The sequence below is a fragment of the Saccostrea cucullata genome, unplaced genomic scaffold, assembly GCF_032062105.1.
Source record: "Saccostrea cucullata isolate Sc308-1 unplaced genomic scaffold, CSIRO_AGI_Scuc_v1 ctg984, whole genome shotgun sequence".
Classification (NCBI taxonomy): Eukaryota; Metazoa; Mollusca; class Bivalvia; order Ostreida; family Ostreidae; genus Saccostrea; species Saccostrea cuccullata.
The window spans coordinates 1-130,590 of NW_026941313.1; the positions used below are offsets into that span (position 1 = coordinate 1).

At 32.4% G+C, this 130,590-nt stretch overlaps 6 protein-coding genes and 1 long non-coding RNA gene across 9 annotated transcripts; 1 reads left to right on the forward strand and 6 right to left on the reverse strand.

Moving 5' to 3' along the window:
- Nucleotides 1-4,568: 4,568 nt before the first annotated feature.
- Nucleotides 4,569-34,512, reverse strand: LOC134257603 (uncharacterized). The gene is made up of 5 exons (XM_062740190.1): nt 34,334-34,512; nt 18,652-18,888; nt 17,907-18,125; nt 16,924-17,049; nt 4,569-5,002 (listed from the first exon to the last, which is right to left on the reverse strand). Exons 1-5 carry the CDS (start codon nt 34,404-34,406, stop codon nt 4,977-4,979), a joined length of 681 nt encoding a protein of 226 aa, XP_062596174.1. The 5' UTR covers nt 34,407-34,512; the 3' UTR covers nt 4,569-4,976.
- An 8,004-nt stretch (nt 34,513-42,516) lies between these two features.
- On the forward strand, nt 42,517-43,649 carry LOC134257607 (putative nuclease HARBI1). The gene is made up of 3 exons (XM_062740195.1): nt 42,517-43,090; nt 43,195-43,371; nt 43,455-43,649. Exons 1-3 carry the CDS (start codon nt 42,647-42,649, stop codon nt 43,524-43,526), a joined length of 693 nt encoding a protein of 230 aa, XP_062596179.1. The 5' UTR covers nt 42,517-42,646; the 3' UTR covers nt 43,527-43,649.
- A 1,356-nt stretch (nt 43,650-45,005) lies between these two features.
- LOC134257608 (synaptogenesis protein syg-2-like) lies at nt 45,006-56,603 on the reverse strand. The gene is made up of 8 exons (XM_062740196.1): nt 56,267-56,603; nt 55,769-56,116; nt 54,731-55,045; nt 54,260-54,601; nt 51,508-51,619; nt 51,221-51,397; nt 45,622-45,734; nt 45,006-45,244 (listed from the first exon to the last, which is right to left on the reverse strand). The coding sequence occupies exons 1-8, from the start codon at nt 56,601-56,603 to the stop codon at nt 45,006-45,008; spliced, it is 1,983 nt and encodes a 660-aa protein (XP_062596180.1).
- A 34,450-nt stretch (nt 56,604-91,053) lies between these two features.
- Nucleotides 91,054-93,576, reverse strand: LOC134257609 (perlucin-like protein). Its single transcript, XM_062740197.1, has 3 exons — nt 93,544-93,576; nt 92,248-92,344; nt 91,054-91,657 (listed from the first exon to the last, which is right to left on the reverse strand). The coding sequence occupies exons 1-3, from the start codon at nt 93,574-93,576 to the stop codon at nt 91,380-91,382; spliced, it is 408 nt and encodes a 135-aa protein (XP_062596181.1). The 3' UTR covers nt 91,054-91,379.
- A 4,963-nt stretch (nt 93,577-98,539) lies between these two features.
- On the reverse strand, nt 98,540-107,756 carry LOC134257606 (scavenger receptor class F member 1-like). 3 transcript variants are annotated; one of them, XM_062740194.1, is made up of 9 exons: nt 107,630-107,756; nt 105,767-105,982; nt 104,255-104,476; nt 101,994-102,122; nt 101,692-101,841; nt 101,051-101,188; nt 99,637-99,771; nt 99,210-99,227; nt 99,027-99,148 (listed from the first exon to the last, which is right to left on the reverse strand). In XM_062740194.1, coding segments are annotated over exons 1-9 (1,071 nt in total). In that variant the 5' UTR covers nt 107,691-107,756; the 3' UTR covers nt 99,027-99,146. The 3 variants fall into 3 exon arrangements, with proteins under 3 accessions (XP_062596176.1, XP_062596177.1, XP_062596178.1); XM_062740192.1 differs by having other exon boundaries at nt 98,540-99,227; XM_062740193.1 differs by lacking the exon at nt 101,051-101,188 and having other exon boundaries at nt 98,540-99,227.
- Nucleotides 107,757-119,584: 11,828 nt separating this feature from the next.
- On the reverse strand, nt 119,585-122,084 carry LOC134257605 (uncharacterized). Its single transcript, XR_009989959.1, has 3 exons — nt 121,840-122,084; nt 120,193-120,393; nt 119,585-119,768 (listed from the first exon to the last, which is right to left on the reverse strand). It is a non-coding gene; the product is annotated as an uncharacterized LOC134257605 (long non-coding RNA).
- Nucleotides 122,085-123,299: 1,215 nt separating this feature from the next.
- Nucleotides 123,300-125,254, reverse strand: LOC134257604 (uncharacterized). The gene is made up of 3 exons (XM_062740191.1): nt 124,006-125,254; nt 123,810-123,905; nt 123,300-123,725 (listed from the first exon to the last, which is right to left on the reverse strand). The coding sequence occupies exons 1-3, from the start codon at nt 125,063-125,065 to the stop codon at nt 123,484-123,486; spliced, it is 1,398 nt and encodes a 465-aa protein (XP_062596175.1). The 5' UTR covers nt 125,066-125,254; the 3' UTR covers nt 123,300-123,483.
- Between the last annotated feature and the right edge of the window lie 5,336 nt (nt 125,255-130,590).

Here is a 130,590-nt window from a genome sequence, read left to right on the forward strand (position 1 = left end):
TTATGTGACATGTTGTGATGAACATTGAGTATTAAGTGTATATTTGTACGTTATGTAGTTATGTGTTTTGGTAAAGCTTGTAATGGTAATTTATCTAATGATGTACATCATAAAAAACTGATAATATTTTGTGATTTCATATATGATTTCATTATCTTATTATTATTAAACTGAATGTTTTCTTGACTTTAGCTCATTAGTTATTCTTTAACTTCTTTAGTTCATTTTTTGGATTTGTTGTCTTTATGGCTTTAAACCAGAGTAAGCCTGGCGGCTCAATTAAGGAAAATGGAACCCTTATCCAAGCATCCTTTGGGGTGTGATGGATGAGGGTCATTTTCCGAATTAGCCGTAAGGCTACGAGGGTTTAAATAACCTCTCATTTTTTTACTTTCGCAAAATTTTTTCTATTATCCCACCGCTGGGACAACAAATCTAAAATATGTAACTTATTATGGAATATGCTTTAAATTGACTCGAAATATGGCCAGGTATTGCCTTATATACCTGTTTGAGAATTGTACTTAGTGTGCTGTTAATAGTTTTATTTTGATTTCTTGAAAACAAGGTACACGGGGACTAGTATCACACGATATTCCCTTTAAACCTTCGTAGCCTTACGACTAATTCGGAAAATGACCCTCATCCATCACATCCCAAAGGATGCTTGGATAAGGGTTCCATTCTCAGCTGAGGTTATCCTACAACAAACTATCTTTCCCTCAAAAACAAGTTTTACACGCTTGTCTTTAATAACCATACAAGAGTTTGTCAAATCAATCAAGCAATCATTGTTCGTCATAAAATCAAGCCCAAGTATACCATCAACACCAGTGTCGGCTACAGCAAATGTTTGGCTAAACGTTGAGTCCGCTATTGTAAAGGAAATTGAAAGAGACCCTTCCACTTTCATGGCAGTACAATCAGCCATTAGGATGGGCTTGCTCTCCTCATTAAGTCTTGGGTACGGTTCCTTAAGAACGGAATGTAGTATGTCTGGTGAAATAACGCTGAGGGTTGCACCAGTATCTACAAGTAGTTTAACTCTATAGCCATCAATAACTGCTTCCATAAAAATATCAGCTTCCCCAGCTTTTCGACTAATGCCTGTCTTGTTGGCTGTGCTATCCTTTTGCTAAGCATTCTGATGTTCACTTATTATAGGCGCTGGCCTTTGGCCTGTGTTGGCATTTGTCATGCCTTGTATCGCATTTTTATACTTGAAACAGTTCTTCTTCACATGGCCTATCTTTTTTGCAGTAATGACAGGTCACACCAGCAGAGGATGAGTTTTTTTCTCCATTCTCATCTTCATAGATTGCATTTTTGTTTGGATATCCTGGGCTGCTTTCAGTAGGGAGGCAATAGTATCTCCCTAGTCTGCCTTTTTCTCTGGCTTTACTTCTCTTAAATACCCTTTGCTCTCCGTTTAACGTCGTTCAGCGGAGTTGAATGCATCAAATTCAACGACATGCCTGATTGCATCATTTAAGTCCACTGACCTGGCTTGTTTAATGCGCAGTCGCATGTCACTTTCCCTCAGGGCATCAATGAACTGTTTTTTCGCCAGAGTTTCTTTCACTTCCACAGGGGAAGTTGGGTAGGCCAGGTTTGTCAGAGGACGCATATCCTGTCCAAGCTTTGGTAATGACTGTAGCCTTTTGCCTTCTTTTCCTCAACTGAGCCCTATATAATTCAGTCTGACTGGACGGCATAAATCTCCCTTAAAGTGCCTTACTTAAAAGTCTGTAGTTACATCTGTCTACAGCCGGCAGATTTTCAAGGACACTCAGGGCTTTACCTCTTAAAGCAACGGCTAAATACATCCCCCTCTCAGCCAAAGTCCATCCGTTTAGTTCTGCACAGACATCAAAGAGAGACTAAAATCAGCCCCTGACGAACTTCCATCAAATTAAACTGGTTTTACCATGGCGTTTTTCAGTTTTTCAGCCGGTGTAATATTCTCAGAACGGCGGGTTGTAAGGTTTGTATCATTCAACAATAAGAAAACATACCTGGATGAATAAGCATGGTATGGTGTGCTCCTAGCTGAAAACATATCTAGCTCGCCATCATCAGCTCTTCTCACTTCGCTAAGGTTGTCAGGTCAAGTATATATACTTGATAGGGTTATCGACCTATCTGTTTTACGTCTAACGCCCTCGCCTAAATTTATGATAGTCCGCCTACTTTCAGGTAATCTTGAATCTCTGGCGGCCGTCTTTGCTCGTTCTTTATTGATACTGACCTGAAGCTGACTTAGCTTCTGCTATAAGGCAGTAATCTATGCATTCACAATATCACTCTCAGACATATTAATTATTAATTATAAAAACTCAATAAATATCAACCAACACAAAAATTAAAATATGCATATAATTATAAACTTATATGATTGAATGCAGCCCAAAATCCCACCGCTGCCACCAAATTTTATAACGTATTTACAATAAATCACTGAGATCGTACATGGTCATTTTCAGGGTTTGGGTTGTTCAACATAAACTGATTTAAAATTCATTTGTATGATTTAAATGGACTGCCGAAACATACAAATACGTCCTAACCTTATCTACGTAAACAATAATCAAAAGGTAAAATCAATTCAACAATCGGAGGCAAGCAACAATAAATTATCTTTTAGACCTAACCTACCACTTGTCTAAAACGAATGCCCAGTCGCCCTCGGACTACCGCATATACTGTAGGATGCCTTATTCAAGACGGACAGTATATGTGATAACCCTTCAACCACTACACTCACTGTAGGATACCTTATTCAGGACGGACAATGAGTATTGCGGCCTTGACGGACTGCAGCTGGTCAGCCAATGCAGACGAACATTATGGCTAGCCTCTTTATCTGATGTTAACCTCTTTGTGACAGGCTTTAACACTGATTGGCAAACCTCAAATGGCCTTCCAAATTTCCCTCAAACGGTAAACCCAGGCGAGGAATTAATGACTGCAAACTTTATTTATTATAATTATACAATCTTAGAACACTGTTTATCGTCTTCTCTCCTTGGTTTCATCCGATGAACAACAACAGATGACTGCAGAGTCTCAGTATATATACCCTTTCAAAGTCACGTGATGTTAACAATGACTAATTGAGGACTCTGCATGGTCGTACCTTAAAATTCTGGAATTGTAACACTATCCTCTTGATTCCGCCAATCTACATGCTCTAAGCTCCGCTTCTGTCTATATTTTTCCAGACCTGCTCGTAATTTGCTTTTAAACTGCGCCTATCGATGTGCCAGTACATATATGTAGAAATGTAGAAACTCGGTAAAAAACATTGTAAATGTAAGTATTAATATTTAACGACCAAATGTCCATCTATTCTGGGTAAATGTATTTTGTATAATCGTTGGCTGTATAATTTATTAACGGTTTTTTTTCCTGAAATTGTCACAGGATTATGTTCTATAATTTAATTTGTAAGTTAGATTCAAAGTACCGTTGTGGTAAAGTAGATATGTAATAAGAAAAATTATCAGTATATTTTCGTCAATAAGCAATTTAGCAAGTGAAACATTAATCTATACGTAAAATTTCTCACGCGTGTTTATAAATTTGTGTATTAAAACCATAATGTATTCGGTTAATCTAGATTTTTCAGATAATAATATAGAACTTAATGGCGAAAGACAGTTGAAGACAAGATAAAGGCAATGCATCGGATCTAGACCTTGGGATCATTGACAAGGCTGGTTCAGGACAGACAAGGATAGAAGTTTGTTACTGCCCTAAACACCAAAGGGTGTAAAGGAAGATGATGACGATGATGATAAAATAATGAAAAATTCAGCTCATTTCAAAAAAAAATTCAACATACGACTTATAATACAACTTATAATGTGTTAAATTTTATAACATTCTTCTTTTCAATTAATGATTGTTATTAAGCCAGCTCAACTCTTTCAATGCATAAAGAATAATATATGTACAAGAATATGTATTATTATATAGCTGATAAATAGTCTTTAATAAAATACAACCAAGAATCTAAAGAATTTATGCGTTCAATATCTTGACATTTTATTGAACGCTGAGTATTTTATTACGTATACGAGTATGCCCAAAACATTCAGAATATATGCATTCAAGATAAGACGCCCCGTTGTTAACAAAAAAGTCGTCTGGTCAGATTCCCAGAGCTTAAAAAAGAAAGAAAGTGGCATCTGCGTAAGATGTGTTTATTTTTACACAAAAATGAGATTATTTATTAAACATTTGGTACGTAGTAGACGCATTTTAATTTAAAATAAGCAAATCGTAACACCCGACAGGGTCATAAGGTCATCTGAATGATTCGATATTGAATACGTACAGGACAGACGTTAATTTGAATACGGACACTAAAAAGTCACTAATTTGTGTTTCTTTTAGTTGGAATAATTCAATATAAATTATGAGGAAACTTTTAAGCTATATAAAAAAGAAGTAATTGAACTTATATTGGTGAAAATTGGCACTTGTTGACTGTACAAATGCACTCGCAAGCTCGAAGTTCAATAATCCTACTATATTCTGTTTTCACAAATATCGGTACCTAACATACACGCATAACGAAAGGCATAACGATTTGTACAAATTTATTTTACACTAAAACAAAATAAGAAATGTGAATAAATATGATGGAACAAAAACTCTTCTTCTAAATTAAGAAAAATGTATATTAAGCACTTCAAAAATACTTAATGAAGGTAGCGTTTTCGTTATTTTAGAATATTTATCTAATTTCAATTCAGTTGGAGATGAGTTCTTTTCTTTAAGTTTCACTTTTTTCTTTTATAGGTAAATAATCCTCTCAGCAATTCAATCATTTCCCTCTGATTCGCACGTTGTTCAATTAAAAAGGTATCTTTAATTTATCTCTCAAATATCCAGGTTCGCAAAGTCCAACACAAGATCCGGTCACGTGATGGCACGGTCTGTTGGCTCAACAGTAAAAGTTCTTTACATTCTCAACCATACCAGCAATCATTGCAGGCTGAAAATAAAAGAAGAAATATTCCTTAAAGCAAATAAAGCAGCTGCAATAGCCCTTATAACACTGATCCATTTCTTATATGGGTGTGTAAATTTCAATCAATCAAATCGATGCATTATTGCGTCATTAGCATTTGCGCCGATTCAGCATTTCAGTGTGACAAAATGTCAATGTTTACAATAAAGGACTGTTTTTAACTTTTGTGTCAGATATTGGTGTGTACAGTACCCGCATCGTTATTCTTTACAATTCTATCGTGTTCTATCGTGCGTTTATCCTATCGTATCGTGCGTGTATCCTATCGTATCCTATCGTATCGTGTTTTCCGTTTATCAGGTTTTGCGTTTTCTATCGTGTTTTCCGTTTATCGTGTTTTGCGTTTATCGTGTAGATCGTTTATCATGTTCTATCGTGTATTGTGTTTTGCGTTTATCGTGAATATTCGGAAACCCTCGCTTTTTATCTTTACTAAACACAGAAACTACTGAGCTATTCCGAGTTTCTTCTTCGTTTTGTTAATAAAAATAAGATTAATTCAACCAAAAAAGAGAAAATAAAGTTTTATCCCTTTCTTTTTCATCAATATAAGAAATATTAAAGCGTAGGAGAAAAATTGATAGCGTATTTCATGAATGAATAAATTGATTTATTAATAAATAAATAAATAAATAAGATAATTATAACATGGTAAATCAGAGAGTGATTGTCAACATTTAAACAGTAACTCTATTTTGCGGAAATGAAATTATAAGTAGATCGATCACCAGGTCTATTTTTTTTTAATTATCGAATTGTATTAATTATTTTGTCAAAATTAAATACTATTTATATGATTTTCTTAAATGAAGCAGAGTTACCGGAGAATGATTTGTGGTAAGCTACGATGTTCGCGTACACAAAAAGCAAATAGATAAAAAATAAGCAGGATATTGATATGTATATTTTTTCATGCAATCTGTTTTTCCTTGTTTATCGTCTGATAACGTTAGGAATATGTTTACGCCTCTGATCTGCATGTATGCACAATTATTAAAAGTTTTGATGTTAGAGATACAGTGGCTGGAACGTTATTGTTGACAAACCAATCGTGTAGAATCGTTCGTGTATCGTGAGTGATCGTTCGTTTAACGTGCAAGATCGTTCGTGTATCAGACTCAATCGTGTGCGTTTTTAATCGTGCGAGATCGTGCGTTTAGTATCGTGTAAGTTTCGCTTTGTAAGTTTTTATCGGAATGTTATTTGTAAAATAAGCATTTCCCTTGCTTGTTTTTCTTAATTTATTAATTAAAATCCAAATAAAATGAAAAAGCGCAATTTACATAATAATACGCAGAACGAACTAATTATCGCCCGTAAACAAGCAATATAGTAAGTCGTACAATATTCAGTTCTTGTCAAATAGCGCGATCAATATTGTGATAAACCGTACTTAGATCTTTAACGCCTTTTTGAAAAATCTGATTTTAATTATTATTTACTTCTTATTGTGGTCAAGATAATCTTGAAATCAGTTCATTGAAAATAAATATATTTTTTTTTTACAAAGAAATAAACATTTCTCAATGCTTACATAACTAGTTAGTCGACAAATATACATGGACACGGCATGATTCTCGGGAGTTTTGATTATCTGTGTTTATCTCTTGAGCTTATTTGTAATTAATTAATTTAAAATTTCTGCAAATAAAAAAGTTGAATAATTGGCAAGTTTATCAGACATTGAATCATTGGAAACATAAGGATAACATTTGTAATTATAATTGAAGTCATTCCATGCTGCCATTTTTGTTCAATCGTATCCCCCTTTCTGCATATCATGATATCCAATTCAATCAAATTATACGACACACATACATGTACATCGTCCAACAGAACGAACAAAATCCGTTATTTTTTATCGGAGAATTACCTTAGAAATAATTATTTTTTATCTAAAATATTAAGTCTTGCATATATTTAGTTACAGAAATATCATTTTCCGTTTCTTTCTTCAAAGTCTATGAAATAATATTGATAATTCTTTGAAATCTTAAATAAGTATTAAGTCGTATTTCGTTTTGAAAATATTGATTCCTAAATATTTTGAACTATTTTGAGTGAAGAATCGTGCGTTTGCGTTAACAATCGTGTAAGATCGTGTAACGTGTAGAATCGTGAACGTGAAAGATCGTTCGTGTAACAGGTTAAATCGTGCGTTAATCGTGCGGAATCGTTCGTGTAACGTGATCGTGCGTGTAAGTTGTCAACAATAACGTTCCAGCCACTGTATAATAAAACATAAGACATTGATCCAGATGATTTTAGATGAAGAGGTCATGGTCTGGAACACGACATCTGGATCCAAGACAATTTTGTAATTTTTCTGATTCAATCAGATCACCACAAGTTTTTATTCTAAAGTTGTGACAGTTTGCCAGCTGATCATAAGGAACACATATGTAGTCTATGAAAATTAGCTCGCATTTTTTTTTACGGTATCTTTGATAAAAATAAAACAAAAGAAGTCGTCTGATTCCGCCGTGACCATGCAAGACTAGTAAATACACACAATCATTTTATATAGTATTAATCGATTTCATTCCATACGTATATAACTTTATTTTAGAATTCAATATTATATTTGGCTATTTGGTTAGATCTTGTTTATCGAATTTTAACATCCCGGCCTTCAAATATGCCTCATATGAGATTACCGGGTCAGTCTAAAATAATTTTAAGGTTTAATAATTCATTTGCCGAATTAAACCTATTTTTTGTTATTAATAGAAACAGTACACACAGAGTTTAATAGCAATGATTTATAATTATTTAGTCGGAAAAGTCGCATTTCACTCTTTTAATATTTGCTAATTAATTTTTCTGTTTTGTATTGTAAAGAAAAAAGTATTTAACCATTCAATGTTCGTTAATAAGTAGGAGGTTTTAAGTATCTGATATATAAATGTTTACATGTACATAAGTCAGAGATTAGCGTAATAAACGTACATGTGCAGTTGTAGCAGATTCATATTCTTATGACACTGTTTACATGTATTAATGCAGAGCGCAATTATTTTAACAATTCTTTAGATTTCTATTCAGGAAATTAATTTTCTTGAACTGTTTAGTTCTTGATAGATTTATCATGTTAAATTTATTAATTTTGTTAAAGCCGTTTTCTTCGAACCTTCTTTCGGCCGGTCTTCTACTTGTATTTTTTTTCTAAGATATTAATATTTAATTGCGATTTTTGGATACATTGCAGATTGTAAGCTTTTAAATTAGACATTAAATACAAATATTTAATTTATTGCGTAAACTTCTTCCGTGAAATAACTTGGTACTTGTAGATAAATTTATTAGATATAAAATTCAAATGTATATTTTTTCATAAATAATAAATCTGTTGATAGAGTTTCAAAATTTACACCCTTGAGAAGAAATAAAAAAAATACAGTCTCCATTTCATAATTATAATAATCCATTTAGTCACTGTCATTTTTTATATAAATAAACAACTTTTGTAAAATTACCACATAGATCTCAAGTTCTTCTTATAATAATTTAATGTACTTTATAGTTTAGATTTGAAGCTTTGCAAGTATTTAAATTAAAAAAATAATTTAATTTAAATAATCTTTTATCTTTGAATTTAATTTAAAATAATCTTTTCGTCTTGTCAGAAAACGTTCCGCATTTTGAAACAATCCTATCGGGTTTTGCGTTCATCCTATCGTGAAGATCGTTTATCAGGTCTATCGTGTTTTGCGTTTATCGTGTTTTGCGTGTATCGTGTTTTGCGTTTATTGTGTTTTGCGTTTATCCTATCGTGCGTGTATCCTGTCCTATCGTGCGTGTATCCTATCGTATCGTGCGTGTATCCTATCGTATCGTGCGTGTATCCTATCGTATCGTGTATCCTGTAAAGAATAACGATGCGGGTACTGTATATATCACACAGACTTTTCACGTAGGCATAAAGCGCGGTTCATGAAAAAATATTCCTACGTGCAAGTCTGTGTAATTTACATTTTACATGTTTAAACGCATCAAAAATATACACGAAATTTAAATTTTTGTCTGTCCTATTATATCGTAACATTTTTTATTAATGTCTTTGAATTTTTATTGTAACGTCACGTTGGTGCACGTTTCCCTGTGTATATTTCCACGCCTGAGTATACGAGAAAATGTTTGTGAAATCAATTTCACAAATGGCATATACATTGTTTGTAGAAAATTACATCAAATGTAAATTCTTGGGTTGTTAGAAAACGTTTGCAGACACATTGGTTCACGGAAAATCCATTGTGTGCTGTGAAGTATGACCTATGTCTAATTAAATCCTATCTTTTGTTTAAATGTATGTAAAAAGAAAAATCAGGTCCATTTACGATTTATTAAAATTTTGGAAATTTACAAAAATTATTACTATGCCGTCATAGGATTCACGGAGCAACCACTTGGCGTTAAGTGACTTGTCTTACAGATATCAAACGCATTAAAGTTTTTCATGCTTCTAAATATCTTTCAATCTTTATACTTTTCTTTTTCTCTACTTAAAATCAAAATAGCTATGTCAAGACAATTAACTTTTCTACTATAATGTCTTTTATGTGGTTTAGGATATTAGTGAGAACTTATAATAAATGTCAGCGCATTTAAGTGATCATATATAAAAAAAACAATGCCAAAACCCATAAACACAACGTCCATGCAGTAAGTGGGGTATTGAGATATCGCAGGTGTTGATCATTGAAAATGTTAATCCTTCCATGATTCTTATAAAGCTTCTACCTTTTGAATACTTTTGTCCCTTGTACATGTAGGCAATTTCTAGTAGCATCTAAAAGCATTTAAGTCTATTTTTAGATATTTTCCTGTCTTCACACATGGTTTTTAGTATCTCGGTGCTCCATGTTATGAAATAGTCATTTACACTCCAGTCTAATTCAAAATTTGACCAAGTGACGTTTCATGAATTCTGTATTGACAGGAAAAATATCATAAATCTTTGTGTGCTACAACTGTGTAATTTTTAAATTCAATAAATGTAATGTAAACGTGCGAAAATGAAGCATTCTCCGTGAAGCATGTTTCATCAAAATAAAATAGTTGTATATTTTTAAAGGCTCACCGGAAAACATCAAATCTTTGTATATTTATTGGAAAATATGCTAAGTTTCTATTTGGAGACTTTGACCGGTTTCATTGAAATAGCGCGCTTACAGGAGAACTTGTAGGCGAACTTTTCTAATATTTGTGTTTACGTCCGGGGATGTTGCACAAGTAGTCGTTATACCCCCGCTTGAAAAGCGGGAGGTTATATAGTAATCGTTATGTCCGTTCGTCCGTCTGATCCGTCCGTCTGTTACATGTTGGGGTACCCATCTCTCATCCGCAACTCCTCCCATACCACTAAATGAAATTTGATGAACCTTTCACAGAATCTTTATTACATATTGCAATTGTGTACCTCCTATTTTATTTTTCGATCCGACAAATACGAGGGTTGTCCGTAAAATTCGTGGACAAGACAAAAATTTAATAAAAGTTGAGTCATTGATATTTATTATTGGCATATTTCTAATCCATTACTTAATGTGAATTGAATAATGTAAAAATTTATTAAATTCCAAATGTTTAATTACAATTATGGCTCCATAATTAGACTTTGAATGGAGATCCGGAGCACCGCAAAATCTTAATTAAAAAATATTTATCACTTTTTAAATTTCATTTGTATTTTAATAAGTTCTTGGGAAATCTGAAAGAATTTTACATTATGAGGTTGACAGAAGTTATTACGTCAAACCTGCAAAATTTGAACGTTCAAAGTTTCAAAATGGCTGAGCAATCAGCGTTAGAATTTATTAAGACAGGATCGGAATCGTTCAAAAAAGAGACGTTTTCAGAATAGGTGGAGCAGTGAACTGTGATAAAATTCTGCGTTTACACCTACAGAGACCAATACATTCTGTAAACAATCGAGAAAACATAGTAAAAGAAGTCGTTCACTAGTTTTAAGTATCCTATAATATTTTCGGACGGAATGAACAGATTACAGAATGACAGGCGTGAAGGAAAACTATTATTCCGAGATTGCAGTGCTGTAAAACATGAATTATGTAACGTAAACATGCCGTATTTCCGTAAATGAAATGAATGGTTGGATGATTGCAGGATATGAGACAGGCATTGTTAAATATTATTTAAAGAATGAAACCTAAACATTTTGTGCATATTTTTATGACTGGTCAAAACGACATAAGAAATGTATTGAGTTAAACGCTGACTATGTTGAGAAAAGTTACTACTGCATGCTCGTGATTAGCTTTTGACGTCGGTACGTCAAGAATTTTCGTTTTAGTGCTCCGGGTATGAGTGTGTCTTTTTTGTATCTGATAAAATTATAAATATTTGTGCTTTGTCTTTGTTGAAAACTTGCATATTTATAAAATGAAACATGAATTTAATAAAAATATTAGTTTCAAATATTTTGTCAATGTTTGTCCTTAATTATCAATGTTGTCCAAGAACTTTACGGACAACCCTCGTATTTTGGGTTTTCCACATTTAAAGATGGACAGTCCTAATATATTCATATGGGGGGACGGGTTATAATTTAGTGATCTCATTGCTCACAGTACCTCTAGTTTTAAATCTGTTGTTTTCAAATACTCCACTATGATGAACTATTGTTCCTCCGGGACCTGTAGATCCGATAGCATGTACCCAGATAAGCTTTTGGGAGCAAAAGTCAATCCATTGTCCCAGCCGAAATCTGAATTACAGAAATACATGTGATGAATTTCACTGTGTTGATGACCTCACAATCTGCTCAACGTAGACATAAATACAAAAAAAACAAAAAGATACATGTATTTATCCTGCCTCTGAAAAAAATCTTCAAACTTCATTGGCTGATAGCAATACCGTATTAAACGATGTTATGCTATCTACAATGTACACACATTACATTGCTAATATGCCACGTGACCTACCCACCAGGAACAAAACTGACTTGACATTTACCCACCAAACATCACCAATAAACTTTATTCACGTGCCCCGCATGGAGCTTCAAAATTGACGTCCCAATGCGACAGGCGGCAATATGGATGCAAAACGGTTTGTTTCCCTAAGTGAAAGCGATATATCGAGACTACGAACCTGCTTTTTTGTAAACTTAGTGTGCAATGGATGTCTTTTTTTTTCATGCTACGAATCACTGTTAAGGGTGAATGTGTCTCAAAATATAATTTGACCGTTTCTGCAGCACTCTGATTAGACACATCCATGTTCCAGACGTTCAATCCTGTGCCTTTGAGTAAATTTTGGTCTGGACCTTTAATTAATTCTATAATTCCACATTATTTTTAAATTTCAACATAAGATTAAGATTCTACAATGCAAAATAAACTATATCCATTGCAAAAACCGCAATTAAATTTCATTCGTAGGAATAAGCCAGGAACTTTATTTTTTGTCGGATTTTTTTTTTAAATTATCATTTTTTTCCCTTTTGAACTACATGGTATATAAACACTGTAGTACTGTTAATTTTTGATTGCACAAAAGGCTATTTTTGCAGTGAAATGTGTTAGGCTTGTTCTGAAATATATATTTGTTTTTTTTTAAGAATTATTATGACGAATTATGACACATAAAGTAAATATTTTCCTAAAGTTCAAAAAAAAAAAACCCAACAAATTTTAACTTAAAATTGACACATTTTTCGAAATATCTAAACATTTACATCATATACCCCTATTTGAAGTTCCCTTCTGAATATTTTATATAACTTCGACCTATCTGCTTAAATTCAGCCAAATTTTTTAAGAAATAAGGTGTCATTTCTGAGTTTTATTGAGATGTTAAACGGGTTGGTAACGTGATCAAATCCCATAAAGCCCGAAGGGCTTAATGGAAGATTTGATCATGTGCCAACCCGTTTTACATCTCAATAAAACTCAAAAAATGATACTTTATTAATTATATTTACATTTGTGACTTATCAATACTTTAGATTTGCCTGATTTTGACTTTTGACGTGTGAAATGCGTAATTTTTCAAACCCAACGGCATGTATGTAATCCACTGAACGCGTGTCAACCCTTTATGACGTCACTGAGAAATTACGTCGAACGTTTATCTATACGCACATCTCTTACATCTAGGATGTTATTTTTGATTAGGATACAGATTTCTGTGCAAAAGGTCATTTTTAATATAGGGACAATTAAGCCTATAATTTATGATAATAGATCTCTGAGTCGGAGAAGGAAAAGCAAACATATACCAGCTGTTCATCTATAGTGTTAACAGCCAAAACTTTGCCATGCATCTTTCCCGTTGGTACTGATTTTAGATGAAACTTCCAGTATCGGTACAGGATATCTACAAGAAATACATAAGACGAAAAGAAACATTATATCTTTTCAAACAAAAAAAAATAAAACTACAACAGAAGAAACATCATAGAAGCATATGGTTTTGGAGCTATGAAGTCTAATAATTGCAGTGATTTGTGTTTTAATAAAATGAGTTTTAAAAACAATACAGAGCTGGCTTTAGTGTTTTTTGATGAGGCGACATTAACTTTCAAACAAAATTGCTATGCTTGAATGTTTGGGTTCATTGTCTGCAAATGGTATTTTTAATTTGATATACCTTTATTATTCTTTGGGTGATACAATAAATGGAAATGCTTTTGGAAGGTTTACAACTATTATTATACACGTGGTGTTAATTTGTAAGCATGACCTCACTGTCAGTGTTAGGAATGTAAATCAAATGATTCAGAAATGTTTATTAACATTAAATTTACCTTTGGATTTGCAGATAGTTCGTAAGACTTGATATTATCCGAATGTGAAATTTGTCATGGCATTCTTCATTTCGTACATGCTTTCAGCGCATCAACCAATGCGCCAAGTACCACAACTCTCCTTCCTCCTCTGCAATGAAAGGTTGGTTTCGATGCACTTGTCTCATCTGATACCTTCTCTCAAGATTGAATGTTTGCAAAATTTGGAAAGTCTAGATTAAAGATATACTTTAGGCAGGTACACTTAGAAAAGTCCTAAAAAACTATTAAACATATATAAATTGCCCCTTCAGCTTTAATTAATTAAAAAAAGCATCAAGTGGTTTCTCATTATGGGGAACATACGTCGTTAATTTAGTGTATGAAAATTAGACCATCAATAAGTATGAAAGAAGTTAATCAGCATTTGACTCAATAAAAAATTATATTTGCATGGTGACACTGTATTGCAAAGATTATTTTTGGGCTCCCTGTAAATTGGCTTTTTAAAACAAGAAAAAAAACTATTGTGGGTGACACACTGTGGTTAGCCAAACATTCTTGGTTATGTTAACCTGACATTAAATAACCTAATACGAGCATTAATGAGTATTAGGTACAAACCTGTACAAGTCATTTTTGTTGACGTCCCGTCATCGTCGACTATAATATAGCGATGGTTGAGTTATCTGACAAACGTCCTGTTCCACGAGCATTTAAATAGACCCTAGCCCATCCTCTTTTCTTTGTCACGCTGACATAATGCGTCAGAATGAAATCTGCGCTTCTTCGTCATTTTGATGGCCGCGCACGATCATCACTGTTACTGTTTACAATGCCCAAATTGGAATTCAATTCGCAGTACATTTACTTATGTATTCCTAATCGGGATGGCGATTATTTTTAGTACATTATTTATATCGGATAATTGTTATTATGATTAATAATTACATATATATATATATAATTAATTTGTTTTTTTAAGATTTCATCAGGATCGCAGCACTTTTCAAACACCTCAAAAGTTCTAAAGTTGAAATGTAAAAGATTACTTTGATCCATAGAGTGTATGCCCTTGCACTAGATCGATTTATTAAGACCCCCGACATTACCCTCCGATGTACTTGCATACAAATATACGTTAGTGTCAATTAAATACGTAATGTAGAGAAAACATCTTAATAAAATAGTGATGAAGACATTAAATTCAAGTTCTTAAAGTATGCCTATGTTTTAAATTTCAAAGCATTTTGTCAGAAAACGGAAAAGATATTGAGATTTTTGTTTCAGCCAATCAAAGCAAAGCGCACGTGCACGCACGTGCATGCATGTAAATGTTGACCATACCATCTTGTAGGAGTCCTTTATGTCTTTCTATGATCTAATCCCATCATGTTTGGTTTGAAACCAAGGGAGTTATAGTCATTTAAAGTTTCAGCCAATCAGATTGCAGCACACGTGCATGCACGCGATTTCACGAAAATTTTTATATATCATATTGTAGGGTATGCTAATGTTTGACTATGTTATAAATTTCAAAGCATTTCATCGAAAAACAAAAAAGATATTGAGGTTTTTGTTTCAGCCAATCAGAGCAAAGCGCACGTGCATGCGCGTGAGTTCATGAAAATTTGACCATGTCATCATATCTATACATCTTATATATCCTTATATAATGAGTTTCAAAACATTTCATCAAAAAATGTAGAAGTTACATACATATTAAATATATCAGTCAATTCACTCATTTCACGCGCACGCACGTGCATGCGTATGCGCGCAAAATGACCTTCGTTCCGCACACCTACACTACACACCTATTAATCCTAAAAAGGTTTTAGCTCAGTTGGGTGAACAGTTTCTGAGAAGACTCGCGGACAAAAAAAATACCAGAGAAGAAATAAGAAAAAAAAAATAATTACTAGAGCCGAGCTCGTTGCAAAGCTACGAGTAGGTCTTCCGTCCATTAGTAATGAAGTCTAAAAATGGTTTAATCCTCCAAATCTATATTAATTATTACAATGTCAAGCCATTTTTTGCTACATCCGGTTTGACCGGAAGTGACGTCGACGGACAGAAAATTAAGATTTAAGCTTTGAGTGACATATGTAACCCAAAAACTTGTCAAAAACGGCAAAAATATGCAATTTTTGACTACTTCCGGTTTTACCGGAAGTGACGTCGCCACACATATTTTGACGACCCCTTTAGATAAAGCTTGACATTCTGAACAACTTTGTTTCTTTGACGAATTACAAATTCTCAATACTTTTTGAGATATCAATTAAAAAAATTTGGCCCCTCTATATCCCTTTTTTTTTAAGGGTCAGCCCTTTTTTCGAGATATCAATTGAAAGATCTTACAATTCTTCACAACTTTTGTTCTATATGTTTAGACAAAATATTTACAAGTAAAATGATATAATAGAAAAAGTGTTAGAAATTTTGAAAAGCTCAATATGACTTTTTTCAGTCCATACCGAGCGTTAACGTGCAGTACTACCGGTGGAAGTTAACAACACAATGCAAATCTACATATGTTGCTCTATCCTCCTGAATAGGTTTCATCTTCCTGTGATGAGCGGTTTTTAGGAAGAGCGACGGACAAACTGACCCTTAAAAATCACAAAACTGCGAAAATCTCCGAACCGGAAGTGACGTCATCAAAATAAAAAAAGGGTATCGAGACTTTCTGATGTTCTATCAGACCTGAAAGTTTCATAAAATTCTAACGAGCCGTTTTTGAGAAATCGCGTGCACAAAATCGGTAAGAAAAAAATAAGAAGAAAATCAGTGGAAAAGAAACAAACGAATAACAAGAAGGTCTTCCGCTGAAGATGGAAGACCTTAATAATAAGAAGAAGAAACAGAGTAAAAAAATATGTTCCCAAACTCCGTTTGGGGAACATAAATAGCAAAGAAATTGCTGTAGAAATCAGACGAGACTCAAGATAGAAATATATCGATCGGATTTGCTCAGAAGGTTCAAATTTGTCAGTTCCATACTCCTTTGAGAAGTTGCATATTTTCAATATATAAAAGCAGAGGAATATCATTGAAGTGGTTCAGTATTGATTGTTTTCGATGGTACAAATTCTGGTATTTATGCATTATTCAAGTACATGTAAGTTACCTTTGCAAAATGGTGGAAGATAACCCTCTCTACAACCGTACTCATCACACTGCCCCGTTATGTCGCAATCATTTCTACACATGTCACATGATGCGCATTTCTCGCCATATTTAAAACGTGGACAACCTATAATGAACAATTTGAAAAGTCACCCTGACTGTTGATGCATTGTACTTCGTATGACACATTACCATCATAGTGAGGATTTTTTTATTTTATTTTTTTTTTCATAAATAAAACCAAATTGTGTGTCTTTGTGTTTTAATGTTTAAACTTTAGAAAAATATACCAAGCCGGGTGAATTTTTAGAGGAGGAACAAAATGAAAAAAAATATCAATATCACATAGGGTGATTTTTAAAATTTAGCTTTTCCAAATAAAATTCACCTGGCTTGGTATATTTTTCTAAAATTTATATTGCATGTACACTTTAAGCACCAAGATAACATATTCTGAAATTTGTTTTCACCTGTAAACCTTTACTAAATATGATTTGTCTATACATGTATTTGTTTTTTCATTGAAATATTACTAATATTTTCCAAGTGTTTTTCATATTCCAGTTCTTAGAAGAACAAAATATAAGAACCATCCACTTCTAAACTTGTGACTTGATATTTAATCTTTTTCTAAGAAAAAAATTGTTTGTATCATCTGTCCTTAAGGAACATAATCAAAAAATTTCTATTCTTGGGATGAACTTTTGCACAATCCAAAAAAAAAAAAAAAAAAAAAAAAAACAACCCCCCCCCCAAAAAAAAAAAAAAAAAAAAAAAAAAAAAAACAAAACAAAAAAAAAAAAAAAAAAAAAAAAGAAAAACAGAATATAAAAAACAAAAAACTAAAAACAAACAAACCTTTTCCTTTACAAAACTTTCATCTGAATAGAAAAAAATATTGCCTGTGAAAAAAAATTGGGGCTTAATAGAAGCAACAATTTTTTTTATATTTGTAAACTTTTTAACAGTACCGAAAATTCATACCGTAAATCTCAACTTCACAAATTTCTAGCATGACACCATTTGGATCGTTCTTCTTGTCATTATAAATCGTTACATATTGCGCTACACTTGTACAGTTGATTTCAATCACCGTATCTAGAGACACATTCCCCGCATCTTGATAGCATGTGTCCTTTTTATCTATTTCTGGCATTCGAGATGCAAGAATGGAAAATCCATTAAGTCTAAAAGTCGAAGGACCTAAAATGTGCAATTGAAAATAATTGAGATTGCATAAACTGTAAAAAAAAAAAATGCTTCCTTTCAAATACTTTAAAGAAATTTTGGTTCTTCTCTTTTGAAAATAATAACCAACAGATAAATAATTGAGATTTCTGAAATAAAATGTCCTTAATATTCATAAAATAATGTGCAATACCCTCTGTAAGTTAAATCATTGCAGTGTATAAGATTCTGTTGAGAGTACAATCCATGCATTTATAAGACTATTTAAAATGCCAGAGTCTTTGAAACTTGGATCGAATTAGGAAGAAAAATATAAAAGACTACGCATGAATAAAAAAATTTCTCAAATTTAAGTTTTATTTTTAGCATCATCTAAATAATAATTATATCAAACGAAAAAACGATGCTATCTGAACGTTTAATATCGTTTTAAGTATTTTGAAAGACAAAAAAAATTTAAAACCCGGATAAGACATTAGATATATTGATTTTTTATACACGTATATGTGTATATTTAGTTGGATAAATTAAAACGACTTACGGTTTTTGCGAAATATATCGCCCCTGTACCATATTTTCACACTTTTCAAATTAAAAATGGCTCCAAGATCAATGTGTAACCAAGCCTCTGACTTTTTTCTATCTGTGTGCATACAGTAAAAAGCATCTTGACTGCGATATCCGTCAATAGATAGGTTTGCTTTGTATGCTTTTCCATATCCATATGGAAGTCTAGAACTGCTTTTAACTTTCGTTTGGTTGGTATTTATGAGCTGGTCTTCAAAAAAAAAGACAGAAAAAGTTTTTTACATAGATCAAGAAAATATCGAAAAAACTATAATAATTTGAATTTTCGATATTTCATTTCTTTGGAAAATTTAGATATTCATAAAAAATATTGATATGATGTACAGGAATAATTTAGTTATAATAAAAAAAATGAACAGAAGGACTTGGGAGGCTACATGTAAGCGCTTGTCTCGATGAATATACATGCATATCAAGGCTAGATCTGTAAATAAGGATTAATTGGGAGATGAACTATGTTCAGATTCCCTAGATTGTCATGCGGTTTCTAGAGCAGTAATTTTATAATGAATAATATAGCGGCCGTCGTGGTGTTTCTGTGTCGCCCAATTTACTTCCCTGTGATATTCAAAACAAACTCGTAACAGTCTATATATAAACTCGAAGAAACTTCCGCAATACAAATAGTCCATCTCATTTTTCTGAATTGATCTAATTTTCATAAATGATTTGAAAGTAAATGAAATAGAAATATATTTAGCTTAATTTAAATAGCATAATTTTGTCATCTCTCCTGAGAAATGACACATAAATTGTGATTTCCGAATATAAAAAAGTCCCAGTTTTCCGTCATTTATCATTCGGCAATCCTCGGCAGACTCCACTACGCTCCATTATAAAAAGTGCTAGGTCATCCTAGGAGCAACAACTTGTCTATCTGGTTTGACAATGACGCAATTGTCTAAATATAGAGATGTAAACAAAGACGAAAGGAAAGGAACGCTAAGGTTTAACCCAACTTCTTTCAATTTGTTTCAGCAATAAAGAGACAGAACAACGATTCTTAAAAAAAAAACCTGCGGAAAATATCACTGTCATACATAAATTTGCTATGACAAGTGAAATGATCTGTTAGACTGGAAAATTTTTGTAAGACCAGATACATGCAATTCATTATTTTTACGTTGGTGAAGGGAAAACATAATAGTTTAAAAAGCACGGATGAGTTGAAAGATATCTAAAAACCGATTAGCATTTTACGTAACTATAGCATTACTTAAAAAAAAAATTAATAGCATAACAGACAACAGGACTGCATTCACAATTATTGCTTTACAAAATATAAGATCCAAAATTAAACAGAATCATCTACTTCCGAATCCTAATGCATGTATATCTACATGTAATTTGAAAATAGGAATTTTTCAAACATGAAATGTCGCTTGCGTGGCGCAGTGGTTAGAGCGTCGGCTCTAGAGTCGCAAAGTAAGGAGACAATCCTAACGTCGCGGGTTCGAATCCCACTGCTGGACGTGGAGACCGGTCATTCGGATGAGACCTTATTAACCGAGGCCCCGTGTCGCAGTAGGTGCTGGCATGAAAAAGATCCCTCACTGCTCAAAGGCCCTGAGTGCCGATCATAGGACAAAATTTGTAGCCCTCCACCGGCAAGTGGTGGCGTCTCCGAATGAGTGAAAAATTCTCGAGAGGGATTTTAAACAACATACAATCAATCAATCAATCAAACAAACATGAAATAGTTCCTTCTACATATTGTGCCGTATGCATATGTATACACACAAGGGAAATTATTGAGACATTGTGTATATTTTTCATTTTGTGAAAATTTGCATATACATTTGACAAACACTTAGGAATCATAAAAGCAAGAAATATTTTACAAATATTTGATTTCTTCTCTCCAGTGGTATATAAATGTGTCAATGGTACATGTAGTAGTCGCAGTCACGAAATCAGATATTGAAAATATGTAACACCAGTGTTGAAGCTACCGGTGGACCCATAATATGTGCGAAATAATTCGATTTATGTGTGTATTTTATAAATTTATATTTGACATAATGTTGATTAGAAATACAGAGATCATTATAAAACAAGAAAACATTGATGTAACGATCAAACATATAAAGTAAACAATGAAAATGAGTCTTCATCATCAAACCGATTCGATATGTGTGAAAAGGCATGCGTTTAATTGATGGAAACGATAGTCGCGAATATTTTTAAAACTTTTAGTCGGTTAAAAATTAAACAAAAACGATACCATTAAAAACTTGATCAATACCACAAGTAAATGTTGCCTGCATAAAATGTAAATTAAAGTTAGACACATGCATTAACTACATATTCTTAAAAGGGGACCTGTCGTTTTTTTGATAGTGAATGATAAGCAACTTTATATATTAAATATGAAAAACATATATACATGTATTTATACAGATTCAATTTATGTAAGTAAATATGTTATGTATCTCGTAATTTATTAAAGGAAAGAACATTCTGATTAACAATCTTTTCAATGTTTAGAAAACCTTTAATTTTAAATAACTCCTCCCACCCCAACCCCCATACATCAGCACTTAAACTTATATGTATAGAGCAGCCCGGTGTAACGTTGAATTTTGACCCGGGTTGAAAATTGATCCGTGGGTCATTTTTCAACGTTGAATACTGAGACCAAAGGTGTTGAATTTAGACCCTAATCCGTTGAAAACTGAGCCGGGTCGTGGAATTTTGATCATGAAACCGGTTCAAAATTCAACATCATAAAAACACATATTTATGATTGGGTTTTCACTACTGTGATTCAATTCAAAGGTATGAGGCCCCGTTTTGGTATTTACTGCAAAAAGTAATATCCCCTATTTGAATATTAAGTGATATCACCTGTTCCAATAGATGATATCACATATTTGATTTGAATTTGTGATATCACTAATTCGAAAAGGTGATACGAGGGTCGTTCAATAAGTAATGCAATACTCAGTATATCATAATACATGTTGGGGTATTTGATTTGATTTTTTCATATTTGAAAAGTTCTAATTAAGATCTAGTAAACACAGAAAACCCCACAAATTTTCAAAGTGTCTTCGCAAAGAAATTCATTTTTGAAGTAAGCATGGTCACTACACTGAGCTGAAAACAGTTTAAAAATGATCTCCGCCAAGAAGATGAAAATAAGTGCCTATTTGAAAACCGCGCGTTTTACATAAATCGCCGCAAACCTCATATTAAAGATAAAAATTTTTATAAGTGAAAAAAAATAATCTTTAAGGCTGTATACTTTTCAGATGGATTCAATAATTCAGAAGAAAAAAGCAAGGGTTCAAATATAACAGTCAATATGGTCAATTGAGATTTGTGGGGACATCACAAAATATCGACTTTATGTGCCACATGTAATTGAAAATGCTATATTAACATGGAAAGTCATTGTTAAAATACTTTACATTAAATCGTCACAACATTTTGTAGAATTTGGACAAAGGAACAAGATATAACAATATTTCAATCAGATAGGTGCCCTATCTTCTCACAACTGTCCAAGAGAGAATATTCGTTAAATGTGCATACGGTTTACTTAAAAAACATTTTTAAAAAATTGAAGAATTGATAAACTTGCTTAATGTATGACGAAACATTTGTGCTCTTATTATAGTCGTAAAATATGATTAATGATAAAAAATGAGGAATCAAAGAAAATGTTGTCATTTAATTAAGATAAAGAGAAGCAATGGCTGCAAACATGTTTTATTTGTTTTCATGTATTTAAAGAGGTCCATAACAACATGAACAGGCATCCAAATGAAGGACTAGCAATAGTAAGTTTTATCTTCAAAAAGCATAAAGGAAAGTTGAACAGATTTTTTGCAATGGAAGTCCAAAATTCAGTGAACATGGTATTTTTCCTGTGCTTAAGAACGCAGTTGGATATTCTCTTAAAGAAAAAAAAATTGAAGAAAAGAAAGTAAAAAGGACTTTAAAATGACCCATATTAGTTTAATCGTAGCCACTGTGAGATCTTTTCGTCCCCAAAACACATGAAAACAATCAAAGGAAGATTTTACAATGTCAGATATGCTATGGGAAATGATATTTCTCAGAGTCTTTGGGGTATCCCTAAAGATAAGTATGCTGCGGATTTCTGTTCATGGATTCAAAGACTCAAGACACATGAAACTGATAACAGGGAATGCCGTTAGGGATTGAAACTATTAAGAATATGTATTACGTACTTTTTCTTACTTTTAGATGACATGTTGCATTATTTATTGAACGACCCTCGTATCACCTGTTCGAATTGGTGATTTCACCTTTTCCCGTCGAACAGCTGTAGTTTTTTTTGCTTACAAATTAATTTATTTCACTTATATGTCATGTAGACAACAAGAAAATCGTAGAAAACACATGAAAACTGGGTAGTCAGAATTTTCTTGATTCCAGTGGTAATCTACATATTATAGGGAGCATTCAGTATTGATTGTTGTAAGAAACTCAAACAGGTAATATCACCTATTCGAATAGGTGATAGCAGTTATTCAAATAGGGTTATGTAGATTTTTTCTGCAATAGCTGCGTCCGTTCATTCCAGTAAAAACAAACAAAGAAAGACATTTTATTGTTTATATTTAAATCTGTTTAAATTATCATTTTAAGTAGGAAAAAAAATATTAATTATTGTGTTAATGATGCAAACGTCTTTGTACGTTTCATTGATGGAACGGCCACTGATCAAGAAATCTGTACAGGTGATATGCCTAATGTAGTTCATGCAGTGATGAACGCAATTGGTTTTCTTAAGAAATAAAGAAGAAAATATTCAGTGGATGTAAATATTCGATAATAATGTTAAGCTTTACATTCCTATTTAATTGAGTTTACAACCAATTCTAGTTTAATTTGTCATATTTCACAGAATGTAATCATGGCAATTATTGAAAAGGAATTAAAAAAACATAAGAGATCATAGATATAAAATTATGTAATAAGATGAGAAGTTTATCGAATAGGAATCGTATTTTTTTGAATAGAAATGGATGCTAGTATGTTTTCGAACAACAACTTTATTGCATATAAACCAAATAATTATCGAATAAAAAAAATAAAATTATTGAATAGGAATGACAAAATTAGCGACTAGCAACCGATTGTTTTATTAAATATTAATGACATCGAATAGGAAACGCGTGTTTTCGAGAGAAAAATATGTAAATTTTATGATATATGAATCATATTGTCACATTTCCTGTAATTGGAGTAGCAATTTATCAAATAAAAATAATGTAATAGAAATAACAAGTAATCAAATAGGAATCACATTGTATAAAATAAGAATTTTTTAGAATAAAAATAATCTCACTCTCAAGGTTATGGTCCGAAAGCGATCAATTTTCAAGCCGAGACAGGCTACTGTCAAATAAGTTAATTGTTACAGGGATTTCAGCAATTTTTTTAAAGTCAGCATTACTTACATGCTATGGTCGCTATAATATTGCTCTTTTTCACAAATATAACCTACCATTGGAATCATTTTGGTCGATGTATTTCTAATTTTTAGGCTATTAATTTTGTTATTTTTATACTGAATTTGACTAGATGGGATGTTCCACCCGCCTGATCAATATATATAGGGCTCACTTTCTAGACAGCAGATTTTTAAGATTTTTGTTTTATGCCCTTTTCGTTGTTTTGTAGTTATTTATGGATGCCATGGATTTTAGAAAGTATTTTCAAAAATAAAGTTGTCATGCTTGAAGCTAACTGAAATCGTGCACTGATCAAAATGTACATATATACAAGGGGTGATACTGTATGTTTACTTCTATTATTCTTGAAAAGAGAAAAAATTGAAACCAAAATATAAATAAAGTGATATTGCATGATAAATCTCGTAAAACAACTTCACAGCTAAAAAACAAAAATGTTAAAAGTTTGAGGTGGGGTCAATATTCAACAGGGTCAATTTTCAACTTGTTGACCTCATCAGGTGTAAGAAAAAAAATATCAAGCTGTTGAAAAATGACCCCGGGTATAAATTCAACGACTTTGGTCTCAATATTCAACGTTGAAAAATGACCCCTGTTCAATATTCAACGCTGAAAAATGACCCCAGTTCAATATTCAACGCTGAAAAATGACCCTTGTGTCAATTTTCAACTCGGGTCAATATTCAACGTTACACCTGTCCTCCGGGCTGCAATTAAGCACGCTGTGGAAATCTGATAACGACGAAAAATGGATTTTGAGGTCAAGATGGAGCAGCGAGCATACCTTAAATTTTGTGTAACATACACTCTGTAACACTCTTTACCAAATTGACCAACTTGCAAAAACAGTAACATTGAGAAAAATATGTCTAAGTGTTTGTGATTTCATTCATTTGGTATATATATATTTTTTAACGCAAAGCCCATTATGCTAAAAATATCCCATGTTTCCTACTATTGTAAATGTCCCTGGCATACTCTCAAAACTAGACAGTGATTCCTTATATTTCCATTTTTACTTGAAATAACCATCTTAAAATAAATAAAAATACCATCTAACTGAGTACATTTTGTAGATTTGAAATGCACAAGGCCCCATGACGTCAAATTTTACTATAAAAAAATAGTCCAGCAAAACACAAAACAAATTCATTGATTATTTAGTTACAGTAGTCAAATATCAACATTTATAAAATAAACAACAAAAGAATTTTTAATTATGATCAAAGTAATCTTCTTAACATTTATTATATATGTGACCTAGATTTAGGTTGTCGGAAGCATGAACATATATAGGCACTATGTCACTTCTCCACCGCCATATTGAATGCAATATTGCAATTGATGACACGAGAATTGGTCAGCATGGTAATGCTACGTTTACACTATGTTCCCGGCAGCCACGGCAATCACGTTTCAGGCCACCGTGGAAAAACGGGACGGGCGTGAGAAAACTTGGGGCAACGGGATGGGCAAACGTAACTCGTCGCGATTGCCGTGAGTGCCGTGCCAGATTTTTAAACAGTCAAAAAATTTGCCACGGCGGCCACGTTGCAGATGTGAAACTTAGTAGGTCGTAGTAAAACGGAATAAACCCAACAAAACGCGACAGCACGTAATAGACCGTAACAGAACTTGGAGGCAGTCCGCAGTGGGACGGGAGAATGTATATTTCCATTCATCTCACGGTCCATTCACGTTTTGAGACGTTTTGCTGAGTTTAGTCCGCGTTCTGTCACGGCTAGTTCACGGTTGTTGTCCATTTTATCACGTTCTGCCACGTTTCATCACGGTCCTCACGGCAAACTAGGGTGTATGGTAGCCGTTTCCTCGCGTTCAATCGCGGTTCGTCCCGGCATGTTACGGTTTATGGTCCCGGTGCGTTGCGTTCTACTACGGTCTGACACGGCGCACGCGGTCTGAGAGGAAGCATATAAAAGCCGGGCACTGCAGAAAAGTTTCATTATGGATCAATATGGATCTCCGCCTTCTCATCCGTCTTATTCGTCTCATTCCTAGTTGCTGCACTCCTGCCTTCCCTCTCTGTAACTGCTGCTAGTTCTCTTCATTTTGACGAAGTGATTTTAGGTATGCACCCAGCAAACACGCGAAAATAAAATCTTCGTCTTGGGAATTCATGATGTTTTATCTTCGAAGGGTCATGATACAATGATTGTTTCTGGTTAGGAGACCTTCTCTGGTACAAACGTGATCCATAGTTTCCCGGCGTCCATGTTTCATACGTAGAAAGACTTGACAGAACGTGAGAAACGTATAAGAACTTCATAAGAACGCGAGAAACGAGAGGGGACCTATCAGAACGTAAGAGGCCTGGGGGGAACGTGCTGGCATACGTGGCAGAACCGTAGTGCGCCGTGGAGCCTCCGGCACTCCACGGCAACTTCTTCCTACGGCCCATCCCGGATTCCGTAGAAGACCGTAGAAGACCGCAAAAGAACTTGTCAAGACTTGGATATAGAGGGGAAAATAACCAAAATCTCACGGCGCACTACGTTTCGGGCAAACGGGGCTGCCGTGGCTGCCGGGAACATAGTGTAAACGTAGCATAAGGAAAGAGATTTGTATGGATGTTAAAATAACAGAAGAATTTGAGTTGCTTAAGAAGTCGGATGGTAATGACTGAGGGACGATGTCTGTATCAGATGATGGAGTACGTGCAGATCCATGTGACAATGTCAATTTCTCCACGTGGCTCTTTATCATGTTTATTGAAGTGGTGTTTTCGGTCTTGCGAGGCCTCGGTGATAGTGGACAGCGTTTCGCTAGTGACTTGCTTTAGAGCCGAAGATAAAAAAAAGATATATCATATCAAATTACTTAGTATGAAACAATTAAACAAAACATCTATTTTTTCTCTAGTATATTTATACGCAAGTGATATACATGAAGGTTGACACCTGACCTTTCAGTAAAAGAGAAATATACATACCACAGGGTATTACCATGAAAGTAACAAGATTCACTTTTGTAGTGTTTATCATAGAGAAAACAATTGGAAATGGAAATATTTGACAATCAACAAAAATGCAAACCATATATTATACAATTTATACCATGTGCAGTAAAAGTTGGTCGAAGTTTAACGCTAAGTAATCAAGATTACTTCTTAATCAAGTGTACTTCTTAATGCTTCGTAATACAAAATTTTATTTATTTATTTTTTTTTTTTTTTTGAGTCAATTCACTTGTTTAAATTATCGTCTTATCTAAATATCTAAATCGGCCAATTTTTTGATTGCCAAATTGAATAGAAATTAATATATATAACTCTTGAAAATAGAGTATTTTTCAATCTATTCTTTTTTTCTTTTTTAAAAAGCGTCTTTAATTTTGGTAAAAAAATTTCCTTAGAAAGCTGATAATGAAAATGATCTTCATATTTTTGGTGTAATTTTTGTACCACCGGTTTTGATATAATAGCACCCTTCCTTCTTTCTCTCTAAATCACATTCCCGCGCATCTTTCAGACTTGTGTCGATTACTATGCTATGAATCTACAAATTTAAAAAAAAAATAATTAAAAATTGGAATATTGCTTTTGCTTTAAAAATATATAAACTTACATACATAAGACTTCTCATATGTAAAGTGTATTTAAATGTAAATTTTTAAGCAATTTTTGATAGCCCCTTCCACCCTCACCCTTTCCTTGTTTGCTTCTAAAGATAAAATAAAAATTACGTCTTCGTCCATATTAACTTCAATATATCAAGCATTAAATTCTTCATCTATTTTGATATATATTAATTCATACATACATTGAAATTCTATACGTATATTTTATACTGTCATTGTTGAAAGTGACAACAACGTTAATTAAATTTTCAGACAAAAAAATGCGCTTTGATCAGGAACAAAATTTAACACTGTGCCGGATAATTATGCCACTCCAAAAGTGGCATTTTGGCGTCCGCCAAATTCTCATTCCCCATAAAAATCGTGTATTACAAGTGGTAGACCATCACTCACAGAGTTCATAACTACCTTTGTTAGAGGTAAATCACACCTGTCAGGTGAGATTATCACCTTTGAACAAAAAATTCCTATTGGAAAAATAAAGTTCCTATAAGAAAAATAAAATTCCTGAGGGATATTATCAAAAATCCTGCAGGATTTCTTAATTTTCTGTGGGATATTTAAGTAATCCTAGAGGAAACTAAATTACTGTGGGGGAATTCCATCTCCTGTAGGAATACAATTTCCTATGTGAGAGAGAAAAAATCCCTTAGGAAATATATATCCTATAGGATTTCTTGAAGTCCTGTTCGATTCTCTTTTTCAGTCAGAAATTCCTGTAGGACATCTTTTCACTTTTGAGTTATTTACTTGCTCCTAAGGGAGAAAAATATCCTGTTGGAAATTTTAAATTCCTACATGATTTCTTCTTCTCCTCTTTGAATTTGATTCATTACAATACATTCAGCTACAGCTAAAAATCAGCAATATACCTTATATTGTGTCAAAGGAAAGAATGACTTGAAAAAATGTAGATGAAAACACACATTTACAACTGAATATTGATAAATAACATTTTGCAGCTGACCGATTATAAATTCACACCCTTTGAAAACAAACAACCATCATAACTCAAATTCTAAAAAGAACCCCAGAAAGTTTAATATAATGTTTCCCTTGCAACAATGTATTAAGTTTTTAATGCCTACTTAATATATCAGTAATGAACAAATTCCAATTTTTTTTAATTTTTGCAATGTTTTCATAGTGTGTCTTCAATATTCCAAAAATATGATAATTTATAATCCACAGTTGGCTTTTAATTCATTATGTATGAAATGAAATAAATACCAGGGGAAAATCTTTTGTGTCTTAATTTTTACGGAGTTTAATCGGTTTAATAAAAAAATTAATCATGGTTTGAATATGGTACTCATAATTAAATCAAGCCCCATATCTCAATTTTCTTTAATGATTGATACATCGGGATCGTAGTATTCTTCATCATGACGCTTTTTTACCAACGTAAAAATTTACGTAACGTCAAACATTCAATTGAGTTATATCCCCCAAAGTGCTGTACGTCTTTAATCAATATTGAAATCATTATTTCCGTCACTATTGATATATTTTTAACAAATACCATCGATTTCTTTATTCCAATAGTAAAAATTTCAATAATGATTCTAATCTAGTGTAGAATTTTAAATGCATTTAAAATATTTATTGAAATTATTGTTTCAACGGAGAAGGTTATTTCACTGATGGTTGCAACCTTATATGGTTTTGAATTGCCCTTTCTTTTAAACACTGTTGATTTTTTTTTTCAATAGTTAACCTTATTTCAATAATGGTTGAGACGTGTTTTTGAAGAATATTTCAACCACTAGGTATTGTCAGAACGATGCCCAGTACTATGCCTGTATCTCTATTTATAGTTTAAAAGCCCAATAACATATACACCGTTACCCTATGGACTAGAAAGATTCCAAATACTATGCACATTGCATCCATAGGGAAAGACTCTTCCTAATTTTTTTCTTCATCCAATATTCTTCTCGTTGTCTATAAATACGGAAATGTATACTCAGTGATGAACTGTTTGTATGAAGGTAAATCTTTTCTATCATTCTAATTTCATTGACAAAATAGAATTATCAGGAAAATCAAAATGAATATAGACATGCATAAAAGCTCCTGGAACCTTTGTTAATTTGATATCTTTATCCTTGTTTTCTTTTATTTAGTAATCATTTTGTTTCACCAGCATAAAAAGGGTCAAAATGGATAAATTCTTTATTAAAAGAAAGACACAATGTTCTTACATGTACATGTATATGTTTTGTTATAAATCCGCATCAAAGCATTTCGGGATATACACTAAACAAGTAACTTACATATTAAGCATACAAGTGCATGTACATGTAATTGAGATACTAAATCAGCAAAAATAGGTGACATTTCCAATTCATAATGAAAAATTTTTTACAAGGTTAATAGATTACCTTTTGATGTTATGTAGAGTGGACTGAATAAAATTCTTATTAAGTATGTTTTATTAAATGAAAGACATTTCGATAGAATTTTTTTGGTATTACATTGATCTAAGTTGTTTAAAAAAAAATCGATAATGTTTCACTTATACACACACAAAACCATATACCAGCGAAGGGCTTCATATTTTTACATTTACTTAACACCCATGTCCACTGAGTAGTGAGAAATCTTTATCTTACCAACGCTTGCCGTGTCTTTGAACCTTGGTTTTAAGGTATCATGCGAATGACCCGCAATTTCACTTCAATGTAACGTGCGTAGGGCGAGGAAACCTCTTTTTACCGACTTGGGTCAGTCGTGGCCGAAATACGAACTCACGACCTCCTGATCACGGAGCGACCTCTCTAACGACACGGGCTACTGTGAACGGTATTTTAGTGTTAGAAGGTTTACCATATTCTCAAAATAATAAGATATAAGATAATAAGGCTACTGATGCTAAAACTTACAAAATTCGGTTTTGGATTGTAAATGTATTTAAAGCTAGGATCTCCACATTGAATTTCAGAAATTATATATATGTTGTTTCCTATTCATTCACCACAATAGGACAATTCATGTATATCTTTATCATATCCGTTATGATGTCCATGATGTTGTAGCTTTATTGTTAATAAGTGCATTCGTATGTAATTTGTTACATGCTTTTGTCGGTTAAATCTATGCATTCACAAGCTAGTAGCAACAGGGGGGGGGGGGGGGGGGGGCAGGACCCCCACTTTTTTGCGAACATTACCTTTACTATAGAAAATGTTCCTTGAAAAGATGGTTGGCCCCTCCCCCACTTTTTACCACAGTATATGTATAGCAAGGAAATAGAAAAAAAAAATAGAAGTGAAAGGAAGTTGGCCTTGAAAAAAGTTGATCACTACAACCCCCCCCCCCCCCCCCACAGGTTGCCCCCCCCCCTCCCCCACTTTCAAAAACGATGCTACGTGCCTTTTTAATGTTCATATATTCTATTTTAACATCGCAATACAGAGTATATTTAATTTAAAGAACCAAAAAGTGGTTCCCCTCTTGCAAATAATAACAACCGTACATAAATATGTCTTATTATTATTATTATTATTTTTAAATATTAGTATCTTTTAATTTAAAGAATATATGCACTTATTTTATGACGGAAACTTTGTTGCTTCTATTTGAGTTGGGTTAGCTACATAAATTAGATCGGGATCGGGATATCTCAAATTCCCTTTTGTTGCCCTTGGTTCTAAGACGAAAGGAACACGAATTTTGTAATAGACAGCATTTTTTTTAAAATATGCTTTTAATCACGATGTTTTTTTTTAAAAAAGTTTCATAAAATGTTATCTACAAATATCTGATTTGATGATTAGATGCATGGATGGATTGTTCTTTTTCGGAAAATAGGCGAGATTGGCTTGGATTAAAATTTTACATGTCGGCATACATGTTGCGTAATTTGTATTAAAACTTGTTTGCATTTTAGTTTTACAAGCAAAAATATATATGGTTGAGGAATACATAGGTAATTTTTTTTTTTCTTTTTTGTTTATAAATCTTGCATTAATTGAGAAAAAAGGTTTGGTGGGGCTTTATAGCAGTAAAACTAATCAAAATATTAAAATTGGGTGTCTATCAATTTTCGCAGCCTTTAGTCAATTGAATATTCTTAATTGTATTTGCAGAAATTATTTTTCTTAAAAAAGAAGTCAACATATCTAAAAAAAAAAAAAAAGGCGGTCATTTGAAAAAAATTCTGTTTACACTAAAATTAAAGCTAATTACCCTTGATAATTTGTGTTTGGATAGTGCCTTTAATTTATTTTATATTGTCCGGTGCTTTGATACGCAGTTTACCTATTTTATTTCTTTTTTCTGATTTGTCGAAGAACAAATATCAAGCATGATAGCCTTTTGCATGCGTAGCGTTTAAACCGTTATTGGTATTTAGAGGTGCTTTATAATTCTAATTTTTAAACGTAAAAATTATTCAATGGCTTTTTGACCCAGATTCTCAAAATAAAATCCATGTAAAATCTTCAGACTTACGGCACTTATGTTTGAAAATAGAGTTCAATATATATTTAGACAGACCATTTTCACATATGATATTTAACTACGGTATTTTCTATGCAAAAAATAATAGGACATTGAATTGAAAAAAACCAGAGGAAATGAATAAAGATAAATTGCATACAATTTTATCGTGACATATTTCTCAATTATTGATCCAAATCATGAATTATAAATTCATGTTAATGACAGTAGTAACTCATGTAAAATTATTCAAAGTTGTTTTATTGTAGTTATTTAGGTCTTTTCGACCCAATGATCAATTTGATCTGATATTGTAAAAGCAAATTGTCACTTCTCTGTTTGATCAAATGATGCTTTTGAACAAATGTTTATAAGTTTTAGATCAAACTATGTTTCCTAGCATTTAAATATCTACATACATGAATTTTTTTTTTATCAGATCATATATCTTCAGCAAATGTGTATAATTTTTGTAATGAGTAAGATAAAAATTGACTGGCAAACTGTTTGCATGAAATTCTATATTATATCTATAGAACGCAGACAACTTAATATCTTAATTCTCCCTTATGGAAAAAAAAAATCAAATTGCAAATAGGCATTTAAGTAGATGTTAAATTGAAATAGGAACAGCATATATTCCACATTTTTTTTTATCATTATGAAAAACAAATTACGTCTTTTGTGAAAAGAAGTTGAACCATTCGTGATAGAAAACCTAAAAACTAAATGAGTTCAATGCAATATTTTTACACATTGTTATTTACACCTGATAATTATTGGTCTTTGAAAATCAGCTCTTTTGCAAAGAGCATATTCGTACATGTAAATAAAGGGTTTTTAAGATGTAATATCCCTCTGAGAAGAGAGATAACTTTCTGAAAACATTTCCATGAAATTCAACGAATCATCTTGTCAGAATGAACAGAGTTTTTTCATGAGGACCATATTTATAGGCAACTCAAACAAATTTAATCTATTGTACAAATGATGATTTTAAGTTTTTATTGCCTATGTTTTATTAATTTGTTTCTTTAATGTTTTATCTAAAACATTTATACTTAGTTCATTTGAACTATGAATCTGAGATGTTTTTTCTCTTAACGCTTGTCTTTTAATAGTTTAAAAAAAATTCAGATGTGGAATTGTTTTTATATAAGTATAATTGATTTTGTTTCACTAAAAATACTTTCAAGGGCGATAATGGGTTGATTGATTATGTATTGTTTGACATTCCTCTCGAGATTTTTTCACTCTTATGGAAATGTCACCGTATGCCTGTAAAGGGCTTCAAATTTTGACTTTAGGTCGGCACTCTGGGCCATTGAGCAATAAGGGATATTTATCTTACCAACGCCTGCCGCTGACACGGGGCCTCGGTTTTTAAATTCTCATCCGAAGGACCCGCAACTTTCACCTCAAAGTGCCGAGTGCATGACGAAGGAACAGTTGCTACCCGTTTTTTTTTTTAAAAATCGATTTAGGTCAGTCGCGGTCCGGATACCAGCTCAAGACCTCCCGATCACTGAGCGAGCACTTTACCGATTGTGCTACCGTTAACGGTGAAAGCGATAATGGAAAGGTAACCCTTGTTGATGGATGCATATTATTTTACAAACACAGAAAATTATTTGATATTCTGATTAATAAAAAAAAAACACAACAACGCTCCATTGTTATTTTTAATTAAAATTAGATGGGTATGACTTAAATATTATTTTCAGATATACCTCATACTTTTAATTCATATTTGTGAGATCATCATGATTAGACACATTATTCATTTCTAAAAAAGAACATGTAAGCATCGCTTCATATTTCAAACAATTTTTCATTTGAATCTAACGCTATTACTATTGATAAAAATCAATATGCTTGGAATTTACAAAAAGTGGTGAAATTCATTGAAGAGGGATATTTCACCATAAATGGCCCTTCTTGCAGTGACTAAGTTAACAGCTAGTGAATAAAAGGTTTTTGTTTGTTTGAGTGTTTTTTATTATTTCTATTCTTTTTATATGTCTCCACCAGAAAAAAGGTAAACAAGAACTTTTACTACATGTTACATTTAAAATTTTATACCCATATTTTGGTACAACTTTTTATAGAATTAATAGTGACAATATAGATAGAAATAATACCTACTATAACATGAAGCATGATGGAGAATAATAATCCCGATGTAATAGAGTAGTGGGAAACAAACATTGAATTTCATCTTTAATCATCAGACTCACAAAGAAATCTGCGGTTAGAAGGAAGCTGTTTCATGCTAATATGTTAGTAGGAATTCATCAGAAGTAAAGTGTCCCTTTCTACGTATTAACTTTTATGCATTACAACATAATATCATATTACATTTTCGTTTTTAAATGTCACTTAAAAGTACATGTAGTGTGTTTTATACCACATTATTATATAGATTTAAAGATAGAAGAAATTTGAGAGAATTATTATTTCTTTTAAATCAGAAGTACCACTTGACTTTACTTAAACAAAAGTCATTATCTTCAGGAAATGTCAAATTAAAGGCAACGGCAAGTGTCTTCTCCTTCACATCGTGTTTGTTTGTGAATAAATTCTCCATAATGAGAATAAAAACTAGAGGTACTGTAAGCAATGAGCTCACTAAATGATACCCCCGCCTCCAATGTTTGTATAAACATGCAGTGTTCATGTTTTGCTATGGAAAACCCAAAATATGTGTCGGATCAAAAAGTAAAATAGGAGGTGCACAATGGCAATATACAATAAAGATTCTTTGAAAGTTTTATCAAATTTCATTCAGTGGTATAAGAGGAGTAGCTAATAAGAGATGGGTACCCCAAAGAGTAACAGACGGATGGACGGACGGAATTAACGATTACTATATACTCTCCCGCTTTTCAAGCGGGGGGTATAATAACTGGTCTGTATTGTGGCTGATTGAAACCAATGAGAATTTCGACTGATTGTTTAAATACCTTATCTCCAAAAACGACATAAGTATTGTCAATCAGAAACTCTAAAATCAGGTCAATATCTTTGATCTAGGATCTATCTATGATGTATCTATCGCCCCTGATGTCACAAAACCTCTTTTATATTTGCTTTCGGTCCGACAGATTTTGACAAATAAATTAAAACTGTATTTGTTAAAAAATTGCTTATAATAAGCGTTTTAGAATATTAAGCGGTTCAGAAATACGGAAATCATTTAAAATTGAGCACTGTAAAGAAGTCTGAAAATGACGACAAAATCAATTTTGGGGTCAAGATGGAGCAGAGAGCATACATAAAATTTTGTAAAGAGCTTTGTAGAACAATTTTCCAGACTAACCAATTCGCTAAAACCCTAACTATGTGAAAAAATATATCTAAGGCTTTGTTATTTCTTTGGTTTATATTTTTCCACAGTCTAAATAATGTACAATGATAATTTTAAAGCATTTTAAATTATAATGAAAATTAGCCAAAGTATGAAATCAAACAAAACAAATTTGTGATATCATAAACAGCAAATTGTATTCAACGTTGAACGCAAACATATCGCAAAATATTCCAAAACATCTTTTTATACATAACATCTACATCGATTTCTATTGCCTTTTATATTCTGTGATCAGAAAATAAACTAAAAATTGTGATTGGCTTGAATGAATGATGTAACGGTTTTATGCAAAAGCATTCATTAGTATATGAATGAAAAATGCAAACAACAAACAGTATACTTGATATCGCGATTACTTAAGGAGGCTGGTGGGTCAAAAAATTTATCCCAAATTAAACATCAGATTTTACTTATTTTTTTAGATACGGTATCTTTAGCTGTCAACTATCATTTTGCAAAGAAGAAATTCATACATTTTAGTTTTAAAATTTTATCATTTTTGTATATCTTTATATGGAGCTCTCCTTTGAAGATTATTGAAATATACTAAAAATGGCTGCCATCCCCTAGTCTCTTTAAAACTAAGAAATGTTTTGAAACATAGAAATAGGAAGCAGAGCAAACGAGACTTTAAAAAAAACAAGAGAGGTGGGTCAGGTGCCATGGAAACTATAATTCATGTAGAATTCATATAAATGAAAAAAAAAGTCTTCTTTATTTTGCATAAATAATTCTCTCATTTCAAATCAGTGGGAGAAGTGCCCTTTTCATTCAGTTTAACTTTACGTCTTTTATATTCAAGAAGGTCTCTTATTAACTTAATCATTTCTTTCTGATTTGCGAGATGTTTAGAAAAGGCACAATTATCTCCGGAATATCCAGGTTCACATAATCATGAGCAGGATCCGGTCACGTGATGACACGGATTTTTATGTCTGCAATGACCGAATTTTTCATTACATTCTCTGCCATACCAATCATGGTTGCATTCTTAAAAAAAACGAAAAAGATTAATAAATAACATTTTTCATTTTGGTCTGAAATCGGTCACTCAATGTACGTAAAGATATTGAATACAATGGAATTATCACATTTTTTAAAATTAATCATTTTCATCAAAATGTTTTTTTCTTTGTAATAGATGCATAAATAGACACTCAATTCCATGTCCTTTGGTGATGTAAACCACCAAAACTACTCAAAAATTCTTTATCCATGAGATTAGCCTTTCAAAAAGCCATATTTTTGGTAAAAATGCAAAAAAAAAAATGACCCATTAGAAGTATGTTATTTTAAAGAGACAAAGAAATGAAAATAATTTGATTCAGAGGTCTAGAAACATATCTGCAAAGAATTATATGGACGATCTATTAAAAAATATTATATAAATAGAATGTATATTAAGTGTCTGAAACCTCTGTCGCATTTATCTCCCTGGTGTCCAGGTTTACAGAGTCCTTCACAGGATCCATTTATGTAATGGCATTGATCGTTATCACAGTGACCGCACTTTTCCTGGCAACCTTTGCCATAAAAACCAATAGGACAGACTACAATAGAATGTTTGAGATATGAAATTTTCTAATTCATACATACATATACTAGTATTAATATACATTTCTTAGATATAAGAATCTGAACACCACAATTACTCATTGTTAATATAAAGTAAAAAAAAAAAATCTTAGTAAATTCTATACAGTCATGACTACCGATCAATTCTCAAATAAAATGTATACATGTATTGTCAAAATGCTTCATATTATACATATCTGGGTTTACATAACCATGGACACGATCCATCGATCAAATGACAACACTTCTATTATATTTTTGAATCATCTGTAGCTCTCTGATTGACTGAAATCCAACATTGTAGAAAATACTACTTTATTGTTACCTGCAAATAACCTTTCAGGGGAATATAAGGACTTGTTGTATTCTATATTAGACTTAAATTAGATTGAGAGAACCTGAATAGATACAAAAAATCTTGAAAATGTTTTTATTTTATTCAGTCGAGATATTATTCAAGTACATAGCACATGGAAATTATGGTGCAAGAAATTTTACACACGAGGTAGTATGAGGTTGTTCATCAAAATGAAAATAACCCCTCACCTCCCATGTTCAATAAACTTATTTTGTTAAATTATTTTACTAAAAATGCAAGCAAGTCGTTTTCTAAATTTCTAGGAATTTTGAATAACAAACAACATATTGATCGTATAAGATATTTCCATTCTGATTAGATACTTTGAAGAGGATATATCTTGCAAAAAAAATCTTTAAAATAAGTTTTTTTTTTCTTTTTTAAGATAAAAGTGTCTCCAGCTTGCGGTTTCTATAAGGCTGACAGTGTGACACTCTTTATGTTGAATGTCCTTGGTTGAATGCGATTGGTTGTTTTTAACTGCACTATCAGGCTGATACTTCTCATAGGAGGCATAAATACCTGTAAGACATCTTTTATCATGTGCAAAACTCCATCCTAGTTCACATTGTCCAGAAGAACAGGAGCCATTCATTTTATCACATTCTATCGTTTCTGCACAGTGTCCACATACACGACTACAATTCATTCCGTAAAAGCCCTTCCTGCATGCTTAAGATATTGAGATTTTATTTCATTTTTTATCAATATCAGATACAGATTAACCATCTCTTAAACTGTTTTAAGTGATGGTTTGTATAATGCAGAGGATTACAAAATTATATATATATATTTACTTATATGAGGTCTTACCTTTACAGAACGGAGGAAGAAGATTTTTACTTTTACAACCCATTCCATCACACTCACCGTGTATATTGCAATCATTCTTACACTGGTCACAAGAAATACAATTTCCATCACTGCCCTCGTATGAACAACCTGTTTTGTTACAAAATATGTAAATATTTCTCTTTAGTTTGTCTATGCTGAAACAGGCTACTCGACATTGATAATAAAGTGTTCTAGTCGACAGATCTGAAAATCAAATTATACATACAGATAATTAAATGTAGGTGCATGTATCAATGCAAGTTGATCAATTAAGGTATCACTGTTTAGTTAGCATAATATGCCAGGGTGTCAACGATAGTTGGAAACATGGGATAATTTGCATAACGTGCGCAGCGCGTTATGCACATATTATCCCATGTTTCCAACTATCGTTGATGTCCCTGGCATACTATACTAAATCGACAGTGATTCCTTATATTTCCATTCCAGTGTGAAATACAATTGTAGATTTAGACTATAAAAATGTTGACTATTAGATTGAAATTACACGAGGACTCCCATGCCAATTTTAATAGTCTTCGCCCACTGAGGCAGCCGCGCGAGATTTACATACATATTTGGCCTTCTTAGCGTCAGACAGAGACAGATTCGCACGAGAATTGAATGCATATCAAACCTTCTCAGCTCTTGACCTATCGACCTGCCTATTTCAAATTCCGGTAAAATTATCAAGAAATCAACTCCGTTAACTTTTAGGGAGTTATCACAGAGGGGAAAGAAAAATCAGAAATGGATATATTGCAGGATAAAATGTAAACACGCCTGAAGGAACAAATATCAAACTTTCATACGAATCAGTTTACTAGATATATTAAGACTGTCCGACGGCTGATAATGTATTTAATAAACTATTCTATTTTTGGCTAGATTGTATCACCATATGGAATCTAATTATGAATTTGCAGACAACTTGTCAGGTATTTTAATAAAGCATTATTGTGATGTCTCTTGACTTTGATTGACACGTGGCGGACACGTATGAAATACTTGGCTATGTTAAGGACCGATATGGAAAATGTGACCTCAGCACCGTTTTAATATGTATTATTTCTTTTAAAATGCAATAAAGCTACTGAATACCCGTAGAAAATGTAATATAGTCATTCATAATGGATAGGACTCGGCCGCACACAGTGCCAGGTATGTCGCACGTATCAGCTGTTTGTAAAAGGACTTGCATACAATTAGAATTGTTAAGCTGAATGAAGAAAATTAGGGTAGTGCTAGGGCATCAGCTTTTTTTAAAAGAAAAAAATGATACACGTTTAAAGATGTTGATTTCCTCTACCCAAAAAGTAGATATTCCATATTTAAGCACAGACAAAATAGTCTATGGCCTTGCACTTTTGATGTAAATCACGAATACTCTTATCGGTCTAGCAATATTTTCTACATTTGCAGCGTCAACGCTACTAGATTAATTCATGTTCTATTCAAATTGTATTTAATAAATTATTTTGTTTTATATCTAATAATTATTTTTAAAAAATACAGATGATATCATGTTTATTCAAGCACTTGCGTAAATATTAAACCAGTAAATCTAATCCTCTGGATAAACTGTACTGCGTCATTTCAAGGCTGATGACGTCATATTTGACGAGATGCTTTCTTCTATAACTCAAATGTATTGCTATCAACTATTGTAGTTTTGCAAGATTTTATAAATAATTGATAAATGATTAAATCTTAGTTTTTATTTATGCATCACAATGTCGCTAACTAATTTTGTGCCTTGTTAAATCATCTGTGACGTCACAATTTAACTTCTATACAGTGTATCACGAATTTAAACTTGACCTTTCTTAACATAGCTGAGTACCCTAAATGTTACAAGAAAATCACATGGGTACAAGTACAAAACAGAATTATTGCAAAATTCTTGTCACGATATTCAATACACCATTTCTTTTGGTACAAAAATTGCTGGGGACAATTATGAATTTTAATTCTATAAAAACTATAAAATATTTTATGTGAAATTTACAATTACCTAAATACAAGGGGACATTTTCCACAGTAACATGTAATCGAATTCATACGAAATAAAATAAATTACACACAATTTCTCAGCAACATTCAGTCAGAGAATCATTTTTCTCTTAATGATTATGATTCACACAGATTATCTTGAATTTATACTTATTAATTACATGTGCCAATCAAAAAGATACACTATTCAAAAATTTCAACTCTGTGTACTAAGGTTTAAGGGGAGCGTTTCCTAAGTATTTTGTGAATAGTTGTGTGAATATGTTCATATTCTAAATATAAACCAGCAATACTAAAACAAAGCAAAAAAAAAAAAATGATCCTGTTAATTATGAACAGATAGGATATTCTTTGCTCAATCTGTAAACCTAATTTTTTTAGAAGTGGAATCAAAATATGAGTTTTATAAAATATATGTATTTTAGGGTATTGCAATATCAAGCAATATCAACTCAGACAGTTTTTACAATGTAACAAATAGCTTACCATAAACCTGCACTTCACATATTTCAAGGGATGCTCCATCATGAAACATTTTATTTGTGTTAATCCAAACATACTGGGCTACTCCTCTACATTGTTGTTCTATAATTGGAGGCAGAGTTGTATTCTCATCATCTTGATAACAAATGTCCTTCCGGTCAGTCAGAGTTGTGTTTAAAAGAAGAGTGCTAAATCCTTGTATTCTTCTGGTATTATACCCTAAACCTAATGAAAGATAAAAAAAACTGATGAAGACTTTATCGTATATAACGTATTCTCTTAAATTAAGCATGCACATTTTTCAATGACTTTTTTTGGAATTGCTGGTTAATTAAAATGTTTATTTTGTTTGAGAAAAAAGTTAGAATTATATGGCGAAAGAAAGCGAATTTAATAAAACTACATTGACTCCTCGATATATTACATTAAAAACTCTAAAAACAAAAATTCCACATTTTTTATCATCGTCGTGTTTTATCTCCCTTAAAAATATTCAATCTAATTAAAATTAGATGTTAGATCCGCTCGCATACACGCTACACTAACATCTAACAACATCCCATAGAGGGTCACGTCAGAGGTCAAATTCGGAAGAACTCTAGACTTATTCGCTTCACCAATTAATATTCAATGATTTTGCAGGCGACGATTTGATTGGTTGATATAATTTGACCTCTGACGTGACCCTCAATGGGATGTTGTTAGATGTTAGTGTAGCGAGTATGCGAGTGGATCTAACATCTAATTTTAATTAGATTGGAAAATATTAGAAATTCAAACATATGAATAGCAAGCATATGCATTAGGGCATAACTTATCTTATCGTTGGCCTTATTTAGAAGTTAATCAAGCAACGATGTGTATATTAAAGGTAAAGAATTTTTACACGGAACCTGTTTCCCTGATTTGAAACATTAAAGAGGCTGGGTGGTCGTGACCATTTTTAGACTATTTTGATCTCCTTTGAAAGAAGAGCTCCATATAAAGATATAATAAAATGATCAAATTTTAAAACTAAAATTTATGAAAATTTATTTTTGCCAAATGATAGTTTCCAGCTCAAGAAATATCTAAAAAAAAAAGTTACATCTAGTGGTTGATAAAAATAATCTTTTAACCCCCTAGCCTCCTTAAAACAGTTCAACAAACAGACAAAATGAACATATTAGTGACGTATTAGTTCAGCAAGTACGTAAAACAATTACAGCATCATAGCTTTTCCCCTTCCCTGCATTTTAACGCGTATACAGTTTCCTATTTCTAGCACAAAATCATGTATATACCTTTTTCCTGCAATCACGTATTTTCATGCACTTTAAAAAAAATCATTTAATATTCAATTTAATGCCAATTTCCCTTTTTTTTATATTTGCTCAGAAAATAAGAAAAGTTATTTTCTTATTAAAATATTAAGTCATAATATAATTTACGCTTAACTTTGGAGGAACTTGTATCACTCTAAAAAGTTCTAACAGGGAAATGGTAATGTCATACTAGTATTTCTCTGACGTTAACATTTAGGTCTACTTCGATTGGGAAACCCGGTTAAAACGAGTTAATTTAAATATACGTCATGCACATGCGCAATCGAATTTGCAATCGAATGGGTTAATTTCACACCATGTGTTGTTACGAATGTAAACAATATGGAAGTAAATCCCTGCAGTTAAAACTCGCAAACACCTTACGGCATGAATTGGTAAGTTTAGTTTGAAATTATTTATCAAGAATATTAAGGTCATTCAAGTAGGGGTATTTATATGATATATTCTAAACCAGTGGATTTTATTTATCTTTTTCAGCTCTGATATTTTGCGGTAAACATATGGCGACGTCAGATTCAATTGCAGCATGTTTTTGCGTACTGGATATTTTTTTAGAGGATAATGTGGAAGAACTGTATTGTATCGATAAAATGAATGATTATATAATTCATTTACTTATGATGCCTCGGAAACACATTCCCCGTATTCAGGACTTTGTCGAGGAAACGGTGACAATGCATTCCACTGATGATTTCAGAACACATTTTCGACTGAACAGGACAACAGTTGAAATTATTTTAAATATTATTGCTCCACGTTTGACAGCAGTCCATGATGGGGGCAAGAAGGAAATAACACCAAAGAAACAACTACTTCTTTTTATTTGGTATTTGGCCAATCAAGAGTCCATGCGAGAGACTGGCAATCTTTTTGGTGTGTCCCTTTTAACTGTACACAAGATAGTTATTAAAGTTACAAGTGCTTTGAAAGAAGGGTTCTTGAATGTGAGTGCAGCCTAAAACATACTTTTTATACTGCAAATTTTATTTTTCATAAACATGTATGGGTTTTTTCCTGTGCGAATTTTGGGTATTTTCTTTTCAGGCAGGTAATTCAGTGGCTGGATCCAGCAGCACAGAACATAACTGCACAATTATTTCAGTTAGCTAGTGGCTTTCCTGGGATCATTGATGTGCTCGATGGGACTCATATTCGATTAAGTTCACCAATAGGAGGGGATTCAGATTATATAAATCGCAAGGGATATCCATCAATTCAGTTACAGGTTTGTTTATAAATTGGAGCTTAAAAGCATATCATGCAAACACTGTGCATACTAATGTTATATTTTTATAATTCCTTTTTCAGATTGTTGTGGATCACAATCTGAAGATTGTAAGTGCTCATACTGGATGGCCTGGATGTGCCGATGATGCATGAGTTCTACGGAACAGTACACTCTTTACAAGAGGTGAAAATGGAGCACTAGCACCACCAAATATGCATAACATTGCAGACTCTGCTTACCCTTTAAAACAATGGCTTATCACACCGTTTAGAGACAATGGGCACCTGAGTAATCAACAAAAACGTTTTAACAGACTGTTGAAAGGGCAATTGGCCACCTCAAAGGCAGATTTAGAAGACTGAGGGAAATTTTCTCTGATTGTGACAAGTGTTATCTGGATGAGACATTTATTTGTTAGTAGTTAATTTTGAATTTGTTTTGAAATAAAATAATTTTCATAAAAGTATAGTTTACAAAGTTATTTCTCTTTCAGTTTGTCAAAGAAAAAAAAATAAATTGCATAGATAACTGCTGTTCATTATAGAGATACTTATTTAAATTTTGAAACAAAATATTTCATAATATATTTTAGGAAATTTTAAAATGAAACAATTCAAATATATAGCTAAAACATATATTTCAAAATTGCAAAGAGGATGCAAACTTTTTACGAAAAGTCCTTGTAAATAGTGGAATTTATTTAAATGTATTAAGTAATAACAATTAATAAACAACACATTTTGGTTTAACCGTTTATTTTAGGTAACAAAAAGAAAAAAAAATATCAACATAGCAACTGATTTAGAAGTTGATAATTCTCTCAGTTTCAAACATAAAATAAAAAACACCCTGAGTATTTATCATAAAAAATGTCAGTGTTACAAGTCCATGTTTGTGAATATCAAAAGTCATACCTTGACTAGATAAAAGATAATATAACAAAGTATTATATGATTCGTATCATTGCATTTACTCCAAACATTCTTAAGATTTTCTGCTTTTCAAACAAAGCAGTAATTAGTTTCATCTTGCAGTTTAATATTTTTTTATTGACTTTTCAAAGATGTCTAAAAACCTGTCAAATCTTGCCATTTTTTCTTTTTGCTGCTCTCTAAGTTCTTGTTTTAATTTGTCTTCTTTTTCTGCTGATTATTTCACCATTTCCATCATTCTCATTCTGGGGGATTCTTTGGATCTCACTCTGGTTTTAGTTTTCTTTTGCTGGAGGCTTTTTGGACTGACATTTGTATTTCCTTCATTATCATGATCATCTGTATCAATCACGAATTTCGGCTTAGTGCCTGGTTTGGTACCATAGAGTTCACAAAAAGTTTCATAGTGTTTGCATGTTATTTCGTCATTGCCGGTTTTATTGTTGTGATCTTCCATTTATCCTGTGCTTGTTTTTTACTTACATTGACATTATTCTCAATCAATTTCTCGATCAATTTCTGCCAAAGTTTCCTATGGCTTTTGGAAGAGGTAAATTCCTCTTCTATGTCAGCTCTTACTTCAAACAAACACTTTTCTTCTTTTTCTGTCCAATAGTGGAATTTAGACTATTCGTTCCCAAGACACTTTCCTTTATCTCTTCACTTTGCATAGATGTTTTTTCCGCTTTTTTATTTTCATCATCTTTTCCTTTCCCCCGCTTTATTTGTGACAGACTTCTCATTTGCCTTGTTGCATTCAGAATTGACAGACTTTTCATTTGCCTTGTTGCATTCAGAATTGACAGACTTCTCATTTGTCTTGTTACATTCAGTATTATTTCCTTTCTCCATTTTACTTGTGACAGACGTTTCTTTGGTCTTTTTGGATTCTATTTCTTTTTTTACAATATTTATCCAAACTTGTCTTACAGAAGGATCTAAAAATAATATCACGGAATAATAAATATTGTAACATAGATAGTACTAAAAATGTGGATTGCAGGAAGGAATTTAAAATTTACGAGTTATCAATTAAAATTCCAAAATGTAAATGATAGAGTTTAAAATGTATTTGTCCTATTGCGTGTATATATCTCAAGGAGTAATGTAGTCTAAGATATCTGCCTTTGTTATGAAAAATAATATGTACCCGGTACTGTGTCTAGTTACCCAAAGTAAATTAATGCAATTAACTTTTCATATATATAGACATTATAACTCGCATGCTTATCAAATAAAATAAAGTGAGAAAGTTTTTTTCTAAAAATAATTCATTTTTGAACAAATTAATTTCAGTCAAAATAATTCATTTTACATCTTACATGTACAAGTTCAATAAACCTATCAGAGGAATTAAGCATCTCTACTATCCCTGGGGTAACTAAAACTCTAAAATTTTCTCCTCCCATCATTACATCTATTTGAAACCTGTAAAAGTGAAAAATATAAATTAATCTGCATGTTTACTGTGAACAAATGTTGACATTTCTTTCATTTTAATGTACATTTTTTTTATTTTTTAAATTTTCTTTCATAAATTGCTAAATCAAGTTAGTTAGAATTAAGAGCTAAAAAAGCAATAAATATATCGCTTCAAACTACAGATGTGCACCAAATGTGAAGATAATGTTATTTTTCCTCTATTAATTTTAATGAAAACACATATAACGAAAATGCTGGGAAATGGTAAACTTTTGTCCAATTTTATTTTTTTTTTATATTATTTGTTGAACCTTGCCAGAAAACATATAGTTATCTTTCATTACATATTTATTTTTTTTTTTATTTTAAACAAGATAGTTTATCACTTACATCGGCTCCTAAATTGTCTCTTATACATGTAAGCAAGTAATTTTCTTACCAATCCAATCATTTTCAGCTGATTTGCTAGCTGTTTAGAAAACACGTCATCTTCACATTTATATCCATGTTATCCAGGTTCACATAACCATACATACGATCAGGTCACGTGATGGCATGGCATTTAACCTACCTCTGCAGTATTCACATTGTTTGCAACATTCCTTACCATACCAACCGGGTTTCGCCCGTAGAAAAGTGGAGAGACAGATTAAATATTAGAATGCGTCAATAAAACACAGATTCCCAGGAACTCTAGAGGTGGGATCGTGTGTTTAGTTAGGAATTAAACGTAAAGAAAAAAAAAGTATATAATATTACTCGTGTAATTTGATTTCTTCCCTATGGATTGAATAATATCAATAAATGCATCACCCGTATTCATTATCTACTTTTTATAATCTTAAAAATATTAGACAGGAAAACTCAGGTTTTGGCATTTTACGAAGATGGGCAGGAATAACAGAACACATTTTTATAGTTTATTTTTACAATTAAATGTTGGCTAGAATTCAAGCTAATGTTAAATATTCCTGATGGGGAAATGAAGTTGCGTTCTTTCCTACACTTCTCTCTTTTTTTATTATAATGTATAACGCGATATAGAATTATCATACTCTCGCTGCATTTCTCCTGCTGATATCCAGGTTTATAGACGTAAGACAAGATCCACAAATATAATGGCATGTCACATTACCCTCACAATGACAGCATTGTTGTTGGCATCCACTTCCATACCAACAAAATGTCAAACTCATTCTTGATTCCCTCTTTTAAATATTGTATGTTTGCTTGTCCTCTTTAGACTAATTTGCTGAAAATAGACCTAGTAGGCAAACAACTTTTTTCAACCCCCTGAGATAAAGATATTATATATTATTTAATCTTTCAATTCTAAATTTTCCTAATCGGTCAACACATATATTGAAATTTTCTTAGAAAAAAAATGTAGCCTTTATATACCTAAAGACCATTTTTCCCTTAATCAGAAGAAGACAATAAAACATTTTAGGTAAAAAATGACATATTTTCATTTTTAGGCAAAGTTCGTTGAAGGAAGGTGTAAAACTTGTTCTTAAAATATAAACAAAGACCTTTATTAAATATTACTAGCAATATCAAAAAGGAAAAAATTCTCCCAGTAAAAGTATGTGAGGCTAAAAGTCGAGGATATTGAATTTAATAAATGTGCAGATTTGCAGAATTATCTGCTAAATATCCTTACACAACAAAAAGTAGTCCCTCACCAATCATGCTTCTTTGTATCACGTTGAGCAGTTTTCTTTTGGTGAATGTTAAAACAGTAACATTGTTGAAATTAAAGATGTTATAAAATATGAATTTAGTTAAATAGTTTTGAAGTAAGAGGTTCTGCGTGAAATTTTCTTAAAAGCTAACGAGTGACCTACCTTAAGATGACCTTGTTTTATTTTATTGGTAGTTGTTTTTCCCGCTCTTTTGTATATTTTGTTGGGGAACAACCGTCACCTAGTTTGTAAAGCTGGGGCAGAGCCTTTTGTTTCTCTGAATGATTACATGAGTGCTTAATTCATTTCAAATTTGGATTAAATCTTCAGGAGTAGGTCTTTACTTAAGCGTTTGCTTTTATGCTGCTTTATGCACAAAGAGAGAATTTTCTACTCATTTACCAGTGAAGGATTTTAAGTTTAAACCTCACTAGGCACTCACGGCCAATGTCCAACCAGACATCCGAAACATCAGTGACTTCTACTTCACCGTATTGAACTCATGACAGAGAAACAGGATCTATCTTTTGATAGTTAACTAAGTGATATAAGGACAGGATCATTTTAGGCATAAAGTGAGCCTAATTCTTAGAGGACTGAGTATAAAAATCACTTTTTTGGTCAAAATTTTCTTGTTATTGAAAAACAAATCTTTGTCAGATGAAACATCTAACACTTACTGTTTTTAGAGAATTGAAATGCAGATGTTTGTTGTTTGTAAAACGTTTTAATAATGTTTTTTTTTTCAAGACAACGTTCTTTTCATGTTGTCTGGTTCATGTAATAGTTGTGTTTAAAGCTAAAAATAATTTTCAATTAAATTATCAACCAGTTTGCAAAATATTCAATGATATTTCTATTTGAACTTAATATTGATTTATAGGTGCTTAATGTTTTTAATTTGTTTCACCTTCACAATTTTTTTTTGGTCGCAAAATGACATAAATATTAGTACCTTGTGCAATTATTGCGCCACAGTTAGATTCAAAATGATAGAAAATCTGCTCTCTGAATCTATTTTGGCATTAAAAAACAAGTACGCTCGATGCATATTATTTGTCAGTAGCCAGTTCAAGTATTTCTTAGATCCATATATACCACTTTTTTCGAGGCAAAACTTTAGAGATTCCTGGAAAAGGAACCCTTCTCCTTTTTTCACGTCGTTTTCAAAGCCAAAATCTTTCTGAATCCCCCTTGTATGTGATTCTTACTATTGAGTTAAATATATCGTCATTGATAATGTTATCTTTTTTATTTGATTTAAGTGCTGCATCTTTCTTTTCATCACTAGTATACCTGTATTAAGAGAATATGTCATTGTTTTTAATCCTTAAGAACATCATTGAAAAAATTAAGAAAATAACAATTGTTCAGGTTTGTATATTCGTTATAGATATTCTCTCTGGATAAGATCGTAATATGAAATCATCTTCAGTTTCAAAATCTCTTAAGGCCGGTTTACACTATGCATCTTGACACATGCATCTTGGATGCATGTGTCAAGATTCACAGTGTAATAGCCCCTTGTTTCAAATTAAATGGGTGTTGCATCTTGAACGATGGAATAGAACTTGTTCTATTCCGTGCTTCAAGATGCATGGAACTGACCAATGAAACGGAAGGTCAGAGTTGATATTGAATCATCAGCCTTATTTTTTTCATATAGTTTCAGAAATAGCTTCCCAAGATACGCAGAAAACAGAGAGTACTGATTAAAACTACAATTAGAAAAACTTATTTGATTATTATAATGTAGAGGAGTTTTTTTTTTTTGAATAAATATAAATTATATCTTCCAAGAATTATCATAAAAAGGAAATTAAGAATGATTTGTTCAGCTAAAATAAATCCAGAAATGAAATTTGAAGGTATTGTTATTTTTTTAAGTAGAGAAATTTCATCTTTACAAAGTATTCTAAAGATGCATGCATCAAGACACATAGTGTAAATAAGAAGATGCATGTGGCAAAATTGAAGCATGAGTTTAGATGCATGTGTCAAGATGCATAGTGTAAACCGGCCTTTACGAAATGTATACACATTTACAATTTAATCAGAACATTTTTTTGAATTGTCATTGAAAACTTACAAGTACTGTAATTGATAAGCTTAAAAAAAACTATGTACTGAAAAATAAATGACATCGATATCACACATGCACTTGTTCTTGACATTGAACAATTCAAGCAGAAATATTCACCGGAAATGACATGCCGTAACACATTCTATATCTATAATGATTTGTGACTTCAATGCATTCTTTATTCTAATACATGTATGATTTAATTTTCATTACATTTTAGCTCTCGAAGGTGTAAAACGGATTCTTAAACAGTTGATTCATTTAGCAACCGAACAAAACGATGAAAATGATAACCGACAATTTTTTTAGTGTTTAAAAAATAATTGGAAATCTTTTTATATAAGAAATTACCTTTGAGAAGAATTTTTGTATATTGCATACACTTGTCCTGTGACTAGAAATAAAAAAAAACAAATCCTATATTATCAACAATACATTACTTGTTAGAAATTTAAAAAAATAATAACTCTAATCATATCTCAAGCATTAAAACATTTGGCTCGGTCGCCTCGATTTGTTTACATTGAAATGCTCCTAGATATCATACCTGAAATATTATCCACCTTTTTAATGTCACCGGATAAAAAAAACGACTGAGTAAGTTTTCCTTACATTACACTATAATTTGACTTTCCAGCGTCAACCGTAAAGAATACCAAACATTTTCGAATTTTCAAAACAGAAATCACGGATGTGACTTTATCACGTTATTATAAGGATGCATCTTGAGTTTAGATTTAAATAAAATGATCTAAGAAAATGTAGAACATTTCCATATGGAAGCCTTAATTGAATAATTAGAATTGTACAAATTATTTTTTATCCTGATAATTTGATATTTAATTAATGCAGTTAATAATAGCAGATGCTGACTTTTGAGAGAATATATCCTTTGTTTCTTTCTTAATGTGATATTAATTGGGTCTTAAATAAAAGTTTTAATTTGATATGTAAATCTAATGCTTAAAAGAATTCTTTATTGCATGAAAAAAGTTAAAATGGTCTCTTTCATTGGAGATTTAAAAAAAGTTTTTTTTTCGTTCTCTACGATAATAACACACTGTATCTGTAATATAGAATGAAAACACTAATTATTTGTTCTTATAGAATAACAAAACAAAGTATGAAAAAGCAAGTTTCAACAAATAATTATTGATTTACAGAAAAAAATATCATTTATCATTATTCAAAGATAAGGATTCGCTCTCTCTATCTATCGAAATCTCTCTCTATCTCTCTAATCTATAAAATATGTTTACTGTAATTCTTTTATGATATTTTTATCACTTTCCATTAAAGACTATTTTCTTAAACGAAACTTAATTTTGACCCCCTAATAATTAATGAGTTAGTACATAAACCTCTTAACAACTTGCAATCTGCAAATACTTTTCATGATATATTCTGATATTTCAAGAAGAACTAAAACAATTTAAATCCTCATAAATGTGTTTAAAACCATTTGATTTTATATATAAGAAATACAAAAAACAATCTTGATTGCAAATGCAATCAGAGTAAAAAAAAAATCACACAGTTAAGTGACAGGTTATTATTCCATATTCTATTACTTATGTCAACATTGCAAACAGAGTTTAAAATAAATGGAAATGAAACCTTAATTCCAAGATAAAACAAAGAGTAAATCTAAGACCAAAATTCACGTATCTGTTTTAAGCCTATCATACAAAGAGAGTTGGCTAAGTTGTCCAAGTTCCTGGTACCTTTCGATATCTTCCACTCTGTCTACTTTTTCATAAATGGCGGGTGGACTCATCTCTCCAAGTTCTTGATAGCCCACGTTATCTTCCACCATTTCATTCACGGATCTGTTTTCAACATTCATCGAGTTTTGGTGTTTCTTTTTCTTTTCTGAACTTTTTCCGGTTTTTCTTACATTCCTTCAATATAAATATTTGAACGCTTAACCCGTGAAATCATTTTTGACATGTATCAAAAAAGAAATATTCTTTTTTTAAACAAAATTTCGATTTTACATTTCAAAACTTACCGCACAATAAAAAATATGTTGAGAAAAATGCTTAGAAATAGAATCGTGGTAACACCGTAGAAAGCTGGGGAAAAGACTGTGTTTGTTTTGTTTTTTATCGCATGGTTGCTTGCTAAAAAAGAAAAAGAAAGATAAATCGGCAAAATTAATCAGCAAATCTGCAGTTTTGTGATACCCTCCTTTTTGCTTTAAAGAAAGAAAATATTGCTTGCTTATATAATTCTTGCTTCCGAATGAATAAAAGCGATAAGGGGGGGGGGGGGTAAGGGGGGTGAGAGGCCAAAAAAATTGGTTAACTATCAATAGAGGTAGGAATGAAGCATAATTATATATCTTATTTGAGTTTTTTTGATGAAAATTTTCATTTCAACATTTAAATATAGAAACATAGACATTTACTCCAATATTAACTATCGGTAAAAGTAGAAAGAAAAGCAAACCAGGAATGTGACGTTAAAACATTGACTTCATTATCTTGAATTTATAGTTTTTTTTTTTATTAATATTTTTCGACAAATACGGCTTATACCACGTATACTTTTTCAATCAAGTCTAGAGTGAATCCTGCAAAAGAACTTTTCTTCAGATTAAAAAAAAGGATTTATTGAAAGAATGAATTAAGATTGAAAAAAAGAATCATTTCAAATAGGGTACATGGACTTTTCAGAAAATTTCTGAATAGGGTAAAAGTGATTACAGGTCAGATTTGATAGACAAGAACAAAAAATGAGTAAAATCATTACCTACAATATAAATAAATCTTTACATTGATATAATAACACACCCTACAATTAAGGTGCCCAATAGAAAAATTAGCATTTGTTTGTGATATAAGTAACCCTTTAATTTAATGTACTTGTCTAATATCTGACAAACGAAGAAATTGTTATTAGTTACATATTGAGAACGGTTATAAATATATTTTTTTTACTTAAAGCCCTCACATCATTTAAGCGGTTAAAGTAGGATTTTTCTCTGGTTTCTGACTGAATGAAACATTCAAAGTATATTAGCTAATATGTCTTACATATATAGGTGTAAGGAATGTAAAATACCATATTTTTCTTCCTCATCGCAATTGTACAACTTTAAATAGAAATGGTAAACTGCGTTTGAAAACTAGCAGGGACTATATTTTTGGCGGAATGGCGGCGTATAAAAATATCTTCTTTTCTGCCTTTCAAAATTATAATAGAACAATGAATTTAGCTATAATTTTTACACAATCGAAGTCTTGGAGAAATTTGCAAATGTAAGTTAGATTAATAATGAGGGACTAAACTTTCAAAATATATCAAATAAATATGATTTTTCAAACAAACTAGAACTTTATAAGCTTTTAAACGCTTCCTATGAAAGTGCAGATTTGAGCCAAAAATCCATAAAAAGTATTTTTTCTCTCTTTGTAAACGATCAAAACTTTTTGTTTTTGTATAATTTTGTATATTTATAATTCTACTTTATTATATGTAAAAATAAGAAAAAGTTAAATATAGGATGCATATGAAAAAAAATGATATATCCAAAAAAAATTAAGAAAAACAGAGAAAATTCGGATTAGCCAATATCCAGTTAAGTTAAATTATTTATGTAAATTAGGTAATATCATGCTATAGACCCGATATAGTAATATGGTTTTATGCAAAAAGAACAATTATTAAACTTTTCAAATAGAAGTAGGTATCGCATGATTGGCAAGTTATTTTTTATTCCTAATGTCAAGGAAAACGATAATGACCTTGACCTGACCTTGCCTCTAATATAAAACGGTCAAATTTAATTTCACTGATACTATCACTTACTGTTATTGTCATCTTTATTCTGTGAAAATTTCATTCATTTTTAAATATTAGAAATATGAGAAGAATCCTACCTTAAATATTACAACGAGGCCACATAAATGTTAGACGGACATGGGCATAACAAGATTTCAATTCAAAGTTACGTTTAGAGATATGTTTGAAACTCTTTGAAGTCTGTGAATTGTCCTTCGATTCATTGTTATAATATCACTATTCTGTCTACATGGTGAATTTTGCGCTGGTCAAGTACATTAAATAATAAAATAATGATTTATTTTTCAAGATTTCTATAGAGATCGTAGCCTTCTAATCATATATATGTAGCTTAATACTTTTATTGTTTAAGCGTAAAAGATAATATGCGCGTTTGGGCGTAGACTCTTTAGCTAGAACGATTCATCAAGATCATTGAACTGCTAAATAGGTACCTGCAAGCAAATATACGATAAAATCAGTACATAAAGAATATGCAAAAAATATTAGGTAAACTTATATTAAACAAAAATACATCCAAGCTAACGACTTCTTAGATATCTGCAAATAATATTTTATATAAGTATAGAATAAATCTTCATTGTAAAAACAAATACGTAGTACAGTAAATGCTACAATAAAGGGGCGGGGCCTAATATATTCGGGAAAAGTATATTTTGACGTCAAACAAAACTCTCGGGTTTTCATATTATCTTAAAAGTGTCCACTGGGGTTTTATTGTTTGAAAACTACAATGAGAAGTAGATTATGGAGAAATACCTTTTTCTGAAATAAATCAATAAACTACATAATAAAACCTTTTTTTTCAATTGTTTTCCTTAATTTTAGCAATGAAGAAATGCCTACTGGGCCACACACTGTAGATAGAATAGATATTTGTCATACCATAACGCATTTTTTAAGATTATTTTTCAAATCAATTCCGACGAATAATTGTTAATGAAATTTACACTTACCGAAAACATAAATTGATACAAAGGAGTATCTTCTAGTTGAGCTGCCACTAGCTGTGGATTGAATTGTCTCACAATAGAGATTCTTTCCATTGTCATCATTAGTGGGAACCCAACTCAGATTGCTAATCTTGGTTCGTGTACTATCATCATTATTGCTGGTGCTTTCTGATATTCCTTCATACAATTCCACTGAATTTGATAGATTTATTCCAAGTCTCCATCGGATTTTCGGTGCAGGTCGACCATTTTTTGATATACACGTATATTTGTAAGCATTGTCAGCAACAAAAACGTTAGTTATGTCAGGCTTTGTGCGGTCAATGACAGGCTGTTGTGCTAATACTTAAATAAAATATAATTTTAAATTTGGAATGTCTGAAAAACACAAGTTAACTTTTGACTTATGAATTTTTTTCAGATACAAAAAAACTTGTTTGAATCTTCGGTTTAGATAAACTAAGGAATCCTTACCATAAACACTAAAGGTCCATGATCGGGTTAAATTTTTGGACATTGCAGAATTTTTTACTCTGCAGATGAAGGAAACCAAATTGTCATATCTTGAAACTGTGAACGTGTAGTTGTTGTACGTAACATTTTGGGATCCATATACATACACTCCATCACCATTCCCTGTACTACTGCTTCCAGGATCAACCAGTTGATTGTTCTTATACCATTCCACTGAGGGTCGAGGATTACCACCGATAGAACTGCAACTCAGTGTTGCAGTTTCTCCTTCATTTATTTCAGAATCACCATTAATACTTGGGGAACCCGGAATAGCTGTTAAGTAAAAGTGACAAATTCTATGTTGCATCATCTCATATTCCATCTATTTAGAATAGCTAATGCAAGACACAAATACATGTACAGTTCAAATGTCGCAATGAGTAAACATTGAGATGAGGTTATCAATAACTTAGAATATTTGATTTGCAGTTTTTTTTCTTTATATTAATGAAATTGATTGCAGTTAAATATCTTCTAGCAATAAATATAAACAATAGAATGCCATCCAGTGTTGGTATTTCGATGATTTACAGTTGCAATCATTACGGAAAATAACGCATTACAAGAATATGCAGAGTATGCGTTTTTTTAAAAACTATTGTCTACTTTTTTGTATTTTCATGAAATAAAGAAAGCATTTTATTTTGAACATAATCTCAAATAGCATTAACAACTATCTGCGAAACCAAGACTGAGTTCATAATACGGCATCTTTAGTGGTTTTTCATCAATTGTCCTTGAGGGTTTTAAGAAATCTTCTTGCTACATGTACAAATGGAAGGAGAAGTGATTATAGATAGGTACCTTGCGTTTGCGCTTCTGAAATAAATAAAGAAGCAAAGTAAAATAAAAATGTTTTTCTTTCAATCGTTTTCCAAGACAACAACAATTCCACATTAATACAATTGGACCTCGAATTAAATATTATTTCATACGAAAAGACATTAAATAACAAGCAATTCCAACACATAACTTTAGCTGAAAAATTAAACTTACCAATAACATTAATTGGAACAAAGGAGGATTTTCTGGTTGAGCTTCCACCAGCTGTAGTTTGAACTGTCTCACAATAAAGGTTTTTTCCATTGTCATTATCATCAATTGCGGGAATCCAGTTAAGATTGCTAATCTTTCCCAGTGTACTGTCAACATTAGTAAAGGTGCTTTCCGATATCCCGTCATGAAATTCCACTGAATTTGACAGACTTCTTCCAAGTTTCCATAGAATTTGGGGTACAGGTAGACAAGAGTTTACTTCACACGTGTATTTGTAAACATTGTCAGCAACAAGAGCATCCTTGATGGCAGGTTCTGGACCGCTAATGACAGGTTGTTGTGCTAGTACTTAAATAAAATATGGTTCTTAATTTAAAATGTTTGAAAATTATATTTTACCCTCTAACGTTCAATCTTCTAGCATTTACTTAGAAGAACATTTTTCTATTTAAAAAAATGGGTTGAACGTTTAGCTCACAAACTCTAATGCTTCATTACCATAAACACTAATGATCCATGATCGGGTTAAATCGTTGGATATTGCAGAGTTTTTTACCCTACAGATGTAGGCGACAAAATTGTCAAATCTCGACACTGTAAACGTGTAGTTGTTGTACGTAACCTTTTGGGATCCATTTAGATAGACTCCATCACCATTCCCTGTACTACTGCTTCCAGGATCAACCAGTTCATAGTTCTTATACCATTCTACTACTGGAAGAGGATCGCCACCTACAGAGCTACAGGTCAGTGTTGCAGTTTCTCCTTCATTTCTCTCAAAGTCACCAACAATAGTTGGGGGACCAGGAATAGCTGTGGAGTAAAAGTAAAACATTATATAACCCCTTTTCTAATGCCTTAAGGTTAAATGTTATTAAACAAAAATCAACCAAACAAAATAAAGTTTCAAATATTTTTTCATATATTATAATAATTTAATTCTGGTTGTAACGCTGTATTTGATTGGATAAAAAATTTACTTTATATCGTATAAAATGGGTTGCCTACGTCACAATGACGCGTCAAAAATGTATCAATCCGCCTAACGTTACATTCAAATTTTGTACAAACTGAAGTCATTTTGTTAGAACAATCATCTTTTTTTCTTACATCAAATGAATGAAAATTAAATTATAAGCAATGAATTAAATAGCTACCCATTTTATACGGTATAAACTGGGTTGGAACAGTTTACGCTTTCTTATAAATTGCTTCGCTGTTTATAAAGCGTAAACTGCCCAAACCCAGTTTATACCGTATAAAATGGGTAGCTATTAAATTCATTCCTTAATAATTTTATACAGGTATATAGGATCCTAATATTATTGAAAAAAAGTAAAGTAAATGTTTTCAATTAAGGACACCAAATAAACCGATGCTATAGTAAGTGTTTAAGTACAGTGTAGTTTGATTCTTTAATTTGCTTTTAACTCGCAGATAAATTCATTTAGTGGTATTTTCAGGTACATGTACTTGTATATTGTTGTATAAGTCAAATTTAACATTTGACAAACAATTAAGCCCCGCCTCTTTTTTCGCATTTTCTTGGTTGCGTGTTTTTTGTCATTGCAATACTTGTTATTACATGTATCGTAGTTAAAGAGTGTTTCAGCAATATTTCTCATGTTGGGTCCCGATTTGGAAATTTTTTTTGTATTGTGCGAATAATTTTATTGACATATATCCTTTTTTTTTTCTTTATACTATATACAATAAAAAGTTCCTATTTGAATAAGTCCTACACGTTTGTTCTGTTTTCCAATGTTCCAACCAAGCAATCAGTGTTTTTTTTTTCTCAATCCGATGCGCAGGTACGATAAGGCTTCCCAGAGAATATTGTAGTGTACTCTGTGCATGCACTTCTTTGAACTACAAATGTATGACGTCATAATTGAAAATGACGTCAAGTCACTGCATACTTGAGCTATAATGATGGGGAAAGTGTCAAAAACTTAACACCTTATTTCAATCTGCATATAAAGATGCAGAATGCTAGTTTAAAACAAACGTGTTTTTATCATTTTTTCAAAAATCTAATGTATTCGAATAATTTAGATAACTTTGATTTATTACTCTTGTTTAAGAGTCAGCGTGTTGAAACTACGTACGAAAATATACGTTTGACATTTACCCTTTTTATACCTTTGGTCAGAGGTAGAATTCATAATATATGTATAAAAGAGCCTGGCGCAGGTTATTAATGAGGATTTATTTAATATATTTTGTGGAAATATGTAAGAGGAGTTTCCCCTCTAACTTAATCCTGCTTGGGAGAAATGTATGATGGCTTTGTTTTAAAACAGATGACTATATTGAGCGGAAAACGCCTGCAAATTTGTATGTAAGTTGAAGTTAATGTGAAATAAACTGTACCACAGAAAAAGTATAACTTTTCCCAAGCACATTTCGGTATCACAAGGATGCAACGAGTTTATTTATGTGACAAAAAGTTAATAATAATTGTGTTAATAACCTGCGCCGAAGCGATTTATGTGAAACATTCCAAAAAAAGAAGAAATGACTGTCACGTGATCAACAAGGTCATGTGATATCGTTACAAATATGTTTATATATAGCCCAGAGAACTCTCTATATGAACTGGGCGTACTTAAGTAAATAACTTAAAAATAAAACTCAAAATCAATTTAGCAATGCAATGTTACGTTTTAAATGCATTTTAAGCTCCGGGAAGCCTTAACAGTACTGCGTGGTTAATCTTTGTTGCTTTGACATGTAAATGGATGGTACCAGGGGTACCTGTAAACCTTTAAGTTAAGAATCGGATAAGCTTAATGTTTGAGCCAAAAATACGCAAATTAAGAATGATTATTCTTCTTCGACCGATTCATTCTCGGGATCAAACTGGAAATGAAAATAATACAACTAACCAGAAACCATTGCAGTACCTAGCGAATTTACATAACTGGCATTTAATCTCTTTTACCCAAATACTCAATATTTCTGAAAAAAAAGCATGTTTTAATGTTGGATGCCGCTAAGGTGTAGTTTTTGGACTCGATCAATTCGGAAATTGATTTCATGTATTGTTTCTTATTCATCATGTGTGTATAGAACCAGGACTTTCACATGTGAAAAAGTATAGATTTTTTTTTACATTGTATGGTCGTTTAAACCACAGGCATCTGAATTATTGATAATAACCCACGCTTTTTTTAATGAAAAAAATATAAGAGTGTATAATATCTCAAAAATATAAAATTTTCAGTCAAATACATCTATTTGTCGTTATATGCAAGCAGATTGTACTTTTTCTCACGTTTAAAGAATAGCCCTATACGGTATAATAAAAATACACAAGGTAAGAAACAAAAGTTGTAAACAAATAGGGGGTTCCCCGCTTCGAGACAGATTTCCAATGTAATAATTAGTGTTACCTATCATAATTTTGCAAGCATTCTATCTGGGAGATGTTATTTTACTGGTCTCTTAAACCTAAACCCCGCTATTAGCGTTTGATATGCCGTAATCGGACGATGAATTAATCTAAAACATACATTCTCCCCATTTACAGCTTCGGAGGAGGTTATGAACTCACACTTCTGTTTCATCTTATATGATTGGTTAATTGTAATACAGTTTAGATATCTAACCAATGAGATAAGGCAAAACAGAAAAGCAACTCCAAAACCTCCTCCAAAGCTGCCAATGGAGAAAAATTTATGTATCCGATTAATAAATCGTCCGATTATGGCATATTAAAATCAATGGCGGGGTTTATGTTAAGTAGTTTTGTAGAAAAACATCTCCCTGACTACGAAAGCCCAGAAGGCTCATTCGAGATTCGAGTTTCGAAATACGAGGTTCGAAATTCAAGTTTCGAGATTCAAGATCCAAATTAACCAGTCAAAGGCAGGTTCATTATTTGATTACTTCCCCTTATTATGTTTTTATGCGCCCGCATCGAAAGATCCGAGGCGTATATTGTTTTTGTCCTCTCTATCTGTCTGTCTGTCTGTTTGTCTGTTTGTCTGCAAACTTTAACCTTTGCCATAACTTTTGAGACTTTATATTTGGTATGCCTACTCCATTAATAAAGCTCTTTCAAATGACACCAAGGTCAATGACCTTGTGACCTTGACTGTGACCTATATGCTAAAAATAGAGGTTTTGGCAAACTTTAACATTTGCCATAATTTTTGAACCATAAAATATAGCAACTTCATATTTGGTATACATACAATGCTTATTAAGCTTTTTAAAAAGACATCATGGTCAATGACCTTGTGACCTTGACTGTGGCCTAAACGCTAAATATAGCTTTTTTTGGGTGGCAAACTTTAACCTTCACCATACCTTTTGAAGGAAGAAAGGTAGAGACGTAATATTTGGCATGCATACTCCACTAATGAAGCAGTTTCACATGAGACCAAGTTCAATGACCTCGTGACCTTGACTGTGTCTTATATGCTAAAGATACCTTTTTTGAACCTTCAACATAACTTTTGAACCATGAAAGATATAGACTTGATATTTGGTATGCATACTTCACTAATCAAGATCTTTCAAATGACACCGAGATCAATGACCTTGTGACCTTTATGCTAAAAATATGTTCTTTTTTTAAATTTGTTGCCGCCGGGTGCATAGTTTTTCACAAACACACCTTGTTACTATCAAGAATTCGTTTAATATATTTATAATAAATGGGTCATTTGCTTAAATAATAATGCAAGAAAAAATGAAACGAAATAAAAACAAATTTTCGGTTACATTTTGAAATATATATATATAATCTTATTTCTTTTTCATTAAACAAAACAATACATAAGTATTTAGAATATTATATGGTCTTATATCGTTGAATTGCGGAATGAGTAAGTCCACAATTTTTTTGTAAATTATTTGTAATAATTATATTGTAAATTTGAAAATTATTCTTTATATGAAATACTAATAAGGGTACATTTCATTACATTGTGCGCCCCCCTCCCCCCAATAACTTTGCCGATACATAAAATACTATAAAAAACATATCTACTATATGCTTGGGCCCCCTCAATTTTGTGCCTCCTCAATAAAAACATCTGATGACGACTTTAATTGAAAAATGAAAATGTATGGCTGTGCCCCTACCCCCTCTCCCCAATGAAATGAGCATTATGGTTTTAAATATATATTTTAGTCTTTGACCATAACAATATATGGTCAGAGACTAAAATATAAAACCATAACGCCACAGTTCTGCAGCTAAGCTAGACTCATCTACTATTTGATATGGAATAAAAGAAATTTCAGTCTTTATTGTATCTATAATTGTTAAGTAATAAAAGCCTTAGAGCGAGATAAGTAATTGAAAACTAAATTTTTATGTACTTCCTCTATTAGGAAACCTACAAAATATTTTTATGCTCTAGAAAAACGAAATTACGTCAATAAGAATATCAACAACTTGATTATTAATGATGGTAAATATGTAAACAAACAACAAGAAATAAGAAAATTTTACAAAAATCTACATGAAAATAAAGATCAAGAACTCGATGATGTCAATCTTGAAGATTTATGAACATGTGTATTGATTGGTTATGTATCTTGCGAGACCCGAGCGGTTTCCTTATAAATAGTTATCGAATATATATTTATTTTGTTCATGCATCGCAAGATTGGCAATGAATGCTGATAACCCCCCATTTGCCCCCCCCCCCCTCCCCCATTTGGCAATTCCCTTAATATTTTTCCGATTAAATATACTATAAAAAACATAGTAACTTTATGCTTATTACCATGATAACCCCTATTTTTCGGGGTGGGGTGGGGATAGAGGGATTTACAATGATTTTTTTTTAAATTTATTATTCCCAGAGGGTCTGAACAAAAAGAACTAATTATCTTTAGTAAGCATGCATAATTCAACCATCCGTATTTAAGGGGTTCTCTATTGGTTTCATAAATTTGGTCACTGGCCACTTTCTAATACCCTGAACAAACTCTATCCACCCTGAAACCCGTAGTACTTATTATTACAGAGACGTAGCATCGATTTCGAAAGGGGGGGGGGCAAACAAAATATATTATTTCAAACCTGAAAAAAAATGACAGAAAAATGTGTCCAAACCCGAAAATCCCATTTCGGCCGTGAAAGGGGGCCAGGGGAGGGGGGGGGGCTTCATTTAGAACTTAATTTCTTTTAAAACACTACCACTTAACTTTCTTTGACTATACTGCACCAAAACCAAAGGGGCTGGCAACCGACCTTTCGATGAACATTTTCAATAAAAAAAAAAATTATGTTTAGAAAAAAAGGGGGGAGGCATTTACTGTTAATCTAAGTTAACTATTATGTCATCAACCTTATAACCATAGTAGATAATACGACATATATATATATATATATATATATATATATATATATATATATATATATATATATATATATATATATATATATATATATATATATATATATTCCTTATATAAATCTCTTTTGACATTTAAGAAGCTATTATAAATCTGAGCAAATCTTGCAGACCAAAATCCAATATTTCTTTAAATTTCGTTCTGCTAATATATAGAACACTTTGGCGAAGTAATTTAATCAAATGACCTCTTCGGTATGAATATCTTAACGATTTTTTGATAGTAAAAAAGATAATAAAGGGGAGTGATTGAATCTCAAATCGTCGTTTGATTGGTTGTTTTGGATTTGGAATCTCGAAACTCGAAGTTCGAATCTCGAATTTTGAATCTCGTTTTTCGAAACTCGAATCGCAAATGAGTCTTCTGGGCTTTACCCTGACAGAGTGCTTGCAATTTTATGATAGGTAACACTGTTTTTACCTTGGAAATCTGCCTCGAAGCGGGGAACCCCCTGTTTGTTTACAACTTTTGTTTCTTACCTTGTGTATTTTTATTATACCGAATAGGGCCATTCTTTAAACGTGGGAAAAAGTATAATCTGCTTGCATATAACAACATATAGATGTATTTGAAGGGGATATTTTTATATTTTTGAGATATTATACACTCATATTTTTTTTCATTAAAAAACGGGGGGTGGGGGGTGGGGGGGGGTACTATCCATACTTTAGGTGCCTGTGGTTTAAACCGGGGGTACGGCGAATCTTTCCCCTATGAAAACAGTATTTCTTGAGACGAATATTTTACTATATATCCTAACACGGTATAAGATCCGAGAGAAATGCCTTACAGGAATAAAGTACTGAAGTAAATTAGTTCTGACGTCATAATGGACGTAGCGCATATACTAGGTATGATGTTATATGATAGATATGATACGACGTAGGTTGTACGTTTACTCAAATTTAAACGAGACTCACAGTACTCTTTGAACTTAGTTTTCAACCCACTTATCTTGTCAGCATTTTTGCTTTCGATACCAAACTGTTATTCACACGGTGTACTTCAATGCCGGCCACTTGCAAGGAAGCATAGGCACTCCCCATTGTAAATGTAAAAAAGCCCTAAAAATCCACTATACGATTAATATAAAAAGGTATAATGTAGCCGCCATGTTGGATGCCGCTTTGGTGTACTTTTGGAACAATAACAAGAATTTCTCGATCAACATTCGATCGTCGTTCAACTCAATAGGAAACAAGCAACATTTCACGGAAGACTAACACCTATTTTCATATGTGAACAAACGCATTGTGACATATATACACAGTATGTACATGTGTTTATAAGAATATGACTTTAGGTATAGGCAGAGTTAAAGTCGTATCTTTTTTTAAGACAGATGATACAAACAAACTTTTGTCCAAAAAAAATGATAATAACTACTTGGATAATGTTTAAATGAGTAAAATTAATAACTTTCACCCTGTAGTTTTTAATTTTTTATTCAAATTTTTCAAAAATGGAATTTGACAGAAAAGCAGACTTCTGAAAATCACATAAGGTTTTCAATTTCTTTATATTCTAGAAATTTATTTTTTGCATCATTTGCAATAAAATTACGCCAAAAAATATATACCAATCCAGGCACCCATCTTTTGTTTGTGTCATATTTATATAATTGTGTCATATTTATATAAAGATAGAGCTTTCCTGTTAATTTCACAATTCAAATTAAATGCTTTTCATAGATATCACAGATTTAAAACAATAGCCGATTTAATCCCGGCTCGGAATTAAATAGCAGACAAATTAAAGTGAATTTTACTATAGAAACGTGGGGATGTTTAAGTTTAAGATCGGTGAAAATTTGAATTTGAACATAAAAAAATATATTATACTCTACATTAATTTTATCTCGTGTATTTATTTTTTTCTTTAGCTCAGATAGGTATTAAATGTATATAGCTTTAAAGATAGTTGCAGATTTAGGAGGAGGTCACTAGGTAGGGGAAATGAGGCGAGGCTGATGTTTGATTTAGATTTTATCATTTAAATTAGTAAATAAGAATATTGGCTAATATTATAGAAGAGGGGGCATAAAAACATTAATTCACTCACAAATGTACCATTTTTTGCCACATTCAACGTTATTCGTTTATTCATGGATTTTAGGAAGAACAACAAAAACAATAGATATTTGTGGTTTTCCCAAACATCGCTCTTTTCCTTGCTTTCCAGAAACTCATCATTAGAATATAGGCAAGACAATGTCTGGACATTTTTAATGCACTCGAGTAGTGTTCGTGTCGTTTGATTAAAAAAGACTGTGTTTGTTTGTTTGTGTGCATGCTCAATATCAACCCTAGTCGATATTAGAGTTGACAAATCAAAATGCCCTTTACTTTGCGACTCTAGAACAGACGCTACAACATTGCACAACGCGGGCAACTTCATATTTTGAAAAAGAAAGGAAAGAAAAAGAAGTAAACTTATTTTAAAATACTTTCATTACACAGAAGTAGTATTAAAAAGGTCTTAATAGAAAAGTTTTTAATTTCTGAAAATATATAAATGCAAGTACTTGTATACTTTTTCTAGATAGCAGAAGTTACTTTCATACATATATACTACATTATAATTATCGACTTGTACAATTCTTCATTTTAGTTGCAAGTCAAAATTTCCTCTCATATACATTAGTCGTTTTGCTGTCTTGAATATAGTGTAAAGGTATTTTTTTTCTCTGGACATATTTTGTGGAATGATCAGTCACCGTAAATATTTACAACGATGAAACTTTTTTTCCTCAGCTCTCTCTTTGTCAGTTTTATGTGTTCCATAATGAGAGCATGCATGGTATTGGATGTGGCTAAAACAAATTCCAGTTCAGTTAATAAATACAAATGCAGCTGCATTAGGAGTGTTTGCTAAGTATCTTAACAATAAAATTTTTGGTCTTGATCTAAGACAATTTGATTGTCATTTCTATTACAAATGCTTTTCATGGAAAGCAAACATTGTTTTTCATAAGGGACGAATGTACATGAAATCAGCCTGATCTATATTAAAATAAAGTATTGAAGGCCATCTTGTTGGTCAACTTTACATGATTTGAAAAATTAAAACGCAAGGATTGTGGAGCAACTAAAGCCTTCAGCCCATTTTTCGATGGAAGTGAATCTGACAGAAAATTGAAGGCTTTGAACTTCATCTTTCAGCTACAGGAATTGGAGATAAACCTCTAGATCAGGTCGCTTAGAAAATGCATGAATCATGCAGTGCTTACATCATTGACAATACACAAATGTGATAACAGTTCACAATGTATAAGTATCTAAACATCATACAGTTTCAGTGTAGAGTTAAATGAGTCATCATACATATAAATCTTTACTATCAAAATCATGCCTCTCAAAATTCAAAATTCAAAAGTTTATTTAGACTACCCAGGGTGTATTTCGTAAAGTAGGCTAAAGGCCAAAGTGCAAAGGATTCTAATTCTATTTCTATTTTTCATTTTCGTAATGTCTTATGAAAGACAGTGCTTATGCCATCCAGCACAGACTTACCAAGAAGGTGACGTATGTGGGCACTATGAAGTATTTTGGGGGAAGGGGTGATCAAATGTAAAGGACAAGGTTCACGAAGATTGGCACAGTGTATTATGGTAATTGACAAAAGCCATAATGTCAGGCAATATATATCCAAACCATCAAAACCAAACGTCTTACAGGTCTTGAGATATAGGATATGACAGAGAGGTAAAATACATATGAAAGAAATAGTACAAACAGTACGACAAATAGACATACAGACGTCAAGTAAAGAAATCCATGTATCCCTCTGCTCTGCAGTTGACACAATAGTAACATTTCAAAGTAGTAAATGCAGTCCGCAAAGCAGTGTGAGGTATGTTTTCATTTTATATTTCAATCACAAAATATTTAGAAACATCAAAGATATCAAGTGGAGAAAATCAAAATGATCTACGCTTGTCAAAAAATGATAAATTAATCAAATACATAAAACTTACATGTTCCTGTTATCCAACAAACATAACACAAGAAAATGTTATAAAATATCTTAAAACGGTTCATGCTGAACTGTTAAAAAATACTACGTAAAAACCCCCTCAATTTAAGGAAGACAGGAATATGAACGTATGATTAGGATCTTGATTTCGGGTGGATATTTAAAATGTTGTCAATAATAGAAGACATGCGTATCAGCGTGTATCTAAAAAAAATTTGTTGAGTATGCATTTAAATATTACAGACAGAGTTCTAGTTAACGTTGTCAATGTCATATAAACAAGAGGCCCAGGGGCCACATCTCTCACTTGAGCAACTAGCTAGGTAAAAGAAAAAAATCAGTTCAGTATTGAAAAGTTTAAATATACATGTTTTATAAAAATGGGATCATGGAGGAGGGGGAGGGGATTTGAAGAAAACTTGTTGCTTTTAAATTAATGACCAATCATGGCTTTGTGAAGAATTGTAACGATTTTTTCAAAAGTATTCCTATGTAGAATTCTGATACCACATTTTGACCCCACTCTACTTCCCGGGGGTCATGATTTGAATAAACTTTAATCTACACTACCCAAGGGTGCTTCCACATAACTATGAACAATCACAATTTTGCTGTTTTCAGGAAGAAGATTTTAAAAGATTTTGTCTATATAATCCTACTTTGATTACCCATAATGGCCCCACTCTCGCCCCAGGGGTCATACTTTGAACAAACATGCATCTTCACTACCAGAGGATGCTTCCATATAACCTAGACCAATCACAGCAAAGACAATTAAAGATTTCTTTTATGTATTCCTCTGTTAAATTTAAATACCCCAGTTGTGGCCCCATCCTGTGACCGGGGGTACTGGTATGAAGAAAATTGAATCTTCACTACCAGATGATGCTTCTACATGAGTTCCATTTTTTCTGGCCGTGTAATTTTTCATCAGAATATTTTTAAAGATTTTCCCATGTGTTCCTTTGTTAAACTTTGATACCCCATTTGGCTCCACCCAACCCCGGGGGGTCATGAATTGAACAAACTTAGATATCGATTTTCCCAGAGAATCCAGAGAATGCTTTTACACGAGTCTCATCTTTCCTGTCCCAGTGCTTCTTCAGAAGATGTACAAGAAGCTATGTTGTAGTAAATATCATCTTAAATTTGAGTCTTTCACAAATGGAAAGAAACAAACGTGATTTTTTAAACATAAAACAAAGATGAACTGTTTCTTAAGAACTATTCGGAGCTGTAAAAACATAAGACACTTATTTGTAAACTTTTTTAATCTTTAGTTTTGTATATCAAAGTTGTATTCTATGATTTTTAATAATTTATTATTATGTTCCCCAAACGAAGTTGGGGAATATATTGTTTTTACTCTGTTTCTTATTATTATTAAGGTCTTCCGTCTTCAGCGGAAGACCTTCTTGTTATTCTTAGGTTTCTTTTTCACTTTTATTATTATTGGTTTTTTTTCTTACCGATTTTGTGCACGCGATTTCTCGAAAACTTCTCAATGGATTTCCATGAAACTTTCAGGACTTATGTAACATCGCTTGAACCTTATGCGTTGTTTTCCGTTTTGATGACGTCACTTCCGGTACGGAGTTATCGTAACTTTAATGATTTTTTAAGGGTCAGCTTGTCCGCACGATTTCTCCTAAACGGCTTTAGATAGACACATGATACTTTCAGGTATGGTAGACCTATGTCTGTAGATTTGCGGAATGTATTTCATTTTTACCGGAAATGACGCAAGCTGGCGCTCCTTATGGCCCGAAGATAGTCTTATCGCGAATTTCAAAATTTTTGACACCTTTTCTACAATTTTATTTTACCTGGAAATATTTTGTTAAAACATATAGAACAAAAGAAGTGTAGAATCCCAAGATCTTTCAAACGATATCTCAGAAAAAGGGCTGGCCCATAAAATTAATGGCCAAGAGGGGCCGAAAGTTTTTTCTTTATATCTCAAAAAGTATTGAGAATTTGTAATACATCAAAGAAGCAAAGTTGTTCAAAATGTCAAGTTTTATCTAATGAAGTCGTCAAAATACGTCCGGCGACGTTTCTTCCGGTCAAACCGGAAGTAGTCAAAAATTGCATATTTTTGCTGTTCTTGACAGGGTTTTGGATATCATATGTCACTGGAAGCTTAAATCTTAATTTTCCGTCCGTCGATGGTACTTCCGGTAAAACCGGAAGTTGCCAAAAATGGCTTAATTTTGCAATAATTAACATAGATTTGGAGGATTAAACCATCTTTGGACTTCATTACTCTCTTTTTTTTAAATGAAAGCTACTTCCGGTCAAACAGGACGGAAGACCTACTCGTTGCTTTGCAACGAGCTCGGCTCTAGTTAGGGTCTTCCGTCTTCAGCGGAAGTCCCTTCTATTATTCTTATGTTTCTTTTTCACTTTTCTTATTATTATTATTCTTTTTTTCTGCACAAATTTTGTGCAGAAGATTTCTCAAAGATGGTTGGATGGATTTGCTTCAAATTTTCAGGAATGTTGCAGGATAATCTGAAGTTTATACCGGGTGAAGGATTTTGTGAAAATCACTTCCGGTCTAGAATTATCGCCCTTTTATCAAAATTCAGAGGACCTCCTTGTCCGTTCATTTTCTCGAAAACGGCCTGAGCTAGAGCGCTGAAATTTTCAGTGATGATAGAGGACATGGCCCCATGTTACTGGGAGTTTGAATAGTTTCCGGAAGTACCTAGTATGGAAGCTCGGTAGGGGTCAAAATTTAGGACACGGATCACGAGTGATTTTTGGAGACATTTTGCATCATATCTTTTAAAGTATAAATATTTTGTAAGAACATACTGAACATGATTTGTGCAGAACAACGAGATCTTTCAAATGACATCAACAAACAAACGCTGACTCATCACATTAGGGGCCAAGAGGGGCCAAAAGTCTTTAATCGATAACTCTTTATCAGTTAATATTTTGTAATATAATACTGAAGCAAAAATGTTTATCTCAACAATCTACAGCTATATATTATAATTTTTATGACGTATGGTACATAATTAGGGGCCACAAAGGGCCAGAATGCTAAATCTTTGACGCTTTATATCTCGAGAGATAGAAATATTTTGATAAGCAATATTGAACAAAAGATGTTCAAAATAATATTCTGAACAATATGCAACCTTTCATTTTTCGCTAAACGTCCCCATTAGGGAGTTGAAGGGTTGGCCCCTAAATATTTCTTTTGCGTATAACTCGAAAACGAAAAAGAATCTCTGAATAGTTATTGAACAAAAATTGTTCAAAATCTTAAGAGCTTTAAGATGAAATTAAGAAAAAGGGGCTGGGCACTCAAATTAGGGGCCAAGAGGGGCCAAAAGTCTTTAATCGATAACTCTTTATCAGTTAATATTTTGTAATACATTACTGAAGCAAAGATGTTTATCTCAACCATTTACAACTACATATTATGATTTTTATGTCTTATATTATATAATTAGGGGCCACAAGGGGCCAGAATGCTAAATCTTTGACGCTTTATATCTCGAAAGAGAGAAATATTTTGATAAGTAATATTGAACAAATGATGTTCAAAATAATTTTCTGAACAATGTGCAACCTTTCATTTTTCGCTTAACGTCCCCGTAAGGGAGTTGAAGGGTTGGCCCCTAAATATTTCTTTTGCAATTAACTCGAAAACGAAAAAGAATCTCTGAATAGTTGTTGAACAAAAATTGTTCAAAATTATAAGAGCTTTAAGATGAAATCAAGAAAAAGGGGCTGGGCACTCAAATTAGGGGCCAAGAGGGGCCAAAAGTCTTTAATCGATAACTCTTTATCAGTTAATATTTTGTAATATAATACTGAAGCAAAAATGTTTATCTCAACAATCTACAGCTATATATTATAATTTTTATGACGTATGGTACATAATTAGGGGCCACAAAGGGCCAGAATGCTAAATCTTTGACGCTTTATATCTCGAGAGATAGAAATATTTTGATAAGCAATATTGAACAAAAGATGTTCAAAATAATGTTCTGAACAATATGCAACCTTTCATTTTTCGCTAAACGTCCCCATTAGGGAGTTGAAGGGTTGGCCCCTAAATATTTCTTTTGCAAATAACTCGAAAACGAAAAAGAATCTCTGAATAGTTGTTGAACAAAAATTGTTCAAAATCTTAAGAGCTTTAAGATGAAATCAATAAAAAGGGGCTGGACACTCAAATTAGGGGCCAAGAGGGGCCAAAAGTCTTTTATCGACAACTCTTTATCAGTTAATATTTTGTAATACATTACTGAAGCAAAGATGTTTATCTCAACCATTTACAACTATATTTTATGATTTTTATGCCATATGGTACATAATTAGGGGCCACAAGGGCCAGAATGCTCTATATTTGAGGCTTTATATCTCGAAGGTGGAAAATATTTTAATAAGTAACATTGAACAAAAGATGCTCAAAATAATGTCCTGAACAATATGCAACCTTTCATTTTTCGCTTAGCGTCCCCATTAGGGAGTTGAAGGGTTGGCCCCTAAATATTTCTTTTGAAAATAACTCGAAAACGAAAAAGAATCTCTGAATAGTTGTTGAACAAAAAGTGTTCAAAATCCGAAAAGGGGGCTGGGAATTCGAATTAGGGGCCAAGAGGGGCCAAAAGTCTTTTATCGATAACTTTTTATGAGTTAATATTTTGTAATACATTACTGAAGCAAAAATGTTTATCTCTACCATCTACAACTACATCTTATGATTTTTATGTCGTGTGATACATAGTTAGGGGCCACAAGGGGCCAGAATGCTCAATCTTTGACGCTTTATATCTCGAAAGTGGGAAATATTTTGATAAGTAACATTGAACAAAAGATGTTCAAAATAATGTTCTGAACAATATACAACCTCTCATTTTTTGCTTAACGTCCCCATTAGGGAGTTGAAGGGCTGGCCCCTAAATATTTCTCATGCAAATAACTCAAAAGCGGAAACGAATCTCTGAATTTTTGTTGAACAAAAAATGATCAGCTTTAAGATGATATGAAGAAAAAAGGGCTGATCTCTAATATTAGGGCCGCAAGGGGCCACAAGTCGAATTTTTAAGTCCTTAATGTTTAATGTCTTTTTACAGATTATGGAGGCAAAATAGTTCTTCTTCAAAATCTTTATCATTAATTCAGAATGAAAATCTCAATCAAAATCTCATCTCATCTCATCAAGAATTGGACGGAAGACCCACTCGTTGCTCGCAACGAGATCGTATCTAGTTAAGGTCTTCCGTCTCCAACGGAAGACCTTCTTGTTATTCTTCGGTTTCTTTTTCCCTATTATTATTATTATTATTATTATTATTAAGGTCTTCCGTCTCCAACGGAAGACCTTCTTGTTATTCTTCGGTTTCTTTTTCCCTATTATTATTATTATTATTATTATTATTCTTATTCTTCCAACCGATTTTGTGCAAGCGATTTCTCAGAGATGGCTAGTCCGATTTCTACCAAACTTTCAGATCTGAAAGATATTCAATTGATCTTGATAGGTTTTTTTCCTTTTTGATTATCTCACTTCCGGTCGTGAGATATGGACGATTTTCTGATTTTCAGAGGGTCGGCTTGTCCGGGAAACTCCTCCGAAACGACTTAAGATATGGACTTGAGAATTACAGGGAAAATAGAGGAAGGTTTAGTGAGTTGTAATTGGGTCTCCAAATTTTTCTAGCGCAAAAGGCACCAGAGTTCGGTAGGGCCGAAAAAATGTCTCAGAAATATCTTACAAAATTTGACGCATTTTGTCTCATATCTTCACACCTGTTCATAATTTGTTAAAACATATTGAAGACAAAATGTGCAACATCGCAAGACCTTTCATTTGATATAAAAAAAATAGGGCTGACCCTTCAAATTAGGGGCTAAGAGGGGCCAAAAGTCTTTTATCTATAACTCTCTAATGATCAATATTTTGTTATACATTACTGAGCAAAAGTATTCATCTTAACAATTTGATGCTTACTATATAAGTTGTTTGAAAATTGGCTTATCTGAATTCTAGATATTAATATTTGAAAATCTGAAGCGGGCCCCAGATGGCGGCTGTCTTTGTCAATTCCGTCATTTCGCAATTGGGGTTTATGGAGGCAGCTGAGCGTTTGATTAAACCATTCTGACATACGAATGCATGAAATGTAAAAAAAACTACTTGGACTTTCACGTAGTAGTTCGTTGCAATTCAGTGTCAATCTTAACACTTAATTTCCGTTTCACTACTTGAGTGTAACTGGGCTAGATACGATATATGTAATGTATAAAAAGACTTTTTAAACGTCGAAATAAAATAAAGGCGATAAGAAAGTTTTATTTATCTTATTTCATTGAAGCTATCACACCTATTTAATAGATAAGTTCAAAGAAAATGCGCGAATATTTACTCGTGGCGTTTGGCGCAAATTATTAATAGTGACCCGCCTTTTATGATTCTTAGACAGGTGTACTGTTGCAAAAGTATACACACAAGTATATTTAGAGCAGTACTCCCAAAAGCTTAATGGTTTGCGCGTTGGGGATAAAACAGAAAAAGGAAACATGGGTTCAATCCTCTTTGCGACCAAAATTTTGAATCACTTTTCAGTTCGATTTTACGAGATTTTTTTTCCTGAATCGGACGGAAGACCTCTCGTTGCTCGCAACGAGATCGTTTCTAGTTATTATTATTATTCTTCCAACCGATTTTGTGCAAGCGATTTCTCAGAGATGGCTAGTCCGATTTCTACCAAACTTTCAGATCTGAAAGATATTCAATTGATCTTGATAGGTTTTTTTCCTTTTTGATTATCTCACTTCCGGTCGTGAGATATGGACGATTTTCTGATTTTCAGAGGGTCGGCTTGTCCGGGAAACTCCTCCGAAACGACTTAAGATATGGACTTGAGATTTTCAGGGAAAATAGAGGAAGGTTTGGTGAGTTGTAATTGGGTCTCCAAATTTTTCTAGCGCAAAAGGCACCAGAGTTCGGTAGGGCCGAAAAAATGTCTCAGAAATATCTTACAAAATTTGACGCATTTTGTCTCATATCTTCACACCTGTTCATAATTTGTTAAAACATATTGAAGACAAAATGTGCAACATCGCAAGACCTTTCATTTGATGTCAAAAAAATAGGGCTGACTCTTCAAATTAGGGGCTAAGAGGGGCCAAAAGTCTTTTATCTATAACCCTCTAATGATCAATATTTTGTTATACATTACTGAGCAAAAGTTTTCATCTTAACAATTTGATGCTTACTATATAAGTTGTTTGAAAATTGGCTTATCTGAATTCTAGATATTAATATTTGAAAATCTGAAGCAGGCCCCAGATGGCGGCTGTCTTTGTCAATTCCGCCATTTCGCAATTGGGGTTTATGGAGGCAGCTGAGCGTTTGATTAAACCATTCTGACATACGAATGCATGAAATGTAAAAAAAGTACTTGGACTTTCACGTAGTAGTTCGTTGCAATTCAGTGTCAATCTTAACACTTAATTTCCGTTTTACTACTTTAGTGTAACTGGGCTAGATACGATATATGTAATGTGTACAAAGACTTTTTAAACGTCGAAATAAAATAAAGGCGATAAGAACGTTTTATTTATTTTATTTCATTGAAGCTATCACACCTATTTAATAGATAAGTTCAAAGAAAATGTGCGAATATTTACTCGTGGCGTTTGGCGCAAATTATTAATAGTGACCCGCCTTTTATGATTCTTAGACAGGTGTACTGTTGCAAAAGTATACACACAAGTATATTTAGAGCAGTACTCCCAAAAGCTTAATGGTTTGCGCGTTGGGGATAAAACAGAAAAAGGCAACATGGGTTCAATCCTCTTTGCGACCAAAATTTTGAATCACTTTTCAGCTCGATTTTACGAGATTTTTTTTCCTGAATCGGATGGAAGACCTCTCGTTGCTCGCAACGAGATCGTTTCTAGTTATTCTTATTTTTCTTCCTGGGAAAATTTTGTCCGCGAGTGATCTTGTAAACTACACATCAGACTAAGGTGAAATGTTTTTAGGGTCAGTAGACATGTAATGTAGATTTGCGAAACGAAGGTCATTTTGCGCGCACGTGCTTGCAAGAGCGCGCACATGCAACATGATAAATGACCGATTAAATTGATATAGATGTAACTTTTTAAATTTTTGATGAAATGCTTTAGAACTCATAATATAAGGACATATTAGGAGCATACACAATATGACATGGTCAAAATAGCAAAATCTCACGCGGATGCACGTGCGCTGCACGCTGATTGGCTGAAACAAAAATATCAATATCTTTTTTGTTTTTTGACGAAATGCTTTGAAATTTTGAACATCGCCATGCATTAGGATATCCTACAATATGGTATATAGCAATTATCATGAAAACACGTGCATGCACGTGCGCTGCAATCTGATTGGCTTAAACTTTAAATAGCTATAACTCATTTGGTTTTCAACCAAAGAGGATGGGATTTGAAACATAGATAGATATAATGAACTACTACAAGAAGGTATGGTCATCATGCACATGGATACACGTGCATGTACGTGTGCTGCAATATGATTGGCTGAAACTTTAAACAGCTATAACTCCCTTGGTTTCCAACGAAACAGGATGGGATTTGGAACATAGATAGGCATAATGGACTACTACAAGAAAGGTATGGTCACTATGCACATGCATACACGTGCGTGTACGTGCGCTGCAATCTGATTGGCTGAAACTTTTAACAGGTATAACGCCCTTGGTTTTCAACCATATGGGGTGGGATTTAGAACATAGATAGATGTAATGGACTTCTACAAGAAGGTATGGTCACCGTGCTCATGTATGCACGTGCGTGCACGTGAAATGAACAAATTCAAAAATACACTTGAATGAGCGTATTTTTTATTACTTTTGGATTAAATACTTTAATTTTTAGTATATCAAAATATATGGATTGTGTAGACAAAATGATATGGTCATTACGCACAGGCATTCGCATGCGCACGCATGCAATGCTAAAATTTGAATGAACATCGTACACTTCCGGGTAAATGTTGTTAAAATCTCAAATACATAGAGTTTGTCTTATTTAATGAAGCTTACGGGTAATATGGCACAAAAAGAGAGTTGGGGAGCGTTTGGGGAACATCTGTAACGGTCCCCGTTACAAATAGCACTAGTTACACTTACAATTAAAATGAGATATTTGTCATAAAACAAAGACTTGGATTAATTTGCTTGTAATCTGTCTTTAAATGATTACTCCTAAAATTAATCATCGGTATCTAATAGCTAATGAGTTCTGGGACAAATTAACTCTTACAGAGAAGAAAACGTAGGATGTGAATAATAAGGACAATTTAATCGTTTTCTTCTGAAGCAGATTGAACGCGTTTTAACGTGTATAATATGTCATTTTCAACCCGACCAGTTTCTAAATATGATAAAATATGAATTTAGATTACTTTATAAAATGACATGGAGTATAATTTCAAAAACCCCTTATGTAGTAAAAGCAAAACCATTTTTTTTTTAAATTTTAAACATGTGTTTCAATTGAGCACATCCTTTGACAAACAGAAAAGCAATATATACAGAAGGAGAAAACATTTCGCATTTCTGTACTTTGTTTTCATTTCTAGTTACGTTGCACTTTTAGTAAAAATGAAACTAATACGTTTTGGTTAGGTTTTGATTTGCGATTGGTGTATCTAAAGGTCTCTTTTCACAACATTATTTTTTAAAGACAAATTTTCATGCCTTCTTACGAAATGAGGTGAAAATGGTTCGCAAAATGCATGTTTACATGTACCAGTTCTGTACGATACAATTCAATCAGATATTTTTTGCAAAAAAAGTTGAAATAAAGTGGAACACATAAGTTTATACCCTTTCAGATACCAATGAACGTCCTCTAAAGAAATAAATCAGGCAAGACAACCCATATGATGCATTGAGAGGAAAGAAAATATCTAAAAAAAACTATTTTTTAATATATATGTTTTTAAAGGTCATTTGAAATTAGAACCTAAGATATATAGACTGCATATACATATCTCCGCACCTAATGCTTAAATACGAGGGTTGTTAGAAAAGTTCGCGGACACATTGAATTACGGAAAATCTATTGTGTACTGTGAAGTATGACCTATGTCTGAATAAATTCCTACATTTTGTTTATTAGTATGTAAAAAATCAGGTCCATTTACTAAAATCTTGAAAATTTACAACGATTTTTACTATGATGTCATTGGATCCACGGAGCAATCCCTTGACGTAAGGCGACGTGACAACCAGATTTCGATCCGTTATGCTTTGTCGCAGTTCTATAAATCTTTCCTTTCTTCAGATTTTTCTTATCTTTTTTCTACTTTAATACATGTATTGAACATCTATATCAAGACATGTTACCTTTCTACTATAATGTCTTTTGTAATTTGTATTGTATTGATTCGGATATTTTTTAGATCTTTAAAAACGTCTATGCAGTAAATTGACCAGGTTTGAAAACTATAAAACCATATAGGCATAACGTTCATGCGATAAGAGGGTATTGAAGTATCGATGGAGTTAATCATTCAAAATGTTAATCCTTCCATTTATATGAAGTCACAATCATTTGAAAACTTTTGTCCTTTGTGTGTGTAGGAAATTTCCGGCAGCATCTTGAAAATTTCAATCTCTTTTTCGACATTTTACTGTCTACACATATAATTTTTACGTAGTGCAGTGCTCCATGACGCTCAATGATGTTCCGATTTTGGCTGTGTTTTTACGTGTTGATCATTTATAATTGGCTATAACACAGTCATATACCCTCCAATTTGATTCAAAATTTCTCCAAGTGACGTTTCATGAAAACTTTAGCGATAGGTAAAATATCATAAATCTCTTTGCGCTACAATTGTGCAATTTTTAATTTTAATCAAGAGTCTTTGTAATGTAAACGTGCCAAAATGGAGCATGCTCCGTGAAGCAAGATTTATCAAAATAAAAAAGCCGTTTATTTTTCAATGATCACCGGAGAGCACCAAATTGGTAACACGTGTACAAAAGAAATGCAGAATGATTGAAATGTCCTAAATATATAAAATAACATCGAAACATTAAACATTAAATATTAAACTGTCTCAAAATTAGAGTGCTCACAGAACATCATACCATTCCACTTTTGATCCATAATATCTTAATTGATTTCTAATAATTGTATAGAACATTCTATAACAAAAAATATAAACAAAGCATTGTGGTTGACTTTAAAGGACAAGGTAATATTTTCTGAAGAAGCAAATACGTATGTGAATGAAAAGTGAAAATAACAGACAGTATTCAATCTCAAAAGTTCATTGGAACAACCCAAATAAAGTGCAGCCTCTAAAATATAAGAATTAGGATCATGTGCCATAAATATGATGATTTATGTGTGGATTTGTATAAATAATACGTTTTTCCACCTTTATGTTAAAAATAGGTATTTCACTCATTTAAAATCAGTAGGGGAAATGCCGTTTTCTTTCAGTTCAACTTTACGTCTATTATATACAAGGTCTCTCATAAACTTAATCATTTCCCTCTGATTCGCAAGATTTTCAGAAATTAAACATTTATCTCCAGAATACTCCGGTTCACATATTTCAGAACAAAATCCGGTTACGTGATGGCAAAGGTTTTTATGTCTACAATAACCGCATTTTTCATTACATTCTCTGCCATATCAATCAGGTTTGCATGCTAAAAAGGAAAAAAAAGATTAATGAATAAAATTGTTCATTTCGGTCAGAAATATAGTTACCAAATGTACCTAAAGATTTTGAATACAAAGGAATTATCTCATTTTCTTAAATCAAGTTTTTTCATAGGAAGGTTATTTTCTTTGTAATAAATGCATAAATGGACACCCCATTCCATGTCCTTTAGTGATGGAAAGTACCAAAAAACTACTCAAAAATTCTTTATGCATGAGATAAGCTCTTCAGAAAGCCATATTTGTGGTAAAAAAGCAAAATTGACCCCTCAAAAGTATGTGATTTTACAGAGACAAAGAAATGAAATTTATTCAGAAGTCTAGAAACAAAGCTGCAATCAAGTAGTAATAAAGGTTATCTATAAAATACATATTAAGCAGATAATAAAATAATGAATTGTTTCAAACCTTGTCGCATTTATATCCCTGTACTCCAGGTTCACAAAGACGGGAACAGTATCCATTGATGTGATGACATTGCTCATTATCACAGTGACAACACTCCTCCTGGCAACCTTTGCCAGAAAACCCCTTATTACATTCTACAACAAAATGTTTCAGTTATGAGATTCTCTCCAAATCAAACATACACATACAGTCAAACTTGTATTAAGCAGTCACATTTGGGAGGCAGACAAGGTGACCTCTTAAGACAGGAGACCTCTGAATAGAGACTTCTGAGTTCGTCGACATTAACAACCTTTTAAATTAAATATTTGATGCATTTTGGCATAGTATAGGCATATATCACAAAATAGACAAAGTACTGTTTTATCCTTTTTGTTTAATGGAAAATATTACATTTATATTCAGTCATTTTGTATACAAATGAAAACATAAAGTTAATGCAATTTTGAATCTCTTAAATTTTGAAAAAGTCACTTATTTTGGTCTGCACTCCAGACTTGCACTTAATGTAGTCCACTGTCATCATCTCATTAATATCTACAAGTTTTTCCAAAACCAGATTCTGCCCATGAACACTTGCATACATTTTCATTTCTTCAACATGTTTTAGAATTTTTGTGGAGAGATCACAGACTAACACTCTTCACTTTCTTCTTCGTCTTCTTCCTCAATGATTTCTGAAGCTGGCTTGTTCCAGTCTTGTTCTTTGTTGTCACATGTTTCTATGCAGGCATCTATCCTAGCTAATTCCAAGAATTCACAACCAAAAATTCCTCTTGATAGCCTTTAGACAGCAAGGGGGGAAATCATCATCTTCTTCATCATCAACTTCATCATCCACATTCACTTCTGAAGTAGGCATACCTGCAGGAATTAACTTATCAAAAAATCACCACAGTTTTTTGAAACATTTCACAATTGTTGATGTCTCAACCTCCCTCCAACTCCTGGCTTTCCAATAGATGGAATCTAGTAAGGAAATATTTTTCAAAATTTCAGATCCACATTTTGAGCTATGATCCATTTCTTGGACCATTTTTTGAGGTTGACGCTTTCTGAATTTAAGTTTTAGACACTGGATAATCCCCTGATCCATGGGCTGTAATTGTGATGTAGTGTTAGCTGGGAAGAACTGAAGTTTAATGTTCGAAAGATTGATTTTTTGATGTGAGGGGGTGTTGTCGAGGAAAAATAATTTTTTTCTTTCCTGGTGGACCATTTTTCTGTTGACGGACTTTAGCCACTCTTCCATGATGTAGGATGTCATCCATGCCTTTTTATTAAATCTGTATACAACCGGTAGAGTATTGGGGTCAACTTTGTTGAAACACCTTGGCTTTTGGCGTTTCCCTATAACTAGAGGGGGCAGCTTTTCCCCTTTCATACTGGCAAAGAAGGCTACAGTGATCCTTTCCTTAGATATTTTCCCTCCTGCATAGTCATTTCCTTTGATATAAAATGTTTGTCTGGTTGTAGCTCTGTTTAAATAAATAAATGAATAAATAGATAGATAGATAGATAGATAGATAAATAAATAAATAAATAAATAAATAAATAAATAAATAAATAAATAAATAAATGAATGAATGAATGAATGCATGCATGAATGAATGAATGAATGAATGAATGAATGAATGAATGAATGAGTGATATTTTTTATACCATTTTTATTCAAACATAAACACTAACATAACTAAAGAATAGGCCTGTTTCGTCCATTTTAAAGATGTGCTCTGGTTCATAATCTGAGAAAATCTCTGGAATTCTTTTCAACCAAGTCTGCACAAGAAAATCGTCGACACCCCCCCCCTTTCGCCACTTTGTGTTCCAAACACAATGTTGTGTCTCTTTATGAAAGAGGCCAACCATCCATTTGATGCCTTGAAGCTTTCATTTCCTAGATCTTTAGCGAATTTCAGAGCCTTCATTTTCAGCAGTGGGCCAGTCACGTTTATCCTTCTTCCTACAGCATTTTGAAACCATTTCCAACTTAATTCTTTTATTGCCTCGTTGCCGGTTTTCTGGTGCTTTCTTTTCATGTCACCAGGGGCATTATTTTCAATATCCGTAATAATCTTGGATTTACTTTTAAGTATACTTGTAACCTGTGTTTTCCCCACGTTAAACTTATTCGCAACTGCACGGGCACTTAGTCCCGAGTCCATTAATTTTATAGCTTCATGCCGTTCATTTAGAGTTAAAACTTTTCTCGTCGCTGACAATTTTTCGCATGCACAGCATCACCTATTTTCATTGAGTTTATATATAAAACAAACACAGTAAATACATTTCAATTTCTTAGTTTACCCAACCGTATCTCAACTCTTAATTAAATCGATCGATTTACCTTCTCTCACCTCGGGCGTATAATTATTGTTTACATTAGCTACCTGGATTTCCGTGTTTGAAAGCCCCGGATGAAAATCATGTGACAAACAAAAATGGCCGCCTAACGCAAGTCGAAACCTACAATTCGGATGAAAAATGGTGACGCTGACCGCGTTACACAGGTGACCGTCTAAAAGAGTTACTTTATATAGGAAATTTCATTGGGAGGAAATAAAATGACCGCATAGGATAAGTGACAGCTGGATAGAGCTGACCGCTATGACAAGTTTGACTGTATTCCCATTTTTTTTTTCTTTCAAGTAATATCAGATTTCAAATGACACTTTTAATAAGTATTTTCATCATGATGTTTCAAAGTTTTCTATTAAATCTCAGCTCTTTGTTAATATATTTTTTCTTCCTAGAATGCTGCAAAATAGGTTAGGTTACCAGAAAAGTTCTCTTTTTTTCGTAAAAATATTCATACGAAGCAGACGTCTCAGACACTATGGTATCTTTTATTTCTAGTTCATTGAGTTATATCGAGTTGTCATACGAAAGAAGGTTTCTATTGTTAAATGATTATACGACGTCAAAATATCTAAATGTCGAATTAATTAATTGATTAATTGTATGATGTTGGATTTTCAATCGAGAATTTGTCACTCATATAGAAACGTCACCATATATTGCTGAATTGCTTTAAATTTATAAATCTTCTTGGCGCTCAGGGGCGTTCGATAGTGGCATGTTTTTATATCACCCAAAGTCACAATTGCACGGTGCCTTGCTTTTTAAGTTCATCCTTAAGACCTGCAACTTCCATTTCAAGGTCGGGGTCGTGATTCGAATTAACAAATATCCGATTAATGAGCAAGCACGCTGTCAACTGAGCTACTTTGATCTCAAATTTCAAATTAAAGGCCACGGCAATTGTCTTCCCCTTCACATTGTGTGTGTTTGTGAATAAAATTTCTATTATGAGAATAAAAAAAAACTGGTCTGCTTGTATTGTGGCTAATTGATTACAATGAGAATTTCGACCGATTGTTGAAATACCTGATCTCCAAAAAACGACATAAGTATTGCCAATCAGAAACTCTAAAATCAGGTCAATATCTATGATCTAGGATCTATCTATGATGTGTCTATCGCCCCTGATGTCTTAAAACCTCTATTATGTTTGCTTTTGGTCTGACAGATTTTGACAAATAAATTTAAACTGTATTTGTTAAAAAATTGCTTATAATAAGCGTTTCAGAAATCTGTCAGGTTGCCTTCACAGGTACCTGATGATTACTTCTCCAAATGAAATTTAAAAGCAACTCACTTGTACCAGGAAGTTGTGTCGCAAATTTCATTCTACATTTAAGAACCCTTCACATGCGGAAAAAAGAAACTTGAAATATGTAAGCTTAGAATAAAACATAGACGAACTTCATAAATCATATAATGATCCTTTTCACGCAAAAAAAGTACATCCACCCTGTACTTTTTTTTTTATTGAATTGAGATATCTTTTTTCTAAGTTATTATTTAAAATGTCATCATTAGATACAATGTAACAGAATAAAGATGTTTGCAGGTTAAATATTGTTGTAAGAAGGGGGAAAGTTTTTTGTAAAAAAGGTCTTTGTGAAACGGACTTCTTTTTTTTTAATTAATACGACTAGGAGCTATAGAATAAAAACAGCATAAATGCCCCATTTGTTTGCTGTTTTTATCTTCAGTTTTGCAAACCAAAGTTGTATTTATCGATCAAAATTGATTTTTTACAAATTGATTTAACAATTACAATCTAATTGGAATTCATATCTCAAATAAAAAGTACCTTGCAGTAATTCGATTTATTTTTATGTTATCTGCCTGAAAAAAGGGTAGTTCTTATAAGCACGATCTTTATCTCATAGCTAATGAGTTCGTAGACACATGTACCCCTCGAGAGAAAACAGAAGAACTGATTGATAAGGAGACATTTCAATTTGTATACACACTAAATCAGATTGAACGAGTTTCACTAAAATTATCATAAAGTTTTAGTTCACAGAAAACCGTTTTCTTGGAGAATAAACAAATAAACTGACTCACATGTAAAAATGATACTAATTATCTCAGATATTGATTTTCAAACACACTAACGTATATTACTAGGTTTCATCGGGCGATTACAAGATTTACATATACTAGGACGCCTTTTTTAAAAGATATCATTGACTTTTCATAATAAAATTTCCATGAATTGTACTTTTTTCTCTATGTAATATTTAGGAATACAAATATATACAAGACTAAATTTTCTCGTACAAATACGCGAAAACAAAATTCTAGTAAATAAAATGTGTTCTGCATTATGTGGATGATTAAAAAAAACATTACGAGTAATCAATGCCACAACCCCACTGTCTTAAAAGAAAAAAAAATATGCACATTTCAAACGATGTTGAGAGAAAAGCAATCTTTTTTTTTTTTTATTTTGCTTAATTTGGAAATAAAATTAATGACTTCCTGCTCTGCAAATTTATAAGATATGTTCCTTGTTAAAATAAAAGTGAAAAATTACGCATTTTGAATTTTTAACGAATTGAGTCCTTTAAAGTTCTAGTAAATTCTTATTGAAAGTAATTTATTTTTTTAGAAACATGCTGTCTATGTTTTTTATGTCGAATGATTCTAATGTTTTCTTTTTTCCAATTTTCTTTTCAGTACTTTTAACTTGTTGATTGGTCCTCGTTCCTGCAGGCGATTATATTTCGAACAATTTCTAAATAAGCTACACAATAAAATATGACCGCTTTATAATATGAAATGGAGTATTATTTCAAACGCCACTTGTCTAGCAAAAGCTGCACAATATTTAACGAAAACAAGTGTGCTTCATTGGAGACATTCCTAGTCAAACATTGAAGCACTTAATACATGTACACAAGTATCTTCCAAATATTTGTACTTTGTATTCATTTCAATTCGTGTTGCAGCTTAAGTGAAATAATAAAAAGTAAGTGAAATGATAAAAAGAAATATACAATACAATTTCATAATCATCGTATAATTAAAAAAAAATTAGAGGGCTGTTTGAAAATTATTGAGACATTGTGTATATTTTTCTTTCTAATAAACTTCTTTCGATTAAAATTCGCATATACGTTTGACAAACATTAAAAATTCATAAAAGCAAGAACTATTTTACAGATATTGAATTTCTCTTTTCAATGGTATATAAATGTGTTAACGGTAGGGGTATCCGGCCCAGTCACGAAATCAGATATTGAAAATATGTAACACAACGCTGAAACTCCCGGTTGACCCATATTAAGAGCAAAAATAATTAAATTTAATTTAAGTCATGATTATTATTTTTGAATGTCATTTTGACTTCATGTTGTGCAAGTTTGTAAGATTTTTGTTCAGAAATACGGAAATCATTTTAAATTAAGCACTGTAAAGAAGTCTTATAATGACGACAAAATCAATTTTGGGGTCAATGGGGGAGCAGCGAGCATACATAAAATTTTCTAAAGAGCTTTTTAGAACTATTTTCCACACTGACCAATTTGCTTAAACACTAAATACGTGAAAAAATATATCCAAGGCTTTGTTATTTCTTTGGTTTATATATTTTTCCACAGTCTAAATAATGTGAAACGCATAATTTTATAGCATTTTAAATTATAATGAACATAAGCCAAAATATGAAATCAAACAAAACAAATTTGTGATATCATAAACATCAAATTGTATTCAACGTTGAACGCACACATATCGCAAAATATTCCAAAACATCTTTTGATACATAACATCAACATCGATTTCTATTGCCTTTTATATTCTGTGTTAAGAAAATAAACTAAAAATTGTTATTGGCTTGAATGAATGATGTAACGGTTTTATGCATAAGCATACATTAGTATATGAATGAAAAATGAAAACAACGAACAGTATTAAGGTGGCTGGTGGGTCAAAAAATTAATCCCAAATTAAACTCCAGATTTAACTTATTTTTTTAGATACGGTATCCTTAGCTGTCAACTATCATTTTGCAAAGAAGAAATTCATACATTTGAGTTTTAAAATTTTATCAGTTTTGTATATCTTTATATGGAGCTCTCCTTTTGAAGGATATTGAAATAAACTAAAAATGGCTGCCATCCCCCAGTCTCTTTAAAACTTAGAAATGTTTTGAAACATAGAAATAGGAAGCAGAGCAAACGAGACTTTTAAAAAAAACCAAGAGAGGTGGGTCAGGTGCCATTGGAACTATAATTCATGTAGAATTCATATAAATGAAAAAAAAAGTCTTCTTTATTTTGCATAAATAATTCTCTCATTTCAAATCAGTTGGAGAAGTGCCCTTTTCTTTCAGTATAACGTTACGTCTTTTATATACAAGAAGGTCTCTTATTAACTTAATGATTTCTCTCTGATTTGCGAGATGTTTAGAAAACGCACATCTATCTCCTGAATATCCTGGTTCACATAATCCTGAGCAGGATCCGGTCACGTGATGACACGGGTTTTCATGTCTGCAATGACCGCATTTTTCATTACATTCTCTGCCATACCAATCATGGTTGCATTCTAAAAAACGAAAAAGATTAATGAATAACATTTTTCATTTTCGTCTGAAATACAGTCACCCAATATACGTAAAGATATTGAATACAATGGAATTATCACATTTTTAAAAATTAATTATTTTCATAAAAATGTTATTTTCTTTGAAATAGATGCATAAATGGACACTTAATTCCATGTCTTTTGGTGATGTAAACCACCAAAACTACTCAAAATTCTCTATCCATAAGATAAGCTCTTCAAAAAGCCATATTTTTGGTAAAAATGCAAAAAAAAATTGACCCATTAGAAGTATGTGATTTTACAGAGACAGAAATGAAAAGAATGTGATTCAGAGGTCTAAGAACTTATCTGCAAAGAATTATATGGACGATCTATTAAATAATATTATATAAGTAGAATGTATTAAGTGTCTGAAACCTCTGTCACATTTATCTCCCTGGTGTCCAGGTTTACATAGTTTATTACAGGATCCATTGATGTTATGGCATTCCTCGTTATCACATTGACTACACCTGTCCTGGCAACCTTTGCCATAAAACCCAATATAGGGCATACTACGATAGAATGTTTGAGATATGAAATTTTCCAATTCAGACATACATAAATACTAGTATTTATATACATTTCTTAGATCTAAAAAACTGAACATCACAATTACTTATTGTTGGTATAAATTAAAAAAAAAACTTGGTAAATTCTATACAGTCATGACTACCGATCAATTCTCAAATAAAATGTATATTGTCAAAATGCTTTACATGTATATCATACATATCTTGGTTTACATAACCATCGACACAATCCATCGATTGAATGACAACACTTCTATTATACTTTTGAATTATCTCTAGCTCTCTGATTGACTGAAATCCAACATTGTAGAAAATACTACTTCATTAATATCTGCAAATAACCTTTCAGGGGAATGTAAGGATTTATTGTATTCTATATCAAACTTAAAACAGATTGGAAGAATATGAAACGATACAAACATTCTTGAAAAAGGATTTTATTTTATTCAGGTGCGATACTATTCAAGTACACAGAACATTGAAATTATTGTGCCAGAAATTTTACACATTAAGTTGTATGAAATTGTTTATCAAAATGAAGATAACCCCTCACATCCCATGTTCAATAAACGTATTTTGTAAAATTATTTTACTAAAAATGTAAGCAAGTCGTTTTTCTAAATTTCTAAGAATTTTGAATAACAAACAACATATTGATTGTAAAAGATATTTCCATTCTAATAAGATACTCTGAAGAGGATACATCTTGCAAAAAAAATCTTTAAAATAAGTTGTTTTCTCTTTTAAGTCTCCAGCTTGCGGTTTCTATAAGGCTGACAGTGTGACACTCTTTATGTTGAATGTCTTTGGTTGAATGCCATTGGTTGTTTTTTTACTGCACTATCAGGCTGATACTTCTCATAGGAGGCATAAATACAATGTACCTGTATGACATCTTTTATCATGTGCAAAACTCCATCTAAGTTCACATTGTCCAGAAAAAAGGAGCCATTCATTTTATCACATTCTATCATTTCTGCGCAATGTCCACATACATGACAACAATTCATTTCGTACCTGTATGCTTAAGATTTTGAGATTTTATTTCATTTTTCATCAATATCAGAAACAAATTTACCATCTTTTAAACTGTTTCAAGTGATAGTTTGTATAATGCAGAGGATTACAAAATATATATATATATATATATATATATATATATATATATATATATATATATATATATATATATATATATATATATATATATATATACCGTGTAATATATACCGTGTAATTTCGTTTTGTTGTTCCATTTTTGTTTTTGTTTTTACTCCAAAAATATCACAATCATAACTCATTCAATAATAATTACTAGTACAATTTGACATCCTGACCCATTCATAGCCATATTTAAAATGAAATTACTTCCGAATGAATCTTACACGATTCTTGCACGAAAGTCACACGTTTCTCACACGATTCTTACACGAAAGTCGAACGTTTCTCACACGCTTCTCGCACGTTTATCGCACGCTCGCTACACGGTTTGCACGAAACACTTTGGAGCTTACAAGAAACGCTGCAAGGTTTACACGAAACGTTACACGCACGAAACGCTGCACGGTTTGTACGAAACGGAAAGCGCACGAAAGTTACATGCTTTTTGGGGGCAGTAACACGTTTCAGGGTCTGTAAATATATTTTTGTAATGTCGGTTAAAGAGTTCCCTTTCCAAGTATGTAAACACAAACAATCTTATGTTAGCATTAAGAGGTAAGTTAATTATTAGGAATTGAAGTTTAATGTATGATTAATTTTTAAATACCATTAAGAATTAATTTAAATGGGAAAGTATAACATGCAAGAAAAAATACCTTTAGTCGGCGTAATTCGTAAGTTTTTTTTTACAACGCTTGGATCTGTAGCTCTCTGCTTTATCTGTCCAAATTTTCTCAAGCAGAGAGATACAGTTCTGCAGCTAGCAAAATTGCCGCCCAAACTCAATTTTATGGCGGATGGGTCTTGTGGCTGTGTTCCTTGATCCACTTGGCCTAATTTTGCTAAGAATGCTGAGGTTACTTTTTTCCCAGGTTCCTTGCATCAAAATGGTATTTCTGTCGCTTATTATATATTTTCATAAACTTATGCTGCCATGTTATCATCATCGGCGCATGTTAATATCAATAAATCATTATATGAGGATGACAAACACGCCAAAACATATGAAGACTTGTTTTCATTAGCTCTATTTACAGACATCTTTAACCTTTTACATCCCTACACAGTTGTATTAAAGATGCACTAAGATTATCTGACTTGAGTAAGTCAATTAAATATTATGACGACAGAGTTGTCGAGATTACGTCAAGTTTTCTAAATATAGCTATTTTTAAGTGATGGTAACAAATGGAAATGTGGGCGATTTCTTAAGATAAAAATTACGTAAATTATACATGTAGGGATGATGGATTTTTTATAGGACTTCACTGATATAAAAAAAAAAAATGTATTATACTTCAAATCTCCATGTTAATGAAATTTAGATTTTTATTAAAAAAAAAATAAACATCGCATCCAAGTTAACGGCCTTTTTTAATCGCATATAACTTTTTATCTGAGAACCAAAGAGAGTTTTTATAGTACAAAGTGTGACTTGACCAGCCTCTTATTTACTGTGTACAAACTGCGTCATTTTTGGAGATGACGTCACATAAACAAGTGCATTGCGATCTATGCATCGTTTATAAATTGTTGTGTGGGATTTAACAAACGACACAACCGCATGTAATAGTAAGTTTTATGTAGTCTCCGACTATCCAGCAGTTTGAAATAGCAAATGATTTCAATTTGTGGTGCTTTTATGACCTTATATTTTGTGTGACATCATAGTAAACATTTCCAGTACAGATTAGGTCCCGCCTCCTTACTGTAACCTTAACTGTGCTGTGTATTAATATTTTTTATATGTATAACCAAATGTTTCCTTTTAGCTTTAAAAAATTCCAAATTGTCAAACACAACAAGTGGAAGAAAAGGTGAGTAGGTTTAGAGTGAGAAGAGACTAATTCAATCACGTCAGACAAAGTCGACAAAGGTTTTACAGCACTGTCAATAAAATAAACCATCTTATGCTTCGGAATCCGTTCTTTTAATAGGAAATGACACTTAATAAGAATTGTACAAAAAAAAAAAAAAGAAAAATAAAAACTAAGACAGTTCTTACAGGTCTCAACATTTTGAATTTCCTTGGATAAACAGAATAAATATTTCAATCACCTTCTTTTCATCTAATCTTTTATGAATTATTTGACAATTTTTAAGCTTTTTGTGGTATTTAAATTTTTTGTTGTTGCTAAAAATAATAGAAATTACGTTAGTGTACCTTTTTGGTCATAGAAAATAAACTCGGTAAAATTCTTTCTTTTCTTTAGGCCAGTGTAAGCCAATGAAGAAAACTTGTCTTTGTTTTCAAAGTTTATTAAATGAATCCAAGTTTATAATTTCGTCGTGATCGAATAGAATTTTAGTTAAGCGTTTTCGAATCTTGAAAGTTGATTCGTATAAACCAATGCACTGTTGACACAAAAAGGGTCCGTCCAAAAAACAAAGAGCTGAAGACCGAACTCCCAATAAATAAATAAGCAAAAGTCCAAAAGAATGATTACCGAAATAAAAGGTGAAGAGAGAATAATAATTTGAGAATAAGGCCGGGAATGCTCTTTTCTGACCAAAACAGGGTAATTTGTTCTCAGTTGGTATCCATGGCCCAGGATATAAAAATACATTTCATTGGCTAACAAACCATCACTATCCACCTACGCTTTGTCCGTAGGTCTTTCCGTTGACCTATGAACCCCAAAATGGCACCACCCTTAAATGCAGGTAAATACTCATTACTCATATTTATGGGCTCAGTCCCCATCTCTGCACCACAGGAGCTCTAGCCCTAAGCTCTTTTACTTATTTACTTCACAGTTCCCAATTTTATTGCTCTTAGTCAAAATTCTTAATAATACCATTGTATTTCCGTCCACATTTTATTGCGTGGACCCCGAGGTCCACGCAGTAAATATATAAGCGAGGTTAAACCGGATGCCATGGGCAAACTACAGGCTACGCATGCGCGAGAATGCTAGAGAGTTCGCACCTCAGGTAACTTGCCCATAGAATAATTCGCACTATTCGTATAAGAATATGCAATTCAGTTTCAAATTGCGCTTTTTAATTTGCATATCGCATTTACATATTCATTGGCGGATCCGAATTTCTCTCACACATATACTTTTATATACAAACTATACATTGAATCTATGGCACATGCATTTAAAAAAAGGTAGGAAGAACTTGCAGTATATAGATACATGTAAACTTAACAAATTGAATAAAGAACGCCATTCAACGACTACATGTAAGTCTAGCTCTTAAAAGATAGAAAAAAAAATTTCACCGGTGTTAGTTCTGTGCATCAAGACTCGCCAAATAAATTGATACTTCAGCAATTCAGATATTGTTTGATAGAGGTCTGTAGCAATGACGTTTCATGTGTTTGGGGGGAGGGGGGGAGGGGGGCTCCGACAAAAAAAATATGCGTACTACAGAGCTTTGCTACAGGTAAACCATCAGATCTTTATTTTCCCATTATAGATTTCTTCCCTATAAATCCAGAACAGGTGTCAAGTCCCAGCTATTATGGGTACAAGTCCCAGCCATTATGGGTAACGCGTTTAAAAATAACCCGATTTTTTTAAACTGACAAAACTCTTTGCCGCTAATCGGAGATAAAATTTTACAATTTTCTTTTGAGACTACAATCAGTCAGATCATTGAAGAAAATGTGAATAAACCTACAAATGTACATGAATATTCGCTACACCTAGATATTTTCTTAATTGAATTTGGTTAGAAAAACATGCATATGGTCCACGTATTGCAGCCTTTTTTTTAAAAGGACAGCAACTTGTTACTTACTATCGATTGGCTTGATTGGTTTATTCGGATCAATTTCATTACAAAATGATCTACCAAATTATAGTGTATTGGAACAACAACAAAATCCAATTTGTTTTAACAAGATAATAATAGTTTACAAAATTAAAAATCATTTACCAATTATAAAATCACCGAATTTGAGTCACTAATAATATACATTCTGAATTAATAAACCTTTATATCATTTTACTTTCACTACTAAATATGATTATTATATAAATATTGTCTAAGATTAAAATGTTCAAACAATATGTCTGTTCTAAATGCTATAGGATTACACCAGTCGTTTGCTTAATGTGACATATAAAGCCTTCATCACAGTTTGTCAGGTTAATGTGAAGTATCTTAGATCCAGCCATTGCCTTCTTAATGTTCAATCTATAGTTATAAAATTATTAATACGTCATTCAAAGAAGACAATTTTTTTTTTAAATGACAGCCATATATTATTCTCTCACATCTGGATAAAAATATACACAACATTGAATAAGGATCTGTCTATAAAATATGTCCAGGAAAATTAGATTCTACTGATTTTTTAATACCTTTTCAAATAAAAAATATCTTGTCTCTACATGTTAGAGAAATCAGAAATTTAATGGGAAAAATGTGATGACAGGAAAACAAAAGTATAAACTAAAAACATCTCTGGATATCATCAGGTATAATATATGATTTTTTAAAATAAACATGTATGATTGTTCCAAAAAGCTATTATTTAGTCAAAAGAAACACACAGAGGACAAGAACTCCTTTCCAAACAGGCACTGTTTCTCACTCTTTTTCGCAAATAAATTGTTTGCTCCTACACATTTTGCGTCATCCCATAATCCATTTGGACAGAGTTGTACACAGTCGGAGTTTCTGTCGTTACTAGGCTTTCCAGGTTGCCAGTTGGAATATGTCACTTCTGTCTTCTTATTCCATGTAAAATCTCCTTCTTTGTCGATATCTGTTGCCCCGATCCAACTTGAGCATGAACACAAAACAGGGCACAGACCTGCACGAACACAAGGTAAAGAGCTATGTTCACTTAATGCATAGAATGGTACAACCAATAACAAAAATCTATTTATTATTTTATCTTAGTTATTTTCTGTTTCCAACGGTGTAAGATTTATTTTGATATTTGCAGTATTAACGAAGTTATGAATGTTTTTCACACTACTCTCGTTTTTCAAGTCAGATGCGTAGAAATGCGTTTATGCCATGTAAGGTAGAGCAATTATGTCATTGTCTGTTTTTGATGTATTCTTAAAGAGATTTGTGAAAGGAAAAGTGGAACAACTAATAAATTGATAATGAATGATTAAATACGAATCTGAAAAACCAAATTCCAATCATATCTTACTACAAAACATTAGTAAACATCAGTACGAACATATTCTAACAAATAGTTAAGAAAATGTAATCACAGCTTTTTTCTTATCCCCCCCCAAAAAAAAAAAATTATCAAGTGAGAATGTGTGATTTTACAATATTGTGTCATTTTACTACAACACTGTAGGAGCAAATACTATTAAAGGTTTTTGACTTCTTCAAAAAGTAAGTTTAAAAATAACCTTTTATTAAAATTTTAAATATTCTCACCTTGTTTTGGGGGAGGAAGAAAAGCCTCCACAGCCCAGGTATTTTCTATTTCAGATTCTACTTCCAGTAGGTGTGTATTATTCAGTTCACATTGTTTCTATAATAATTGGAAATAAAAATGCATTATATAAAGTATATTATCGAGGCACATGCGATTTATTGATCAACGCTTAATTTCGCAACAAGCCGTCTCAGTTGAATGAATTCACCCGCTTTTGATTTTCAAGGTACTGAAATTTATATATACGATGGCTGTCCGAAAAGTTCTTGGACAATGACGTTTTTGTAAAAATAAATGGTTCTTATGAACAAATAAGTCAGAAATATTTATAATTTTTATTGATGGAACGTACTATTTTTGTAAAAATCAGGGTCTTTAAAGGTCGCAGATTGTGTGCACGGACCAAGGTTAAAATGACATCAACTCTGATATAAATTGTTCGGATTTAAATAATTTTTTTCTATAGAAACAAATCAAAACTTAATGAAAAATTTATGTAACACAAATAAAGATGCTTTAATCATTTTATGATATCTTAATTATCGTTTACTATATAGACAGTGAGAATACTCAATAAAAACCCTAACAAGTATGTGTCAAAGTTCGACAGAAAAAGCGATGTCGGCCGTCCGAACGGGGCAGCTTCCGATCAAAAAATATGTTTTGATGAACTTGAAACAACGTAAGAGACAAAATATTTGTTACAACAACTCAGTATTATTGAAATATATCTTGTGTATTGATTTGAGGTTTTTCAACGATGTGTATAAAAATTCGAAGACACTACAAATATTTAAAAACTATGTAATTTACTGAAAATGGAGATTTCAATTCATGACGTTGTTATAAATCTAGTGCAGCCTCGGACGTGGCTGTGCAATTTGTGTATACAAACTATTTAATATATAGCTTACAGTCGTAAATTTTGTGCATTATTTTGAATTTTAAAAATTTGAATAAATTATAATCTATACATAAAGATTATTGCTAGCTCATGGAAGTGTGTTGCGCTTTAAAAAGAAATGAAGTGTGTGTCCATGAACATGTATTAAGTCAAAATCTCCAAATGTTTGACGTTTTAATGATTAGATTAACGTCAGACTGGTCCATGCGCATAATCTGCGATCTTTAAAGACCCCAATTTTTACAAAAATATAAAGTTTCATCAATAATAATTAAATCAGTCTGATTTGGTTTTTCATAAGAAAATATTTTGAAATACAATGAATGCATATAGAACCATTTATTTTAACAAAAACGTCATTGTCCACGAACTCTATGGACAACCGTCGTACTTTTAATAAAATGTCCACAGGAGAATTATGCATGTTGTTGTAAAACAGTCTTGCTCCTATATAAAATACTCCAGGAAATACAAAATCTACAGTACATGTATGTGGTTGACAATAAAAAAGAAAACAAATAAATTACACCATGATGTATAGTAGAACTTTGGTCTAATGCTTATTCTAAGTAAGATGAGATATTTTTATGTCTAAATACCACAGCATCAGAGTGGATAATTCTTTCTACATCTTGCATTTTCCCAGTTATCCTCTGTCTTGTTGAAGAAATAGCAATGATTTTCGAAAGGTACCCATCCTGGCTGACAAACTTTAGAAAAAGACTGTCACAGTAAAAAAAATGAACATGTTTATTTATAGTTTAATGATAATAGGTAAGTCGGAATATTGCGATAATTAAGGACAGATGATACAAACAAATGTTTTCTTTGAAAAAGATTAAATATCATGTCACAAGTTTAGAAAAGTGGATGGTTCTTAGAATTTTTTCTCCTAAGAACTGGAAAATGAAATAGACTTTGAAAATATTAGTAATATTTCAATGAAAAAACAAATATAGACAAATCACATTCAGTAAAGGTTTACAGGTGAAATAAATTTCAGAATATGTTATCTTGGCGCTAAAAGTGTAATATAACCTTAAGAAAAATATACCGAGCCAGGTGAATTTTATTAGGAAAAGCTAAATGGTAAAAATCAGCCTATGTGATATTGCCAATTTTTTCTCATTTCGATCTTCCTCTTAAAATTCACCTGGCTTGGTATATTTTTCTAAGGTTTATATTACACTTTTAGTGCCAGGATAACATATTCTGAAATTTATTTTCACCTGTAAACCTTAACTGAATGTGATTTGTCTATATTCGTTTTTTTATTGAAATATTACTAATATTTTCCAAATCTATTTCATTTACCAGTTCTTTGGAGAAAAAAAATTCTAAGAACCATCAATTTTTCTAAACTTGTGACATGATATTTAGTCTTTTTCAAACAAAAAAATTGTTTGTATCATCTGTCCTTAACTTCAAAATGAGATGATGAGAAAAAAGTTCTGAAGATTATTTCAGAAAAAAAAACAACTTTGAATCCAAAGGTTGGTTTTATTTTTTTTTTATAATGAACAAAACACCATGTGTTTGAAATGCTTTCAAGAAACCTAACTAGTTAAATCATAATACTTACGCATTTCAAAAGTTACTTTATACATAAAATATTTTAATTCAATATTGACACACATTCAATATTGACACATATACAGTCATGCAACCAATTTGACTGATTATATTGTAGTTTTCGTCCTGTTTTCAGAAATATATGGCCGTTCTCCATCTAATAGATGGTGATATAATTCACAATACAGATACTGTAAATCATCATTAGATGCAGTTCAAATTCATATTAGGGAAAATAGCGAAACAAACTTTTTTCAATTACCAAGATCACTTAGTGTCAAAAATGTCCGATATAAAAGTCACCTGCCGAACATGAAAACACAGCTGGCAGCCGGGAAGCAATTTTTTAAGTTTTTTTTTTTATTAAAAATGGATTTTTCTTTTAGCATTTCGTCTTTGTTTCAATAAGCAGATTCTGCGATAAACTAAATTTTTAATCAATCTTGCAATTGTGTCAAACAAACATACCTGTTATAAAGTTAGTTTGGCATCTAATATAGAGTCATGGTGGATGTTAAATGGAAATTTGTACAAGGAATCGACCGAGATTCATCTGTTTTTTTCACAATCTGCACTATTTCGGTATTTGGCCCAAATCTGACAAATTATCCTATTTGCAACAATCGCAATCGTTTGCAAAAATAAGTTATATATGTATCTTCTGTTCAATGTGATAAATAATTGAGAAACTGTAATATGGAAATGCAAAGAATATTGAAAAGTACTTTGCTGGGGATTTACATATATATATAAATACTTATTAGACTTTTGAGGATTACGAAGACGTATTAAGTTTAATCATTATTTTCATTTTTATTTTTTAACATTTCTTTAATAAGGTGTAAAAAAATAATTTAATATGTTGCAAATGAAAATAATTTCTGCAAAATATCTTCATCAATTACATCAGTGAATTTGTGTCCCCCAGGAAAGAAGAAAGAGTAGGCGCGGATCCTGGCAGAATGGGTGGCGGGAGGCAAATTAAGAAGGACAGGCGGTACCATAGCAATGTACCCTATGGGTACACAAAGTAGCAATCTAACAGGAGCGGATCAAAGACATAAACACATAATTTTAATTAAATTGGGACTGATCACACTTACTATCATTCCGATACAAGAAAGTCCACCCACTGTCAACATTATTCCTGTTCACCGACTTTTCATTAAGGTGGCATCGCGTCAGTTTACACGACTGGAGATCTCCGTTGTACAATATTCCTGCACAATTGGATTTTTGCATAAAGCATTGCAAAGCACAATCAGTTTGGTTAAATTTTTCGATAGAGTCAGTGATGTATAGGTCGTGTACTGGTAATAAGTTTTCGAAAGGAAAATCTCTTATCAGTCGAAATTCCTGCATTGCAGGAATAGAATATCCATCGAACACGCTCAGAAATATAAAAAAGAAAGTAGAGCTGAATTCTTTCCACATATTCACTGATTCCTATGAATTTTCTCACAGTTCTGGAGCTTTATTTACTGAGTATCATGGAAAAAAGTCAAAATAAAAAATGGAATTGAAAGTACATGGTCATACTAATTTGTTTTTTACCAATCCTGTTCAAATGTTCTCAATCCATCACTGCTCAAATAGGTCACAATTATTTGATAAAGAAAATGAAAATCTCTTATCAACATAAAACCTGGGACACTCCAATTCACCAGAAAATTAAAATATTTGATGAAACGAGTAAATGATGTGATGTGCCGTTGTTAATGTATATGTATTCTATTTTTTGGTGTCATTTTGTGCTAAAGTGAATTGGATCGAAAATGATTTAAAAGATAATGAAATAAAAAAGAAGTTGATATAGCTAACACTTTTTACTCAGAAACGTACAGGCATACCAATTTTTTTACAGACAAACTTAGTCTACATGATTACTGTCTATGTGCTGTCATAACTGAAAAACTTACAAGAACTACGTACTTACTCTTGATTCCAGCCTACATTTACAACCACATTTTTCAAGATCAATGGCAATTTATCCACAAAATCTTTGTTGAATACAAAGATCAATTCAATTGTAATTGATTAATTATTTTAATACCAGTGCCAAATAGCATAATAACCCTAATTCCACCTCTTGAAATAAGGTTATGGACGACATTATCCATTGATTTCGGGCCATTAAGTATCACCATATTCAGAAATAGTGTTAGATATGAATCAATGTTTTTAAATCTTTTCTTATGTCTTATGTATATAGAATTAAGCATATATTTTTGTAAAATACAATGTTTCAATTGTTAAGCACTTGGAAATTGATGAAAAAATAAGAATTTTTGTGTTGTTTGTCTGTTAACAAATGACCGCCAACCCCGGAAACTCAAAAAGATCTGGTATGATATTAGCCGGGGGCGGGGGGGGGGGTTAAAATAATTCTCGTTTTCCGTTGATTTCTATGGTGGAAAAACACGAGTTTTACCAAAACAGTTTATAGTCATTTCTTGTTGTTTTCCCAGTTAAGAAATGTTTTATAAAAATCCATTTATAAATACATTTAATAATAAGAAACATTATTCGAATATCTTAACTTTTGTGAAAAATTATTTGGAAGTAGGCGGGAGAATACTACCATCTTTCGCAATTTTTTCTGATCTTTTTACTTCTGGTGCTGATTAAATTGTATTAATTATTTTAATCAATATTGGAATCATTATTTCCCTCACTATTGAAATATTTATTACAATGTACAATCAATATCAATTTTTTTTTCGATGCTTTAGACTTTAAGGATAAATAACACAAACAAACTTTTTTTCAGAAATCAGCATTATTTCTCATAGATTTACATTCAAATTGGTAACCTGAATAATGTTTACCAAGTAGAGTAGGAGATTTAAATAAGATTTTGTCATAAGGTTAAAAAATTGTTCAAAATTTTGTATGGAGTTATATAGAAAGCAAAACAAAATCTCATATTTAAGCAACAAGGAAAACCTACCATTTCTTTATAAATCAGGGATCTTTTATTTATCTCATTTCAAATAAAAATCATTCAAAAGATATATATTAACCTGTGCATCTATTTTTTGTTTGTGTTAAGTACCCTTAAATGCATTTAAAACATTTATTGAAATCATTGTTTTAATGGTGAACGTTATATGGCAATCTCGACAAAGAGCGGGATGGACAGGTCGGCAGGGGATGCTCACTCCTCCATGGCACCTGATTCCACCTCTTATGTTTTGGAGGTCCGTGTTTGCTCTGTTACTATTTTATATTGTTTTATAGACTATTGTTTGGACTTACGTTTTCTTAAATGAAACTATTTTCAATTTATTTTTTTTAGTGTTAGTAAAATTGATTGATTGTATTTTGATTTACGTCACATTCGAAAATTTTTCACTCATAAAGGAACGTCAGAATATACCAGCGAAGGGCTTCATATTTTGACCTTTTCTTGGCACTCATGTCTATTGAGCAGCGAGGGATCTTTATCATGACATGACACGGGAGCTGCTGGGTTTTTCAGCATCCAAATGACCTGCAACTTTCACTTCAAAGTGCTGAGCACAGGGTGAAAGAACCGTTGTTACCAAATTTTTTATCGACTCTGGTCAGTCGCGCTTTAAAAGATTCTTTTTGATCATTGTATGGGTTTGCGATCGGTATATCCAAAGCATTCCTTCTTTTTAAATTATCTTTCAATTAAGACAATAAGGTTATGCCGTTTTACAAAATAAAGGTGAAAAAAGAGTCCCTTTTTTTAATGATACAATTGTGGTCATTGGTAAGAGGCTCGTCAAATGATGTCGTTTTTGGTGAATCATATGTCTCTCTGTGAACATAATTATCTTTGAAGAATCAACTTTCTTTATTTGAAATAGACAAAAAATTCAAATTGATTGTGAAATCAAAATTATATACAACAACATTGATATAACAAAATAAACTTATAAAGTAGAATGCAAACAGAGTACAGAACATTTCAACTTAATATTTTGATACATATCTTCATTGATTTCTATTTTCTATTATATTCTATGACAAGAAAAACATACCAAATAATATAGTTGGATTCAAAGGATAAATTAACGGTACATGTATAAGCAAATATGTGTACATGTACTCATGATCGAAGTTTGGGGAAAAATAACTGTAATCAATCTCGAAGTCAATAGAATATAAGTTAGGAGCAGCCTCTAAAACATCCAAGAAGAGATAGGGTGCAATGAAAACTATACTTTATTTGAAGATTCCAATGTTTTATTGGTTTTCCTTTTTTCCAAAAATAGTTCCCTCATTTCAAATCAGTGGGAGAAGTGCCATTTTCTTTCAGTTCAACTTTGCGTCTTTTATATGACAGTAAGTCCCTCATTAACTTAATCATTTCTCTTTGATTTGCCAGTTGTTCAGAAAACGCGCATTTATCTCCTGAATATCCTGGTTCACATAATCCTGAACAAGATCCGGTCACGGGATGGCACGGGCTTTCATGTCTGCAATAACCGCATTTTTCTTTACATTCTCTGCCATACCAATCAGGGTTGCATGCTTAAAAAGGGAAAAAGATTGATAGATAGTATTGCTCATTTCGGTCAGAAATATAGTTACTCAATGAACAAAAAGATTTTGAATACAAGGAGATTATCACATTTTGTAAAATAAATTATTTTCATAGGAAGGTTAATTTCTTTGTAATAAATACATAAATTGACACAAAATTCCATGTCGTTTTGTGATGTAAACTACCAAAACTACTCAAAATTCTTTATCTTTGAAATTACCTCTTCAGAAAAAAATGCAAAAAAATTTGACCCCTCAAAAGTATATGATTTAACAGAGACAAAGAGATGGATATGATTCAGAAGTCTAGAAACAAATTAAAGCTGCAATCAAGTAGTAAAAAAGGTCATCTATAAGATACATAAGCAGATATTTAAAAATATGAAGTGTTTGAAACTTCTGTCGCATTTATATCCTTGATATCCAGATTTACAAAGACCGGAACAGGATCCGTTGATGTGATGACATTGGTCGTTATCACAGTGACCACACTTTTCCAGGCATCCTTTGCCATAAAACCCCTTGTTACATACTACAAAAGAATGTTTCAGATATGAGATTCTCTCCGAATCGAACATACACATATATGCATTCATCTGACCTCAAAACTTGGACTATAAATACTTTTTGTTAGTATACATATAAAAAAATAAAGCTAAGTTAATTTTTTCATGACCATGACCACTCCACTCTCAAAGAAAATATATAATGTTAAAATGTTTGATATCTCAAGACCTATACACCAATATTAAATTTTTATAGTATACATATACAAATTAAACCTTTGTAAAAATTTTGGCACAAAAAAGACCACCAGTCCTCTCTCATAGAAAATGTAGTATAATCTTAGAATGTTTATATCACAGACATCCAGGTTTACATAACAAATGCAAGGATACAATCCACCGAAACAATGACATTGCACATAACTATAAGATTGAATAAACCTAGATCTCTGATTGGCTAAGATGCAACATTGTATAAATATACCACGAAAAAATTTTCATCTAGACCTGGATTTTCAAGAGATAGTACGGTTTTATTTTGCTCTTTTTGACTAAAAATAAATTGGTAAGTACGGTTTTATTTTGCTCTTTATGACTAAAAATAAATTGGTAAATCCTTAATTTATACAGATTACCTTTAAAAAATTGTTAGAATTGCACCTTCCTCCATTCAAATGAAATTATTGTGAAATCATCAATTTCAGTTTGGCCAAATTTTCGAGGTTTTCGTAAAATCTCTTGGTTCGCGGGAAATTTATTTCGTGGATGTAAAATTGTTGAGTAGTTTTGTATGTAACTTTTCGTGGTGTACATGAATTCGTAGGTCTCTACATACCTTGGAAACATGAAAATTTAACCCTCATGAAAATTTGTTATTTCACAGTAGCATTCATGCACATAGAATGGAAGGTGGCTGAATAACAAGGCATTTTTTACTTATATTACATATTAACTTTTTCATTTAAATTACAATCATTACGCCCCCCCTACCCTATTTGAGAGATTAGTTTTGTATTATTTAACTACACATGTAAACCGCATTTGTCTAATATTATTCATCTACGAGATATTTGTCATTCATATTTACTAAGGTTTAAATTAAAAATAATAATTATAAACATACGTGACAGTTAAGAAATCTTAAAGAAAAAAATGATTGCACAGGACTACATGTATTTCGTAGTTATATATTCTAAAAATATGAGACATTTCAGAATACAGAAAGTTATAGATTAAAACAACTAACATTAAGTTGCGTTTCAATATTATATGGAAAAACCAATAAACTATTTTGAATATATCAACCATTTTGGCATCTCTCTCCTAGATATCCGGGTTCACAAAGTCCGGGACAGGATCCATTAATGTGATGACATGATCTGTCACCTTCACATTTTCCACACTGCTCTTGACAACCTTCACCATATACCCCATTGGGGCATTCTGGAATACACAAAATGTATGAATGAAAAAATTATTTTCAAACTTTTGGTTCTTTAAATTATCAATTAAATTTTAACATTCATGAACACATTTTTTTTAATTTCTTACATCTCATAAGACATCTTTTACCTTAAAATTAGTTTTAATAAATTTTGTTCTAAATTTATTCGTTACAATTTCTATTGCTATTGTGTAACAAAAAATCATTTTTAAGTAGACTGCAGGTGGGATGTCAATAAATTAACCATCAGATCTTACTTAATTTTTTAGATATATCTAAAGTTGTTGTCAACAAGCAAAGAAAAATTTCATAAATTTTAGTTTTTAAATCAAATCATTTTTGTATATCTTCATTTGGAGTTCTTATTTAAAAGGAGATCAATATAGTGAAAAAATTACCAACACCCCAACCCCTTTAAATTTAGAAAGAAAAGCATTGCAAAAAGGTAGTACATTCCGCACTTTATACGAGTGAGTTCATAATGCATCGATTGATACAATACCTTTATTGCATTTGTCTCCAAGTGCATAACTCCATCCTGATTCACATCGTCCAGCAGAGCAGGAGCCATTCACTTGATCACAGCCTAAATTTTCCGCGCAATGTCCACATAAACGACTACAATTTCTTCCGTAAAAGCCCTTCCTGCATGCTAAAATCATTGATGTTATTTTTGTCAATGTCAGATACATTAAAGGACCACTTCTTAAACTGTTTCAACTGATAGGTTGTATATAATGTTAATCAGATAAATAATGCAGAAGATGACAAAACTTCAAACTTTTTACTCATATGAGGTCGTACCTTTACAGAATGGAGGAAGAAAATGTTCACTTTTACAACCCATTCCATCACACTCCCCGTGTATATTGCAATCATTCTTACACTGGTCACAAGGAATACAATTTCCATCACTGTCCTGGTATGAACAACCTGTTTTATTATACAATATTGTATAAATATCTCTCCTCCGTCTGCTTATTCTGAAACAGGCTACTCAACATTGATAAAAGATTGTCTAGTCGAGAAATGAAAGTCAGCTTACTAGTAGGTACAGAAAATTAAATATAGGTGCATGTACAAGACTTAGTACTAGCTTTCTTAAAAAGCTTGTCTGACGTGAGCAAAAGTTATCATTATATGATGAACTTTGAAAAATTAAAATAAGTACATGTGATCAACATAATTCTGAGTCAAGAAATAAATTATTCTGCCAATAATAATAACAAGCAAGAGATGTTTGTAAAACACTTATGCCCCCCTCTTCAAATGGGAATTTTTCAAGTCCAAGGGGTATGACTGTCAAAAAAGGCCCGATCATACACTAAACACAACCTGACCTACATATTTATCTGATATATCTGTATACCAAATTTCATTTCTGTATGTGCAACGGTTGTGAAGAATATGAACGGAAACTAAGTGGACCGACAGACTGACGGAAAAACCAACAGACAGATCGACAGACAGAGTCCGTCGGACGGGACGTTAAATGGTGCCCCGTGTCAAGGATGACAACCCCCTTGGCACGCAAAAGATCGTTTCTCTGGAGTTCGAAAAAGAGTAGGCTCACTGGGGGCCGCCAGAGAAACCAAAAACTTTACCGATCAATTAACCTAATAGGATTAGTCCGCCGAAATATGGCTGAAAAATTGCCGACTCGGCGTTAAACAATATACAATCAATCAATCGAGGGATGGCATAAAAAATTAATCCAGTTGTATGTACATGAAATAGAACTTGGATATGAATTTATTCTACATAAACTACTGTATAACTTGTAATTTTCTTTTTTTATGGCCGTAGGAAATATATAGAGGAGCCCCTCCTCCCCCCCCCCCCCATTTTGCCAATATATAATTATATGCTTTAAAAACACGGATACTTAATGTCTGTGTCCAAAATGTCATGCAAACTATGAAATATTTATATTAACTTATTTGCTTGATAAAAATAAATATTAGTTAGTGGGCACCTAAAAATTTTGTTTGTGCATCACTTCCCCGTGACATTTCTTCTGATTGGCCTTTCCCCAAATACTATATAAAACCAGTGCTTAAATTAAATCCTGAAAGACAAAGCTATACATCACAGTATTATCTGGCAAACAGTTGGGGGAATTAAGATTTCTTTTTAAAATACATTGATATTAATAATAAACTAGTTATTCATATCAAATTGTTACACGAATCGGTAAAGCAACAATATTAAAACTGTTTTGAATACTTGAAATCCACAAAAATAAATCATTTCATATTTTGCTAGATTTCCATTTTTAATATGCAATCTGAGTATGACATTTGCAGTCAACTTGTCAGGCATTATAATAAAGGATCTTAGTGATGAATAAAGTGCAGGAGATAAGCCTGATATTTACTTCTTTAAGAAAATTACGTGTGATTCAAATTACCCATTTCCCACTGTTAATTGCTAATCATACAAATTAGTCTAAGGACAAATGACATACAATACAGAAAACTAAGTTAAAGGATCGTACTTCTCTAGCAGATTTGAACAGAATATCTTTAATTTATAGTTATTATTGACTTGTGTCAATCAAATATACACACATTTCAAAAATTCCATCTCTGTCTATCAAGGTGTAAGGGGAGTATTTCCTTTTGGTCTTTTTCAGTTGTGTAAATGTGTGCACTTTTGACAGGCGAAAAGAATAACAACATCAATTGCAAATGTTCAACATCATACCAATACATTGGCGCTTAAGAACATTTCAATTGAACAACAATGCCGTGAAAATTCTACCTGTCATATTCATAATAAAAAAAAATGAACATATATGAATTCACCAACATACTGTTCAACCTATTTCAGTTAACATGCAGCAAAAGGTGACTTAAAATCTAAATTAAAAAAAATATGGACCAGAATTACCAAAACAAAGCAAAAAAAATGAACAGATAGGATATTCTTTGCTCAATCTCTAAACCTAGGTTTTTTAGAAGTGGAAACTAAATTTGAGTTTTATGAAATATATGTATTTTAGAGTATTGTAATATCAAGCAATATCAACTCAGACAGTTTTTACAATGTAACAAATAGCTTACCATAAACCTGCACTTCACATATTCCAAGGAATGCGACATCAGAAAACGTTTTATTTGTGTAAATCCAAACAAACTGGGCTACTCCTTTACATTGTTGTTCTATAATTGGAGGCAGAGTTGTCTTTCCATCATCCTGATAACAAATGTCCTGCCGGTCAGTCTGAGTTTTGTTTGAGAGACGAATGCTAAATCCTTGTATTCTTCTGGTATCATACCCTGGTACTAATGGAAGACAAAATACTAATGAACACTTTATCTCATGTATGTTTTTCTCTTTAATCAATCATGCACATTTTACAAGGATTTTTTGAATAGCCGGTTCACTAAAAATGTTAACTTTGTTTGTGAAAAAAGTTAGAAATATATGGCAAAAGGAAGCAAATTTAATAAAACTACATTGAGTCCTCGATATATTAGATAAAAACTTTAAAATTAAAAATTCCACATTTTTTTTTTTCATTTTTTATCCCCCTTAAAAATATTAGAAATTCAAACATATGAATATATTATTGGGAAGCATATGCATTAGGGCAAAACTAATCTTATCGGTGGCCATATGTACAAGTTAATCAAGCAACAATGTGTATATTAAAGATAAAAATTTTGTACACAAAATTTCGAACCTGTTTCCCTGATTTGAAACATTAAAGAGACTGAGTAGTCGTGCCCACTCTTAGACTATTTGATCTCCTTTAAAAGAAGAGCTCCAAATAAAGATAAAATAAAATGATCAAATTTTAAAACTAAAATTTATAAAATTTATTTTTGCCAAATGATAGTTTACAGCTGAAGATATCATATCTAAAAAATAAGTTATATGTAGTGGTTGACAAAAAATAATCTGTTGACCCCCTACCCTCCTTAAAACAGCTCAACAAACAGACATAATGAACGTATTAGTGACGTGTTAATTCAGTAAGTACTTGAAACAATTACAGCATCATAGTATTTCCCTCTGTTAACCCTTCCCTGCAGTTAGACATTTTAACGCGTATACAGTTTCCTATTTTTATCACAAAATCATGTATATACTTTTTTCCCGCAATCACGTATGCACTTTCAAAAAATCATTTAATCTGCAATTTAATGCCAATTTCCCTCTTTTTCATATTTTCTGAAATCTCATAAAATCAGAAAAGTTATTTTCTTATCAAAATATCAAGTCATATTATAATTTACGCTTAACTTTGGAGAAACTTGTATCACGCTAAAAAGTTCTTGCAGGGAAATGGTAACGTCATACTAGCATTTCTATGACGTTAACATTAAGAGTTTGCTGTGTGACATTTCAGTGAGTTGTAAAGTTGTAAAAAATGCTTTATTTTAGGATCTCTGGCTTTTTCGAAGATTGAATATTGATGATGTATTTAGCTATGGTTTATGGAATGTTTCCGTTGTAATAGATTGGTAAAGAAAAATAATTCAATAAAAATCAGACATTCTTATCCTTTGTTTTTATTTTTTTTCTTTTCCAAATCTAATTACAATTGCTTAGAAGCAAAAATAACTTACGTCTGGAGTCATTTATATACCAGAACTTGACAGAATGGATGTTGTAGATCTTTCTAAGGTCAATCCTAAGCCAGGCCTCTCTGTGACCAGCAGCCGTAAACATGCAGAATGTATAGTGATTTTGTCTGTTGTTTCCATCAACTGTCTTCGATGGGTATCCATTAAATGCAACAGAACTACTGTTTGCCCTGGTAAATCCGGGTCTTACAAGCTGATCTTTGTGGAAAAAAAAATATATTTGAGATATTTCTAATTTGAATACTAATTAGCCCTGTTTTTTAATCTATACCTATTCTCTGTAATGATGTCATCCCGAACTAAGTGGGCAGATATTTTGCTATTGTACGCATGAAAATGATGTCTGGAATGTTTCTTGCAGATGGCTGGGGAAATTTTCCTGAAACTTACAGAAAGGATGACAAGCTGTAAATGTGAGGAAACATTTTCAGTTTAAACATGGCTAACCCTGTCATGGAAGCGTCAGAAAAGTGAACAATTTTCCAGAAGTATTCCAGCTGAGGTCTTACACAATCAAAATGAATCATTGAAATGATTAACATTAATTAAAAACACTAAATAACTTGAGGTACTGTGAACAATGAGCTCACTAAATGATACCCCCGCCTCTTTCAAGAGTATAATGACAAAACCCCTGTTTTTTCTCCCCTTTTATTAATTTGAACTAGGATCTGATCTTGCACGTGTATGATGGCATTATCATTACTCTCTTGCAAGTCAAGAATGTGAGTTCATGATTCTGATAAACTAAGAAAGTTTTTCAACCCATAAAAAATAGGCACTCTCCAATGTAAAAATGCAAGAATTGAACAGAAAATTTCAGAAATTAATTTCTTCAACCATATCATTACGTGGACTTTATAAAGTTCTTACGTCTTTAACGGAAGAGCACCTCGTTATCCAAGGATATAGACAAACTGTATTTTTCAATAATCGGTTTTTTCAACAACACTTTTCTTAGAGACCCTTTACCTTGTAAAACCTGTGTGAAATTTTGTAATTTTCCTTTTTTTTTTTTTTTTTTTTTTTTTTGTTTTTTTGTTTTTTTTTTATGGGGAGGGGGGGGGGGCTACTAATATTCACTTCTTTATACATTTTACAACGTTACCTTAAAGCTTACAGTTCACTAAAGGAAAGACATACTGAAACACAACGTGTATGCAATAGCAAATTTACAACTCTCATGCCCCGTGGGGTTTCGGGTTAGAATAGGTCCTCAGTACCCCCTTGCTTGTCGTAAAAGGCGACTAAATGGGGCGGTCCTTCGGTTGAGACCGTATAAACCGAGGCCCCGTGTCACAGCAGGTGTGGCACGATAAAGATCCTTCCCTGCTCAAGGGCCGTAAGTGCCGAGCATAGGCCTAATTTTGCAGCCCTTCACCAGCAATGGTGACATCTCCATATATTTGTGTCTGCCTCTCACTTACTAGTGAATGTACTCCAAAGTTGACCTCTGGTAGCGAATTTTTCGACACCATTGAAAAATATATTTATTTCACAAAAATTAAATAACTCAATGTATGTCATATTTGATTGAAAAGTACATGGTATTCGATAAAAAAAAAATGGATTTTGGTCATGTACATTTATCATTTTTGTCATATTTAATACACTTTAAAATGGTCAATGAAGCATCGGTTCCTTAATCAGCTGGTTATGATTTCTGTTTTAACAATTATTTTCTTACTAAGCAAGAAAACTATAATCAAATTATCACAGTTGCACATCAATTTATCTTTGCAATATTTATGATGAAAAAGGTATGAGAAATAACATTATTTATTTTATACTGACGTCATTATAAGTTTTCCAACTATGTACATAAACTACATAAATAATACCTACTATTACACGAAACATGGTAAAGAATATTAATCCAAATAAAATGAATAAACGGATTACACATCTTTGATCGTCATGAAATGCTGCCGTAAAAAGGAAGAAGCACGTTCATATATAAACAGAATAATTTAGTTTTATTTCCGTATATAACACTTAAACACAGCTACAAGATTAATATAAAAATACTTCTGTTGTCAACGCCAATTTATTATATTTCTATCTATAAGTCTTCTCGAACGAAATTCCCAAATTGATTTTCTTTGCTAAAAGACATTTTTTGGTACGGAGCCATGCAAATATTAAGACCCAATTTTACAAAATTATTTAATTGAACTTAAGCATTTATTTAATTTCTTTTGGTTTGTTTCTGTTTGTGTTTTTTATTCCATTTTTTCTTTTATTTATTTTTTTTGGTGGTAAGTTGGCTTTTACTTGCTGTATGATGCAGTTAGAGAAGTGAATTTAAATGATACATGCACAAATAACTTCAAACAGATGTATGTCAGATTTAGGATTTTTTCAGTAGTGTAAGGCAATCTTGATATTCTCCATCCTTATAAACTCTATAAAAGTGTCTTGTAAAACTGAAATTGTTATCACACTTCACTGTCTAAAATTTTCGAATATAGAAAAAGAAATATATATTCAAAGTGTCTTGTAAAACGAAACTGTTATCGCATTTCACTCTCTAAAATTTTCGAATATAAAAAAAAGAAATATATATTCTAAGTAATCATATAATTATCTTTAAACGGCTTGGATCCAGAAAATCACATGGTGGGTCATGACATCACTTGATTGCATGACGTCAACAGTAAAAGCAAGCGTTCACAGTTGGGTATACAATAAACCCTGTTATTTTTTTCATTGATATGATTGCAGATCATATTACTTTTAGTCTTTAATATACTTTTATGTCTAGGCACTGTATTTGTATCCTCTTTTTCTTAATTCTGCACTTTTTATTCTAAGTATTCTTACAAGTATCCAGCTGTGATCATCTGCAATTTTATCCTGCAACTACCCCTTGCATTGACCTAATAAAGGTAACCTAATAAACCAAAGCTTTATCCGATCACCGCCCTAATAAAGCCTCGTGCATGTATTCCGACGTTCTAAAAGCATTGTAACGTCATGCATATTGCAATGTTTACGCCATGGCGTCATAGTTTCAACTGCAGAGATGTGCCTAAATCCGTCGAAAATAACTTGTTTGTAACGTTCAAATGTTAAAGAATTGTTGCAGGATTAACAAAATACATGATAACTGTCTTGAAATAAGCGATATTTGGGCTCGGGTCGAAAACTTAAGAAGGCTTGGCAAGCCTCGCCCTCTATCACTTTTTCTAACCCTCGCCCAAATATCTCTTATATTTCTAGACAGTAACTATGTATTTTATATTAATCTAAATATGTGACAAAGATATATATCACAGCATTGTTAAGGCTTGAATAAGAGGGCGGCCTAATTTATACAGGAAAAGTTAACTGTGACGTCAAACAAAAATAGGTACATTTTGTATTCCTCATAATACTAGAAAATCAAATTTCTTGCCATTTTAAACTGTATTTGCATAATAAATAACATTAAAACTTATCAATGCATTAGAAACAGTTGCTAGTTAAATCTAAGACAACGGTTTATAAACAAACCACTAATCGCAGCAAACTTGTCGTAATCACGTCATTTTGGTAAAAATTTCGTATTTTATGTGCTGTGAAGAACAGACTAAGTCTATTTTCTACAATGCAAAATGCATTTTATTATTAAACAGAAAATTATTCACCAATTTTCGATAGGCTATTAATATCAGCATAAAACCTTTGTTTAGTGTGATTTTTTAATGATAGCGAGAGAATGTATGTAAGTAATTTTGCCGTGTTTATCTGTAAAGGTTTGACATGTTTACCATCGAGGTGGCCTATTAAATCGCCTTTTCCAAAGGGCATAGACTAAATAGATGTTAGCGATTTGTTTAATATAAATAAAGGATACTTTCCTTAACCTGAAAACTGCTGCTGCTTTCTTTAAATCGAGAGCGTGACTTAATACGGACATAAAATACTTGGTAAAGGTCATACAAATTTCGACATGTGCATATTTACTTGAAATTTTAACTAATAAAATGCGAATTCTACATAAAGCAGCAACACTTTCAAAAAAGTACATATTATGCAAAAACAAATGGTAACTTAAATTTTTAATTTCAAGTAGGATATGCCCTTGCGATATTGAAATTTATTTTTGACCTCCATTCAGTACACATACTATGCAATTATCACATGACTGTCCATTGATGGACCAAACTTAGTTTAGTACAGAGTGGGGTACACTATGTTTTAAAAAGTTTCCATTTTTTGCTATATTCCATAGATTCCTTTATAGTAGGCCTTAACAGTGCTGCCTATGATTCATTCTATGTTTCCATAGAAATGCATCACAAAGATCATACAGGTTATTGCTAAATTTTCTTTAAAAAAATTATAAAATGTTTTCATTTTTAAACAAGTAAATCAGCACACAAGGAAGTTGTGCTGTCACGAATGTCATTCTATAAGAGCCCTTAACAAACAGGAAAAACAAATTTGAAATACGAGAGAAACATAATGATGCAGTACTTGAGTATTCATCTAAGTTTTTTTTCTCAAGAATGTCAAGCTGGGCCTAAAGAAAAGCTCTGAGATCAGTTAACTCAATATTTTTTAAACATTCTTAAAATGTCTGAAAAAGCCATATAAATGCGAGTATTTTGCAGCCTTTTTGCTTTATTTTGTACCTGAATAAAGTTAATGTCAGGAATAACTGACTTTTCAACTTAAAACACGTTTATAAAATGAAAAGTAAAAAGAAAGAAATAACGATTCTTTTTAAGACTTCAACTTTTTGAAGTAATGGTTAACTGTTATTGAAAGTAATTAACTTTCTTACGAAAACATACAGGTTATGTTTTAATTAAAAGTCAAGCAGAGTTTGTAATGTTTCTTCTTTGTTGAGTGGAATTAATTTCCGGTACTTCTTATCGATCACCTTCCCTGTAAAATCTGACGCTGGAAAGGAAAAAACTAACAAACAAATATATCCCTCCAAAATATAAAAAGTATTGTAAATGACTTTTTATTCGCGAAAACTTTATTTTAGCGTAATAACGCAAAACAATGAGCTTGTGAAAATTAAATTCTCGCGTATATAAGTATTCCTTACGATTATATAGAGGAATAACAGCAATTCGTGAAAATAATTTCTCCCTTATAAACATCCAATGACTGTGTCGCGAAAATAAAGTGTCGCGAATATTAAGTGATCTACAGTAACCCTCCGGCTTTATGTTTGATTTCATCACGTACATGTATTCGGCGTATGTACATCCCTTTACATATTCTAAACCCTTTTTGTAAACTTAATCCATTCAATCAACAAAATGCTAAATGAAAGATCGGGAAAAAAATCACAGAACGGTAAAGCCCTAGCATTAACTCATATTTGAGTACATTTTCAGATCACTTCCGGTTAAAGTTTCATCTTAAGAATGTATTTGTTGTAAAAATTTTCATTTGTGAAGCTGATTTCTTGGGGTGAGAAAAGATGGGGAATATCTAAATAATCTACGATAGCGACGGATAACAGAGAATTATGGATGAGAGTAGTGGATAAGTCTTTGTAGGAGTCTTAAACGGCATCCACAGAAGTCATGGGATATGGGAAGGTGACATCTAATCTTATTTTTTAAACAGGTTCTTCAAATGCTTTGATATGCATGTAATTATATATTTTTTTTCTTATCAAAATAAAAGAAAAAAAAAGAAAAAAGAAAAGAAAGAAAGAAAAAAACGAAAAGAAGAAAATTCATTATGAAAACATTAAGTGAAATGCATGTCTACGAGTTTTGTAATTATATCCTAAAAATATTTGCTAGAAATGTTAATATTTTTAGGCAAAATTCTGTAACACTATCCTTGCCGGAATTTGCATAACATATTTGATTTCCTTTTTTGTTCATTTTCGACAATTATAATAGACATAAGTACATTGTTTTTCATGCATTTGTATAAAAAAAAATCCATATGTCGGTCAAATCCTTCCTTTCCATTTTTTTTTTTATTTTTGATTCTACCAAGTGAATAAGGTTAAGTCATCATTGTCTGAAGCCACAGTCTGGAGTGATTCGGCACCGAATTTTAGCTCCCTCCTCCTTCCCCTTTTTTTGGTTTAAGACCACATAATTGATGTGTGTCATCAATGCCACATATGACAAAATTAATTCCTGTTGTGAATAAAAAGAAAGAATTCCATGTCTCTTCTTTTGCTTCTCCATGTTTTCCCTAAATCCTCATCTCTTTAATCTTTTTCAAATAGCTTCTCTTCAAAATTTCTCTGCCTCTTAGATAAGATTTATTTCCTCTTCACTGGACCAATTAGCCTCCGTCTTATTTTCCCACTGATATTTACCAAAGCATGTCTTTCTCAGCTAGTTAAAACACAGACAACAGATATTTTATTGCATCTTTAAATAAAAGTCACGAATATGGCATGATATTATTTGAGTAACAAATAACAAATTACATGTTACTGATAGAGGGGAAAATTATCGTCCAACCTTGGGTGATCCATATAATTTGTTTGGTGACGATGAATTGAGGTGGTAGTCAGTATAAGGAACCTCATGGAGTTTGAGTTGAGTATGATTCTGCAAATAAAAAATGTTTTATTCTACTTCTATTTTAAAAAAATACAATGTAATGTATCGTGATTGTTTTCAGAAGTTCACTGATCAAAGAGGAACAACTCTTTATATTGTCGTAATGGTCCACGACTTACCTGACAAATCCCTCCAGATTAGGTCGATAAGACAGGCTATGTCTAGCAGACATCTGGCAAGATGGAGGTCAGGGAGATCAATGTTAGTCGAGAAAGGTCGTGCACGGATGAGTCGGGCTGTGGTACCACACTACTCCCCTCCTTGTAGAGCCTAGGGTATCCATTGTCGAATTTTATCAATCAGTAATTATATTTCAAAAATCTACCCCCAATATTGTACAAAATCATCTAAATGTCAACTCATGCAAAAATACGAAAATATACAAATACTGCCCAATCATGATTTTTTTTAACAAAGTACCGGTGAGAGACATAATCCCTTCACTTATACATGTTGTAAAAAAAATGTAGAGTAATCATGAAAAATATACAATGCGTTAATACACTTGCATATAAAATTACTTTTTCTGAAGTAATTAATATATACATATATAGAAAATACACTATATAATTGAAGGACATGTTGAAAAAAAAAATAATCTGTAGAACTGCCTGTTGTTACATATCTCCAGGATAAATGAAACGAGTGTGTTGCAGATAGAAGCAACTTGCGCAGCAAGAGATGCTAAGTTCAAGGGGTGGTTCATCTTGCATCCAGGTGCTGGCAATAAATATGGAGCATCTGTCTCCAACACCAAGCGCTCAAATGGGATCCTGGCCACCACATTTGGGTTCTGCGCTGATCTCATTGTGACTCCAAATTCACTGCAGATAATTCCAAAGGAGACCGATATGTTTTGGGGATCCAATATGTGTGCCTGCCAAGATCCCCACTGACGGGGAAAGACATAGTTACTGGATAATGGTTTATCTAGTTGGACTGATACTTGGCCGATATTGTTAGGTGGTACACATGTTGTCCTCTGTATCCGGATACACGGGCCTTGGTGCCCTTCAGGTGGGTCGGATATCAACTTTATAGGAAATTTCCTGCCCTTGAGAAACAACACTCTCTTCTTAATGTTGATGATCCCATGGTTGGCCTCCAGAAAGTCTAGTCCCAGGATCATGTCAACGTCCATTGATACCGCACAGCAGACCCAAGTTATATGAAGATCACCAATATTGAGAGGAACATTTTTGAGCAATCTTCAATGCACTATTTCAGCATCTAGCCCCTTAAACTAAATGAAATCAAATGTAGCTATCTGGCTGTCTGCCACTATTTTCTCTTTGACAAGGGTTATCATAGTAGCTGTGTCAACAATTGCATTAATGGGCTTTCCTCCTATGGTGACATTTAGTTTGATGCTTTTTCCTAAAGTCCTCCTAATAGTAAGAATGTTATCTCCAAGGCCACTCTTATAAGGGGTCAAGTGTGGGCCTACTGGCTTGATCCTTTTCTGTTTAAATCACCGTTCATTGGGCTTCTCGCTTCATCTGATGTATTGTTGTCTCTTTTGTTTGGAGACGAGAAGTCCTGGCCCCTGGCTGGTGATCGACTAGGACTTCGAGATCTCTCTAGGAAACGCACTTTCAACAGTAGTGAAGTACTCTGATTTCTGCCAAGGATAGCTGAATTGCTGTGGTTAATTTCTCAACTAAAGTTGTAAGGTGTAAGATGGTCTTATCCAGAGAAGTGTTGTTGTCTTCCACAGAGAGCTTAGTATCAGCCCTATGAGGAGAAGGTTCACTTGCTGGGGATCCCTCCCTGCTCGAGAATGAAACTTGTCGTTGAGAATAGGAGGCTACCCGGGTGCTTCCCCTGGTCCCATATAAAGCACGATGGTTCGCAATGGCTGTTTTCACATACTTTACAGCTTTCTGGAGTGTTGTTGGTTCTCTATCCATAGCTTTCATAGCAGCTTCTTTATCTTGACAGCCACGTAGGAAAGTTTCTATTGCTATTTCCTAAATCATGTTAACTTCACAGCTCTCATAACCATCTAATGCTAGGAAGTAGAAACGCTGAGAATGAGAAAATTCTTCCACATTTTCATTTTCCAGTTGCCTAGTAAAGGGGAGCTGGCGACGAGCTAGAATAGGTACTTCCTTTCTGCTTAATCTCTGTTTTAATTGCCGTTTCAGCTCTTTATAGTCACCACTCTTGTTCACTTTCCTGGCATATTCCACAGCCACATCCCCTAAACAATCTAGAAGACGGAAAGTCTTCTTATTGGATGACCATCCACGATAAGCTGCAACCCTTTCAAATTAGTAAATTAAGGATTCCCAATTTGGGCTTTCAGTGCCTTTAAATAGGGGTATCTTTTGAACTTGTGGACTCTTGCTTCTGGATCTGCTCCTTGATGTACGAGTCCATTTTGACATGGTATCATCTGAGGAGGAACTGGACGATGGCGATCTATTTCGTTTACTCTTTTTGGTCTTCCTGCCCCTGCTTTGTTCCTTATGAGTCAGATACCCCATCACATTGGGTTTATCTTGGGAAGTAATTGGAGCCGAAGCAGATGTTGATATGTATTTTTCATTGCTCTTCTTTTCACTATTTCCTTTCTTCTTGGATGGGAAGTGAAGATCCTGTTCAAACTTAGAGCTCAGCTGAATTGGTATTAGATCTTGGAAATCAGCACTCTTTAACTTTCCATTCAGGTGTGTGCTTGTTTTTTGTTTGGCCCCTTTGAAAGGATCTGAAATGTATCCTGAAGGGGGAATGACAGATGTCAATTTGTCTATAATTAGCTTCTGTTCCTTCCCTGTTTCTGCGGCTTGGCTGGGGTTTGAACTGTGTCAGCTGTAAGTGTAAGCGACTTGTCGATGCTTTTCTCTATATCAAATTGATTGGTCAGTACAGGTGGCGTGTTGTACAATTGGCCCATGGAATCAACATCCAATTTCAGGACAACTTGCGACCGTAAGGAGTTGACTTCATCACGAAGCATTTGAATGCTTTTGTTCATTTTTAGTAAAGTCAAATGCAGTTGCGTAGCACTTGTATCCTCTGTTTTTTGTATCGACTGGTTTGCTGAAGTCTCTGGCTGAGCCTTCTTGATGGTGACAACACCTGCCTCACTCCATTCTGTCCATTGAGAGAGTGCAATCTGGGTAAGATAAGCCACATCATTAAAGTCGAACTCTTCTTTTGTTTCCCTAAGCATGAGAATTCTTTTAGCTTTAGCTTGTCCGATACCCTCAAATGATTTCAGGACTGTCTCTGAGGCGTTGTACTGATTGACTGGTTTACTAGCAGCCATTGTCAGTTATGAATATTTTATTTTTCAAAATGGTTACAAAATAGGAAATAGAATGATAGTTTAGAGCAAAAGCAGAGCCAGTGGCCCCAATACCTACACAGAATATGGGGCTATATTGTCAAAATACAGGAAATACAATCTCAGTGATTATCACTCTATTTTTCCAATTGAATTTGAAATAATTAATCAAGTAAATACTCAAGGAATAATCTAAATTTGAAAAGCAAAGACAATTATATGTCACGAAATGCGCGCCGTATATACCAAAAGCGAGGGAAAGTAGGTCACGTGATTTTTGTTTTCCTAAAATTTGGAATTTATCGTAAAACATGAAAATTAATCAACTTTACTGTAACAGATTAATGTTTTGACAATAATTTATCCTTAAAAATATGGTTATAATAAGCAAAAACTTGTATTTATTCGTTACAAATCACGTTGTGAAACATCAACATACGCAAACACGTGGTTCGTGAGATGCTCTGTGATTTCACAAAAAAATATGCTGTTGCAAGTTGGTAACCAAGAAAAGCATAATTTCGCAGATTCCACAGCTACCGGCGACGCCAATGTCGTAATGGTCGACGAATTACGTGACAAATCCCTCCAGATTAGGTCGATAAGACAGGCTATGTCTAGCAGACATCTGGCAAGATGAAGGTCAGGGAGATCAATGTTAGTCGAGATAGGTCGTGCACGGATGAGTCGGGCTGTGGTACCACAATATATTGGAGATGTAAGTATTCTCTCCCCAAATAAAAACATGCAAATGAAATATTGTTTTATTCTCATTTTATATAAAAAATTACAATTATGTTATTTAACAAAAAAAATATTCAGAACTTTATTGATTAAATAGAAGAAACTCTTTGAATGTTTGGGATGTATGCTTTCTCTCCAAATAGCTGTGTATGAATTATTCAATCTTTTTTCCCTGATTTTTTTAATGAATACGACATAGACACATTACAATGCATTCGTTCTGATCAACTCAAGAACTGCAAACTAAAATACATACAAAGTTTTATCGAAAGAGAGAAAAATGTTTACTGAGATTATCTAAATTCACCCGACTTATATCTTCTCTGAGCTGTAAACATTTTAACTTCGCATATAAGTACATTAAGGTTAAAGATAACGTCTCAAGACTTAATGAAACATAGACCCAGTTTAAGTTCTTTAAAACATTTTCATGATGTGTACCTCTATACAATTACGATATTTTTGTGTTTCATGCTTTATGTTTAATGCACTAAACAGCTTGACGAATTTCCCTTTTTGAAAATCAGGGATTTTATATTTATTCGTCCAAATATGTTCTTTTCTCGTACACAGGATTTTTTCTGAGCATCTTTTCCAAAATGAGTATAACATTTGTTTTTTTTCTTGTTATTTTGGATTTTTTTTTTAAATGTAACTACGGGAATTTGACAAAGTACATTGGCGTCGGAAGCAACTTAAAAGCTGGTGCCGGGGGCTAAGTGTAAGAATTTTTTTTAGACCATCAAAAATACCAGACAAGCCAAAAAAAAAAAGAAAAGAAAAAGAAGTGGGAATATGTCCATGCCAAAACATGATAATCCTATTTCGAGGTGGGGTGGGATGGGGTTATCGAACTTCTTTCAGTACCATTATTTTCCAAACACCACCACTTTTCTTATATTTTACCTATACTGCAACGTGTCTGTGAAAAGTGGGTAAATGGAGAAATTGTGTTCATTCTGCTCATTTACATACTTGCCATATTTGAGCTAATGGCAGCAGATTCCATCAAGATTTATATGGGGAACTTACAAAAATTTGCAAATTTTTTTATAATATAGTTCTTCCGCCGATTCTTTGATTTTTCTTTTCTGGAAATTACAATAATGTTAATGCTAAAGTGAAAGATGCAACCGCCTTTTTAATTTGAAAATTTGAAGCGAGAGTACATTGTTTTAATGAAGGAAAGAGAACCAAATTAGTGTTTTTCTCTATTTTGGTGACGAAATTTAAGTGTTTATTGCAAGATGACAAAGTTCTTCCGCCGATTAATAGGTGCAAACGAATGTCTTTTTTTCCACTAAATATAAATCTTTTAACATTATATGAAGAGTTACTACCACCTTCTAAATTTAAAAAGGCAATTTGTTCTTGCATCCGTGTAACCAACTTATTAAGACAAACGGTATCATTCATTGCCAGCTGATAATCGCGCTAAATTCTATGACGGAGGCTTGAAGAAATAAAAATTAAATAGTCTTTCATGTTTCTTTTTTTTTAAATAAAAGAAATGATTTTATTTGAATTTTTGGCAGGATCTTATGAATATTAATGAGAAGTAAATCAAACGTATTGGGCGTATTAACTGTCACGTAAAGAAATATTCCAAGATTATCTTAAGAGTTTTATTTTTTTTAAACGAATTTTATATCGATAGAAGCAACGATATGATTTATCTAATTTTGCAAATATTGAAAGAAATGATTCGAAAAAGACACTTTTTTTTTTTATTTTATAAAGATGAACAGGTATTGCAAAATCTAATTAAGTTTAGTTTACTTTCTCAGTTAATTGTTTAATTATCGTGGTTTTACTCTCATGTTACAATTAATAGCACAGATGGTGCATTTGAAAAACAAGTCATATTCTTCGGCCCTCTTTAAATATTGTTTATTTGCTCTCTTCAGACCAACTGCCTGAAAATAGACCTACTCAAACAACTTTTTTAACCCTCCCCCGGGGATTAAGATATAGATGTTCTATAATCTTTTACTTTTAATTTTATTATTCCATCAAAGAAAAAATTCCAATCTATATACCCGAGGACCATTTTGTACCCTTATTTGGGAGAGGGCAAGCAAACATTGTTTGAAGATGACCCGATTTATTTTTTTCATTGGCATTTGTTTTCCCTGCTTTTTTGTATATTCTGTTGAGAGAAAAAACTTTTATTAGTATGTAAAGCTGATGCACAGCCTTTTGTACCTGTGAATAAGTACACGAGTGCTTTGTAATGTTGGATTAAATCTTTAGGAAGAGATGTTTTTACTTGAATAAATGTTTGCTTTTATGTCGCTTTACGTACCAATCGAGAGTTGTCTACTCATATACTAGTGAAGGGTTTAAAATCTTATCCTCACACGGTACAGTACTCAAGGGGCACTCAGGGGCATTGAGCAGCCAGACATATAGCGTGCCTCTAAGTCAAATGCTGACAGGGGTTTTTCATACTAATTGTTAGTCCAAAATTTAATTTATACACTAAATTATCGACGGGTTTTCACGTTTTTCCAGATCAAGACAATGATCACACGGCAGATGTGACCGGTTGGCAGGGAATGCTCACTCCTCCATGAAACCTGATCCCAACTCTGATGTTTTAGGGGTCCGTCTTTGCTCCCCTCCTATTTTGTATTGTTTTATGGAATTTAATATTGAACACTGTTCGTTATCTCCATATCCTTTTTCCGAAGCATCAGTGCAATGTATCTTCTACTTTAAAATATCGAACTCCTGGCAAAAAAAAAAAAAAAAAAAAAACAAAAAAAAAACAGGCTCTACCTATTTTTATCAACTAAGGTCTGTTGCTGATGGGAATGTATCGAAATGCATTTGAGTAACTTTCATGAAATTGTTTGCAAAAAGATTCAAAGTAAGATACATTTAGATACAGACAGATGGACAAAGCTAGTGCGAAAGAAATACTGGTCCCTGACCCATTGAGCTACAAATGTTAGTACATTAAAAGTCGTTTAGAATTCACAGTTATAGTAAAGTTTTTTTGGTTCCCTGGAAAAATTCTTCATAATGCTTTGTAAAATTTTACGGTTATAACGAACTCTTATATAACGAATTTACGGATATAGCAAACTAATTTTAAGTCCCGTAGAGGTAAAAATGTAATGAAATTTATGTACATCTTTCATAACGAGTTTTCAAATATCTCAAATTTTGATAATTGAACTGACTTTATTTTGTCGATTGTGGTTTCCTCATACTGTCTTCTTTTGTGTTGTCGATGTTGATTTAACAAGTGGCCTTGCACTGTTCCTTCGTTTCAAAATTGTTTCGTTTCCCCGGCATCCCCCGTAGACAAACTCTTTACATTCTTGTCCATTAAAATAATACCTCTTGAAATATGCTTAACATGGACCTGTTATTCTTGGCTGTTCACAAATAGGGTAAGACGCTAAAAAGGGATATCATCAATGTGCATTTTAAAAATAATGTTATAACATATTTTTTGTAAATTTACTGCATATTTTATCGACTCATAACAAGCATTGAATCAATAAAATTGAAATTTCTTTTCAAATTGTTCTCACTAAACAGTTATATCTAAGAGCTATAGTTTGTCAAATTAATATAAATTTAAGAACACAGATATTGCGTCCAAAGGCCCCAAGAATCAAATAGATTATTACGAAAAGCACAACTCATCGATTTATTTTACAAGATAGGTGACTATTTGTGAAATTTCGTCTCCATCTGTAAAAATATGTAGTTTTAATTTATTTAAACCAAAGTTAATGGAGTTTAATTTAAATCCAGAGAGTGCTTGTGATTTTTTTCCTTCATAAGTTATAAAAGATTATCCAGAAAATTTACCGCACCTGTGTCAGTTTCATTTTGTCTATATCGACGTAATCACGAATAGAAATCGTCAAAAAGTTTGTTGTTACCGCCACATCCACTTTACCAGGTTTTTTCACAGAGACCAGATATGGAATTATAGAACCATTTAGAAGAGTAATCCTTGCATGTTCCAAGTTCAGAGTTCATTTGGCAAACTCCAACTGATGTCACCCAAGGTTCTACAATCGAAGCAACAGTCTCTATGTCTATAGCCAAAAAAAATTTTAATTGTATATTGTTTACCGTCCCTCTCGAGAATTTTTCACTCATATGGAAATGCCACCACTTGATGGCGGAGAGTTGCAAATTTTGTCATTTACTCTGCACTCAAGGCCATTGACCAGGGAGGGACCTTTTTCGTGCCAACGCCTACTGCAACACAGGGCCTCGGTTTATACGGTCTCATCCGAAGGACCGGCCTCCATGTCCCACACTGGGATTCGAACCCGTGATGTAAGGATTGACTCCTTGCTTCGTGACTCTAGAGCAGACGTTCTAACCACTGCGCCACGTGGGCGACAGAATGATGGGGAAATTAAAATCTTAACTTCAAACAATAGTTATGGAATATCAATTAAAAAGAATTCTTATGATGTGTTCAACACCTCTTTCATTCAGACTAAAATATAACGATGAATTTGATTCAAAAGAATACAAAGAAACATTAAGGGAATTAACAACAATCAAACTCAAATTGCATGTTTTCATGAGTTTTATCTAAAGATTGAAGCCTATTTAATTAATCTTTTGTTATACATATAACATAACTTTGGGCAGTTTACGCTTTATATCCTGCGAAGCGGTTTATAAATAAGCGTAAATTGTCCAATGGTATGTTACTTGGTATAACATAAGTTGAAATAAGCTTTATTTCTTATAATTTACTTTCAATGAAGACAATAAGACAATTTCTTCTTCTTCGCGAAAAGGCCTTGAATTTAGCATATTTCAAAAATAAAGTCAAGCAGAGTAATAGGCTTTTGACGTAAATCATTGTGACGTAGGCTAGTTGTGTTATACAACATGGATAAAGTCTTCTATCCAATCAAATAACGTGTTACAGCTAGAACTGAATTAATGATATTGAATCGATGTACATTTCTAATGATAATGCAATTACAAAAGATATCTTTCAGTGTATATTAATGTTCCTTTAGTCCAAACAGTTGCAATAAGGTTTACTTGTACATGTATACAAATTCACCTAAGATCATAACAAAACCTGCATGACAAGTAGCACTGTGAATTGATTTTAAAACATTTTCATTCATTGAACCATGTCCAAAATTCTTCAAAATCAAAAATCGAAAAAATTTTGTTGTCTTTATGATTAATTTTTTCTCCAAATTTGAATGGAAATAATTGAGTAGAAACTAGAATTTACAGACGGACGGACGGACAGGAAGACAGTGGTCAAATAACCGCACATTGAACAAAGGTGAGGAAACCGATGTACTTCTGATGTGTATGGTCTTATGGTCTTTGATCATTAGAATGTCAAAATAATTAATTAAGTTTATATTCAAGTAAATTTAAAAAAAATGAAACGTTAACTAAAACGTGATCGAATTATAAAGCAATGTCATTCAGTTAACAAATGAGAAAAAAAAATAGTAATCACTTACCTATTGAATATACAGAGGACAGCATCCAAATGTTAGCGCTAAGAAAATATATAAACCTAATCTTACACTTCACATTCGTATTATTGTAAGTTTAATTGGATTAATAAGATATTAATAAATTTAATAAACTGTTATCACTATATGAATATTAAATACTTTTTCGCCTGATGCCCGCTTATGATGTTTACCTTTCTTACATTAACATTGAATTCCGTATAGAAAATTGCAAGTACAACAATTATATCACTGCCTCCCCCCAATTCGAGTTTCAAGTAGTTGAAGTTGTTATGTAGAATTACTAGGCTGAGAATTTTTGGGGCAATCCAGGTTCAAGGAGAAAGAGAAAATCTATGTATGTACTAAGAAAAGATATTTATAATGATTAATTTAAACCATGATGAGATTTTTTCACCTGATTGAAAAATATAGACAAAATGTTATCGCTGCATTGGGCTGTAAAGTACATGTAATGAATAGATACATGTACTAGAAGATCTGGGTTTTTTATGAGGAAGATTTTATATAAAAAAAAATTACCGTGGCTTTCGTGTTAAAATTTAGATATATCAAAGACATTTCATAAATGAAAATATATTTCTAATTCCCACAATCACTAATTATATCATTTAGAACATCGCATAAAAGAGTCGGTTTCATCTGTTTCATGTTTTACTTCTGATTTCTATCGTCTTTGAATTCAAAACTCACTGTTATCACCTGCCGATAGAAACTATTTTTCCCAGGTGATTTCATACCTTAGAGCTTCTTCTAGTGCGGACAATTCCTAAAATCGGGTAGCTTCTTTTTATAAGATTAACAACAGTCTCGTTTAAAGAGGCTAGGTAGTCATCAAATTATTTTTTTTAACCACCAGATATAACTTAAATTTTGGGATATGGTATCTTAAGCTGCCAACTTTTATTTGGCAAAGAAAAATTTAATAAATTTTAATTTTTTTAGAATTTGATTATTTATTACATCTTTACATGGAGCTCTTCTTCTAAAGGAAATCAAAATGGTCTAAAAATCGCCACGACCACCCAGCCTCTTTTAAGCCAAACGTAAGGTCGATTAAACGAATATGACAGATGCAATCTTTTATAAATTTGAATGTGAAAGGACGGATCTAGACAAATGTGGATGTGACCCCCTCTCCCTTACAAATGTACCAATATTCAAACCAGAGTAGCGTATCTTTTCCTTTTATAATGTAAAGTACGCCCTGGTTACATGATTTTTTTAATCATCTCATTAGCTCTAGGATAATATTATACATATATGACATGGCCTCGAGGGTGACATACCAGAATATTTGCCCCGAGGTGACAGGAAAGCCCTGGAGTGCTATGTCACCCGATGCCGAAGGCAGCGGGTGACATAACACTCCAGGGCTTTCCTGTCACCGAGGGGCAAATATTCTGGTATAGTCACCCTAGAAGACATGTGGTATATGTTATATGACATTTTTAAAATTAAAAGATAACAAAGCTAGTCACCAAAGAAGACACGTGGTATAAGTTATATATGACATTTTTTTTTAAGATTAAATATTAACAACTGAATTCTAAAGCTTGAACAGATTTTTATTAGTTTCAAACTGAGACAAATAAAAATTATTAACTTTTAAAATTTTGATTCGAAATGTCAATAGTAATGGTAATGAACGTTCACCGTACTTCCATGAAAATTCATAACTGGGGCTGCATGCTGAAATTTAAGATTTCTGTTTTCTTTTTCTTCATGCTTGGATAGTAATGGAGCGTTTCTTGAGTCTACAGGAACATGAATTATTTCACGGTTCACAGATGTTTTCCTAGTTTCACTTGTGAAAACTGTCTCCAACATGTGTTGCTCCTGGGAATTTGTAATTTCAAGAAAATCAATGTCTGTAAAAAATGGAATAAAAATGAAAATCCTTATGCAGAGTAGAAAAGTTAAATAATAAAATTGGACAAGTTTATTGTACATACCTTCAAATGTAATATCATCCTCACCATCTGCATTCTGGGGTGGCAGCACAGCGGCAGGGTTGGTAGATAAACCCAAAACATTTTTTGTTTTTTCCGCTGAAAAAAAATGTATTGTCTATGTATTTATAAGTAATATAATTTAAACAAATCATAAATATTTTGTTACATGTATGATTATATTAATAAGCTTACGTACCAAGAACTGAATCTCCCATAATAGCCCTTGAAATAGACATGGCCATGTCCATCTTCTTTTCGTCGCAAACATGAGCTGAACAACTCCTTATGCTGCTTTCTGATTGGTGTCCCGAGATTGACGTGATATGTCGGGCTTCGAATCCGGATCTGTCTAATTCTGTGATAGAAGTTGCCCTCAAACAGTGGTTTGTGTAAATTTTTGATAGTCCTGCATTTTTTGAGAGATTTTTCATTTTTTCTGCAAGAGTGTTCTTTCCGACAGCTACTTTATCATACTTGAGTTGGCTTTTGTTACTCGGTCTTTGCCAAAGCACATCTAAATCTTTGTTCAGTTTTTCGATGTAGGTCACAAAAGACGAATATGGGCAATGCGGTTGATCTTTAAGTTCGTACATTCTCCCACCTTGACTGTTACTTTCGTCATCTTTGTGGTTCTTTGTAGCGTGATCTCGTTGCTTGAATATGAATCTCCTGCCTTCACTATCTGTACCAGTAGAAAAGTCACTAATTCTTAAACCTATTAAATTCTCCCTTCCTCTATTACAAAAATAGAGCATGTAATGAACAAAGACTTTGTCTTGTAGTCCCTGAGCGGTTTCCACATTAAAAAACATATAAAGTTTCTGTAAATCTGATCTTGTAATGGGTTCTTTGTGTACTACTGCTCCTTTGCCCTCCTTTTTAATTTTGGCACACATGGCAAGAAATACCGTATTTGCCTCCTTAAAATCGGAATCATTTACAATATCTATCTTTCTTTTCTTCATGAAATACTTCTGTAAACCATGTCTGATTGATATCATACTTCTCTTTGCATAAGCTTCTCCATCTGCACTTCGTAAACCCCCATAAAATACTTTAAGAAATTCCTGGAGCTCGGATTTCGGTATTGCGTACAAGTCGGAAACATCTCGTCCAGTTTCATCACAGAAGCTCCTCAAAACACTTACACTTGAACTGATCACCCGAATTGTGTTTACTGATTTTTTTTTTTTTTCAATTAGATTGTTCAAATCACTGGAACTAAGATTTACAAAGCGAAGTTGCTTTTCCGTCATTTTGAATCGCCCACTGTTGACGTTTGCTTAGCAACTGAATGTCGAACCCGAGCTTAAATGAGTAATGTAAAAACACGTGAACGTGATCGAAATAGTGACATAACTGTTTCCGGCGAGGGTTGACATAACTGTTTCCGGCCGGACATAACTGTTTCCGGTGTGACTCGGCATTTTTCAGGGTTTATAGCGAAACTTATCACATTTGTGATATAATAGGAAAACTTGTTCAAAAATTGTGGAAACCGCTCAGGGACTACAAGACAAAAGTGTTTGTTGGTACATGCTCTATTTTGTGATGAGGAAGGGAGAATTTAAATAGGTTAAAAATTAGTGACTTTTCTACTCGTACAGATAGTGAAGGCAGAGATCATACTAGACAACGAGATCACAGCTCAAAGAACCGCAAAGATGACAAAAGTAACAGTCAAGGTGGGAGAATGTCAAACTTAAAATCAACCGGCATTGCCCATATTGGTTACTGTACATCGAAAAACTGAACAAAGATTTCAATGTGCTTTGGCAAAGACCGATAACAAAAGCCAACTCAAGTATGATAAAGTAGCTGTCGGAAAGAACACTCTTGCAGAAAAAATGAAAAATCTCTCAAAAAATGCAGGTATCAAAAATTTTACACAAACCACTGTTTGAGGAGCAACCCTATCACAGAATTAGGAGCTGCTCCAACATAGTAGTCATACTCAGAAACCTCAATCAGAAAGCGGCGTGAGGAATTGTCACTCAGTGTTGCAACAAAAAGAAGTGGACATGGCCATGTCTAACTTCAAAGGGCTATTATGGGAGATTCTGTAGGTAGACTTATTAAGATATAATACATACATGTAACAAAATATTTATGATTTGTTTTAAATTATATTACTTATAAATACATAGACCATACGTTTGCAGCAGAAAAACAAAATGTTTTGTGGGTTTATCTACCAACCCTCACTGTGCTGCCACCCCCAATGCAGATGGTGAGGATGATATTACATTTGAAGGTATGTACAATAAACTTGTCCAATTTTATTATTTAACTTTTCTACTCTGCATTAAGGATTTTCATTTTTATTCCATTTTTTACAGACATTGATTTTCTTGAAATTAGAATTCCCAGGAGCGACGCATGTTGGAGACAGTTTCAGCGAGTGAAACTAGGAAAACATCTGTGAACCGTGAAATAATTCAATTGTCCTGTAGGAGGCTCAAGAAACGCTCCATTACTATCCAAGCATGAAGAAAAAGAAACAGAAATCTTAAATTTCAGCATGAGCCCCAGTTATGAATTTTCATGGAAGTACGGTGAACGTTCATTACCATTACTATTGACATTTGGAATCAAAATTTTAAAAGTTAATAATTTTTCTATTTGTCTGAGTTGAAACTAAATAAAAATCTGTTCAACTTTTCAATTCAGTTGTTAATATTTAATACTTAAAAAAAAAAATGTCATATATAACTTATACCACGTGTACTCTTTGGTGACTAGCTTTGTTATATTTTAATTTTAAAAATGTCATATAACATACCACATGTCTTCTCAGGTAGCTCTCAGAATATTTACCTCGGTGACGGAAAGCCCTGGAGTGTTATGTCACCCGCTGCCTTCGGCATCGGGTGACGTGGCGCTTCCAGGGCTTTCCCTCACCTCGGGGCAAATATTCTGGTATGTCACCCTCGAGGCCATGTCATATATGTATAATATTATCCTAGAGCTAATGAGATGATTAAAGAAAAAAAATACATATAACCCAAGACATCTTTACATTATAAAAGGAAAAGATACGCTACTCTGGTTTGAATATTGGTACATTTGTAAGGGAGAGGGGGTCACATCCACATTTGTCTGATCCGTCCTTTGGCCGTTCAAATTTACATAAAAGATTGCATATTTCATATTCGTTTAATCGACCTTACGTTTGGCTTAAAGAGGCTGGGTGGTGGTGGCAATTTTGACCATTTTGATTTCCTTTTAGAAGAAGAAGCTGCCATGTAAAGATGCTAAAATAATCAAATTCTAAAAAAATTAAAATTTATTTAAATTTTTCTTTGCCAAATAAAAGTTGGCGGCTTAAACATCATATCCCAAAAATTAACATTATATCTGGTGGTTAAAAAAAAATAATTTGATGACTACCTAGCCTCTTTAAACGAGACTGTTGTTAATCTTATAAAAAGAAGCTACCCGAATTTTAAATATGCCGCACTAGAAGAAGCTTGTAAGTAAATCGCCTGGGAAAAATATTTTCTATGGGCAGGTGATAACAGTGAGTTTTGATTCAAAGACAATAGAAATCAGAAGTAAAACATGAAACAGATGAAACCGACTCTTTTTTATGCGATGTTCTAAAATGATATAATTAGTGATTGTGGGAATTAGAAATATGTTTCCATTTATGAAATGTTCTTGATATATCTAAATTTTAACACAAAAGCCACGGTAATTTTTTTTTATATAAAATCTTCCTCATAAAAACCCAGATCTTATTAGTACATGTATCTATTCATTACATGTACTTACAGCCCAATGCAGCGATAACATTTTGTCTATATTTTTCAATCGGCAATTAAAAATCTCATCATGGTTTAAATTAATCATTATAAATATCTTTTCTTAGTACATACATAGATTTTCTCTTTTTTCTATTTTGAACCTCAATTGCCGAAAATTCTAAGCTTACAGTAATTCTTCATAACAACTTCAACTACTTGAAACTCGAATTGGGGGAGGCAGTGATATAATTGTTGTACTTGCAATTTTCTATACGGAATTCAATGTTAATGTAAGAAAGGTAAACATCATAAGCGGCGGTCAGGCAAAAAGTATTTTAATATTTGGTATGAGTAACAGTTTATTAAATTTATTAATATCTTATTAATCCAATTAAACTTACAATAATAGAATGTGAAGTGTAAGATTAGGTTTATATATTTTCTTAGCGCTAACATTTGGATGCTGTGCCTTGTATTCAATAGGTAAGTGATTACTATTTTTTCTCATTTGTTAACTGAATGACATTGCTTTATAATTCGATCATCTTTTAGTTAACGTTTAATTTTTTTATGAAAATTACTTATAAACTTATTCAATATTTTGACATTCTAATGATCAAAGACCATAAGACCATACACATCAGAAGTACGTCGGTTTTCCTCACCTTTTAGTTCAATGTGCGGTTATTTGACCACTGTCTTCCTGTCCGTCCGTCCTACTGTAAATTCTAGTTTCTACTCAATTATTTCATTCAAATTTGGAGAAAAAATTAATCATAAAGACAACGAAAATTTTTTCAATTTTTGATTTTGAAGAATTTTGGACATGGTTCAATGAATGAAAATGTTTTAAAAATTAATTCACAGTGCTACTTGTCATCAGGTTTTGTTATAGATCTTAGTTGAATTTGTATACATGTTCGGCACAAGTAAACCTTATTGCAACTGTTTGCAACTAAAGGATTATTAATATACACTGAAAGATATCTTTTGTAATTGCATTATCATTAGAAATGTACATCAATTTCAATATCATTAATTCAGTTCTAGCTGTAACACGTTATTTGAATTGGATAAAAGTTTGTCCATATTTGTGTATAACACAACTAGCCTACGTCACGATGATTTTTTACATCAAAAGCCTATTACTCTGCTTGACTTTATTTTTGAAATATGCTAAATTCAAGGCCTTTTCACGAAGAAGAAGAAATTATTGTCTTCATTGAAAGTAAATTATAAGAAATCAAAGCTTATTTCAACTTATGTTATCCAAGTAACATACCATTGGACAATTTACACTTATTATTTATTAAACCACTTTCGCAGGACACATTTAGACTGCCAAAGTTATGTTTATATGTATAACAAAAGATTAATTAAATAGGCTTCAAATCTTGATAAAAGTTGGATTGAAAACATCCCAATTAAGTTCATATTTGTAGATTCCCTTAATGTTTCTTTGTATTCTTTTGAATCAAATTCATCGTTATATTTTACAGTCTGAATGAAAGAGGTGTTGAACACGGTCATAAGAATTCTTTTTAATTGATCTCCCATAACTATTGTTTGAAGTTTGAGTTTTAATTTCCCATCCATTCTGTCGCCCACGTGGCGCAGTGGGTTAACGTACTATTAGTCACGAAGCGAGAAGATCAATCCTTACATCGCGGGTTCAAATCCCAGTGTGGGACATGGAGGCCGGTCCTTTGGATGAGACCGTATAAACCGAGGCCCTGTGTAGTAGGCATTGGCACGAAGGGTCCCTCCCTCATTGGCCTTGAGTGCAGAGTAAATCGACAAAATTTCAACTCTCGCCATAGAAGTGATCCTGGTCCTGTGAGTGAAAAATTCTGAGAAGGGACGGTAAACAATATACAATTAAAATTTTTTTTTGGCTATAGAGCATCAAGCTGTTGCTTTGGATTTGTACAACCTTGGGTGACATCATTTGGAGTTTCAAATGAACTCTGAACTTGGAACATGCAAGGATTACTCTTCTAAATGGTTCTATAATTCCATATATCATCTATGTGAAAAAACCTGGTAAAGTGGATGTGGCGGTAACAACAAACTTTTTGACGATTTCTATTCGTGATTACGTCGATATAGACAAAATGAAAACTGACACAGGTGCAGGAGTAAATTTTCTGGATAATCTTTTATAACTTATGAAGGAAAAAAATCACAAGCACTCTCTGGATTTAATTAAACTCCATTTAACTTTGGTTTAAATAAATTAAAACTACATATTTTTACAGATGGAAACGAAGTTCACAAATAGTCACCTATCTTGTAAAATAAATCGATGAGTTGTGCTTTCGTAATAATCTAACTAAGAAAATTGTGGGCCTTTGATAGCAATATATCCTGTTCTTAAATTTATATTAATTTGACAAACTATAGCTCTTAGATATAACTGTTTAGTGAGAACAATTTGAAAAGAAATTTCAATTTTATTGATTCAATGCTTGTTATGAGTCGATAAAATATGCAGTAAATTTTACAAAAAATATGTTATAACATTATTTTTAAAATGCACGTAATTATAATCCCTTTAGCGTCTCCTATTGTGAACAGCAAGAATAACAGGTCCATGTTAAGCATATTTCAAGAGGTATTATTTTAATGGACGAGAGAATGTAAAGAGTTTGTCTACGGGCAATGCAGAACTGATTTTTGAAACGAAGGAACAGCAAGGCCACTTGTTAAATCAACATGGAGCAACAGAAAGAAAACAGTATGAGGAAACCGCCAAATCGACAAAAATAAAGTCCGGTTGCAATTATCAAAATTTGAGATATTTGAAAACTCGTTATGAAAGATGTACATAAATTTCATTACATTTTTACCTCTCGGGACTTAAAATTAGTTTTGTATATCCATTAAATTAGTTATATAAGAGTTCGTTATAACATAAATTTTTCAAAGCATTATGAAGAATTTTCCAGGGAACCGAAGACTACTAGTAGCTGTTCAAATTGTAAACAACTTTAATGTACTAACATTTGTAGCTCGAAATCAGTAGGGACCATACT

Excerpts from the sequence above, each read along its gene's own strand:
- LOC134257606 (XM_062740192.1), bottom strand. The coding sequence starts at position 107,690 with ATGTGTAATCCGTTTATTCATTTTATTTGGATTAATATTCTTTACCAT. Across the intron at positions 101,189-101,691 it reads TGGAGACAAATGCAATAAAG|AATGCCCCAATGGGGTATAT; the intron begins GTATTGTATCAA and ends TGTGTATTCCAG. Across the intron at positions 99,772-101,050 it reads AGGAGAGAGATGCCAAAATG|TATGTAACAAGGGGTTTTAT; the intron begins GTTGATATATTC and ends ATTCTTTTGTAG.
- LOC134257607 (XM_062740195.1), top strand. The coding sequence starts at position 42,647 with ATGGCGACGTCAGATTCAATTGCAGCATGTTTTTGCGTACTGGATATT. Across the intron at positions 43,091-43,194 it reads TGAAAGAAGGGTTCTTGAAT|GTAATTCAGTGGCTGGATCC; the intron begins GTGAGTGCAGCC and ends CTTTTCAGGCAG. Across the intron at positions 43,372-43,454 it reads ATCCATCAATTCAGTTACAG|ATTGTTGTGGATCACAATCT; the intron begins GTTTGTTTATAA and ends TTCCTTTTTCAG.
- LOC134257609 (XM_062740197.1), bottom strand. The coding sequence starts at position 93,576 with ATGCATAATTCTCCTGTGGACATTTTATTAAAA. Across the intron at positions 92,345-93,543 it reads CTGTGGACATTTTATTAAAA|AAACAATGTGAACTGAATAA; the intron begins GTACGACGGTTG and ends CAATTATTATAG. Across the intron at positions 91,658-92,247 it reads TCTTCCTCCCCCAAAACAAG|GTCTGTGCCCTGTTTTGTGT; the intron begins GTGAGAATATTT and ends GTGTTCGTGCAG.
- LOC134257604 (XM_062740191.1), bottom strand. The coding sequence starts at position 125,065 with ATGACGGAAAAGCAACTTCGCTTTGTAAATCTTAGTTCCAGTGATTTG. Across the intron at positions 123,906-124,005 it reads TATGGGAGATTCAGTTCTTG|CGGAAAAAACAAAAAATGTT; the intron begins GTACGTAAGCTT and ends ATTTTTTTTCAG. Across the intron at positions 123,726-123,809 it reads GGATGATATTACATTTGAAG|ACATTGATTTTCTTGAAATT; the intron begins GTATGTACAATA and ends CATTTTTTACAG.
- LOC134257603 (XM_062740190.1), bottom strand. The coding sequence starts at position 34,406 with ATGAAATTCAATGTTTGTTTCCCACTACTCTATTACATCGGGATTATT. Across the intron at positions 17,050-17,906 it reads TTGTGAAGTTGAGATTTACG|GTTGTCCACGTTTTAAATAT; the intron begins GTATGAATTTTC and ends TGTTCATTATAG. Across the intron at positions 5,003-16,923 it reads TCTTCCACCATTTTGCAAAG|CCTGCAATGATTGCTGGTAT; the intron begins GTAACTTACATG and ends TTTTATTTTCAG.
- LOC134257608 (XM_062740196.1), bottom strand. The coding sequence starts at position 56,603 with ATGTTTTACTTTTACTCCACAGCTATTCCTGGTCCCCCAACTATTGTT. Across the intron at positions 55,046-55,768 it reads TGTTCCAATTAATGTTATTG|CTATTCCGGGTTCCCCAAGT; the intron begins GTAAGTTTAATT and ends TTTACTTAACAG. Across the intron at positions 45,735-51,220 it reads AGAGTGGAAGATATCGAAAG|GTTTCAAATAGATGTAATGA; the intron begins GTACCAGGAACT and ends TCACTTTTACAG.